The sequence below is a fragment of the Coregonus clupeaformis genome, chromosome 23, assembly GCF_020615455.1.
Source record: "Coregonus clupeaformis isolate EN_2021a chromosome 23, ASM2061545v1, whole genome shotgun sequence".
Classification (NCBI taxonomy): domain Eukaryota; kingdom Metazoa; phylum Chordata; class Actinopteri; order Salmoniformes; family Salmonidae; genus Coregonus; species Coregonus clupeaformis.
In genome coordinates, this window is record NC_059214.1 from 34932193 (window position 1) to 35076371 (window position 144179).

Here is a 144179-nt window from a genome sequence, read left to right on the forward strand (position 1 = left end):
GTCCAAGTGCCACGGGGGTAGACCTCTTTAGCTTCAGTCAATGTGTGTGTGTGTAAGGAAATATATTTTAAGTAGTAAAATGAGCTGTCTCTATTTGCAGTTATCTATTTGTTGCTCGTCTTTCATTTGTTCATCAATTCGTGTGTGTACATTTTCATTCTCACATGTATGAGAAAAGTGAAAAAGGAGTAGTGAATGCTTTTACCCAAGACAGGCACTGCACTGGAGAATACCGAACAAGTGTCTTCCTAGAGTTCCCTGAAATCTGATTGGTTGTGAAATAACATGGCTGTCTTGGGGTATGCTGATTGCTCCTGCTAGAGTTGTTGTTACAGAGGCGGGTTTCCTGTTCCTGTGTGAGGGCAGGCGGGCATGCAGGCGGGCGGGCGCTCTGGGCGGATAAGCCAGTCAGCGCTGTCAGCGCTGTCAGCATCGCACCACAGCTGGGTGGGTACAAGTACTATTTGTAATCATTTCAAATACATTAGCTGGGCTTGATTGATGTTGCCTGTTGCAATGGAACAAATACAATAGTCGCAAAAGTGCGAACTCCACCCACCTGGCACTCCAGGCAGGCTAAAGCAAACGCTCAAAGTATTTGAAAGATTTAAAATAGTATTTGAACCCATGTCTGCATCGCACCACAGCTGGGAAACCACGCTGTACAGCTGGAATCCATTTTAGGTAAATGTGAACTGCTGGCCACAGCACAGTGTTTTATTTAGCATTCCTTGTAAAGCCATGTTGGTGGAGAACTGAAGAGAAGGGCACACGAATGCGGAGATGTACACACACAGTACACACAAGATTTAAAGGCACATTGTTTTATAACTTCACAATTAACTGTGTGTTTGTGTTAGGGCGCATGTAAGTGGTTTGAAATAATGACCTTCCTAACTTCCACAAGAATAATACTCTCATATAAATTGGAAGCAAAACCACAAGGCCATGTAAAATGGTTTCTACTATTTTAACACCGGCCATGTAAGGGGTTATGTTTGCACTGTTATGTGCTAGCAGCTAGCTAAATCATCTGCTTTTATTTTCTATGGTGTCTTAGTTGTCTGCACATGTAGCTTGTTAAAGTGAATATCAATAGAAACATCTTCAAGGCAGCTCCGGCGATCACGATCTAAAATGCCTTCTGAACAAACCCCCAGGCATCGAGGCTCAGCTATCTCAGCTATCTCTCTGACGCTCAGTAAATTTTGAATTACGTAGAAGATTTCCCATCTGTACCGCTAGGGCCTCTCCTGGGGGATGTTCAGTGGACTGTAGGATAGATGCCTTTCATGTTGGTGCATGGCACTAACCTGACTTGGGGTTGATGTATGGAGAGAGAGAGCCAATGAAACTCGGTTAAGCTCCTTATGATCCTTATGATAGTTAACTAACCCTTTTGTTGGTTTTGGAGATGTAATGTTGGTGGACTCGTTGAACCACCAGTGTCCAGTGGTTTCTCTATCATACAGTACCAGTCAAAAGTTTGGACACACCTACTAATTCCAGGGTTTTTCTTTATTTTTACTATTTTCTACATTGTAGAATAATATTGAAGACATCAAAACTATGAAATAACACATATGAAATCATGTAGTAACCAAAAATATATAGCCACCCTTTATATATATAGCCACCCCAAAGTCCATCATTACTTTAAGACATGAAGGTCAGTCAATACGAAAAATGTCAAGAACCTTTAAAGTTTCTTCAAGTGCAGTCGCAAAAACCATCAAGCGCTATGATGAAACTGTCTCTCATGAGGACCGCCACAGGAATGGAAGACCCAGAGTTACCTCTGCTGCAGAGGATAAGTGCATTAGAGTTACCAGCCTCAGAAATTGCAGCCCAAATAAATGCTTCACAGAGTTCAAGTAACAGACACATCTCAACATCAACTGTTCAGAGGGGACTGTGTGAATCAGGCCTTCATGGTCGAATTGCTGCAAAGAAACCACTACTAAAGGACACCAATAAGAAGAAGAGACCTGCTTGGGCCAAGAAACACGAGCAATGAACATTAGACCGGTGGAAATGTGTCCTTTGGTCTGGAGTCCAAATTTGAGATTTTTGTTCCAACCGCCGTGTCTTTGTGAGACGCGGTGTGGGTGAACGGATGATCTCTGCATGTGTATTTCCCAACGTAAAGCATGGAGGAGGAGGTGTTATGGTGTTGGGGTGCTTTGCTGGTGACACTGTCTGTGATTTATTTAGAATTCAAGGCACACTTAAACATTCTGCAGCGATACACCATCCCATCTGGTTTGGGCTTAGTGGGACTATCATTTGTTTTTCAACAGGACAATGAACCAACACACCTCCAGGCTGTGTAAAGGCTATTTGACCAAGAAGGAGAGTGATGGAGTGCTGCATCAGATGACCTGGCCTCCACAATCCCCCGACCTCAACCCAGTTGAGATGGTTTGGGATGAGTCGGATGGCAGAGTGAAGGAAAAGCAGCCAACAAGTGCTCAGCATATGTGGGAACTCCTTCAAGACTGTTGGAAAAGCATTCCAGGTGAAGCTGGTTGAGAGAATGCCAAGAGTGTGCAAAGCTGTCATCAAGGCAAAGGGTGGCTATTTCAAGAATCTCAAATATAAAATAAATGTAGATTTGTTTAACACTTTTCTGTTTACTACATGATTCCATATGTGTTATTTCATAGTTTTGATGTCTTCACTATTCTTCTACAATGTAAAAAATAGTAAAAATAAAGAAAAACCCTTGAATGAGTAGGTGAGTCCAGACTTTTGACTGGTAGTGTATATAACAAGTAACCACATTATTTATCCAAATACCTAAATTATACGATATGTGTGAGGACGATTAAAAATGGTCTGAATAGTTAGACAAAAGCAAACTGGTCACACCAGGTCTTGAGGTAGAAACATAAAAAGAAAAGGAATCACAATGAAAGACAAGAATATCTCCAAATATACACACACTTCATGGGATCAAGCTATTTCCAGGATATATACATTGGTTCATTCCCAACAATGTCACTGTGGTTCATCAGACCACTTCCCCCACAGTCAGTCTCGGTGTTAAAGGATATACATGAATGATTTGCCTGGCGGACTACTGTGCCATTGCATAGACCAGTGGAGCTGCTGAGGGAAGGACGACTCATAATAATGCCTGGAGTGGAACAAATGGAATGGCATCAAACACATAGAAACCATGTGTTTGATACCATTCCACCTTATCCGCTCCAGCCATTTCCACGAGCCTGTCCTCCCCAATTAAAGTGCCACCAACCTCCTGTGGTATAGACCCATCAAACTCAACTCTGGACCTCGAAGCCAGTTCCACTGCGTTTTTTCATTGTTCCCCTCTAGTCAGGGACTGTTTTAGACCTGGGACACCAGGTGGGTGCAATTAATTATCCCGTAGAATAGAAAACCAGCAGGCTCCAGACCTTGTAGGGTAAGCGTTGAATACCCCTGGTATAGACTATAGAGGGAAACAGGCTGTTTTGTTTGGGCAGCTGGTTTCTGCTGCATCATGACGTCTTCCTGTTTCCTGTACCATGTGACAGACAGGAGGATTCTGGGGGAATATATGATCTCTGTGACATGCTTTATCAGGGGTAATTTACTTGCTGCAAATCCTTATCTGATCCATTCTTATGAGGACGTGAGAAAAGACACATTACAAAATTAGACCATGGCATGAATTTTTAAGTATCTATGAGTAGAAATGCTGATTTAGGATAATCTTTGCCTTTCAGATTATAATGAATGGACAGGGGGGATGTGATCCTAGATCAGCACTACTACTCTGAGATGCTTTATAAATATTGTCCCAGGAAGTAAATTAAGGGCAGAGGATATTTAACATTAGCACAAATACCTGAGGTGCCTCTAACCCTAAAACCCTGTTTCTCTATTATTCTAGCTGTTCAAACTGTCGTTTCAGTTCGTATTTTGGGGTATAATTACAATGGTGAAGTGATGAAAATAGGCACACACAGGACAGCCCAGCAGGAGTTTCCATCCCCGCCCACTGTGCTCCACTCTGTTGAATCCCTAGTTTAGATCTCTGTCTCTCAGTCCCAGAACTAGGAGGTCACAGGGTCAGGGTTTGGGCGGGACACCGCTCAGCCTATTAGTGTGATTCCCCCAGAAGTAAAAACAGGGAAATTAGAGGGGTTTTATAGTTAAAGGGAGGTTTAAGGTAGGTTCTTGGGCTAGTGGCCTGGGTAAAGAAAGACACAAGTGAGCCAAACCAGTAAAACGTTAACCAAAACCAAACTGTCCCTACTTACAGTACTGAACTTGAACATTTTATATAACTCTTTGCTCAGATTATTTTTTGCCAATTGAACTCCCCCTCAACTTGAAGATTATTAAAAAAGTATTAAACAGATTGTTTGGCTCAATTAAGCTCTTAAAAGTTGAGGTTTCCCTATGTAATGATTATAAAATTGTTTCTTACACTTTCCTAAGTTATAAAGTCCTTACAACAGCAATTTCCTGAGGAAAATCATGTGGGTGGAGTGGTCAGGGGTGGAGTGGTGGAAGAGTGGTGATGGGTGTATCCATCCCAAAGGCCAATTACAACAGGAAAAGGAAATACATTCTAAACATAAAAGAAGGAACTCTGAGCCTCCCTGACCAGCTAGGGCTCCAACAGGGTCATTCATTCCCGCCTCTCCCCTACCTCTCACCCTCACTCACAGAAGTCTTCAATCAGCAATTCACAAATGCATTCTTCTTTAACAGCCCACACGGCTCTTGCCCCCTTCTAGCCATTGACCTCTCCAGTGCTTCGTCACAGTCGCAGCGTATATATGAAAGGTCACAGATCATAGCAAGGTCCTGTTTCTCTATGGTCTCTACCCAGAGTCAGGCCACAATGCAGCCCTTCATGGAAGAGCGTGCACATCCTCTGGGCTGAGACTAGGGTGATAATAACTTATGGTGTCAGACTAGAGCTATATAGTGTTGAATATGCTACTGCCTGGAGGCTTGGGTGACAGGCCCCTTTGGTGGAGAAGGTGCCCCTTGACGCAGGTCACATCCATCTGAGCTCAATGGACTGGGCTGTGTACAGGAAGTATTTGGAGAGAGAGAGAGCGAGAGAGCGAGAGAGCGAGAGAGAGAGAGAGAGAGAGAGAGAGAGAGAGAGAGAGAGAGAGAGAGAGAGAGAGAGAGAGAGAGAGAGAGAGAGACTGAGTGTGAGAGACAGAGAGAGAGAGACTGAGAGAGAGAGAGAGAGAGAGAGAGAGAGAGAGAGAGAGAGAGAGAGAGAGAGAGAGAGAGAGAGAGAGAGAGAGAGAGAGAGAGAGAGAGAGAGAGAGAGAGAGTCCAATCACTTTATTATGAAGACCTGCCCTCTCGGGTCAAATGTCAAAATGTGACACACTGTTGTTTCTAAAAATAGAATGAGATTCTTTCATTCACTCTCTGAGAGTACAGCCTCTTTTGATCTCCTTTTTTTTGTGTGCTATTTAATGTTTTAGTAATGGATGTATGAAATTGCTTGATTAGGTACCCATAAGCATTCATTTCGGATGAAAAAACCCAAATGTGACAAATTGGTGGATATAGCGTTTTGGAACGAAACTCTTCATATACAGTACCAGTCAAAAGTCTGGACACACCTACTCATTCAAGGGTTTTTCTATTTTTTTTCCTTCTTTTTTTTTTACATTGTAGAATAATAGCGAAGACATCAAAACTATGAAATAACACATATGGAATCATGTAGTAACCAAAAAAGTGTTAAACAAATCAAAACATATTTTATATTTGAGATTCTTCAAATAGCCACCCTTTGCCTTGATGACAGCTTTGCACACTCTTGGCATTCTCTCAACCAGCTTCACCTGGAATGCTTTTCCAACAGTCTTGAAGGAGTTCCCACATATGCTGAGCACTTGTTGGCTGCATCTCCTTCACTCTGCCATCCGACTCATCCCAAACCATCTCAAAATGGGTTGAGGTCGGGGGATTGTGAAGGCCAGGTCATCTGATGCAGCACTCCATCACTCTCCTTCTTGTTCAAATAGCCCTTACACAGCCTGGAGGTGTGTTGGTTCATTGTCCTGTTGAAAACCAAATGATAGTCACACTAAGCCCAAACCAGATGTGATGGCGTATCACTGCAGAATGCTGTGGTAGCCATTCTGGTTAAGTGTGCCTTGAATTCTAAATAAATCACAGACAGTGTCACCAGCAAAGAACCCCCACACCATAACACCTCCTCCTCCATGCTTTACGTTGGGAACTACACATGCGGAGATCATCTGTTCACCCACACCGCGTCTCACAAAGACACGCCGGTTTGAATCGAAAATCAAAAATTTGGACTCCAGACCAAAGGACACATTTCCACCAGTCTAATGTCCATTGCACGTGTTTCTTTGCCCAAGCAGGTCTCTTCTTCTTATTGGTGTCCTTTAGTAGTGGTTTCTTTGCACTATTTCGACCATGAAGGCCTGATTCACACAGTCCCCTCTGAACAGTTGATGTTGAGATGTGTCTGTTACTTGAACTCTGTGAAGCATTTATTTGGGCTGCAATTTCTGAGGCTGGTAACTCTAATGAACTTATCCTATGCAGCAGAGGTAACTCTGGGTCTTCCATTCCTGTGGCGGTCCTCATGAGAGACAGTTTCATCATAGCGCTTGATGGTTTTTGCGACTGCACTTGAAGAAACCTTCAAAGTTCTTGAAATGTTTCGTATTGGCTGACCTTCATGACCTGTAGCTCAGTTGGTGGGTTTGTTTCCCACGGGGGGCCAGTATGAAAATGTATGCACTCACTAACTGTAAGTCGCTCTGGATAAGAGCGTCTGCTAAATATGTAAAAGTTTAATTTTTAATTTTAAAGTCATGATGGACTGTCATTTCTCTTTGCTTATTTGAGCTGTTCTTGCCATAATATGGACTTGATCTTTTACCAAATAGGGCTATCTTCTGTTTAACCCCCCTAACTTGTCACAACACAACTGATTGGCTCAAACGCATTAAGAAGGAAATAAATTCCACAAATTAACTTTTAAGAAGGAACACCTGTTAATTGAAATGCATTCCAGGTGTCTACCTCATGAAGCTGATTGCCAAGAGTGTGCAAAGCTGTCATCAAGGCAAAGGGTGGCTATTTGAAGAATTAGTTTAACACTTTTTTGGTTACTACATGATTCCATATGTGGTATTTATCTCTCTCTCTCTCTCTCTCTCTCTCTCTCTAAACATCCACACAGTATGATGCTGCCACCACCATGCTTCACCATAGGGATGGTGCCAGGTTTCCTCCAGACGTGATGTTCAGCCCACTTGGAGTTCAATCTTGGATTCATCAAACCAGAGAATCTTGTTTCTCAAGGTCTGAGAGTCCTTTACGTGCCTTTTGGCAAAATCCAAGTGGGCTGTCATGTGCCTTTTACTGAGGAGTGGCTTCCGTCAGGCCACTCTACCATAAAGACCTGAATGGTGGAGTGCTGCAGAGATGATTGTCCTTCTGGAAGGTTCTCCCATCTCCACAGAGGAACTCTGGAGCTCTGTCAGAGTGACCATCGGGTTCTTGGTCACCTCCCTGACCAAGGCCCTTCTCCCACGATTGCCGGGCGGCCAGCTCTAGGAAGAGACTTGGTGGTTCGAAACTTCTTCCATTTAAGAATGATGGAGGCCACTGTGTTCTTGGTGACCTTCAATGCTGCAGAAATGTTTTTGTACCCTTCCCCAGATCTGTGCCTCAACATAATTCTGTCTCGGAGCTCTATGGACATTTCCTTAGACCCCATGGCTTGGTTTTTGCTCTGACTTGCACTGTCAACTGCAGGACCTTATATAGACAGGTGTGCCTTTCCAAATCACGTCCAATCAATTTAATTTACCACAGGTGGACTCCAATCAAGTTGTCGAAACATCTCCAGGATGATCAATGGAAACAGGCTGCACCTGAACTCAATTTCAAGTCTCATAAAAAAGGGTCTAAATACTTATGTAAATAAGGTATTTCTGTTTTCTTTTTAATACATTTGCAAACATTTCTAAAAACCTGTTTTCACTTTGTCATTATAGGGTATTCTGTGTAGATTGCTGAGGATTTTTTATTTATTTGATCCATTTTAGAATAAGGCTGTAATGTAACAAAATGTGTATAAAGTCAAGGGGTCTGAAAACTTTCCAAAGGCACTGTATATTCTATCTATCTATATCGATAGATAGATAGATAGATAGATAGATAGATAGATAGATAGATAGATAGATAGATAGATAGATAGATAGATAGATAGATAGATAGATAGATAGATAGATAGATAGATAGATAGATAGATAGAGATATAGCCAACAGATCAAACATTGTGTGGGACATTGTTCTTAGGCTTATCATTGTCTCTTTCAACAACAAATGCAGTTCTCCTGGTGGATTTATTTGTATTATGTTGAGATACTTAACTGACTCCGCCCCACAAGCAATGATCTATTGTTTACACCCGACTGGGTTCAGTTTAACTGCTTAGTAACTTGACTCCCTTATACCATTAGAAAGTGGGAGGATTTTGAGAGCTGATGAAAATGTCTTACTATTAAAGCAGTGGATCTTGACTTGTGAGAGGAAGAGGTGCTTACCTAGTGGACTTTTGCCAGCAATATAAATCACCATAAGGACACTTATGCATTTACTGTATATTTTTACATTTTAGTCATTTAGCAGACGCTCTTATCCAGAGCGACTTACAGTTAGTGAGTGCATACATTTTTCATACTTTTTTCATACTTTTTGCACAAAGGGAAATGTCTTGAGATCAAAAAGTTGAGGCCTCTGAACCTAGTGTGAATTGTAATATCTGGTGGCATTGTTTCATGCAGTCCCTCAGCAGCTAAATGCCCTGCCCTCCCTCCTCTCTCTATTTCCTTCTCTCTCTCTTTTTCTCTCCTTCCTCCAGCTGCCCAGAGTCTACCAACTAGGGGACAGCTGAGTGGAGAGGGGTTATGGATAGAGAGAGAGAGAGGGACTGAGAAAGTGAGAGATAACAGCCCCCCTCCCCCTGAGACCTGTTCTTAGAAAACTGCATCTCTGTGTGGAATCACTGGAACCATGGGACCAAGCAGCATGGAAAACACGATTCTAGAATGTCACGCTCTGAGACTGCATGCCAGGCCAGGCAGGCCATCTCTTTGGACTATCTTCAGCGCTCTCTCTCTCTCTCTGAGTCTTGTATCACCTCGTTTGTGTTCTTGTCTAATTAGTTAGTGCCTTGTCCGTTACTGATCATCTTGGCTCCCGTGTTAACATCTTGTTCTCTGAGATCCCTTCTTACCCCGGGGCTATTTTTCTCCCATCTTTTCTCTGAGAGAATAAGGAATTCCAGTGGCAAGAGCAATCAGTGGCAAACATCAAAAGGATCCTCAGCAGAGTTCCGCTGCCTGTCAGAGTAAAATCATTTGTTCCCCCTTTCTTTACACTTTCTCCACGCGTCATCCCTTTTACAGCCCCCTTTCTCTCGCTCTCCTTCAACACACACTCTTTCTCTCTCCCTCTCTATCTCTCTCCTTTTTCCTTCTGTCTTTATTTCTGTCTTTCTGTCTTTCTTTCTTTCTTTCTTTCTTTTTATCTTTCACCACTGGTGCATTTTATGTGGTTCCTGAAAAACCTTTCCTCAGAGCCTGCCTGCCACTGTGAATTTTGGACAGCATGCCAGCTAACTTTAGAAATGGCTCTTTATGCGTTTTGTGTTTTCGGAGGATCCTTTTTTGTCTGGGTTTTCAGACAGAGGTTGAATTTATACCCTCGCGAACATTGTAAAAAAAAGCCTGTTTAAGTAAATATGTATTGTGAATGTATGAAAGAGAAGTGATCAAAGAGAAAACAAAGTTTTCCCTACATTATTTACTAGTAACCTATTATGTTTTTAACCACCACTCACCTTCATCTATGATAAAACGACCCAACCAAAACATGAACTAAGTAAACAATAGGCATAATTTCCGCTAAGCATCAAATGCACTGTTGGTTAAGGGCTGTAAGTAAGCATTTCACTGTAATGTCTGCACCTGTTGTATTCGGCGCATGTGACCAATACAATTTGATTTGATTTGATTTGAAATGCTGTAGCTAGATTATATTTTTCCAACAGCAAATACATATTTTTTTACATCAGCTAACACAAATATTAACTATAAACAGTAAAAAGGTGATGTATGTATAAATGATGTAAGAAACGTGTGGGCAGTGTTTAGGGGGTAGAATCATAAAGATCCTATGCAATTCTATGGGTAGGATCCCCTCAACATTCTAGAACAGTTGAACTCTGCTCTCTTCACAGTGTAAACATGAATCCAGAAAATAGAATCTAACTCTGACACGTCCAGTGTATTTTTGATCAAGATGAATTCTTTGACATGAGGATGGTTTTCATAGTGTCTAGAATTCATTAGGGTGAATTTGAATAACGACACTTTGCTTACATGTGTCCCAGAGGGACGAGATCATGTGATTTCAAAGGAGACACAACACAGGACTTTGGTTAAAACAGAAAAAACGGAGATACTGTATTTGAAATGTACAAAAGCTATATACAACACACACACACACTCACACTGAGCATAGTAAAATGGATGGGCAGCATACCTGTACATACGGTAAGGCTACTTTAATTCCAGCAAGCAAACTAAAATAAAAACTGAGGAGGTTGTGGTGTATCATTGTCCTTGATATGATTCGTAATCAAAGTAAAACGTTCCTTCTTTGATTCCCCATATAGTCCATGTCTAGCTCAGGGAGTAGGTAGGGGTAATGAATCCACAAATTAGTGTGTAATCATGTCCACAGAGAACACATGGAGTACTAGCATATTCCTTTAGAGATCTGATACATCCTAGACAGGCACAGGGTCTGTGTGTGCAGCCTGGTCTCATAGACTAGACGTAACATAGTAAATGTAAATCAGGTACACTGAAATTAGGATGATATGTTTAATTTGGTATGGTTACATAAGAGAGAAGGTTTTTAAAGGCAAAAATTAAAGTAGGGTGGTTGGATAGGGTGGATGGGTAGGCGTATAACGCAAACGCTTAGCAACCCAAAGGTTGAGTGTTCGAATCTCATCACGGACACCTTTAGCATTTGAGCTAATTAGAAGCTTTTCAACTACCTACCACTTTTTAGATACTTTGCAACTACTTAGCATGTTAGCTAACCCTTCCCCTAACCTTAATCCTTTAACCCAACTGCTAACCTTAACCCTAACCTTAACCCCTAGTCTAGCTAACGTTAGCCACCCAGCTAACGTTAGCCACCTAGCTAACGATAGCCCAAACAAATTGGAATTCATAACATATCATACGTTTTGCAAATTTGTAACATATTGAACGAATTGCAAAATCGTTAAATATTGTACAAATTGCAATTCGTAACATATCATACGAAATGGATGATGGGCATCCACAAATTAATACATACCATACGAAACATAACATATCCTACTAATAGGAGTGTCCCGGACTTACGTTTACTATGCTACGTCTACCCCTGAGTCCAGGTTGGCGTGTCTCTCCACAGACTGACTTACACTGAGGCAGATCTCTGTCCTTTTCAATCATACAGTCAGTCTCACAAGGAGGAGGGTCCTTAGAGGGTTACTGTACAGCTTCTGGAGGGCACTTGGAAGATATTTTATACAGTATGACTGAAAGTGGCCATCTCCTGTACACTATGGCTGGATTCCCGTATATAGATTAAGCCTTGTCCTGGACTAAAAATCACTTTCAATCGAGAATCTCCACTCAGCATGGTTTTTAGTCCTTCATTAGGCTTAATCTGGGTCCACGAAAACCGTCTCTAGCTTTGCATGGGATCTTGTTCCACTGCAAGCTCCTCTATACATGGATTGATGTTAACAATGTAGCATCACAATGTTCTATAGTTGCATCATATTATACTTAGCTTGCAATACTCAAGTCTCTTTAACATAATTTAAAGCACGTACCATACAGTATATCTATAAACATGATCAAAGGTCGTAATGAGAAAATTATTTGAATATTTCCATATGCCTTTTTACCTGGCAACATCGTTACATGTATGTACGTTTCATGAGTTCACATGTTATTCAAACTTTATCTATTTAGCAAGGCACTTTGTGAACTGCTTTCAGTGCACTGCTTTGTAAAGAGTAACAAACATCAACAAATACTGAGCAATGGACACTTATTTGCTGATGTATTTTTATACCCTGGTCTATTCTTATTCGTAGATACAAAGTATGGCTTTTCAAAACAGTGATAATGCTCCTTATGCCTTTAAAATGTTCCTTATGTCTTTACTATACTTACTTTATCAACACAAACACTACTTAAAATGTACTTGAGCAAATATTACATATTACTGGATAAGCAAAGTCTCTATACAGGCCAGCGGAGATCAACATGCTCCTGAAGAGTACCATTTCCATAAGGTATTGTTACATATAATCAGTGCTTTTATAGTACATTTTTCTTTGAAATGGTCTGAATACACAAGGGGGCATCCCAATAATATCTCCTTCCTTCCGAAGTGTGCACTCTTTCACTACTCCTCACAAAATTAAAAGCATTGGATTGGTGTAGGCATGGGCTAGAGGGAGTTTCCATACACCAATCATTTTCTTTCAACTCCATGAAGGGAAGTGAACAAGTGCACAGTTGGGGAGAAAGGAGAGATTATTGTGACACAGCCAAGGCCTTAGCTCATCATGTTGAGGAACTTGCTCTCCTCAGCCAGGGTGGTCAACATGGAGCTCATGTCTCCGATAGCCATATTACCGATCCCTGCTGGCACAGAGGCCAGGGTCACAGAGTTACGGGGGGTTGTAAGCCTGGAGGAATTCTGGGACAGGCTGGTGAGGAGTCCGGGGCTGAGGGTCCCTGACATCAGGCTGGAGTGGTCTCCATCATCCAACATGGCGTCAAAGTCAATCTGGGCATGCTCCATGCCAGAGGTCGATCCAGAGGAGCCGGACGAGTCTACGGTGCTGGTGACCTGGTTGACCCCTGGAGACGCCATGGTAACAGTGGTGCCTCCCGGAGTCTGGCCCATGAAGGGGGACATGGGGGAGTTGAAGCTCACGTTGTGGTTGTTATTGGGTTCAAACATGTGGATCTGGCCGTCATAAAACATTGAAGCGTTGGAGTTTGAGTCTCTGTTATGTCTGCCGGTATGTGCTGTGGTGCCACCCGGCCTCTTTGGACTGGCCTCAGAGGTGTTGTGATTGAAGTCAAACTGAGGGAAACGGTTCTGCTGCATCATACTTCTGGACCCTGAGTGTTGTCTACTGCTCATAGACTTGGGCTCCATGGGAGGCCTGGGCTGCATCCCAGCTCTGTTCCCAGTATTGACATCTTGCTGCTGAGATGGAATACTGTAGTTCTGCTGGTCAACCTGAATCAAGTGGGGGGCATAGCTTTCAACCGGAGTCCTTGACCTGTAGATCTGCGTATCAGGATTGTTGTGTGTAGCCATCACCCTGCCATTGGGCAGTGCCATGCCATTCAAGTTGGGTCGTAGGCTGCCATTCCCAGATCCAGAGTTAGGGACAGGGATGACCTCTTGACCGTATCCTTGCTGTGGACTCATCTGCTCAGTATAGTTTATGCTGCATGGCTGCCTCTGTTGCTGTTGGACAGAGTTGATCCTCTGAGAGTTGCTTCTCTGGGTGTAGCCTTGTAGAGCCATATTCTGGTTCATGGGAATCACCTGCTGGTTACTGTTACTACCCATACTACCCTGGAAATGCCCAAAGTTCTGTCTCTGCTGGACCATGGCCAGGTTGTTGTTTCTGAGGAGGTTCTGCTTGGTGAGTCTGGAGGTGGCTGTAGCATCCACAGTCCCTGAGCTGACCTCGTTCCACTGGACTGGCATGTTGTTCTTGTTGTTCATACTGTGAGAGGCTGGGTACTGCTGCTGCTGGGAGCCAGACCCGGGGCTCATCTGGTAGGGGGGTAGGGGAGCCTGGCCTGACCCAGACAGGGGCATGTTGGCATCCACCATGGCCATCCTCCTCTGCCCATAGAACTGCTGTTGGCAGGAGGTCATATTCCCCTGGACCTGGAAGCCGCCTTGTAATTGGCTGTTGGCGTAGTCGGCGGGGCCTGCTGATTGGCCAGGGCCAGTGTTCTGAGACCTGATGTACTGTACGACGTCATCAGGCAGCACCATGTCTTCATCCCCTGCATGGTCCAGCCCATCCACAGCCATGGTCTCCATCACCACGTTCTCTGAGATGCTGGGGGGCCGTGGGGCAAAGGGGTGGTGGTGCAGGCTTCCGTCGGACCGCGTGTAGCTCTGCATGGCCAGGCCCCGGCGGTCGGCAGAGGGAGGAGGCATCATACTGTTGGGGTTCATACTATTCATGCTGTTGTAGCGCTGGACTCGTGGCAGGGACAGTGGGTCTAGGGTAGGTCTGCGGACAGGATCGCTGGCTCGCCGGGGTAGGTTCCCAGGGACCTCGTGGGGCATCATGCTATGGTTACCGTAACCGATGTCGCTGCAGCGTCTGGGAACTGCTCCGGTAGGGGGGTGGAACAGTTGAGAGTGGGAGGAGCTTTCCCTTTCCTGGGAGTGGTCCCCGTACAGGGCCATCCTGGTCCTGAGGCTCATGCGCTCCATGTTGGGCAGAGGTGTAGGTGGAGCGCCCCCGATTGCGGCAGCGTACTTGGCCTTGAGACGGTAGTGCTGGGCCGGGGTGAGGCTGAGCAAACTAGGTAGGTTTCCACCACCACCTCCACACTGGCTGGCCTCGCTGGATCTCCGGGACAGGTCTGTGGAGATGGGGTCGTAGGAGTCGGCTGAGCTGATGTTGTTGTGGCGGTTGCTGAACTGCGAGGCTTCGGAGGAGCGGCGGCTGGAGTAGCAGGGTGAGATGCCAGAGGAACGCCGGCTGATGTAGGCTGAGCTGGTAGTGCTGGTGTTGCTGTCCCGGCGGCCCTGTTCGTTTAGCTGGTTCAGCATGGTCACCTCGCATGACGACAGGTCACCAAGTCGCTGACCAGGGTAGGGCCCGGGTGGAGCGATCAAATTGGAGTTCTCCAGAAGGGAACCTGAGGAACCAACAAAACGAACCACATTATAACATATAAGGCAAAACCCCTTTCTAGGTTTCTAAGGCTTCTTCACATATTCCTCTCAACTCAATCTTTCCTATTATGGATGTACTAATCCTTCAGCATTACTGCAGGTTCTTAAAAACAGTTGTTATCAAAAACTATATTGTTACAGTATAGAACTTCACACTTACCAACAGCAGGAATGGGAGGCAGCTTGGTGTTGGTGTTTCGGACCTGAGGTGCCTGAGGACCAGAGTTGGCCCAGGGACAAGAGTCCCTCACATTCTTCAGCCTCTCCTTCTTGATATTCTCCAGCTTAATGGTGACTCCTCTCCCTTTATGAAGCCCAAGCCCCACCCCCACTGAGTTGCGGGGGGAGAGGGTGGAGGAGTCCACCATGGGAGGATCGTCCAATGCACTAAGGTCCCCAAAGCTGCCCCCACTGTGCAGGGCCATCTCTACTCCACTGTCATTGTTGTGGGCACTGCCAAGTGGCGACGGCTCACTGCTACATGACGAGTGACCGCCAGGGCTGGATTGATACATCTGGAGAGGGGGACAGGATAGGTGGTTCAGGTTAGACACCGGATCAAGCCTATTAAGGGCTTTTCACATTACTGGGTAGGTTTGGTTCGGATTGGCATGATAGTGTGAAACAGGTATCACTGTCAGACAGGGCATTGTTGTTATAAAAAAGATGCTTAAAGTTAAAATTTGAAATACTGGAATACAGTTGCAAAATTCTGATTAATAAATTATGTAAACTCTTTGCAAAACCACAAATTAAATGAATTATGTAGCCTAGCTATAGTTTCTTAATCTTATTTATCATAGAATTGTTGGATTCATTTACAAAGGAAACGTGTCTATTAGTGGAGGGACGGGGGGATACTGTGTGTCTCATCATAGTCAAGTGTTGATAGTGGTTCATTCTGACACAGACTGAACTAGAAAGAGTCTTGATCACAGCTTGATCGCTGGCACTATTTGTTCGGCGCACATGCTGAACAGTCCCGTTGTTTGAATATTAATTTGATAATTACTTTTATCATGGCCTGACAGACAATACTGTCAGATCTCTAGGCCACAGAGGAATATAACTGAATAAAGTGTGTGTGTGTGTGGGGGTGTGTGTGTGTGTGTGTGTGTACAGTGGGGAAAAAAAGTATTTAGTCGGCCACCAATTGTGCAAGTTCTCCCACTTAAAAAGATGAGAGAGGCCTGTAATTTTCATCATAGGTACACGTCAACTATGACAGACAAATTGAGAAAAAAAATTCCAGAAAATCCCATTGTAGGATTTTTAATGAATTTATTTGCAAATTATGGTGGAAAATAAGTATTTGGTCACCTACAAACAAGCAAGATTTCTGGCTCTCACAGACCTGTAACTTCTTCTTTAAGAGGCTCCTCTGTCCTCCACTCGTTACCTGTATTAATGGCACCTGTTTGAACTTGTTATCAGTATAAAAGACACCTGTCCACAACCTCAAACAGTCACACTCCAAACTCCACTATGGCCAAGACCAAAGAGCTGTCAAAGGACACCAGAAACAAAATTGTAGACCTGCACCAGGCTGGGAAGACTGCATCTGCAATAGGTAAGCAGCTTGGTTTGAAGAAATCAACTGTGGGAGCAATTATTAGGAAATGGAAGACATACAAGACCACTGATAATCTCCCTCGATCTGGGGCTCCACGCAAGATCTCACCCCGTGGGGTCAAAATGATCACAAGAATGGTGAGCAAAAATCCCAGAACCACACGGGGGGACCTAGTGAATGACCTGCAGAGAGCTGGGACCAAAGTAACAAAGCATACCATCAGTAACACACTACGCCGCCAGGGACTCAAATCCTGCAGTGCAAGACGTGTCCCCCTGCTTAAGCCAGTACATGTCCAGGCCCGTCTGAAGTGCATTTGGATGATCCAGAAGAGGATTGGGAGAATGTCATACGGTCAGATGAAACCAAAATAGAACTTTTTGGTAAAAACTCAACTCGTCATGTTTGGAGGACAAAGAATGCTGAGTTGCATCCAAAGAACACCATACCTACTGTGAAGCATGGGGGTGGAAACATCATGCTTTGGGGCTGTTTTTCTGCAAAGGGACCAGGACGACTAATCTGTGTAAAGGAAAGAATGAATGGGGCCATGTATCGTGAGATTTTGAGTGAAATCCTCCTTCCATCAGCAAGGGCATTGAAGATGAAACGTGGCTGGGTCTTTCAGCATGACAATGATCCCAAACACACCGCCCGGGCAACGAAGGAGTGGCTTCGTAAGAAGCATTTCAAGGTCCTGGAGTGGCCTAGCCAGTCTCCAGATCTCAACCCCATAGAAAATCTTTGGAGGGAGTTGAAAGTCTGTGTTGCCCAGCGACAGCCCCAAAACATCACTGCTCTAGAGGAGATCTGCATGGAGGAATGGGCCAAAATACCAGCAACAGTGTGTGAAAACCTTGTGAAGACTTACAGAAAACGTTTGACCTGTGTCATTGCCAACAAAGGGTATATAACAAAGTATTGAGAAACTTTTGTTATTGACCAAATACTTATTTTCCACCATCATATGCCAATAAATTCATAAAAAATCCTACAATGTGATTTTCTGGAATTTTTTTTCTCATTTTGTCTGTCATAGTTGACGTGTACCTATGATGAAAATTACAGGCCTCTCTCATCTTTTTAAGTGGGAGAACTTGCACAATTGGTGGCTGACTAAATACTTTTTTTCCCCACTGTACAAAGGGGTGATTGAAGTATATAAACCCTGGATTGCTGATGCTATGTATTGGCCAATGAGAGGGTTTGAAGCCACCTGTCGGCCATATTGGCACTCCCCAGGAGAGCAGTCCTCCATAGGAATGAATGGAATTCTACAGTATTTCAATTAAATGTTTTAAGGACAAAATTACATGTATTTAAGTATTGTTTTGTTGTAGTGGGGGCAGTAACATTAGCACTTTCAAAAAATTATACTTTAAGGAAAATGTTTTTATACATTTTTATTTGTATGTTTGGCTCACATAACATAATTTAAAAGTAAGCATTAAGGTGTCTGCAATATAATAAACGTGGCAATGTTTTTGTTGTTGACATTAATAAATCAATTTCTATAGCTTCCAAAATATTTCTTACAACGTTGTGGGAGTGCCAAGATGGAGTCATGGTGGCTTCAAAACAGCCCCCCCCCCCACTGTCGGTCATCTAGTGTATTTATAACTAAATGGGTAGATTTCACAGTACATCACAACATCCAACTGTAGCTTGTATACACTTTTAAAACAAGAAGCTCTTGGAAAGTGCTTGGTGGTAATCCTCTGTTATTTCATACATGGAGGAACAGAGTAGTGAATTTCAAATGTATTGACGGTTGACGCAGAATTGACATGCAGAGTTAAAAAGCATTGAAAGGAATAGAAACAGTGGTGGTGCTCACCTCAGTGAAGCCTGTCCAATAGGGAAAGTGTTAAGGAAAGAGAAGCACATTCAAGCAGTGACCAGAGTGGTGAGTTAGGTTAGGAAGAGGATAGACCAGCAGCAGTTAAATTATCCATCACAGTTAAGTTAATGTGAAAGGTGATGGGATAAATGGTGAAATGCTTGCATTTGCGTCACAAGACTCAAATAACATAGAACATGTATGAATGATACTGTTAAGATAACATTGATAGTTTTAAGTAGTTGTAGTTGATAGGATTTTGACAATAGTCAAAGTCAATGCTTTGTTAAAAGCAGTGGTTATGACACAATAAAATGTCACACCCAGTCTTACCATCGAGTTCTCAGTCTTGATAGACTTGACCTGCAAGCAGTCCTCCACTCCTCTAATGGTGCTGTTGGCCTCCATCTTTCCATCCATCACTCTACCACTCTGTTTGGCGTTTGCCTCGTTCTCTCCATTCCCCTTAGGAGGACCCCTGGGGGGCACATCGCCACGTTGTTTCTTCGTGACGTGGGCCTCAGGTCCGTGGACCGTCTTCACATGCTTCCTGAGAGAGCTGGGGTCTGTGTAGCGCTTAGTGCACCCAGGGATTTTACAGATGTAGGGTTTCTGGGAAAAATAATTTTACATAATATCTTATTATCTGATGTTTAAGTTGATTACTGTTTTAATCCATTGTCTTCTGAAAATACACTACCGGTCAAAAGTTTTAGAACACCTACTCATTCAAGGGTTTTTCTTTATTTTTGCTATTTTCTAGAATTTATTTTTACATTGTAGAATAATAGTGAAGACCTCAAAACTATGAAATAACACATATGGAATCATATAGTAACCAAAAAAGTGTTAAACAAATCAAAATATATTTTATACAGTGGGGGAAAAAAGTATTTAGTCAGCCACCAATTGTGCAAGTTCTCCCACTTAAAAAGATGAGAGAGGCCTGTAATTTTCATCATAGGTACACGTCAACTATGACAGACAAAATGAGGAAAAAAATTCCAGAAAATCACATTGTAGGATTTTTAATGAATTTATTTGCAAATTATGGTGGAAAATAAGTATTTGGTCAATAACAAAAGTTTCTCAATACTTTGTTATATACCCTTTGTTGGCAATGACACAGGTCAAACGTTTTCTGTAAGTCTTCACAAGGTTTTCACACACTGTTGCTGGTATTTTGGCCCATTCCTCCATGCAGATCTCCTCTAGAGCAGTGATGTTTTGGGGCTGTCGCTGGGCAACACGGACTTTCAACTCCCTCCAAAGATTGTCTATGGGGTTGAGATCTGGAGACTGGCTAGGCCACTCCAGGACCTTGAAATGCTTCTTACGAAGCCACTCCTTCGTTGCCCGGGCGGTGTGTTTGGGATCATTGTCATGCTGAAAGACCCAGCCACGTTTCATCTTCAATGCTCTTGCTGATGGAAGGAGATTTTTACTCAAAATCTCACGATACATGGCCCCATTCATTCTTTCCTTTACACGGATCAGTTGTCCTGGTCCCTTTGCAGAAAAACAGCCCCAAAGCATGATGTTTCCACCCCCATGCTTCACAGTAGGTATGGTGTTATTTGGATGCAACTCAGCATTCTTTGTCCTCCAAACACGACGAGTTGAGTTTTTACCAAAAGTTCTATTTTGGTTTCATTTTTTCTCAATTTGTCTGTCATAGTTGACGTGTACCTATGATGAAAATTACAGGCCTCTCTCATCTTTTTAAGTGGGAGAACTTGCACAATTGGTGGCTGACTAAATACTTATTTTCCCCACTGTATTTGAGATTCTTCAAATAGCCACCCTTTGCCTTGATGACAGCTTTGCACACTCTTGGCATTCTCTCAACCAGCTTCACCTGGAATGCTTTTCCAACAGTCTTGAAGGAGTTCCCACATATGCTGAGCACTTGTTGGCTACTTTTCCTTCACTCTGCGGTCCGACTCATCCCAAACCATCTCAATTTGGTTGAGGTTGGGGATTGTGAAGGCCAGGTCATCTGATGTAGCGCTCCATCAATCTCCTTCTTGGTCAAATAGCCCTTACACAGCCTGGAGGTGTGTTGGGTCATTGTCCAATTGAAAAACAAATGATAGTCCCACTAAGCGCAAACCAGATGGGATGGGGTGTCGCTGCAGAATGCTGTGGTAGCCATGCTGGTTAAGTGTGCCTTGAATTCTAAATAAATCACAGACAGTGTCACCCACAAAGCACCCCCACACAATAACACCTCCTCCTCCATGCTTTGCGGTGGGAAATACACATGCGGAGACCATCCGTTCACCCACACCACGTCTCACAAAGACACAGCGGTTGTAACCAAAAATCTCCAATTTGGACCGGTCTAATGTCCATTGCTCGTGTTTCTTGGCCCAAGCAAGTCTCTTCTTCTTATTGGTGTCCTTTAGTAATGGATTCTTTGCAGCAATTCGACCATGAAGGCCTGATTCACACAGTCCCCTCTGAACAGTTGATGTTGAGATGTGTCTGTGACTTGAACTCTGTGAAGCATTTATTTGGGCTGCAATTTCTGAGGCTGGTAATGAACTTATCCTCTGCAGCAGAGGTAACTGGGTCTTCCATTCCTGTGGCGGTCCTTATGAGAGCCAGTTTCATAATAGCGCTTGATGGTTTTTGCGACTGCACTTGAAGAAACTTTCAAAGTTCTTGAACTTTTCCGTATTGACTGACCTTCATGTCTTAAAGTAATGATGGACTGTCGTTTCTCTTTGCTTATTTGAGCTGTTCTTGCCATAATATGGACTTGGTCTTTTACCAAATAGTGCTATCTTCTGTATACCCCCCCTACCTTGTCACAACACAACTGATTGGCTCAAACACATTAAATAAATTCCACAAATTAACTTTTAACAAGGCACACTTGTTAATTGAAATGCATTCCAGGTGACTACCTCATGAAGCTGGTTGAGAGAATGCCAAGAGTGTGCAAAGCTGTCATCAAGGCAAAGGGGTGGATATTTGAAGAAACTCAAATATAAAATATATTTTGATTTGTTTAACACTTTTTTGGTTACTACATGATTCCATATGTGTTATGTCATAGTTTTGATGTCTTCACTATTATTCTACAATGTAGAAAATAGTAAAAAATAAAGAAAAACCCTTGAATGAGTAGGTGTTCTAAAACTTTTGACCGGTAGTGTACATTATGTAAAACACAAATAAAACAAACAGAGAATAAGTTGACTAAATATTGGACATAGAAATCCTTGAATAGTGTAAACACAATTAACTTAAATGTGCATTAGTTCATTTAAATAGTGGCAGTGGGTAAATACATAGATGTAACTCACAGTATGTCTCTTAGTTGATTGTCTATGGTTGGGTGTTTATAGGAGCCTTACCTCATTGGAGTGAGTTCTGTTCTGGTGCTTCGCTCTGTCTGAGGCATTGGAGAAGGCTTTGTTGCAACCCTCGTGTTCACAGACATAAGGCTTCTCCCCTGTGTGGGACCTCAGATGGGTCTTCAGGTTCTCCAGGCGAGAGTAGGCCTTACAGCACCCTTCAAACTAGAGAGAGAGAGGAGGGAGGGAGGCATGGAAGGAAAAAAGGATTGATGGAAAGAGGGAGGGATAGAGAGAAGAGAGAGAGACAGACAAAGGTCAGCGTTAGCAATAGCCTCAGAGACTCTGACATCTATCACACAAAATAATTTGCTCTTTGAGAAAAGGACTATTAAAAGAGACTGACATATACCACAAAAAGTATTTGCTCTTTGAGAAAAATGACTATTAGAAGTATTTAAGCAAAGCGCCAGACATCATGGAACACTTTGTTGAAACAAAGCAGCTGAGCTGTTCTGTGTTTAGCTTTGGTATGATATGCATTGTTATGTGGTATGATTTGGTATTCCTTCAGAGTGTGCTGTGCTGAGCACTGTGGGTAATTGACAGAGAGTGTGAGATGGGATCAAACTAGATTAGCTCAAATGTGGACATAAAAGACCTGAGATCCTCCCTTCAAAAACACAAGACTTGGTAGAGAGGGAGAGAGCTGGGGTGAATGAGATGCATGTGGGATTTAGTAACTAAACTATACAGTAGAGTAGATCTTAATAAGGACCAATGGCCCCCTAGTCCTCTTTACACTTTAATAACTAACATCCTCCTCTCATGTCAATCAGCCTTGTGAAGTCTTCTCTTCTCAGAAGTTCTCTTTTAATGGACTCACAAGCCCTCATTATTGAGCTTTGAAGCTGAAGAAACTACACACAAAAATGTTATCATGAGTGAATCAGTGCAACAGATGAGGCCCTTAGTAAAGGCCCAGAAGACTATTCTATGTGGAGTGGATGGATTTCTGCTGGTGAGAAACAGGCTTTGAGTGGAATGCTAAAGAACCATTTTAGGGCTTTGGTCTATAGTTATTATAGGGCACAAAGCAGAATCATAACCAGAGGTAGGACTTATAAATATGTGTGATAGTTATGTGAGTGGCTTATCTGTGACCTATAATAGAAGGCTCTGGGCTTCTTGGGAGAATGTGTACATGCCCAGGTGCATGTTGGGAGTTCTTACTGTGCATTTGTGTGGCTTCTCTCCAGTGTGTCTCCTCATGTGGACCACCAGCATGTACTGAGCCTTGAAGGGCTTCTGTTCCCGAGAGCACTCATCCCAGCGACACACAAATTCCTTCTTCTCCCCATGGATGTGGTCATTGTTGATATGCTGCAGAGAGAACAGGGGAACATGGGGTTACATGGGAATAAAACACATGGAAGTAAAACAGAGCAGGAATGTCCATGTATCTCAACCTGTCTGGGAGATAGACATGAACCTCATTTGTTTCAGGATATGATATTCTCAATCAACAAGATGTCAGATTTGTTTATGTCTTTAGAAATGTCCCCTTCTTGCTCATTTGAGGTGGGATGGTGTGTGTGTTGTTGTGTGTGTGTGGAGGAGACGTTGTGTCAGCAAAGAGCTTGTGAGAGCAGACCTCCCAACCATCCCTCTCTGAGTTCCCACCAGAGTGGAACAACCTTCTTCCCTTCCCCACACCAGACCATGAGTGACAACGCCATCCATCATGGCTGACAGTAAGTTTCCATTCGTCACGTTGTAGACAAAGGGTTGTGATGGGTTATTGGTGGGACTGTTTTGTCAGGCCCTGCGTCACACACACACACACACACACACACACACACACACACACACACACACACACACACACACACACACACACACACACACACACACACACACACACACACACACACACACACACACACACACACACACACACACACACACACACACACACACACACACACACACACACACACTATCCTGACTTGTCTTCCTGCCACACTTGAGATTTACACACATCTCCTCTCTCTCACTTTGATCAGGAAACCAATGGTGTGTAACATACCATGTGTACACTACTCTGAGATGTCCATGCTTGAATGGTTGATTTTATTTTCTACCTGGAGATACATTATCTGTCTGTTTGTCTGTACTGTACAAACTGAACTAGGGATGGTATTTTAAAATGTTAGTCGACTCGTCACAGACATGGTTGAAAGTTCGTCAAAGGACCTTGGAGACATGCATCAATTTTTGCGTGAGCGTTTCAAAAACATGACAGTGATTGGACAAAAATGTCTAAAGTTACATTCCATTCAATTACAGAAAACGAACTGAGAATCAAACACAGAGTTTCTGTTTTAGGGGAACTGCCTGTCTTTCATTTAAGTGTGTGGTCAGGAGGGCAGGAAGACTCATTCTGATGTATTGTCTAGGCATGCAAGGCCACTTGGTAAGATTACCCTGCTTAGTGCCTATCCCTCCATTTCCACTGAGCCAATAATTACAGTATATCCCATCCCTTAGGCCCAGACCCCCAAATACTCATGCTACACACATGCACGCACACACACATACTCACACACGCACCCACGCACGCACGCACGCACGCACGCACGCACGCACGCACGCACGCACGCACGCACGCACGCACACACACACACACACACACACACACACACACACACACACACACACACACACACACACACACACACACACACACACACACACACACACACACACACACACACACACACACACACACACACACACACACACACACACACACACACACATACACACAAAAACAAACAACCACATGGAAAATATTCACACACCCAGACAAACCACTTTGTTTCCTAGGGACCTTTACCCTCACTGTACCCTACTAATGTGGCCACTTTGTCACAAGCCAGGGCCCTGGTCAAAAGCAGTGCACTATATAGGGAATAGGGTGCCATTTAGGATGCAGTCGTCCACCCACTGACTGGGTTAGTGGTTGACAGTCCGGATCCTGCCCAGTTATTTTTCAAAGGAGGAGTGGATGAACAAGTGAAGTGTGTGGCCTGCAGCAGGCTTCCATTTTCAGCCATGTACTCTTCATACCATACTGAAACCATAATTTGGGGCTATTGGGGAAGGATTACTTTGGGTAAATATAACTTAGAAGTTCTACGCCATAATTGAGTGTATTATTTTTCAAGGTGAGTGATTTCACTTATATGACTGGTGAGAACAGTACAGGGGGTGTGTACTGGAGGGATGAAGTCCTATCAAATAGTTGGCAGCAGACTCTCATTTATTACATCTACAGATGTCTACATCTACGTTGGTATGTAATTAGAAGTTACTGTAACAAGAGGCTCATTCACAGAAACATTCATTATTTTATAACACAGTATTTACAATGGACATTTACTGTTACTGTTTTTCTGCTTACCTTCCTTGCTGCCTTTCCCTTATTCCATTATTCCAGTGAGTTGTGGTATGTGTTCTGCTTCACCATGTCCATCCACACCCCACAATCCACACCACCAGGCCTTAGCTCTGTTTCCTAAACCCCTCAATCCCTGACAGAGCAGCAGAGTAGGGGGAATGGATCCTGGAACTAACTGGGGCTGGTCTGGACATGCCCTCTGTCAAGACAGACTGGGGCAGGGGGGCTGGGTGGCGGGAGGATGGTGGAGAAGTGAGAGGGTGGGGGAGGAGAGGGGAGCAAAGGGGGTAAATGGGATTCTAAGGTGGCTCTACTCCTGGACTTTCTTTGTCAGGACAGACTGGAGGGTGGAAAGGGGAGAGAAAGGGGCTCTAAGGTGAATCCACTCCTGACCCGTAACGCTGGGAGTTAGAGACCTCATTCCAGACTCAGCTCAGAGACTCCCAGTCTGGGTACTGGACTGACAATCCCAGTTAATCACAGCCTATTGGAGTATAGTAGAGAGGGCTTCATCAGGGGTTCCTTAGGGAGGAAAGGAATAGAACAGAGTTCCAGAGCTCTGAGCATGACGATGGATTTACTGCCATGCCTCTAGGGTTCAGAGGTCAGCGGTGGCTGAGAGCCAGGGGTTGGGGTCACATCTGCAGGGGCGTTAGAGCACCTCCGTCTCCTCAGTCAGAATCAACAGGCCTCATTAACCCTGCGCGTGTCCGTCACAGGAAAGGATCAGTTACTACTGCCTTGACTGGTTACATATTAAACCTGACTGGACTGACACTTTAATGAGGAGCAGAGGAGGCCGTTTTGAACATTAAAAAAAGGGGGAAATGGGAGGGTGTCTTTCAGACTTCTTCCTGTATCTGTGTGCCTCTCTCTGCCCTTAAGCTTTTGTCTACTGAAAGTCACAGGCATACCCCCTGACTGTAGAGGCACCAGCAGGCCCCTACTCACAGATGTCCTAACTCTATGTGGTCACTAAAGATCCCTTAATAATAACTCACATGAACGAGCTGGTCCTGGGTGTCGTACTCCTTGCTGCAGCCGTCCCAGTGACAGTTGGTCTCATAGACAGCCTCTGGCTCCTGCTTCCATTCCTCTTTATCCTCACTCAGGTCCAGGACATGCTCCTGTGGACCAGAGGACTCAGTCAGAGAGGGGTTCATGACTGTCTTATGTGCATGCACGTACACAGTTTGTCTATGTGTTGACAATAGCATGTACAGTATATAGCCAACTATACTGAACTATTCTGCGTTTGCTTATCTGTTTCCTAATGATCTAAGATTGCTTTTGCGCAACTCACTCTAAAGATAAGAAAAGCAAAAAAGAGGTTGTGGGGTCCCATACCTGAGAGCATGGTGATATGGGCCGGGGTCCTTCTGCTTCTGTCTTGACCTTGTGCCTCTTGGTGATCATGGGGTTGACTGTGCTGCTCACCGCCGGGTCACCACCAGCATTCTGCAGGAGAGAGAAGGAGGTAGACGTTAGAGAGAGACAGACTATACCAGCCTTCTGAAGGACATACTGTAGAGAAAGTAGAGGTTAGGTAGAGTGGTCCTTAATGGCTCAGTTGGTAAGAGTGTCAAGTTCAATTCACACAGGGATTATATACAAAATGTATGCACTCACTGGATAAAAGTGTCTGCTAAGTGGCCAAATAGAAGGAGTCAGAGATACAGTGCTCTGGAGTGTGAAGAGACAGAGGCAGAGTTAAGATAACTCAGAGCAAAGTCAGAGCGACATCACAGTATTGTTCTTGGCGCTGGCTGACTGGCTCTGTTCTATGGTAACATGATGATGTGAGGGTTGGTTGGTTCCAGAGTCAACCAGAGCCAGCCAAGCACCAGGTTCAGGGCCCATAACTCGTATAGCAACCGGACACAGAGACTAAACAGTTTAGACTGCTTTATGAGAGTCAGCTAGGGGAAATATGAAAAGAGAGAAATTATTATCCACACTGCAACGCTCAGAGCTTTGATCCTCCGACCAACTCTCAACACAACAGACAGACAGGCCTTTTTAAGCCTCAGTCACAGACTCTGTGGAGGAGACGCTCAGTGTGAGTGTGTGTGTGAGTGAGTGTGTGTGTGTGTGTGTTTAAGCATCATAAAAAAGGATATGAAGTGAGGGTTGGGGGTCAGTGAGGAGGGGTCTCTCTAGTCTCCAAATCCCACCCAGCCACTACAGTACAGTACAGCGCTGACTGTGCTTCAGGGCCCCCATGCTTTCACTAACACCGACTTCAGTGGCTGGAAACCAGGATAAATATGGTTCTGATCACTGTCAGTGGGGTGGGGGGGCGAGGGGGATTCAGCTCAGTGTGTGTGTGTGTATATCTCTCTCTCTCTGTGTGTGTGTGTGTCTTTGTGTGTGTATCTGTGTGTTTGTGTGTACATTGGTGTACTAAAATTGACATAGTGATGGAATTTATGGGTGTCTCTGTGTGTGTGTGAGGGGGTGATGGTAGATGAGGGGGAAGTTTACATTCATAGAGACCATATTGTATACAATAGGTTGATAAAGGAGACAGAGGAAACACTTCTAAGAACTGAGACAGATAAAAACTGCTGCTAATGGGAGGGAGTCATCCTCCAGCTCATAGCTGTGCCATCTCTAGCCAAAAACACTTGACAGTTTATGACACTCTTGGGCTGGATTAATTTAGCATGCCATCATTTTATCCATAACTTAACATAATTTACTAAGTGTACTTTGGACACTATATAGCCTACATTCCATTCACATTAGAGATCTTTGGTTTCTGTGTTATAGCTGAATGGATTTTATCCTTACCCCTCTCTGGGTATTCACAATTCATAGAATTGCATATAAAACATGAATTATAGGATCTCTATGACTACATCGACATGCGCGTCACAATTAAACCAGTGTTTGTGAGATATCAGACAGATATGTGCAGATATCTCATGTAAGACAATGCTACTCACCTGGTTGGACTCAGAGCTGGAGGTGTTGTGGGTGGTGTTGAGGGTGGAGGCTGTCAGGGCGTGGGCATGCTGGCGGGCAGCGAAGGAGGGCGATGGCTGGATGAGGGGAGGGGTATGGCCGAACGCACTCAGGCCTCTCTGCTGGTTGAGCAGCTGCTGGTAGGCCATGGGGTTGATGGGGTGGGGGAAGGTGAACGACGGACTGGGAGATGAAAGGACAGGACAGTTATTAACGGATGCACTCCATTTGAAGTACAACAGCAAATGCAATAACTTTAATAACTTAGTTAAATAGATAACATACGTTTTAAAACTGTGCAGATATTATATGACTGACTGTTGTATGTGGAGCCCTATGTGTAGATGTGTGGATTGTTGAAAGTAATACATAAGCTCTAGAGATGTATATGTGTAGAACAGTTGTTGTGTACACTATATATACAAAAGTATGTGGACACCCCTTCAAATGAGTAGATTCGGCTATTTCAGCCACACCCGTTGCTGACAGGTGTATAAAATCAAGCCATGCAATATCCATAGACAAACATTGGCAGTAGAACGGCCTTGCTGAAGAGCTCAGTGACTTTAACGTGGCACCGTCATAGGATGCCACCTTTCCAACAACTCAGTTTGTCAAATTTCTGCCCTGCTAGAGCTGCCCCCGTCAACTGTAAGTGCTGTTATTGTGAAATGGAAACGTCAGCCGTGAAGTGGTAGGCCACACAAGCTCACAGAACAGGACCGCCGAGTGCTGAAGCGCGTAAAAATAATCTGTCCTGTTGCAACACTCACTACCGAGTTCCAAACTGTCTCTGGAAGCAATGTCAGCACAAGAACTGTTCATCGGGAGCTTCATGAAATGGGTTTCCATGGCTGAGCAGCCGCACAAAATCCTAAAATCACCATGCGCAATGCCAAGCGTCGGCTGGAGTGGTGTAAAGCTCGCCGCCATTGGACTCTGGAGCAGTGGAAACGTGTTCTCTGGAGTGATGAATCACACTTCACCATCTGGCAGTCCCATGGACGAATCTGGGTTTGGCGGATGCCAGGAGAACGCTACCTGCACCAATGCATAGTAAAGTTTGGTGGAGGAGGAATAATGGTCTGGGGCTGTTTTTCATGGTTCGGGCTAAGCCCCTTAGTTCCAGTGAAGGGAAATCTTAACGCTACAGCATACAATGACATTCTAGACGATTCTGTTTCCAACTTTGTGGCAACAGCTTGGGGAAGGCCCTTTCCTGTTTCAGCATGACAATGCCCCTGTGCACAAAGCGATGTCCATTCAGAAATGGTTTGTCGAGATCAGTGTGGAAGAACTTGACTGGCCTGCACAGAGCCCTGGCCTCAACCCCATCAAACACCTTTGGGATGAATTGGAACACCGACTGCGAGTCAGGCCTAATCACCCAACATCAGCGCCCGACCTCACTAATGCTTGTGGCTGAATGGAAGCAAGTCCCTGCAGCAATATTCCATCATCTAGTGGAAAGCCTTCCCAGAAGAGTGGAGGCTGTTATAGCAGCAAAGGGGGGACCAACTCCATATTAATGCCCATGATTTTGGAATGAGATGTTCGACGAGCAGGTGTCCACATACTTTTGGTCATGTAGTGTATCTTATACAGTTGAAGTCGGAAGTTTACATACACTTAGGTTGGAGTCATTAAAACTTGTTTTTCAACCACGCCACAAATGTATTGTTAACAAACTATAGTTTTGGCAAGTCGATTAGGACATCTACTTTGTGTATGTCACAAGTAACTTTTCCAACAATTGTTTACAGACAGATTATTTCACTTATAATTCACTGTATCACAATTCCAGTGGGTCAGAAGTTTACATACACTAAGTTGACTGTGCCTTTAAACAGCTTGGAAAATTCCAGAAAATGATGTCCTGGCTTTAGAAGCTTCTGATAGGCTAATTGACATCATTAGAGTCAATTGGAGGTGTACCTGTGGATATATATCAAGGCCTACCTTCAAACTCAGTGCCTCTTTGCTTGACATCATGGGAAAATCCAAAGAAATCAGCCAAGACCTCAGAAAAAAAATAGTAGACCTCCACAAGTCTGGTTCATCCTTGGGAGCAATTTCCAAACGCCTGAACGTACCACGTTCATCTGTACAAACAATAGTACACAAGTATAAACACCATGGGACCACGCAGCTGTCATACCGGTCAGGAAGGAGACGCGTTCTGTCTCCTAGAGATGAACGTACTTTGGTGCGAAAAGTGCAAATCAATCCCAGAACAACAGCAAAGGAACCTTGTGAAGATGCTGGAGGAAACAGGTACAAAAGTATCTATTTCCACAGTAAAACGAGTCCTATATCGACATAACCTGAAAGGCCGCTCAGCAAGGAAGAAGCCACTGCTCCAAAAGCCAGACTACGGTTTGAAACTGCACATGGGGACAAAGATCATACTTTTTGGAGAAATGTCCTCTGGTCTGATGAAACAAAAATAGAACTGTTTGGCCGTAATGACCATCGTTATGTTTGGAGGAAAAAGGGGGCAGGCTTGCAAGCCGAAGAACATCATCCCAACCGTGAAGCACGGGGGTGGCAGCATCATGCTGTGGGGGTGCTTGGCTGCAGGAGGGACTGGTACACTTCACAAAATAGATGGCATCATGAGGAAGGAAAATTATGTGGATATATTGAAGCAACATCTCAGGACCACTCTACCTCAGTCAGGAAGTTAAAGCTTGGTCGCAAATGGGTCTTCCAAATGGACAATGACCCCAAGCATACTTCCAAAGTTGTGGCAAAATGGCTTAAGGACAACAAAGTCAAGGTATTGGAGTGGCCATCACAAAGCCCTGACCTCGATCCTATAGAACATTTGTGGGCAGAACTGAAAAAGCATGTGCGAGCAAAGAGGCCTACAAACCTGACTCAGTTACACCAGCTCTGTCAGGAGGGATGGGCCAAAATTCACCCAACTTATTGTGGAAAGCTTGTGGAATGCTACCCGAAACGTTTGACCGAAGTTAAACAATTTAAAGGCAATGCTACCAAATACTAGTTGAGTGTATGTAAACTTCTGACCCACTGGGAATGTGATGGAAGAAATAAAAGCTGAAATAAATAATTCTCTCAACTATTATTCTGACATTTCACATTCTTAAAATAAAGTGGTGATCCTAACTGACCTAAGACAGGGAATTTGTACTAGGATTAAATGTCAGGAATTGTGAAAAACTGAGTTTAAATGAATTTGGCTAAGGTGTATGTAAACTTCCGACTTCAACTGTACCTGATGCCGCTGACTGACAGGTGTCCGTAGGAGCTGCTGGCTGCGGAGCTGGAGCGTGAGTTGTTGATGTAGGCCACCAGGGAGTTGGGCGAGGTACGGATCATGGTCTGCAGGTCAATGCTGGCGTCTGAGAGAGGGGAGATGGACAGGGCTCGCTTTCTGTTCAGCCTGGGGGTCAGTCTGGGGCTGGAGAACCGGGACACTGCAGATAGAGAGCACAATCAATCAATCAATCAATCAAACATATTTATAAAGCCCTTTTAACATCAGCAGTGCTTTGCAGTACCCAGCCTAGACCCCAACGAGAAAGCCGATATACACAACATTTTAGTGACCCTTTCTCCCTACCCTGATTATGTGTTACAATAATTGTGGGGGAAGAAAATGTCACTAGTAGTATACTCCCACAGCATACTAAAAAGTAAGGACACAGAGGTCAGTCAGTCAGTAAACCCCCAAAGAGTTACAGTTTTAAGATGAAAGCAGAAGAAACATTCCTTGTTTATCCAGAGGTGCTCTAGTAGAGCTCATTCTAGTGCTAGTCTAGCCTAGACTAAGGTACAGTCCCCCTCAGTCTGTCGATGGCTGTACCAAATGGCACCCTATCCATATATAGTGCACTGCACTACTTTTGACCAAAAATAGTGCACTATATAGCTAATAGGGTGCCATTTGGGATTCAGCCTATATCTCTCTCCATCATCTCTCTAATACAACCCCAACCCTCCTCCTCCCCTTAACATTCACATCCTCTTATGCATAATGAATCACTCCCAATAATTTGCTGTAATTACCGTGATAAGAATCTCACCCAGTCAGTTGTATTTCAGCATGTTAAATGGAAGCAATTTAAACAAATTGATTTGAGAATACCATTAAAAGAATAAAGCATAGCTACAAAAGGTAGAGGTAAACCCAGAGAGTCATGGAGGGCTTTTACCAAGCTGTTTTTGGAGCATGAACATTACAGTAAAAAATAACTTCTTATTTTTTTCCCACTAACTGTTGATTTGGTATTTTGTGTCAACTTTGACCCTTTTGGAATTAATTCCCTCAGGTTGTGTATTATAATCATCATTATTCTGTAAGAATGTATGCAGACATCCTTAACCGCGTAGTCATGAGTTCTGTGCATGTAATTCTGACCTGAATTGAGCATGTAGTCCCTTTTACAGGCTACATAAAACAGTTCCAGGTGGTCAAAGACATTTGGAAAGATGTCTTTCAGGGTTGTCCAAAAAGTAAATTGTATTTTTCTTTGGTGGCATTGGGTTTGAATCTGTTCCGGTGGCAATGGGTGACAGCTAGGGAGAGAAAGAGAGAGACAGAGGTGGTGGTAGGGGGTAGTGGCTAGCAGAATATGGGGTAAGGGTAGGGGGTAGTGTTGGCCAGCTGCTGTGGGCCAACAGGTGCTGAGTATTAGCCCTGGTGTGATGTGGCGTGGCGTGACAGGACACAGACCAGGGCAGAGGGGTGGGGGTAGTACTGGTCTGGGATGGGGGGTTATTAGGCCTAACAGGGGGCATCATCAGAGGCGCTGGCAACAGGAAGTTCTTAATAGCTCCCATCACACCTCCCCAAAACACACGGACAGACGCACACACCACCACCTGACAACATGTCAAACACACCACTGTCCACCTGCAGCCAATCCTCTGACCCTTTATTGGGTAAATTAGTGACGCTTTCTTCCAGGCCATATGGATCCAGAGACCACTATACCTATCCAAACCTACGGCTGTAAAAACTGTAGTCTTATACATTGTGTGTGTGCGTGTGTGTGGGTGGGTGTTGGGGCATGCGCACGTGTGTGTGTGTAAAAACTGAAGTCTTATGTTTTCAGACTATTATGGTGCTGAGTTGTAAAACAAAAGGCTCATGTGCTTACTTAGAGAGCTGCAGGACTTCAGAGGGACTCTGGCTGCTCTACGAAAACTCAGCTGTAGAGATGTAAGAGATATAGAAGAACACTCCTAGGGACCGATTGTTGATTTTGCCAACTCTTTCATAAATGAAGCTAATAAATAAATGTGTCATGTATCATTAGGCGTATTGCGAAAGAGAAGGGGGGATTTCGGGGGAGAGGGGGAGTAGAGAGAGGGGGTGGAGTGGGGAGAGGAGAGGGTTGCTATCCGGATACGAAGGTGGTTTATAGTATACTCTTTAGTGGCGCAGTGGTCTAAGGCACTGCATCGCAGTGCTAACTGTGCCACTAGAGATCCTGGTTCGAATCCAGGCTCTGTCGCAGCCGGCCGCGACCGGGAGACTCATGGGCGGCGCACAATTGGCCCAGTGTCGTCCAGGGTAGGGAAGGGGAGTGAATGGCCGGCAGGGATGTAGCTCAGTTGATAGAGCATGGCGTTTGCAACGGCAGGGTTGTGGGTTCGTTTCCCACGGGGGGCCAGTATATATATAAAAAAAAATTAAAAATAGGTATTCACTAACTGTAAGTCGCTCTGGATAAGAGCGTCTGCTAAATGACGTAAATGTAAATGTCTTTAGAAAGGCTTTTTGCATCGAGTCTAATGTCTCTTTCTCTCTTGCCTGGGACTGGGCTGGCCCATTGTGGAGCTGCCGTGTGTTTGTCTGTGTGTGTGTGTGTGTGTGTGTGTGTGTGTGTGTAGTGCAGCGGTCTTATTCATCTCTGCTCACCACAGAACAGAACTGAACCTCAGGGGTGATTTGCTTATTAATGTGCCACTTTATAAAGCAGGAAACTAAACGGAGTACGGCTCGCAGCCTGGCGAAGCTGGCGCCTGCCTCACCCCCTGGGCACCCTTCCCAAAAGACAGCCTCATACCTCATACCCCAACCCCCAAACCCCTCCATACCCCTAGCCCCAAACATGGTCTCAACATCTTCACAAAAGACTGCTTCACCCCCCAAAACCCCATCCCTATATCCCCAGACATACTGTAGTAATAACCCCCTAAACCCACCATCCCAAACCCCTACCCCCAGACATTGTCTCAACCCCCTTCATACTTCAGGCCTCCTGTAGCTCAGTTGGTAGAGCATGGCGCTTGCAACACCAGGGTTGTGGGTTCGTTTCCCACGGGGGGCTAGTATGAAAAATGTATGCACTCACTAACTGTAAGTCACTCTGGATAAGAGTGTCTGCTAAATGACAAAAAATGAAATACCTCCAACCCCAAAATACCCATCCCCAGAAAAACTGTAGTCTCTCCCTATTCAATTTAGTACAACTTTTTGTATCCACTCATGAGTCCCTAGTTAAAGTGTTAGTCAACAGTGTGTATGAGAGCGTAGCGTTTGCTCTTCTAGCCTGGACCTGGAACACCAAGGATACACTCCTCCGCTGGCACCGCATGTTAGAGACACAGCGCCTGAAGACAGCCCCAATTTATTAGTGCGGCAGGTAGCCTTGAGGTTAGCGTGTTGGGCCAGTAACCGAAAGATCGCTGGTTCGAATACTGGAGCCGACAAGGTAAAAAATATGTCACTGTGCCCTTGAGCAAGGCACTTATCCCTAATTGTTTCAGGGGCGCTGTATAATGGTGACCCTGGCCGTGACCCCACTCCCTGGGGGAGTTGGGATATGCAAAATAAACACATTTTCCTTACACACTTGTGTGTAACAGGACAAATATAAGCACCCCCCTGAGGTCACTGTTGTGTCTGCTCTGCCTGAGGTCATTCAGGCAACACACACAGTGATGGAGTGTTTTATCGATGGCGGGGCTCTAATTTAGGGGTACACCAGGTTCTGGCAGCAGGGAGTGAGAAACCACATGTGTGAGGAGGTGGCGTGGCGCTGGCCGAGGGATATGTCCTGTTCTCTAGGTCTAGGACTGTCTCTGTGGGAGCAGAGTAGAGCACAGGGAGGGTTGGCTATAATTGGGGGATCTGGACTGATATATAGGCTCATAATTACAGGCACTTGTGTGCACATTAACAAAAAAAACTAAAAGGGGGCTGAGTGATTATTTTAAGCATCTCCGTTGCTGTTTTGATGGAAATGGCTTTGTGGAAAATCTGAATACTGTAATTGAAGGGTAGTAATCCTTAATCCTTTACCCCCCCGTCCCTCCCAGTACAGCCCCCAAACTAAAGCCCCCCGAATGAGAGTTGGCACAGGTTCCACACACAGCACACAAAGGTAGTCTCCCTTTGTTCAGTGCAACAGGCTTTAGAGGCCTGTAGTTAGTAGTTAGCCTGAGAGAATGATATTACAATGGGATGTAGGGTCTCTTTATCTGGGCTCTGTTTTCCCATCAGGAGAGCCAGTGGAGCCCTGTGGAGGGCCTGGCTTTGTTGGATGATTTAGTAAGGAGTGTTGATTCACTACCTCCGCTTCTCTCTCTCTCTCTCTCTCTCTCTCTCTCTCTCTCTCTCTCTCTCTCTCTCTCTTTCTTTTAATTTTTCTTTCTTAGGGTCGCTGTACAGTGGATCCACTACCTCCACTACTCTATCTCTCTCTCTTTCAGATGACCCCAGACTGAGGTAAAGTAGGCTGGGTCATGCGTTGGTCCTCCGAGGCGATGGAGAGAGGCCCAGCGCGAGGCCCATTCTCCCTCCTAAACTACACCACAGCCTGGGTACCAGCCAGCCAAGAGCCCCAGCCCAGCCCAGCCACCCCCGATCCCCTCTGCTCTCCTCCGAGTGGTGAGGAATGTTTATTTTTCCTGGTAAATCTCGCTAATACCATCACTGCACATTTTATTAGAGGGAGCTCACTGCGATGATTCCCCTATGAGCCCCCAGTGTCCTGCTAAATCCAGCTGTGTGTTTGTGTGTGTGCGCACACACACTACTGCCAGGTGCTCATGTGTGCTCATACAGTAAGTGTTTGTGTATGTAGTCAGAGGGACTGGACAAGACCCTCCTCCTTCTCTGTCCTCCCTCCCTCCCTCCTCCTCCCCAAACACTAAGATCTCTTTTTCCTCTGACTGCATGGCAGACGTTTACTTTGGCAGCAGCTATTGTCATGGGACCTTTGAGTTTATTTTCCCGGCAGCAGGGTCCTATGCTGTTAGTTCTCTACGAGCCTCCCCCCTTGTTCAGCCTTGTTTGACGCGTTCCTCAGTGAGCTTACTATTAAGACATAATGAACTGTAATCTGTAGGATTTACAGTATTTAAGTTTACACTGAAAGGGGTGCAAATGCTGATCCAGCTAGAGCAGGGGTGGCCAATAAATTTGTCTCGAGGGCAACATCGGAATGAAAAAATTGAGCAGAGGGCTGAACAGATCTTTTCCGGATCGATGGATCTATCTATCTATCTATCTATCTATCTATCTATCTATCTATCTATCTATCTATCTATCTATCTATCTATCTATCTATCTATCTATCTATCTATCTATCTATCTATCTATCTATCTATCTATCTATCTATCTATCTATCTATCTATCTATCTATCTATCTATCTATCTATCTATCTATCTACAGTGGGGGAAAAAAGTATTTAGTCAGCCACCAATTGTGCAAGTTCTCCCACTTAAAAAGATGAGAGAGGCCTGTAATTTTCATCATAGGTACACGTCAACTATGACAGACAAAATGAGGAAAAAAAATCCAGAAAATCACATTGTAGGATTTTTTATGAATTTATTTGCAAATTATGGTGTAAAATAAGTATTTAGTCAATAGCAAAAGTTTCTCAATACATTGTTATATACCCTTTGTTGGCAATGACACAGGTCAAACGTTTTCTGTAAGTCTTCACAAGGTTTTCACACACTGTTGCTGGTATTTTGCCCATTCCTCCATACAGATCTCCTCTAGAGCAGTGATGTTTTGGGGCTGTCGCTGGGCAACACAGACTTTCAACTCCCTCCAAAGATTTTCTATGGGGTTGAGATCTGGAGACTGGCTAGGCCACTCCAGGACCTTGAAATGCTTCTTACGAAGCCATTCCTTCGTTGCCCGGGCGGTGTGTTTGGGATCATTGTCATGCTGAAAGACCCAGCCACATTTCATCTTCAATGCCCTTGCTGATGGAAGGAGGTTTTCACTCAAAATCTCACGATACATGGCCCCATTCATTCTTTCCTTTACACAGATCAGTTGTCCTGGTCCCTTTGCAGAAAAACAGCCCCAAAGCATGATGTTTCCACCCCCATGCTTCACAGTAGGTATGGTGTTCTTTGGATGCAACTCAGCATTCTTTGTCCTCCAAACACGACGAGTTGAGTTTTTACCAAAAAGTTCTATTTTGGTTTCATCTGACCATATGACATTCTCCCAATCCTCTTCTGGATCATCCAAATGCACTCTAGCAAACTTCAGACGGGCCTGGACATGTACTGGCTTAAGCAGGGGGACACGTCTGGCACTGCAGGATTTGAGTCCCTGGCGGCGTAGTGTGTTACTGATGGTAGGCTTTGTTACTTTGGTCCCAGCTCTCTGCAGGTCATTCACTAGGTCCCCCCGTGTGGTTCTGGGATTTTTGCTCACCGTTCTTGTGATCATTTTGACCCCACGGGGTGAGATCTTGCGTGGAGCCCCAGATCGAGGGAGATTATCAGTGGTCTTGTATGTCTTCCATTTCCTAATAATTGCTCCCACAGTTGATTTCTTCAAACCAAGCTGCTTACCTATTGCAGATTCAGTCTTCCCAGCCTGGTGCAGGTCTACAATTTTGTTTCTGGTGTCCTTTGACAGCTCTTTGGTCTTGGCCATAGTGGAGTTTGGAGTGTGACTGTTTGAGGTTGTGGACAGGTGTCTTTTATACTGATAACAAGTTCAAACAGGTGCCATTAATACAGGTAACGAGTGGAGGACAGAGGAGCCTCTTAAAGAAGAAGTTACAGGTCTGTGAGAGCCAGAAATCTTGCTTGTTTGTAGGTGACCAAATACTTATTTTCCACCATAATTTGCAAATAAATTCATAAAAAATAATACAATGTGATTTTCTGGAGAAAGAAAATCTCAATTTGTCTGTCATAGTTGACGTGTACCTATGATGAAAATTACAGGCCTCTCTCATCTTTTTAAGTGGGAGAACTTGCACAATTGGTGGCTGACTAAATACTTTTTTCCCCCACTGTATGTATGTATGTATGTATGTATGTATGTATGTATGTATGTATGTATGTATGTATGTATGTATGTATGTATGTATGTATGTATCTATCTATCTATCTATCTATCTATCTATCTATCTATCTATCTATCTATCTATCTATCTATCTATCTATCTATCTATCTATCTATCTATCTATCTATCTATCTATCTATCTATCTATCTATCTATCTATCTATCTATCTATCTATCTATCTATCTATCTATCTATCTATCTATCTATCTATCTATCTATCTGAGATCACTGGGTGAGACCACTCATAACATCACACGCCACACACAATAGATTTACAAAGGGCTTTAGGGAATGAGGCCCAACTGGCCTCTGCCTGGTCTGGTGGAAACGTTTGTGTCTGCTATTGGTCTATGTTGTTTTAGTGGAGACTGTTTTTTCAGCATGCGTGTCGGCCTGCCGGCCGGCCGGCCCATCACATGCAGCCGGTGATGAACGCGTCAGAGCACGCCATTGGCACGGAGGCACACTTGGCATTTCGGCACAGCCCACGCTAACCAACAGACTGACGGACAGCAGGAGGATCTGTCAGTGTTTGTTTTGTAGGCCTGTCGGAGCAGACTGCATGTAGCCTATATGGCACCCATGCCTCAATCAGTCACACAGTGGGCGGAGGAGAGGAGCAGAGAGCTACTGGGGTGCGTGCCAAATGGCACTCTATTCCCTATACTGTATAGTGCACTAATTTTGACCAGGGCCCATAATGTGTTCTTAGAGAAAGCATTACTACTTAGCTACCTACTCCCCTTCACTCTCTGCAGAGCATAAGGCCTCAACAAAGGGATCCAAAACTGAGAATGGGTATGCATACAGTCAGATTACTGATCAGATTATTGACTGTTCTCATTAATTGTATTACGGTATACAATTGTCAACGTACAGTATACAGTACCACGCATGGGCACAGGGATGCATGGTCTGTCCTAAGCAGCTATCTCTGGTAAACTGGACAGCATTAGGGTGATATGTTTAGTGTAATTTAGCCATGTTCTTGAGAAAAGACCAAGGTTAACATGTCTGGGTTATAGCTCTGCTTAATGGCAAATGTTAAAATGTACAGTAAATCCATACATTTAGCCCCATGGAACTACGAGAACACCTGACTGTCTTAAAACGTTACTGTACGCCCGGCACTAGGGCTAGTATGCAGAATTTTCCATGAACACATTTCTCCCTTTTAATAACGATCACAATTTTTTAAGCCCACTCTCTCATGTCTGCAGTACTAATAGGAATCATTGGGAAGGGAAAAGAACCAGCCATACTATAACTTTGGGTTCACTGAGGACTCAGCTCTTGTGGTAGGTCCAGTGAATTTATTAGAGCATAAATTGATTTTTAAATATGCATATTAATTTATTTTATTTTATCAGCGCTAGGCTTCCAAAACAAACATAGCGGTCTCGATGCATATGTATCGCCCTCTCTGCCGTTAAATGAGGCTCTTTATTCAGCCAGGACGTATGCTGAGACGTCAATACAGAGCCTGTGTGTGTCTGTGGAGCTGCTAGTCTCGCTAAACCACACTAACGGAGAGCTTCAAGCCAGAGAGTGCCCAGGACACTGACCACATCAAAGTCAGCCAGGTTTGAGAAGGAGAGAACACCAAATAAACCTGCCAGGGGGAGGTGAGGAGGCGAGGGGGGGCGGGGGAGGTGAGGAGGAGGAGAAGGCCCAGTCCTGTGCTGTGTGAGTCGGTGTCTGTGGGTGTTTGAGCAAACAGCCTCCCCAAACAACTGTGGGAAGCCAGCAGCAGTGGCGGTCACGCCGGGAGAGAGGAGTGGGGAGATGGATGGAGGAATGGAGGGACGGAGTAGTGAAGGAGGAAGGCAACAACCTCTATGCCCAAATCTGCATGCCCTCCCCCTCTTCATGTTTGATTTAGTGATTGAGGGGTAATTTAAACGGTTCATTTCAAGGTGGATCCTGCGCTGGCAGGGATCATGGCGGTAGCATTTTCCTAGCATGCACATGAGGATTGGTACGTTAGCGTCACGCAGGGTGGATGGAGAGCGTGACAGGAGGTGCAAACACCGTTAGATGGTAGATGGCTCGCTCTCGCTCGTTTCCCTTGGGTGGTTTGAGACAGGATAAAAGTGACATGGATACCAAACCGGGAGCCTGTGCCAGGCAGGCAGCGAATGTATGTGTTTGATTATCGAAAGGCATCGAAATGCTTACTTTCATGGACAGTTTAGTTTAGTTTACCACTCTGTAGCACTGTATTGCTCATTCATACAGCCAACTGGAAGGTTATATTAGGCCTTACTTACTTATCACTCTGGGACTGGCAGCAAGGCTTTGGTGCCTAACCATATGTCTGACCTCTCCTATGAAAACAGGGTTGTTCACCACTTATCTTCTGTCACACTGTCACTAAATCTCCCCTGCCTGCCTGCCACTATCCCTGCCGTTAGATTGCAAGAGCAGAGCAGGGACCACAGATTTACAGTATACCTGCCATAACACTGACTGAGAAATAGAGAAGAGACAGATATAGAAGCCCTGGCATCTGCTGCTGCCTGCAATATAGTACATCCACTGCCAACTCTCTCTCTCTCTCTCTCTCTCTCTCTCTCTCTCTCTCTCTCTCTCTCTCTCTCTCTCTCTCTCTCTCTCTCTCTCTCTCTCTCTCTCTCTCTCTCTCTCTCTCTCTCTCTCTCTCTCTCTCTCTCTCTCTCTCTCTCTCTCTCTCTCGTTGCCCTTTTAAGGTTACCACTGTGGATTTGTAGGATGTTACTCATAACAGTGTAACACACCTGAAACACTATGTGACTAACTGTGTAAATGAGAGGCCTGTGTTGGGAGAACAGTGGTGGGCCTTTCTGTGTTTATATACACCCCCTGCTACGACTCAGGGTTTTTATAAGTCCAGGAAAGCTCCTCTTGCTTTGATGTGGAGAAGTCTATGAAAAGCACTTAGTATTTAGTAGTGTGGCATATGGATACTTCATAATTTACACAGAGTATACAAAACATTAAGAACACCTGCTTTTTCCATGACATAGACTGACCAGGTGAATCCAGGTGAAAGCTATGATCCCTTATTGATATCACCTGTTAAATCCACTTCAATCAGTGTAGATGAAGGGGAGAAGATAGGTTTGAGAAGGATTTTAAGCCTTGAGACAATTGAGACATGGCTTGTGTATGTGTGCAATTCAGATTTAAGTGTCTTTGAACGGGGTATGGTAGTAGGTGCCAGGCACACCAGTTTGTGTCAAGAACTGCAATGCTGCTGGGTTTTTCATGCTTAACAGTTTCCCGTGTGTATCAAGAATGGTCCACCACCCAAAGAATATCCAGCCAACTTGACACAACTGTGGAAAGCATTGGAGTCAACATGGGCCAGCATCCCTGTGGAACGCTTTCAACACCTTGTAGAGTCCATGCCCTGAAAAATGTAGGCTGTTCTGAGGGCAAAGGGGGGGTACAACTCAATATTAGGAAGTTGTTCCTAATGTTTGGTACACTCAGTGTATGATACAGCTAGCAGTGAGGTGGGAGAGTCACTGTGACCTTGGCTGCATCTGGTCAAAAGTAGTGCAGGGGTAGGAAACCCTGGTCCTGTAGGGCCACAGGCACTTCATGTTTTGCTTTAGACCATGTGATGAATTTAGCCAATTAAGGTCAGTGAGGTGATTGGTAGAATCAGGTGTGGTGTCTGGTTGGGAAAGGATCCTGCAGTGCAGTGGCTGTTGCACTCCAGGACCAGAGATGCCAACCCCTGATCTAGGGAATCGGGTGTCATTTGGGGTACACCCCAGGAAGGTGCGTTGCAGGATTTCAGGGTCACTCACCGTCCACAGGGCTGATGTAGTCGGGCAGGTGTGCTGCTGCGGTCGCCCCGGTCTGCATGATGAGGTCTCCGTAAGTGCTCCTGCCACTAGCCATGAGGTGGTAGTACTCTGTAGGGTTGGCACCTGGAGGGGGAGGGGGCAGGCTGAACAGACCATGCTCCTTCAGGTGCTCATGGGTCACTGTAGGACAGAGATGGAGAGAGGGGTGAGATGAGAGACACAGGTCAACTAATGAACAACTGACGGGGACAGGGAAGACTGACACAGGAACAGACAGAATGAGAGGACGCAGAGACAAAGAGACAGACACTGACAGAGACAAAAAGAGTGAGTAGATGAAGTGACAGATGGAGAGACAGAGAGGAACAGACAGGGTGCATTGCTTCACAGGTTTGAAGATATATGGTACAGAAGATGCCTGGAGGGCAAAAGGCTTTTGATTAAAGATAGGGGAAGTATTTGAGGTTTGCTGCAGTGTCAATGACCCAGGGGAGTAAACGAAGAAGAGAAAGAAGGTAAGAAGAAGAGAAATAAGGAGGGAATAGAACATTCCTGCTCTTCTCCTGTCTCGCACATAAATTCATTGAGACAGATTACCGCACGCACTCACACACACACACACACACACACACACACACACACACACACACACACACACACACACACACACACACACACACACACACACTCACTCACTCACTCTCACACACACACACACACAGCCATAAAATGGCATCCATAGTGGTAGAGAAGGGAAACCCTTGAGCACAACGGAAATATTGATGTAAAACATGTTAACACCTGCACCCAGTAAACCCACATTTAAAAGTGTCACAAGCTATAAGAGTGAGATATAGATTTGTTTTCTTTCCTTTTGCAGCGAGCCACTGTGGCCTATAGCCATAACTGTGGCCTCCTCCCCGTTTCCTGCTCTCCGTTTGCCCCTGCGGATATATCAGGGGCTAACGTCTCTACTGTTAGAGAAAGGAGGAGCGGAAGAAAGGAGGGATGGAAGGATGGATGGAGGTTTGAGCTCCCTTAAAGGGCCTAATGCAGGGGTGTCAAACTCATTTTGCCCCGGGGGCCGCATTCGGTCTTCAAAGAGGTCCGGATGGCTGCACTGAAAATGTGTTATATTTCCTCGCCGTAAAAATGTAAAAAAAATGGTCCTCTATCCATAGTTCTGATGCTCTCTGACTGTCTAGCTTTCATTTAGGTGATTATTAGTGAGATGGACACAGTCAAGAAACTATATGAATGTAGGTCCATTATCATTTCTACACAGTTTCGATTTGGTTTTAGTAATTTTAAAGTATATGTTTTTACTCCAACCACCCCACGGCCGTATGTTTGACACACCTGGTCTAATGTCACTACTGTTATTTAGATAAACTGAGGGGAAGGAGGGGTGGAGGTTTGAGCCCCTTTCCTCTGCAGTGCCTAAACCACGGGCCACACCAAAACGCTCCTATCAAGACTAATTAGGGCTGGCTGTGGTAAAAGAGAACAGGCGTGTGTTTGTGCTGGCCAGGAGGCCCACAGAGAAGCTTTAGTTTCTCCTCGCCTGCCGAATCACATAACCACTTCCAGTAGCTGCTTTGTGTGGACTGGACAGACAGACTGAGGATGTTGGAGGGTAGTGGACTGGACAGACAGACTGAGGATGGTGGAGGGTAGTGGACTGGACAGACAGACTGAGGATGTTGGAGGGTAGTGGACTGGACAGACAGACTGAGGATGGTGGAGGGTAGTGGACTGGACAGACAGACTGAGGATGGTGGAGCGTAGTGGACTGGACAGACAGACTGAGGATGGTGGAGCGTAGTGGACTGGACAGACAGACTGAGGATGGTGGAGGATATTGGACTGGACAGACAGACTGAGGATGGTGGAGCGTAGTGGACTGGACAGACAGACTGAGGATGGTGGAGCGTATTGGACTGGACAGACAGACTGAGGATGGTGGAGGGTAGTGGACTGGACAGACAGACTGAGGATGGTGGAGGGTAGTGGACTGGACAGACAGACTGAGGATGGTGGAGGGTAGTGGACTGGACAGACAGACTGAGGATGGTGGAGGGTAGTGGACTGGACAGACAGACTGAGGATGGTGGAGGGTAGTGGACTGGACAGACAGACTGAGGATGGTGGAGGGTAGTGGACTGGACAGACAGACTGAGGATGGTGGAGGGTAGTGGACTGGACAGACAGACTGAGGATGGTGGAGGGTAGTGGACTGGACAGACAGACTGAGGATGGTGGAGGGTAGTGGACTGGACAGACAGACTGAGGATGGTGGAGGGTAGTGGACTGGACAGACAGACTGAGGATGGTGGAGGGTAGTGGACTGGACAGACACAAGGACAGGAGCATGGTGGTGAAGGGTAGAGGATAAAACCAGTAGTCGTCCCGGTGAAACCAGCTCATCGGCCAGAGAATTCAACAGACAGAAGGCAGAATGAGGAGGCTCTCTCTCCTTTACATGGTTTGGGGTGACCCTACACTGCTGTAACAGACATATAGTAGACATTGACAATACTGGCTATAAAGGGTGTGGATGTTTCCTATCCTTGGAAGATCTGTCAGTTTCCTGATGTAACCAAGTTGATATGCTGATAAAATGGACTGATTCTATAGCTCCACAACAACATAGGAAAAAGAAGAATCTCCGGGACAATTAACAGTAGTGTCCAGGCATTAGGTTACTAAAACTACACTCAAACAAGATGTCTACAACTACTTTACAGGTATTCTATCTCTAGGATTATCTACAGTATTCTCTGATAGGCTCCCCGGTTACACAACTTTATTTATGTTCATTCAAGCTTAATGACCTCCATTTTCTGACATACTTCTTTGCCACTGCTGCCACTTTATCAGTGACAGAATCTCTTCCGCATTGCTTCTTCTAAAAGCCACAGAGCCATTAAAGTCGACAGGGGAGTACACTCAGTGATTTATTTGTGGGCCTCTAAGACAGCTCTATCTCTCAGCCTTTGTAGCCTCTCAGGCAGCTCTCTCTACTCTCTTCAACCTGTTGTTGTAACAGGGTCGTGAGGACAGGCCTGTCATCATATGAGCTCCATACAGGGGAGGGAAATGTGCTTTGTTAGTCTTTGCTAATTTCCATAGTTTCCGATACCCAAACATTTGTTCACAAACGTATACACACATTCTAGCACGTGCATGTGTACACATACACTATTTCTTTCTCTCTCTCGCTCTCTCTTTCACACTCACGCAAGCACGCACACATTCATGCACACACATGCATGCAAACACACACACAGTATACACTTAATTGATAATGCCAGAGAAGCCGGTGTTTGGAGGATAAATTGGCACGCACGGGTGCCAATATATCCTCCAAACACTGGCTTCTCGGGCATTATCACTTTTATACAACGGGTTACCAACATCTAATGATTTACATTTTTTCATTAAAAACGTTTAAAAAATGTATTCATACTATTTCATCCTTCCACAAGATATAGTCCCGACACAAATCTAGGGTTGCTACCCAAGCCGGCTAGTCGTTCGTTCTATCGGTTTGGTTGCCAGAGACGCGACCCAGTCGTTAAGTCTTTTTGTTTTGTATCTATGGACGCGACCCAGTTGTTCGTTCTAAATGTTCTATTGCCATACTGGCTGGCAACGTTCTTATCCCTTGCTTGCTAGCTAGTCAACTACGGCTAATTTACAGTCATGTCAAACAGTGCAGCCAGAATAACAACAAAGTACCTGCGTTTGCATTTGTTTAAGCTGTTTTCTAGTGATATTTCTTTGGATACATCCATAACAATGAGCTAATGATGCACTATTTCACCTGGCATAGAAAATGTGCTCTCTCGTCAGGACACTGTTGTCAGCGGAGCTAGCCAACAACACAGCTAACACAATCACTTCAAACTGAAGCTGGAAAGATTGCAAACTAGCAAAATTTTGTTTAGTTTGACCTGTTTTTAAATTGAAATGTCTTTGTATATATACATAAACTTTATGCTGATTCATGATTTCGACTGGCTGAGAAAAGCTGCCTGCCTGTCTGTCTCGTCCTGACTCCCAACACATTCATTACTACGGGACAGCTGGAGATCGAATTTCAATACTGAAACAATGTTGCAAATATCAAAGAGACAGACAGCAAGATGTATACAAATCTCCGCTATTGAAAACCAATTGCTAGTCTAAAAGGAAATGGGAGATAATGTCTAGATGCTTTTTACAGGGGAGATCAAGTTTATAAATTGACTGGCTGGGCTGATGAAACAGTGGATTGCGCAGTCAGATGGAACATAGTAAATAGGCATTTCAACGTCATAGCTTTAGCCGGTGGTAATTTGTGGAATAGACACCGGTTGGAATGCGGTTTTAACCAATCAGCGAACCAGGATTAGACCCACCCGTTTTATAAACCATACACATCCCATTACATGAGAGGATGAAAGGAGAACGTTTTAATATAGCAGAGTGTATTAGGTGTTGGACTAATTTTCACAGTATGGTGGGTAATCTGGTGTGTAAACAACATAACAACATATACCCAGGTGTGTTCTGGGAGATGTTGTGTTCCAGACATTCTCTCTCTGTGTTTATAGCGAGAACTATCCATTAAGTGTTATTTCCCTTAAACACAGCCTGATCCTCTCATCTCACCTCCTTAATGCTGAACCAAATATGTCTGTAAATCTATCACTACACACCCTTACATAATGACTTCCGAACTATATCTGTCTTATTCTTAGCATTTGTATACATATCACGTATAATCTGACCGATATGGGCTGTGCTTTGACGTAGAAAATACTATGCACTTTTAAAAATGTGTTCTTTCTTTTAATGCTCTGTTACAGTAAGCTCCCTTATAACTGCCTGGAGTTTGTATGTGTGTCTGTGCATTTGTGTCTCACCTTCTGCAGGGCTGAGTCCGCGGGCAGCAGAGATCATGGAGAGGGTGGGGCTGCTGTGCATGGAGCGGAGGTAGTGCTCCATGTGGGGGTTGACGTAGGGGTGAGGGGGGCTGAAGGGGGAATCCCCCGTCCCTGCTGTGTGGGGAGACAGACGGATCAGAGAGATGCCGTCTGAGATGACCGGGCTGCCTGCTAGGCCATGAGGTCTGGAGAGAGAGAAAATTAGTTAATACCAGAACTAGAGTGAAAGAGACAACCATGCACAAGCACATTGCTGTTTAAAGTGAATACCTTGAAAGAGTTGTGCAAAACAGTGTTTTATAAAACAGGATTTTTGTGAATGTTAGTGGTTTTCATGTACTGTATGTCTGCCATTCAGGTATGTCCCTGAAAACATGTAAATCTCAATCCAGATCCACTACTATTGTTCTTGTTCCCCCATTCCTGATGTGTCATAGTGATCCCCTCTTGTACCGCTCCTCAGACTTAGGCCTGAAGCAGGGAACAAGTTGAGACTGAGGTTCTCAGACTACACTCCTATGACAAAGCCTACTGTTTGGGTGTCTGTTTGGGTGGGCACAGCCAAGGTGTCTCTCATATTACTACTTAGCCCTGTTACGAGTCAGCACATCCATCCGGATGTAACTGTAAAAAACAGAGGCGTCTCGTCAGCCACCTTCAAGCTACCAGATTAATAGAACAAGATACTGTAACTGAAGTTGAGTCATTGATAATATAGCCCACAGGTCACAGTCAGTGGGATATAAATGTGTCATCTGTTGGCAGGTAACTAGCAGGTCTGCTTGTAGAAACACAGCCAGGAGGCTGCTGTAACTCTTGATAGCTGATAGCTACCCCCTGAAGCCAGAACAGAACACTGAATAAAGTACCGGCTGTCTGCTGGCCGCTGGCACAGTTCTTTGAACTGTTTTGGGCAAAGCTAGTTATTTGAAGGGGCATGCTACTCCTTGTGTTAATATGGTTGTTGGGTCTAATTGAAACCTCTGTGTGTGGTGGGCCAGGCCGTATAGCACCTGGAAACAAGTGAAGAGGAGAAGATGTCAGGTTTTGAACAAAGCAGGCCAGTACCACGTCCTCACCTCTCCACTCTCTGTTTGTCTGCTGCTATAGAGGCCTACAGGCTTCTCCTATACTACAGGCTGCTTCTCCTAACCAAGGAGTAGATGTGTCAGGAGATGTTTTTAAACAAAGCAGGCCAGTACCACGTCCTCACATTTCATTAGTCTCCAAATTACCACTGTAATGAGTCACAGTATGCTGTCCATCGGGGGAGGGGGGAGGAGAGGGTTGATGAGGTGGGGCGGGAAATGGGGGTGGATAGGGGAGAGTGAGGGAGAGTGGGACGGTGAGGTGGGGGGGAGTGGGGACGGTGGGGTTGGGGGCTCATAGTACCAGACTTGAGTCTGCTCAACTGATGAGTTGCAGGGTGGGCAGGCAACACACAAAAACAACTCAAATGCTCTTGCTTTGAAGAAAAAAGTATTTGAAGCAGAAATAAGCTAGTATACACAAATATGTTTTAACATCCATTAGTTATAATGATAAGAATTCATAATAGATACTACTTGGAGCCTAGACTTACAACACAGTTCCATATCTCAAGTATAGTAAATGCTGATATGTGCCAGGAGTACATGAGGTAAAGAAAATAGTTGAAATACTGATATGGCTTCTTCCCGTAAAATCTGTGGATTTGGGTAAACTGATCTCTCACTGAAATCCACAGGGACAAGAGGCTGGCAGAGGCTGGTTGTGGGTCTGAAAGGTGGGTCTGAAATGTTAGCATTCTTGGCAAGGCCTGGGTTCACCTCAGTCTCTCATTTATACCCCTCTCTGTATGGGAGCCAACCTGCACCCAACCCAACCCAACCCAACCCAGGCCTTGCTGCTCCCTCCGTTTCCAGTAAACGCCTACAGACAACCAGCCTTGTCTGAAGGCCAACTTTCTGCCGTCAATCCCTCCAATGGATGGCCCATAAAGAGGTCTCTGTTCTGTTCTGGGGGAGCTGAGAAGAAACAGACGCTCCATACACAAAGCCCAAGCTGATTCCCTCCCCTTGGAGCTTCCACATGGCGCGGGTCTAGAGGCCTGCGCAAGTTCCACAGATTAGTGTTCAGCTTCGCTGACGCTACGGGTTTCGTAAAACTGGCACCAGAGTGCTCTTATCTGTCTGAGTAATTTACTATGGACCGTGCTGGTTGGTCACCGTCCTTCATGTTTAGCCACAGTGTTCCCGGTTACCGCTGTGCTGTGGGGGAGCGTCATTTGGTGGCAGCGGTGGGATCTGTGGTGTGACGACCCCAAAGAGCCTTTAGAACCGGCTGAGGCTGCGGTCCCAAATGGCACCCTATTCCTTATATAGTGCACTACTTTTGACCAGAGCCCTATGGACCCTGGTCAAAAGAAGTGCACTAAATAGGGAATAGGGTACAATTTGGGACGTCAGCTGACTCGCCTGTGGTCCCGACCTCAGCCACAGAGGATCAACACAGAGTACACAAGTGAACATTTTCAAATGTGCCATTTCTTAATCAACATTTAAAGCCAGATAAGAGGCCAATGTTGTGTTTATATATACAGTGGTATTGGACTCCTTTCAAGTATTTGGAATATAAGTCGGTAAACTTAATTGAAACTGTGAAATTGAAATTGGCTAGTTTGTGGAGGCTGTGAATGCTCTCCCTTATGGCAGCCCCCTCCTAGATTGAAGCTTGAAGTGCAAAAATTATTAACAACAACTAACCTGACTGGTGCAAAATGAATTGGTCGTGTCCTACCTCCCAGACTTAAATGATTTAATTGATCAGAGTTCAAATGGAGAAATGACATACAATTGACACATACACCTTTCTTAAAGCCCTTGAATTCCTTTGTTTCAATTGTGAAGCATTTCTGAATGTATTTTTTTTCCGATGGGGTTCTTTGAGCTTCAAAATACCCCAGTAACACATCGCAGTTTTCACACATAATCATCATCAAAACCTTATTTGTCTGTCACGGTATGACACAGAACATGTTAACAAATACCATTAATCACACAAACTACCATGTGCATGTTTGAGTCTGTGATAATGAGGTGGAAGGTACTACACCTTGGCCTGTCAGGAGACAACAGACAGGAGACCTCTCTGACAGCTACTATTATTCAAGTCTTGTCAAACCGCCCTCTTTCTGACAAGATGTTACTTGAACTGTTTCTCCACAGACAGTCTTAGTCACAGACGGAGTATGTAGTGCAACAACCCTGAAAAAACGAGCCTGGGAGAGCAGTCTCTACATCAGAACCTGTCATTTAAAGAGAATTCCATCATACATAGCACCATGGGTGGTTACCAGACTAAACTGATGTAACTGAAGTGGTCCTTTGTAGCTCAGTTAGCAGAGCATGGTGCTTTCAACGCCAGGATAGTGGGTTCGATTTCGGGACCACCCATATGTAAAATGTATGCATGCATGACTGTAAAAGGCTCTGCATGGTCAATCCAATGTCTGCAGTGGCCATACAGCATTTACTGCGATATGGCCTCTGTAGAAGTCAGGGCATTCATATTTTGTGCGCTTCGTGTAGCAGAGCAGAGCTGTTGCGAAGGAAGTTTTCAAGGAAGTGAGTTTGTGTTTATACAGGACCTCCCGCCCCCACCTACCGTCAACCAATCATGTCAATACGGAGCTATACGAAGCCCTCCACATTGTTACAAGGGAGGTGCACGGTGATGCGGTACGGAGCTCGATTTAGCCTCTGCATGCCTCCGACCACATTTACGATTGAAGCATAAATTGGCTTTAAGTCGCTTTGGATAAAAGCGTCTGCTAAATGGCATATATCATTTATTTTATTATTACTATTATTATTATCATTATTAGATTATGAAGTCAATGGGAGAGGGGAAGACAGACAGTCATTTCGTTATCTTTGTCTGTAGCTATGTATATGTTGTAGGAGGAGGAGAAGGTGGAGAGAGTGATTCAAGCCACACAAACTACAGTACAGTACATTTCCACTTGAGGTAATTGTTGTTTGCTTCACTGTATGATTACCAGCTTATGTAGCTACTGTCGGTCATCCCCCTGTTGGATTCCTAGTGTGAGAAAAAGTGCATTTGGACAAGGGATTGCTTGTTTGAGCTTCAAAAACATATGAGTAAGTGCATTACTGTGTATATGCATGTGGAGTCCAGGGGATAGGGGAGGGGGACGTTGCTGTGCGGTACTTTTGGTGTGGGGCAGGGCAGTAAATGGACATATGCTGGTTAGGGCCACCTGTACCTATTCAACACCTCTTCTTAAGTAGCCTTAGTCTAGTCTTTACTGCAACTCGAGGGTGTTGGAACAGGAAGCCTTTCTTTGGACCAACAGACAGACAGACAGACAGAGAGACAGATAGCAGCCTTTACCTCTCTTCCCCAACACTGAAGGTTATGTGAATTCAGGCATCCTGTTTCAGTGGATCTCTCTCTACTCTCTCTGCCTGGCTGTCTGGAACCACCAACAAGTTAGTATTTGCCTCTCTGGCATGTTATTCCCTACTGGCTCAGCAGATGAATTACGACGTGACACACTCTCGTCTGTACTTCTGGGCAGCCACTCCCATTGAGATAAATCACTGTGGCTGTGTGTCAAATGGCACCCTATTCCCTATATAGTGCACTACTTTTGACCAGGGCCTATAGGGCTCTGGTCAAAAGTAGTGCACTATAAAGGGGATCGGGTGCCATTTGGGATGCAAGCCGTGTTACCCCACAGGGGCTGGAGATGGGGCTGCATTGAGCTCCTAGTTGTTTTTGGGACTCTTCATCAGGATGCTGAGGATTTGGACTCAAACTTTGATGATATACTATTCTTTAACAAGAGGGCTCTGTGTACAGCAGACAAAGGAATGAGGATGACCTAGAAACATAGTGGAGACAGTAGCTAGTATGCAAAGACACACATCTTTAATTCTGATTCAAACCAAATTATCTCAGTCTTGACATTTTTAAACCATTGATTTGCAACAGCCTTTCATTTGATTGATAGCTGCTTCTGTCCTTTCATGAATGCATTCCTCGCAATAATTCATAGGAACTTTTAAATCCTCCCATTAGCACTGAGTGAAGGCTAGAACCAACATCGTAAAAAACTGAGGGTCAATGGACTGACACCCAATCAGCATGCTCAAGATCAACCCAATCTTCCTACGCTAACCAATCAGCTTGCTCAAGATTGGCTTCCCTTCTAACGCTAACCAATCAGCATGCTCGGGAACAGTACGCTAAACAAGCCAAACAAAGAAAAAAACAAATAGCTGATCTGGAAAATCCATTTAATCAAAACATTCCAAGCCCAGACTGATTGCCTGATAAACTGGACAGCATGTGTTTGCGTACAGGGCTGGTGCAGGCCGCAGCTCTACAGCTCCACCACACAAAACCTCAGGGCAGAATTCAGTTCAGTTCAATGCTGCAATTTGGATCCAACTCCCAAAAAGAATAAATAGCGGTCCTGCTGGTCTGGAATGAGTGGGGATCTGTTTTTTGCTTCCTCTCGTGTTGTTGTTTAGGTTCTGGGAACGGAAGGCTGTATTTTGGATACTAATTACCCCCTCCAACATGTTGGCAGAGAGGAGAGGCTGGCTTCCCTCTTCACTGACTTGTAGGTTCACACAGAGGATGCCCAATTCCACAATCCACTTTAGGCATACACTGCACATTATAAGCACTGTCTCAAAGCAAAGCTCTGTACTGTTACACTGCCTCAGAGCAAAGCTCTGTACTGTTACACTACCTCAGAGCAAAGCTCTGTACTGTTACACTACCTCAGAGCAAAGCTCTGTACTGTTACACTACCTCAGAGCAAAGCTCTGTACTGTTACACTGCCTCAGAGCAAAGCTCTGTACTGTTACACTGCCTCAGAGCAAAGCTCTGTACTGTTACACTGTCTCAAAGCAAAGCTCTGTACTGTTACACTGCCTCAGAGCAAAGCTCTGTACTGTTACACTGCCTCAGAGCAAAGCTCTGTACTGTTATAGTGCCTCAGAGCAAAGCTATGTACTGTTACACTGCCTCAGAGCAAAGCTCTGTACTGTTACACTGCCTCAGAGCAAAGCTCTGTACTGTTACACTGTCTCAAAGCAAAGCTCTGTACTGTTACACTGCCTCAGAGCAAGCTAGCCCTGTGCTGTACTGTTGAGGGATGAATGCATCTTTCCCCAAATTTCCCAATCTTTCTCCAAAGAATTTCTCCAAATTCCCCCAGTCCAGACCAGTGAAATGATCCAGGCATTTTACTCTTAGGTCTTTTGTGCATCTAGACATGAGTGCCCAAGAGGCCTATCTAGCCAGGTACTGACTGATGCAGCATCCCTCCCTAGGAACCCTGGTTCTGGTTCTGGTTCTTGTTCTTCCTGTCTCTTCTACACTGAGTATAGAAAGCATTAGGAACACCTGCTCTTTCCATGATATAGACTGACTAGGTGAATCCAGGTGAAAACTATGATCCCTTATTGATGTCACCTGTTAAATTCACTTCAATCAGTGTAGATGAAGGGGAGGAGACAGGTTGAAGAATGATTTTTAATCCTTGAGACAATTGAGACATGGATTGTGTGTGTGTGCCATTTAGAGTGTGAATGGGCAAGACAAAAGATTTAAGTGCCTTTGAACGGGGTATGGTAGTAGGTGCCAGGCGCACCGTTTTGAGTGTGTCAAGAACTGCAACGCTGCTGGGTTTTTCAAGCTAAACAGTTTCACGTGTGTATCAAGAATGTTCCACCACCCAAAGGACATCCAGCCAATTTGACACAGCTGTGGGAAGCATTGGAGTCAACACTCATTTACATTTACGTCATTTAGCAGACGCTCTTATCCAGAGCGACTTACAGTTAGTGCATACATTATTCTTTTTTTAAATTTTCATACTGGCCCCCCGTGGGAAATGAACCCACAACCCTGGCGTTGCAAACACCATGCTCTACCAACTGAGCTACCTCCCTGCCGGCCATTCCCTCCCCTACCCTGGACGACGCTGGGCCAATTGTGCGCCGCCCCATTGGTCTCCCGGTTGCAGCCGGCTACAGCAGAGTCTGGATTCGAACCAGGATCTCTAGTGGCACAGCTAGCACTGCGATGCAGTGCCTTAGACCACTGCGCCACTCGGGAGCACGGGTGGGCCAGCATCCCTGTGGAACGCTTGACACCTTGTGGAGTCCATGCCCTGACGAATTGAGGCTGTTCTGAGGGCAAATGGGGTTGCAACTCAATGTTTTGTACACTCAGTGTTTATGGAAACTAGTTATAAACAGAGCAGGAACTGTCCCATAGCTAGCTCTGTTCTGAGGTGCTGCCAGCTAGGCATGAAGGCAGCATCCATCCCTTTCTACCAGAGTAGGAATAGTCCCATAGCTGTAAATATGACAGCTCTGACAAAATGAACCATGCCCCTCATTATGTTTCAAGCAAACAGTGATGAAGGGTCTCAGTGCGGAGCTGTCTTGTTCAGGTAGACAGGTAGCAGAAGCCCTGACATACTGCAGTGCGGGTAACAAAGCGACATACACCACCGACATACGACACCGACACTTAATTTGCAGAGCAAGGTATACGTAATTAGGGTGATTTCGGCAAAGGCGGAGGAACAGACAGCTAAATCAGGGGCTTGATGAATTAGGGGAGCACTGTCAAGATCAAATCACATTAATCATGGCAGTCGGAGTAAGGACTCTGTTTTCAACTCCACTCGTCCTCCCCCCTGGTTTGTCTAGTGATGAATAGCTTTTCCACTGCAGGAACAAAGTATGTATCACCATCACCATCAGATCTGGGAATGCAAATGGTAGTCCCACAAACCTATTGATTTGTTTCATCCACCTGTTTGTGGTTTTTAAGATAAGCGGAGAAAGGAGAGGAGGCCTGGCAATGTTAAGCAGACCAAACTTTTTCTGGGACGGGAAAGAAATGTGTCAGTGTGGGTGGAGCCTGATTGACAAAAATAAACCAAATTTGGCCAAAGTTCTGTCTGTCTATCTTTCTTTCTTGATAGCCTCCCTGCCTGCCTGCCTACCTCCGTCTGTCTGCCTGTCTGCCTGTCTGACAGATCCCTCTCTGTGGATCTCCTCTAATGTGAAGAGGATGTCTCTCTGGCAATGCTCCCTAGCGTTTCAGCGCACCATGCCAGTGGGACCAAAGAGCTTTCCAAGTCCCACACCATGAAACGCAAGGAAGGGAGATACGAGCGGAAATGTTAACATTCTGTTGTATTGGTGCTAAACTGACTGGTTCTTTCTTTTCTCCTTTCTCTCGCTCAGTATCATCTGTCTTTAATATGGACCTGGCTTTCTCTCTCTCCGTTTGGAAAGGTTTCTCTCTCTCTGACTCAGATGAAAGGAGGGCGAGATGGCGGGACCACCGAGGGTAAATCACTACAGGGTGATGACTGATCTGCTCATTCACGTTCTTGTAAAGAACAGGACGCACTCCAGAAAAAATTTAAGTTGATTCTTTCATGTAATTAAAGACAAGGTTTAACAAACCGAAACAGAAGCCAGTGCCCAACATTTCAGCTAGATGCCTTGGCCATGAACACTCCCATTCTGCCCTCCTGTGCAACACAACTGGTTCGAATCTGAACTCAAACCACTTTATGAATTACTGAGTATGTTAGTCTTACTTACCCATGCATGGCGTGAAGGGGGTGTGGCTCGTAATGGTACCTCCCCTCGTGGTGACGCATATCGATTGGGATAGGTGTGTGAAACGTGGGGAAGAGATGGTGAGGACCTGTGAGAAGAAAGAGAGGAGAGAAGGGGGACAGAGAGAGGGAGGAGACAGGGCAAGGAGAGAGAGAAGAAAAGCACTTCATTAAAGATTTCCCAGTGAAATATTTCAACGGGTAAAAACCTAAAGCTATAATGCAGCAAACATGAACCACCTCAGAGGGCTGGCTGAGCAGTTTTGTGTCAAATATTGGCACTATCACACAGGAAGAAGAATGGCTAAATAAATAGTGGTCCTGAGGAATCCTACTACATCTCAGACATGAGAGATGACAAAGACCTGCTGCGATCCGGCCCTTTGAACTTGGTGTGAGTGAGTGTGTGTGTGTGTGTGTCTGTGTGTGTATGTGTGTGTGTGTGCGTGTGTGAGTGTGTGTGTGTGTGTGTGTGTGTGTGTGTGTGTGTGTGTGTGTGTGTGTGTGTGTGTGTGCGTAGAGGTGCCCATGTGAAGGAGAGCTACAGTCTGGATGTAAACAAGGAACGACAGCAGTGAGATGAAAACCTCTGACTCCCTGCTATACTGGAGATGCTCACCTCACAGGCAGCAGCTACAAGCAGCAGCTAAACCATTATTACCCTACACACTAGTAGTGGTTCATGGAAGAGGAGAGAGAGCACTTACTTGCTGTCCTGAGCTGGAATGACTCAAAAAAGAGCAGCAGCAGGCATTTCACCAAGCTAGCTAGCTAAGGATGATGTGCTCCTGTTCCATCCTCCATACCTCCACAGCATGGGGTGTAACTCTACCTATTTACAGTTCCCATAATACCGGTAATTGAAATGTTTAATTACAGTCTGGTCTGGATCGTTCGCCCTGGGTACTGTGTCCCTTAATAGCTCTCTATCTGTAAAGGGGGCGAAACACACAGTTATTTCATGATGAGTGTGTTTTTTATGTGAAAGAAAAATGCACACATTTCCTGCCATAAAAAGGTTCATAGCTCGGGGGACATCTTGTTAAAAACAACAGACCTTCATTAATTAGTGTGATGAATACGTCTGAGTCTGAGCCTATATAGACCCTCTTTAGCTCCCTCTCTACAGTACAGAGAAGAGCTCTGCTCCAAAAGAGCTCCCATTAAACACTTTCTAAGTTGTAACCAGTTCAGTTTCTGCTCCTTTAACATCCTCCCCTTTTAAATGTATGCTGAGTAAAATCAAAGCGTGGATATTCAGCAGAACATCCCACCCCAACAATTGCCCTGATTCTACTCCACAAATGGGAGTAAGTAAAAGCATCTGAGTTTTTATAACTGAATCCAGGCTAGTGTGTGTGTGTGTATTGCAGTGAGGAGAAAGAGGAGGAGGAGAAAGAGGAGGAGGAGAAAGAGGAGGAGGAGAAAGAGGAGGAGGAGAAAGAAGAGAAGGAGAAAGAGGAGGAGGAGAAAGAGGAGGAGGAGAAAGAAGAGGAGGAGAAAGAGGAGGAGGAGAAAGAAGAGGAGGAGAAAGAGGAGGAGGAGAAAGAGAAAGAGGAGGAGGAGAAAGAAGAGGAGGAGAAAGAGGAGGAGGAGAAAGAGGAGGAGGCCAGCTCCCTTGGGTTGGCTGGTTGGTCTCTGGGATCTCTGTATTAAGATTATTTGTGCAGCATCATGCGCTCCAGTGAGTCAGAGATGACCTGGGGAGCAGAGACCATAGGGGTCAGGGGTCAGGGTGCACAGATCATTATCTCCTGTGTGGGGGATAGGGTGATGAAGGAGATAGGGGGATGTGGAAGTAGGCAATGAGGGTGTGTGTGTGTGTGTGTGTGTGTGTGTGTGTGTGTGTGTGTGTGTGTGTGTGTGTGTGTGTGTGTGTGTGTGTGTGTGTGTGTGTGTGTGTGTGTGATTTCAAGGGGAAATTCTACCTGCATGAATCAGCATTCCTGGGTCATCACTAAAGCCACTAAAGCCCAGCAGAGCCCCCTGTCACTTTGATGGACAGGCACCACACTACAAAGCTTAGCCCACGAACAGAGCACAAACTGAGGCAAACGACAGAGGTTGTTGTGGCCTCATGTCCCAACTGGGAGGAAAAGGACTAAGGTTATAAGGACTGAGGCTAACCCACCACAGAGCTTTGCCTCTGAGCAGTGGTGTTTGAAGACATGACAGGAAACTTTCTTCTCTGAGCATGATGGCTCCTTCCTTGGCAGCCCTCTGTTTGATATGTACTTAGCTTCATTACTGCACAAAGACTCCTGAAGGCTCCTGAAGCCATGGCTAAGAAAACATGCCACTGTAACTCGACTCTGTCTGCCTGGAGGCCAACTTGGATGTTTTAAATGTTTTTCTTTGGGAACTGCAAACACAAAGCAAGACATTACTGGTAGTTAGTCGCAATTGAGCCTATTGTTCTCATGATTGCCTCTGTTGTACCGTATCCTAATTTGTGGGAACGATTTTGGACGTCTGCCAACGAGCCTCTCTCTTCCTTTATATGAAAGAGAAGACACATTCTCAAGTCAACTTGTACGTTAGAAGCAACAAAAAGCCACCCTGTAAAAACTTAATGGGGGGATGAGTGTGGGGAGAAGTTCCAGCGTTTATCCAAACATGTCTCCTGGCTCCCATCAATGCCTGATGCGAGGCAGGGAGAGTGGGCTGTTGAAGAGGATGGAGTGATTTGGAATGGGTCTGGATCAAGGAGGTCAGTGGTCCTCAGACTCTACTGGAGTTGGCATACACTAACTTCAAAACAAGAAAACAAGAACAACTTCCTCTTACTAGACAAAGTAAGGAGCCCCAGAGAGAGAGGAGCTGCTCTGATCTAGTGGGATAGACTGAGCAGGCCTGTTCCATCACCCAGACAGCTGCATTGTTTCCTGGGCCACAGGGACAACAAGAGGCAGGTACAGGGGTTGGGTACATGGTACAGGGGAGGGTCCACAGGCACTGGACTGCCAGCTGTCCCCCTGGGTGAGCAGCAATGTAAACTCAGCAAAAAAAGAAAAGTCCTCTCACTGTCAACTGCGTTTATTTTCAGCAAACTTAACATGTGTAAATATTTGTATGAACATAACAAGATTCAACAACTGAGATATAAACTGAACAAGTCCCACAGACATGTGACTAACAGAAAGGGAATAATGTGTCCCTAAACAAAGGGGGGATCAAAATCAAAAGTAACAGTCAGTATCTGGTGTGGCCACCAGCAGCATTAAGTACTGCAGTGCATCTCCTCCTCATGGACTGCACCAGATTTGCCAGTTCTTGCTGTGAGATGTTACCCCACTCTTCCACCAAGGCACCTGCAAGTTCCCGGACATTTCTGGGGGGAATGGCCCTAGCCCTCACCCTCCGATCCAACACGTCCCAGACGTGCTCAATGGGATTGAGATCCGGGCTCTTCGCTGGCCATGGCTGAACACTGACATTCCTGTCTTGCAGGAAATCATGCACAGAACGAGCAGTATGGCTGGTGGCATTGTCATGCTGGAGGGTCATGTCAGGATGAGCCTGCAGGAAGGGTACCACATGAGGGAGGAGGATGTCTTCCCTGTAACGCACAACGTTGAGATTGCCTGCAATGACAACAAGCTCACTACGATGACGCTGTGACACACCGCCCCAGACCATGACGGACCCTCTACCTTCAAATCGATCCCGCTCCAGAGTACAGGTCTCGGTGTAACGCTCATTCCTTCGACGATAAACGCTAATCCGACCATCACCCCTGGTGAGACAAAACCGCGACTCGTCAGTGAAGAGCACTTTTTGCCAGTCCTGTCTGGTCCAGCGACGGTGGGTTTGTGCCCATAGGTGACGTTGTTGCCGGAGATGTCTGGTGAGGACCTGCCTTACAACAGGCCTACAAGCCCTCAGTCCAGCCTCTCTCAGCCTATTGCGGACAGTCTGAGCACTGATGGAGGGATTGTGCGTTCCTGGTGTAACTCTGGCAGTTGTTGTTGCCATCCTGTACCTGTCCCGCAGGTGTGATGTTCGGATGTACCGATCCTGTGCAGGTGTTGTTACACGTGGTCTGCCACTGCGAGGACGATCAGCTGTCCGTCCTATCTCCCTGTAGCGCTGTCTTAGGCGTCTCACAGTACGGACATTGCAATTTATTGCCCTGGCCACATCTGCAGTCCTCATGCCTCCTTGCAGCATGCCTAAGGCACGTTCACGCAGATGAGCAGGGACCCTGGGCATCTTTCTTTTGGTGTTTTTCAGAGTCAGTAGAAAGGCCTCTTTAGTGTCCTAAGTTTTCATAACTGTGACCTTAATTGCCTACCGTCTGTAAGCTGTTAGTGTCTTAACGACCGTTCCACAGGTGCATGTTCATTAATTGTTTATGGTTCATTGAACAAGCATGGGAAACCGTGTTTAAACCCTTTACAATGAAGATCTGTGAAGTTATTTGGATTTTTACTAATTATCTTTGAAAGACAGGGTCCTGAAAAAGGGACGTTTCTTTTTTTGCTGAGTTTAGGTACACACTGCCCCAGCCTCCCCTCACACACTTTTGCACCCTGACACTCTCACTCTCCTCTGGCAGGACAATGCTGAATGTGTCTAGAACACACTCTCTCACTTTGCTCTCTGTAGACTCTACAGTAGTGTAGACGCAAACATAAAACTATGTAAGCACAGACATAGAATAACTTGAATGGATAGAAGGGATTCTATTTCTATGTACATGAGCCTACAACTCCTACGGGAGGGCAGCGCCCGCTCGGCCCAGTCCAAGCTCTTCTCTGTCCTGTCACCCCAATAGTGGACCCAGCCTCCTCCTGAAGCTAGGCCAGTAGAGTCCCTGCCCATCTTCCGAAAAAACACCTGAAACCCTACCTCTTCAAAGAGTATCTGAATTAATCCCACAGCACCCCCCTCCTCGCACCCCCTCCCCCCCAAAAAAGGCTTTCATAAACTAACACTTGCACTTGACTCTTTTCCCCCTTACTAGCTCTGACTTTGCTGATAGCTACTTTATTGAGGAAAAATGTACTTACTATGAGGAAGGCCCAAAAAATTGTCAAAGACTCCAGTCACCCAAGTCATAGACTGTTCTCTCTGCTACCGCACGGCAAGTCTAGGTCCAAAAGGCTCCTTAACAGCTTCCACCCCCAAGCCATAAGACTGCTGAACAATTAATCAAATGGCCACCCGGACTGTTTACATTGACACCATCCCCTTTGTTTTTACACTGCTGCTACTCGCTGTTTATTATCTATGCGTAGTTACTTTACCCCTACCTACATGTACAAATTACCTCTACTAACCTGTACCCCCGCACATTGACTCGGTACCGGTACCCCCTGTAAATAGCCTCGTTATTGTTATTTTATTGTGTTACTTTAAAAAATATATATATTTATTTTATTTAGTAAATATTTTCTTAACTCTATTTCTTGAACTGCATTGTTGGTTAAGGGCTTGTAAGTAAGCATTTCACGGTAAGGTCTACACCTGTTGTACTCGGCACATTTGACAAATAAAAATTGATTTGATTTGACTTGATATGTGGTTGTCCCACCTAGCTATCTTAAGATGAATGCACTAACTGTAAGTCGCTCTGGATAAGAGCGTCTGCTAAATGACTAAAATGTCAAATGTAAATGTGAGCCTCCAGTGCAGAAAGATTTAGTTACAGCCAGGATGTTCTCATCAGATTGTAGTTAGTGTCCGTGAAGCAGCTTATTGTCACTTCAAGGTTGTTGCTTTCATCTCTGTGGATCACTTAGTGGAGTTGATCCACCCACCTCATGGGAACATGCTTCTTAAACTGCGTTAACTTTGTTTGTGTTCATTTACATATCTTTGTACTTTCAACACCTTTAGATGTTCCATCATCATTACATGTTTGCTTAAATGTCTTTAAAAATATTAGTGAATCCCAACCCCCATAACAATGTTCTCAGATGTGCCAAACATCCAGACAACAACCTTTATTCTTGTTGTGGTCGGGTGTGATCTCACCCTAAACACAGAGACAGGTGTTATTAACAAAGGGTTTTTGTGTGTGTGTGTGTGTGTGACGCTCAGAGCGAAGGGAAAACATTCACATTTCATGTCCAGACACAGCCAGCAGTAGCAAGGATCAGATCAGGGCTCTACATTGAAGTGAAGAGGGTCTGCGTCCCAAATGGCACCCTATTCTCTATACGGTTTACTGTTTTTGACCAGGACCCATAGGGCTTTGGTCAAAAGTAGTGCACTATATATAAGGAATAGGGTGCCATTTGGAATGCACCCAGGGGCTCATCCTCTAAGGAAGTACTCAGTGATAATAATAATATCCAGAGAGAGAGAGAGAGAGAGAGAGAGAGAGAGAGAGAGAGAGAGAGAGAGAGAGAGAGAGAGACCTAGCCTGGACAGGGTAATTAAAACAGCTTTTCTGTCTCGCTCTCCGAGAGAATGAGGGAGGAAGCTACGGCAGAGGGGTATGAGAGAGGGAGGAAGGAGAGGGGTAGGAGGGGGTTCCATTCAGACAGGAAATTCCAGCAGAATAAGTTGGCTGGGGTCCTAACTACACAGCACCATGCCAACGTCTACACACAACGAGCGAACGGCCCCGTCCCGTCCTGGCCTGTGCTGCACTGCACCATGGGAAGCAAAGCAACAGTCTGACCGGCCTAAGGCTACCGGTGGCTGGAGGAAAGATTTCGGTAGCTATTATACAATTTGTTTACACCAAGCTGAGGAGAAATACAGGGAGAGAGGCCTTTTTTTTAGACGTCTATAGTACTGCACATCCATTCAACCACAACAGTTTAGACCCATTTGAGAGGTTAAACTGTTCTTATTGTGTATTTAGACTGACCTAGGACCATTATTACACACACAGCATGAACCAGCCAGGTTAATAAGCCTGTGTGGTTAGTCTGATCCTGGTCCAATTCAACACACACAGCAGGTTAATAGGCCAATGTATTAAGACTGATCCAAGACCAGTTTAACTTTCACAGCTCCAGGTTTAGTCTGCAGTGCTGACTCCTCCTGAGGCGTGGGCTTGCCATGGCGACAGAAGGATTAGGGGCTTACAGGAGAGCACGGAACAACCATACCACCTCTGATAGGAAGTATTAAGTGTGTGTATGTGTGTGTGTGTGAGAGAGAGAGACTGTGTGTGTGTGTGTGTGTGCTCTTCTCTTCACACCCCTCCCTCAGGGGCAGATGGTAAAATGATACATTTTATTGATAGGGGATTTGGGGCTAAAGGTAAATAGATTAGGTCAGGGCCTGGCTCCATAGCAACACGTGACATGAAGAACGGCTGTTTATCAGAGAACCTGTGTTTATTTTCTTTGACTGATTTGAAGTTTGAAGTCAGTGACTGGCTGCTAAGAGGCAGAGGAAGTTCACTTTAATGTTCAAATAAACATACAGTATGGAAAAGGAACATTGTTTTCAGTTGCAGCTCTGTTGACTCAGGGAAGTGGTTGAGTTAAATTATTTATTTGAAGATGTTGACGTCTCAAACGGTACATTGTCCATTTGATGACAGTTACAGCTTGGCTAGGGCATCCATATGCCGTCTTAAACAGTAAGATTGAGGGGGCTGAAGGGAGACTATGTAGGGAGGATGGGAGAATGTTCTTTGAAAATGTTTTTTATAGAGAGCACTCTTTATTCCACTTAAGATTCTTGGAAGGTGTTCATTAAATCATATCAGGCAGGTAAACTTTGTGTGAGAAGCACTGTATATAAATGTTAAACAATGTGTGTGTGTGTGTGTGTGAGAGAGAGAGAGTTGTGTAAACACAAACAGGAAACGAACTCAGGACACGGCTACACAACGCCTGATGAAGATCGGACACATCTGGGGGTGCCCATGGCAACCGGCTCTAAACACAGCCTGCATGATGGGCCTTAACAGCCAACACTCTCACAACACACACACACTCTCTCTCCCTTTCTCTTTCTCTCTCTCTCCCCAGCTGGCTTTTCTCTGCCATCATCCGTCTCCGTCAAACAACAGGCCTAATCCAACCCAACTCCCAAGAAACTCAGTTTCAGCCAACCCCAAATCTGACTGCTCTTTGACCACCAGTCAGTATGATGCATCACCTATAGCTGAGCTGAGGTAGGGTGGGTCACTGGTCCTCTGGCGCTCTTAGTTGTCTTTAGAGCACTGTAATAAGACTAGGACCTCACCTCTCTTTCCCATATAGTAAGAGTTATAACAGTAGGGCCTGTATGTTATGGTAGTGTGTGGTCCAGGGGGGCAATGGCTGTAAGGGGAATGCAGCTATCAGCGTAGGGCAGACATGTCTTGGGATCAGGGGCTAATCACCGCCATGCATCACCCAGCTGGGAGTGGACTACATTATGCTGGGCATTTAGAGAACGGGGAGCTTGAGGGGGGCAGGTGGGGGGCAGCTGTGTGGCCTCACTGGCCTGTGATGTTCAAATCAAATCAAATTGTCTTTGTCACATACGCCGAATACAACAGGTGTAGGCCTTACATTTTACATTTACATTTTAGTCATTTAGCAGACGCTCTTATCCAGAGCGACTTACAGTTAGTGAATACATTTTTTATTATTTTTTATACTGGCCCCCCGTGGGAATCGAACCCACAACCCTGGCGTTGCAAACGCCATGCTCTATCAACTGAGCTACATCCCTGCCGGCCATTCCCTCCCCTACCCTGGACGACGCTGGGCCAATTGTGCGCCGCCCATGAGTCTCCCGGTCGCGGCCGGCTGCGACAGAGCCTGGATTCGAACCAGGATCTCTAGTGGCACAGTTAGCACTGCGATGCAGTGCCTTAGACCACTGCGCCACTCAGGAGTACAATGCTTACTTACAAGCCCTTAACCAACAATGCAGTTTTAAGAAAAATAAGAGCTAAGAAAATATTTACTAAATAAACTAACGTTTAAAAAGTAACATAATAAAATAACAATAACGAGGCTATATATACAGGGGGTACCGGTACCGAGTCAATGTGCGGGGGTACAGGTTAGTCGAGGTAATATGTACATGTAGGTAGGGGTAAAGTGACTATGCATAGATAATAAACAGCGAGTAGCAGTAGCGTAAAAAAGACAATACAAATAGTCTGGTAGCCATTTGATTAGCTGTTCAGCAGTCTTATGGCTTGGGGGTAGAAGATGTTAAGGAGCCTTTGGACCTAGATGTTAGCATTAGCATGCCGTCTCTGTAAGACTGATGACTGAGATGTTAGCATACCGTTAGCATGCTGTACCTTTGGGGACCAGAGAGGAGCGAGGGTCTCTGTAAGACTGATGGTCCGTCTGGTTAATCAGCTACCTGACCAGACTCTGATGGATGACTGGATCAGCTGACCTAACCCTGGTCTGATTCACTAATTACCTTAGTGCACAGAAAACTAAGTCTATTATCTTTACAGCAGAGATGGTGATAAAAATGGGTTGTCTGTTGAATTAAGATTGTGTGAATAAAATTGTCCCTCGACCCAATGCTATCTACAAGCTTACTTGTATTATTTTTTATTCTAACACAGTTTACATGATTTGCAATTTCTCTATTCTTACTGAGTGCACATTTGTCTTTTTTTTAATCATTGCTCTTCCTAACGGCTCTTCCTAATGCAACAACTAAGCAAAGTCTCACATCAAACCTCCCGAGTGGCGCAGTGGTCTAAGGCACTGCATCGCAGTGCTAGCTGTGCCACTAGAGATCCTGGTTCGAATCCAGGCTCTGTCGTAGGCGGCCGCGACTGGGAGACCCATGGGGCGGCGCACAATTGGCCCAGTGTCGTCCAGGGTAGGGGAGGGAATGGCCGGCAGGGATGTAGGTAGGCATGGTGTTTGCAACGCCAGGGTTGTGGGTTCGATTCCCACGGGGGGCCAGTATGAAAAAAATAATACATAATGTATGCACTCACTAACTGTAAGTTGCTCTGGATAAGAGCGTCTGCTAAAATGACTAAAAAACCCAGTGCGGGAACTCCGGCCATAACAGCTAGTGTTGTCTGACCCTTTGACCTCTGCATCACAGCTGATAGAAAAGCTGCCAGCTCATACAAAGAATGACCTCACAACCCTGATGACGGCATGGTCAGCACTGGCTCAGCACATCCCCCCTCTCCCCTCACTAAAAGGGTATTTTTGAACGGGGAGAGGGGGAGAAACAGAGGAAGTGCCCTCCATAGCCAGACAATGCGTGGGAGCATTGGGGTGTTGTGGCTGGGGGTCACCCCGGGGTGAGGGCCTCCGGGGTTCTGGGCCTTAACGGGGGCCTGACAGGGGCGGGAGGGGCTGCGGGGAGTGTCTCAGAGAGAGAGACATATTCTGGACTCTATTAAACTGACACTGATAACACTAGGCTGCTGACACAGAACAAGAACCTGACTCACCTCCTCACAGAAAGTCTGGTCTCAGGATCATTCGCCTGGGAGTTCTGGTCTGAGGGAAACTATCTCACTCAGGGAATTGGTTGTAAAAACAGCAATGAGAAACAGCTGTGGAGGATCTGAGATGGTTGCTGTGATTGGGTAAGGGTCAGAGATCCTCTGTCTGATTGGTTCACAGGTGTTTTTTTAGGGGTCTGAGAATTCAGACAGCCTAACCGGTCAGGCTCAGAATCTTTCTCTTCCTAAAACAGAACATTTTGTTTGTGAATGTACTACTGCTAGTCTAGTAGGGGATTTAACTCAGTGCCGTCCAACTACTCTTTGGTTTTTGTGTCAGCTTGCCGGGCTACGTCAACTGAAGGAATCAATGTCATATTTACATTAAAAACAACAAGCAGGGTCTTAAACCAGGAGAGTGTTGGCTACAGCTCCGTCTCCCACAGAGAGAAAGTGAGATGATTTATCGCCAGCCTTAATTTTATAGCATTTTTACAGCACAGACCCGCGCAGCCAGTGTGAAAGCCACTGAACTTTGGGAAGCATACCCCCCCTCCCCTCCCTCCCTCCCTCCCTCCCTCCCTCTTTATACCTTTCCCCTCCACCTTTCCCGCTCTTTCTTTCTCTGTCCTTCTCTGCCCCTCTCTCCCCCCCTTCTCTCTTTCTCACTCCCTCTCGCTCTCTCCCCCTTTCTCTGTCCGAGGGCCCAGTCAGAGATTAAGGCTCTTAATTGGAGCATCCGGGTTGGTTTATAGTGAGGCAGTCAGGGGTGGGGGAAAAACCAAGGCAATGTCCAATAGCACAGCATGGAAGGGCCCGGTCTCAAAAGGGGACAGTGGGGTGGGAAGGAGGAGGGGGGAGGAGGAGGGAGGAGAGGACCTTTTCTCCCTGGACAATAGGGGTGCATTCTTGGGTTGTTAAGTGGATGTTCACTGGGGTGGTTAGGCTACTACCAGGCTCGACTGTATAACTCTGGAGCACCAGGATGAACCATGGGTGTGGGGGTTGGATGTTTGTAGGACTGGGTTAGGTTAGTTATAGGAAGGGGGTGATGGCTAGGTACAGAGAGGGTGTTGGAGGTTTGGCGGGTTTGGGTGAGAAGGAGGGGGTGATTCGGCCGGGTAATCACTAAATCAAATGGCAGCTAGCCGTCCTCTCACAACATCCTCGGTCCAGTAAGAGAAAAATAAACAGACTGACGAGCTTCACGCTGGAGTAGAGGAGGAGTGGAGTGGGATTGGGGGATGCAGGGATGGCGGGGGGGCACAGAGCCAACAATGGCATTAATTAAAAGGCTAACCTCAGGATCGGCCAAGTAAACGTGGTCTTTTTCTTTCTGTCGTCTGTCATGGAGTGCTTGTGTAAGTAGACCAACCCTTCAGGCAGAAGAGCTCTCCTTACTCAAACACTATCAAACACTACAGAGAGAGAGAGAGCTAAGAGCTGAGAGCTCAATGCATCAACACACTGCCTACACTTCTCAGAGCACCCACAGTTCAGCATGGAAACCCATATCAATAGTGACTAAATGTTTTGGAAACCGTAGTGTTATCCAGATGTAGAAAGGTATGTGTATGGACCCTCCATACAAGTTTCAGTGGATTTATAGTAAATGTTTTTGAAATGTTGAACTGTACCAAAATCGTTTGTATTTTACTGAGTTAGATTCAGATGACATAATCTTGATTACATTAATGTTTTTAATCCAATAAACGGTAATACATCTTGATTCCACCAATGGGAGATGATTCTCTTCCCTTGAGCAAACTATAGCATTGAGAGGGCCATGTGGAAAGCGATAAGCCATCTCGCCATAGTTCAGAAGCCGGCATCTTTTGAGCTGGCTTCACGTACAAGGCGCAGCTGACATGTTTACTTGGCTGTAATACAAGTATAAAAGTAAAATAGACAGGGGTCTATGAGGAACACATGTTGCTTTCTTCAGCCCCTTCCTGGCTGGCAGAGAGGTCAAAATATTTAACGGTGGATTTACGTGGTAGAAGAGAAGGGAGGTTCATCTGTCTTAGTCTATATGTCCATCTTAATTAGTCTTCATTTAGTTTGAATGGGCAGGCAAATCAAACACTGGAGAGTTCATACAACATTGCGAGTGACTTGACTAAAGCGTAGTGAGAGTAAGCCGAATACAGAGACCTTAGACACACACACAGCTACTAGTACTGGGGGATATGGGCTGACGTGTAGGGTGATATAGGGCCGAGGGTGAAGCCATGTAGAACTGGGGAGTCCATTTACAACTCAAGGAACATTTTTGTTTAAGATGTTACTTGTTAAGCACCATCCATGTTTGTTGCAATGCAGCTTCTCACTGAAAAGGCAGGTGAAAAAAAGAGCCAAGCCTCATGAGGCGAAAGACAGAGAGAGAGAGTGGCTGGGACATTACTCAGCTACAACAACAACCCTCATGATAACTAATCATCTGTCATCATGAGTCCAGTGACAATGGCTAGCTGCTACATTGTGTGATAAAATTAGCTGCTACTTCCCCAGTGTGTGTGACAGTCCCAGATGAGAGAGGAGAGTTCATTCACCTCAGAACGCGTCTGCCGGCATCTCCTTTATCTTCCCAAAGTTTGTGTGGGGCAAGAATAAATTGTATAAAAAAACAATTTGCCACTATATAACTCTAATAAGATTGCATAGGCATACATATCAAGGCCCCTCAGAAAGAAAGGCCATATGTTGAAGTGTGTTTGGAGTCAAGCCCAGGAGTCAATTGTGAGTCCACTAAGTTTTCTGCACACACTCCTATAAGCCTTCTCTACAATCAATCAATCAATCAATTTTATTTTATATAGCCCTTCTTACATCAGCTAATATCTCGAAGTGCTGTACAGAAACCCAGCCTAAAACCCCAAACAGCTAGTAATGCAGGTGTAGAAGCACGGTGGCTAGGAAAAACTCCCTAGAAAGGCCAAAACCTAGGAAGAAACCTAGAGAGGAACCAGGCTATGAGGGGTGGCCAGTCCTCTTCTGGCTGTGCCGGGTGGAGATTATAACAGAACCATGCCAAGATGTTCAAAAATGTTCATAAGTGACAAGCATGGTCAAATAATAATCAGGAATAAATCTCAGTTGGCTTTTCATAGCCGATCATTAAGAGTTGAAAACAGCAGGTCTGGGACAGGTAGGGGTTCCATAACCGCAGGCAGAACAGTTGAAACTGGAATAGCAGGAAGGCCAGGCGGACTGGGGACAGCAAGGAGTCACCACGGCCGGTAGTCCCGACGTATGGTCCTAGACCATGGTAAATATTGTCAGACGAGGGCATGGCGAACCTCTGTCTTCTCTCAGTCTGTCTCTCAGATTGCAGTCTTTTCTGAGCAAAGAAGTGTCATATTGATCTTAGTGTGGTCTGGGGGGAGGCTGGTGTGTATGTGTGGTTTGGTGAGTGGCGCAGTGGTCTAAGGCACTGCATCGCAGTGCTAACTGTGCCACTAGAGATCCTGGTTCGAATCCAGGCTCTGTCGCAGCCGGCCGTGACCGGGAGACTCATGGGCGGCGCACAATTGGCCCAGCGTCGTCCAGGGTAGGGGAGGGAATGGCCGGCAGGGATGTAGCTCAGTTGATAGAGCATGGCATTTGCAATGCCAGGGTTGTGGGTTCGATTCCCACGGGGGGCCAGTATAAAAAAAAATGTATTCACTAACTGTAAGTCGCTCTGGATAAGAGCGTCTGCTAAATGACTAAAATGTAAATGTAAATGTGAGGGGGGAGGAATGGACGGGCCTTCCTGGGTAAACGCCCTAAATGGGTCCTAGACACATACAAACACACACGTACGCACGTGTAGCACATGGGTATGTGTGAAACTTACTCCTCAGCCTGAAGTGTCCCCACTTTCTCTGCAGAATAGCTAGCTTTTCGCATGGCGCGACTGGTAAGACACTTTCGCAGGGCGGTCACGTATGCTAGCAAAGCAGAGGTACTGGGTTCGAGCGTCGGTGTGAGCCGAATCAAGAGGAAGTGGTACTAGCTAAGCAAGCAGCGTGAACTCCTTTACACACACACAGCCCAGAGTGGGCTACCTTCTCTTTACCCCCTACCATTCAGAGACTGAGTGTGAACAGTGACAAAGACAACACCAGACAAACACTGCACTGTCTGGTGATAGAAAGGGTGCTACATGAGTGCTACTGAGTGTAACACTCGCTTAACGGGAGTGTGCCGGTACTCATGCATTTCCATCACTTTGCCATCTCTTACATTGATGATTCAGTATTATTCAGTGATAATGTGAATCACTTTTCTGTTTTCTCCCCCGATCCAGTCATAGAAATAGAATCCCAGCATTCTAAGAATCAGAAACATTCTAATTGTAGTTCTATTGATCCAGTCAGACCCAGGTCCAAGTCTGTCAATCTGAGGTCCTCAGGAGGAAGATACAAATCAGTCTAACAACTATAGAGGTCGTCAATCTGCTAATAGAAGTCAACCCTCCTCCCACTGTCACAATGAAAGATTCATGCTAAGTATCCAGAATGAAGGCTTGATAATAGTAAATGATTTGTAAGGGAAGACGGTGAAGTAGAAGAGAGAGCACTGAGCCTGCAGCTGACACAAGTGTTTAAATTGTGAGTAGTGTGAGTGAATAGGCAGAGAGTGACAGTGAGAGAGGAGTGTTCAATAGGTGCTGTCACAGCTAACAGGAGGGTCATTATCCTGTAAAAATGAGCCAGGCATCAAACTAGACACCTTAATATGGTAATTACTCCGTTAATGACAGGTACAATTACTCTCTGGGAGAATGAGAGGTGAAAAGAGACGGAGGGAAGGCTGTGTGTGTGTGTGTGTGTGTATGTTTGTCCTCAGCTTGCACTATTCAGCCAGGCTTCGTAGTGACTAAACAGATTTTGATATGCATCCAATGGATTTTTGAATTCATATACTGTATATTTTTCTCTCAGCATCTGGAATCAATTAACTAGTATGTATTTACTATATACTGTACATATATACCATTACAGTTCATCATTAGAACATTTCTAAACATATAAAAAGTCAAAAATAAAAACCCTATCCTAGAGTAATCTAAATTACAGAAATGGTACATGGTTGCTTTGGAAAAAAGTTAAATCAAAATGTAATCTAAACTGTGATGACGTCAATACAATCAGGACTATCTACATGGCTGTGGCTGCCTTGCATGGCTCCGACACTTTGTAATACCTCCCCCCCTACACACACACACAGCGTGGCCAATGCACACAAGCATGCTCACGCACGCACACAACGTGGCCGTCACCAGTGATAGAGCAGCATTGTAACTGAGGAGTATGTCATTAAGGCTTCAGCCCACATCTAAATCACTACCAGCCGGTGAGACCCTCTCCTCTACTACTGTTGTAATGAGACGTTTAGGGAACTTATCAAAGAGCACGGAGAGGTTTTATGTGTCCTATCAAGACCTGATAAGGAAAGCCAGTTGCTGTGGAACTAGGACCATGAGGGATGTGGAACTCAACTCGAGATGTCAACAGTTGAAGAGAGAAGACACTGCGGGGAGGGGGGGTCACAGGGGCCCACCCCGAAGACCATCTGATTACAGTCCTATCCCACACACACACACACTTCCACGCCCATGAGGATCCTAGACTTAGGCAGGGCCATGACAATACCAGTAAGTGGAATCTACTGTGTTTTGGCCTAGTGACAAAGAGGGAGTGTTTATCTTAGACATGCAAGGAGATGACTCCACCTAGTCGGAAGGTATAAATATATGCTTGTGTCTACAGCTAAAGCACACAGTGGGTTGAATAAACTTGGTTTGAGTTTTTTTAGTCGTCCTTTTGAGTTTTTACTCTGTTTGTTCAGAACCTAACAGGTGTCAATGCTTCAAGCTCTAGTCTCTTAAGTAGAGGACACACAGGACTGGCGAATCACCCCAAAATTAAGTGGCCAACCATCACCTGACTGTTGCCCCATCTTTTTGGTCTGTCCCTACCTTAGAGCGATGCAATGTAAAGTACTATACTGTACATTGACATACTGCACTTGAGACCTAAAGGTCAAGGAATGTATCCATACATACAGTAAGGCAAACACCTGGCCTCCTGACATTGGTTGGTTGGTTAGGATGGTTTTGATGGGGTTAAAACAGCACAGTGCTTGTTTTTCCAAGGCTCTGATTAAAAAAAGGTTTCCTTCCCACTCAAAGCAAAGAAAGCCCTCAATCTAAGCGCAACACATTGAAGTTTAACAATCGCCGCTGCCGCCTTGATGATGAGATGATCCACATGTGCCACAGATGTCTCCTAACTAATCCAAGTCGCAAATAGCACCCTATTCCCTATAAAGTGCACTACTTTGGACCAGAGCCCTATGGGTCCATGATCATATAGGCGGAATAGGTTGCCATTTGGGACGCAACACTTGTCAAGTTTTTCTTGTGGGTTGTACTGAGTGCCATATGTTGCCCCTGTGTTATTTTTAATTCTCAAAACTTTAAATAAGCCGACCACATGCTGCTCTCTCGACAGAGAGGAGCTCTCGTGTGACCGTGAAGTCATCATAGCTGCTGGATGTGGGAAATGAATGACGACGTTGCAGAAATCCACTGGTTGCTTTGATAGCCTCATATTTCATATTTTTCTCCAAGACGTATTATATTGCCAGAGCCACACACAGCTTAGCTCCACCACCACCACCACCTCACTCAAGAGCTGCTTTCTTTGTCTGACCTCAGCTTATTTTCCCCTTACGCTTAGGCCACTAACTCCTGGGCATTTCCTGCATTTTACACCCATAGCTGGGGTGAAGTGGGGTGGGATGGACAGAGGTAGGGCTGTGGCGGTCATGACATTTTGTCAGATGGTTATTGTCATGCAAAAGACTGCCGGTCTCAAGGTAATTGACCGTTAACTAACATAAACCTGTTTAGCATCTCCAGGAACCATGCATACAAGACGCTAATGCGCACCTTTGGTACATCTACATAAAATAAAGTTGAATAAATCAATTTAATATAGGCCTACACCATCACAATGAATCCATTATTTATTTTAGGCAGGTCTAAAGAAACATTATGATATGAAGATTTTTTTATCTCCAGAAGAACAGAATATGAGTTGGCCTACTGTATGTTATCTGGCTATGCTCCATGCCATAGGCTGTAGGCTTGTTCATTTAGCAGACAAGATATGCTTATAAGTCCCGTGCCATTATTTTATATTATATGATTTGAAAGTAAGAATAATATAATTGAATTTAGATGAATAAAATAGAAAGGATATTTTTCGCGAGTGCGCATATGAAGTGGCTATGTTGAGTGTAAAAGTGATCATTTGAAACAGGTCCTATATGCTAGATTTAGCATTATTTGGCAACTTCAGTTGTGAATGATACGACTATAGGCTATTGATGATTTGAGAAAGTAGCAAAAAAGCTTGCGCTCTGTTCCTGCACACACTGTTCTCTCATCAAGTGATCATATTTTCACTATTCAAAATGTAATCTTGTCTTTACTAATATGTAAAATTAGTTTTTATTTAGAATGGTCCATTATCAAATGGGCAGGAACGAATAGTGAATAGAGGCCACTTTCCGCTGGTTCGTTTTTCTGGCTACTCCGGTTATTTCTCTCCACAGCATCAACCACTGTTTGATGAGCATGCACCTTCTCGCTGCACGACAGGTGATATTCCGCCCATACTCTGTATGCCATGGACTCTCCAACCCTGTTTCCAGCATTTAGGAAATGGAGAGAGAGGAAGAGATGGATTTTACTAGGCTATTCAAACTCAAATACAAATTCACTATAATTGTAGACTTAGCCGCCCTGCACAATCAATGAATCAACAGCATTACCTTGGCCTGTACGTTCTCTCCCAGACTCATGAATAGAAAGTTTGGAGCGTAGCATAAGGTAACCAGTCCATCCAGTATGCATAATAATACAGTCCAGATTACTAGAATTTGTTTAATTTTGGAGTGTAGGCTAGACCAATGTACCAAAGACGTCTTAAATCAGTTTTTGTTTGTTTTCTGCCGTGCATAATATGCGGTAGGCTATGTATTTTATAACGCACAATCGTTATTTTAATTCAGGGTTTTTTCAGGCTTGGGATCATAGGCCTATGCGTATGCATAAACTCTAATATGCTTATGGGTGTTTTGAATTAATCATCACCTTAGAAAGCGCTGTGCATTTCGTTGTGTTAGGCTTTGAAACAACATCCACAACAACCATGTTTTCCACTCAGTTTCAACCTGTTGTTGAACTTTCTTCAAATTGATCAATCACAGTGAGGTGAGTTTTAAAAGCACATACTGTTTTGATGATAAGGGTTTGATGTGATTTTCGATTGCATTTGCATTGATGTCAGAGTGGTTAGAGGGACAATAGAGCACTGAGTACCAGGCCCTTGGTGACCTGATGGTCGTTAGCGAGTTGGGTACTACCAGCAGATGTCCAGAGTGCATAAGAGGAGATTACCGTGACTCAACGGTCATGTGGAATTTTACTGCGGTCATGACTCATGACTGCCAGTGTGGCGGTAATACGGTCACCGCAACAGCCCTAGACAGGGGAGCGAGTGGGGAGTGAGTAGGGGAGACAGTGGAGCTTCATCCTGTTTCAATAGTTTGTATGATCCCGATCAAAACATTGTGCATTTACTAGCCTAATTAAAGGTATGTGGTGGAGCAATGGTGTGTGCAGGTCCTACTCGGGTGGCTCTATCACTGGGCATGAACAGGACCATGTCTGAAACCATGTATGCAGCCAGCAGCAATCTGATCTGCCCTGTCAGACCTGCAGGCCACCACGTGTCAGCTCCTATTAGGACCACTACTTGGTACTTGGTATCTATCACCCTAACTATGGAGTAAGTGAGCCCCTCCACCAGCCACCATAGCCCCACATTTCTACCCCCGGCCCCCCAAAACAGCCCCCCATCTCAGGAGACTTTACATGCACCGAGGCCTGAGATCACCTGACGTTATATGTACTGTAATATGACAAGGTAATGGATCCATTAACTGGGTGGAGGCAGAGAGAGAGGGAGAGTAGCAGAAACTATACCTTTTTTCCCTACAGAAAATACATTTGATGCGCTTGAGGGGATAAGCCTAAGTAAGAAGTCACACAGAATTACTGATCTACAAATCACCTACAGTACTGCAGCATCCCCTCCTAACTCCTAATCAAGTTGAATGGATCTGCACAGTGCCTTGTTCAGGCCAATGCTTTTGAATGCTCTGCCTCACAACAGGAAAATGTCTGCCTGGCTGCATGTTACAGTACATTTAAAGCACTGGTGGTGACAATTACCCTTAATAACACAGTCCTTAACAAACACAGGGCCTATTTCCAGTTCAAAGTGTGACCTCTCCACACCTGTGCTACAAATCGTGACAAACAAGCAGCTGGTTAATGTGGACCTTTTTTCCATTGGTCCTGTAGGAGAGAAACTGGAGCCGTTCGATTCAGACCCATTCCCTTTCACCGTGTTTATGAGGGAAAATATTTCACAATACGTTTTATGTAAAACTTGAGAATACAGAACATTCTCGCCAAAGAGTTTCTTTTCTTTTCTTATACAATCAGTATGCACAACGTTTTGTAACTGGTGAAGGAGGACTGAAGCTGTCAGTTTCTGAAGGGATTTGTTTACATACCAACACTACTTCTGCTCTTTGACAGGTATTTTACTATAAAGGAATAATGGTACAGCTTGTAAAATGTTGTAGTAAGGCTCCATTTTAGGCTACCCTGTTATGTTTGTTCTCATTGGAGCTGAGTTGTGTCAATTGGAAATGCAAAAATGTTTCGTACTCATGTTATTTCATCAGTCAAACTAGGTTTTCTTAGGGAGTTGAGGGCAATTACACTGTCTCTATTGGTCTGACAAGCTGCCATGTCGAGTTGTCCTGAACATGAGCTAACTAAACATACAGACAGGCACACAAGGCCCTATTTAGAGAATAATATAAAGCCTTGTCTAGTGTTAGTCGGTGCATGCACACCTGCAAAAACACTATTCACCGTTTCTCTTGACTTGCTAAAAGTTATATTTTCTGACAATACCATACAAGACTGTATTGAATAAATCTGTGTTAGACCTTTAAAGTGAACACAAATTGTACTTTTTTACATTTTGGTAAGTAGACAAGAACAAAATTCAGAGGGGCCAAACTAAATGTCAGATCTCCTGTGTAGCAAGTCATTTGCAGCTGCTGTAGGCCTACTAATGTTATTAAAAAATCCACCTCCAATTCTAATTGTCCTTGAACTGAAATGGAATTGCCCCCAACCCTGCACTGGACAGTCCAGTATGTGGTTATGGAGTGATCATCAGGCCATGGAGTAGTATTGGGATAGCTCTGGCTCTATGTTCCTCCAGGCTGCATGCATGCGGCTTGCCTGGCTCTTGGCTGTTAGCAGCCCCTGACTGGCTCCCTCCGGACTGGCTCCCTCCTGACTGGCTCCCTCCTGACCCTCCAGGCCCAGACGCCTGCCTGTCTCTACCAGCAGAGAGAGACTGGCCTGACTGGCCTAGAGGAAGGAAATATTACCTGGAGCATAGCACTAAATGGCAAGGGACCCAGACACCCTGCAAGTGCTAATGATCAGGCAAAATGTTCATAACTGAACAAATAAAGAGAGAGAGAGAGAGAGAGAGAGAGAGAGAGAGAGAGAGAGAGAGAGAGAGAGAGAGAGAGAGAGAGAGAGAGAGAGAGAGAGAGAGAGAGAGAGAGAGAGAGAGAGAGAGAGAGAGAGAGAGAGAGAGAAAGACGAGTAAACTAAACTGTGGTCTCAGGAAGAAAAAAGTCCCTGAGACCTCTCAGCCTCTGAGCTCAGCTTCCTTCTGTCTGTGGATTAAGAAACTTCCTCAGTCATAATTAAAGGTTTATCCCCTCACAATGAAGAAATTAAACTGTAAAAACTCACCGGCTAAATTATTGTTATTCATGGGAGTTTAAAGAAGCAGACGCTTGAAATGTAAACATTCCCCCCTCTGCAGTTAAGTACACTGTATGGTGAATACAGCCGTGGGAATTTCAGAGCGAGCAGGAACTACAACTTTGTTGAATAAAAAGGATTTACTGAGCTCTTTCTTAAGTATCCAAACCCTCTCAGAGCCAAAGCTAACACTTGGAGAATGTACACATCCATAGGACATGTACTGTCTATACTTTACACATGTACATTCCTGCAAATGTACATGTCACATAGACTGCTTCCACACTGTTATAAACTGAGTTAGTGAACTCTCATTGTTTGGGATTCCACATGTTTGGAATCTGTATTTAGGAAATAACTGAATTAAACGTAACATACTGTAGATGCAGCTGTGTGCAACGCTGCAGTATGTGTCATTAAATTGAGAGTCGAGACCCTATTGGCCAGAACTGAAGTGGAATGTTGGCTCTGGGTCTTATATTCATCAGAGTCTATAACCATGCCACAACATGTCAGAGAGTACCACCTTGTTTACCATGACAGTTTGATGCCATCCTCACTATCATTGATAAGATAAAGACCTGTTCTGAGTCCCTTGATAAAGCAGTGGAATCAGGAGATTTGGAAGAGGTGGTGCGCGTGCATACGTGTTTATGTGTGTGTGTGTTTGTGTGTGTGGAGGTGAGGCGGGGACATCTTAGGGTGAGAGAGAGAGAGAAAGAGAGTGAGAGAGACAAGTCTGTATCTGCTGCAGCCGTGGGATGACCCTGTTGATCCTTTGAAGCCTGGGCCAAGAATGCACACGTATATTTCCTACTGTGGGAAATTACCTAGGCCACAACACAGACTTCACAGACTATACTGCTAATATACAGGCTTTACATTGTAAGTCATAACGCTTTGGAAAATTGTCATTTGACTGAGGTTAATAATGGGTCCAGTCTGGCTAACAACTCTAACCCCTTGTTCACCTGAACTGGTCACAGTGTCAGAATGGTGATAGGGAAGGCAACCCTTCCTTACTGTAATAAGTATACAGAGGGCATGACACTATCTACCACTAACACTATGTACAGCGTGTAAGGACAAAATGCATTTACACCGAACAAAAACGCAACATGCAACAATTTCAAAGAATCTACTGAGTTACAGTTCATTTAAGGAAATCAGTCAATTGAAATAAATTCCTTAGGCCCTATTCTATGGATTTCACATGACTGAGAATACAGATATGCATCTGTTGTTTACAGATACCTTTAAAAAAAGGTAGGGGCATGGAGAAAACCAGTCAGTATCTGGTGTGACCACCATTTACCTCATGCAGCACGACATGTCTCCTTCGCATAGAGTTGATCAGGCTGTTGATTGTGGCCTGTGGAATGTTGTCCCACTCCTCTTCAATGGCTGTGCGAAGTTGCTCGATATTGGCGAGAACTGAAACACGCTGTCATACACGTCGATCCAGAGCATCCCAAACATGCTCAATGGGGTGACATGTCTGGTGAGTATGCAGGACATGGAAGAACTGGGAAATGTTCAGCTTCCAGGAATTGTATACAGATCCTTGCGATATGGGGCCGTGCATTATCATGCTGAAACATGAGGTGATGGCGGCGGATGAATGGCACGACAATGGGCCACAGGATCTCGTCACGTTATTTCTGTGCTTTCAAATTGCCATCAATAAAATGCAATTGTGTTCGTTGTCCGTAGCTTATGCCTGCCCATACCATAACCCCACCGCCACAATGGGGCACTCAGCAAACCACTCGCCCACTTGACGCCATACACGCTGTCTGCCATCTGCCCGGTACAGTTGACACCGGTATTAATCCGTGAAGAGCACACTTCTCCAGCATGCAAGTGGCCATCGAAGGTGAGCATTTTCCCACTGAAGTCAGTTACGACGCCAAACTGCAGTCAGGTCAAGACTCTGGTGAGGGCGACGAGCACGCAGATGAGCTTTCCTGATATGGTTTCTGACAGTTTGTGCAGAAATACTTCGGTTGTGCAAACCCAGAGTTTCATCAGCTGTCCGGGTGGCTGGTCTCAGACGATCCCGCAGGTGAAGAAGCTGGATGTGGAGGTCCTGGGTTGGCGTGGTTACACGTGGTCTGTGGTTGTGAGGCCAGTTGGACGTACTGCCAAATTCTCTAAAACGATGTTGGAGGTGGCTTATGGTAGAGAAATTAACATTAGATTATCTGGCAACAGCTCTGGTGGACATTCCTGCAGTTAGCATGCCAATTGCACGCTCCCTCAAAATGCGAGACATCTGTGACATTGTGCACATTTTAGAGTGGCCTTTTATTGTCCCCTGCACAAGGTGTAATGATCATGCTGTTTAATCAGTTTCTTGATATGCCACACCTGTCAGGTGGATGGATTATCTTGGCAAAGGAGAAATGCTCACTAACAGGGATGTAAACAAATGTGTGCATAAAATTAGAGAGAAATAAGCTTTTTGTGCATATGGAGAATTTCTGGGATCTTTTACTTCAGCTCATGAAACATGGGACCAACACTTTACATGTTGCGGATATTTTTTTATTCAGTGTAAATTCTATTTTAATGAAACATAGAAGGTATGAGGGAATCCTCATAAAATCTCCATACTTCCTAACCAAAGAGCTCACATGAAGGGATTTCACTCACTCAAATCACTCACTCCATTCCTACCCAGTTGTTATAAAAAAGACTATTTATTTTCCCCAAATCCATCCTTCTTCTCATCCTCCGACACTTTTCCCAGAGCTGTCTGATGTATGACATTACAAACTAGTTTTCCATAAGGCTGGTAGCGGCTTGTTTACATGTTACTCGGGACCATGACAACCATACATTGACTTCTCAAGGCTGTAGTATAATTACAGGGTGTACTATACTGTATATACTGTACTTTAACTAGCGATAGAAATTACTTTCTCAGAGAGGAGGAAATGTCGCTGCTCCATTGCATAGTGCTGGGGATATGTGCAGAACTGAACTGATTCTGCCCTCATGTGCACTACTCACCAAACAAGAAAAATGGAGGCGACTTCAATGCTACACAATGGAAAACATAAGGCATGGATTGGTTCTTGGATTGGCTGCTCCTTCCTTCTTGACCCTGTTCTAGGAGAACTGTATACTAGTCTCCAGCCAGGACAGAGTTGTGGTCTGGGATGCCTCTGTTTGTTTATTATTCCTGGGTCTGCTGCATTTACTCAGGCTACCCTATCTGCTTATTTTGCTGGTCACACAGTTTACTGTAGCCATGCCCTCTGAATGCCTGCCTGCCTGTGTCCTGTCCTTGGAGGGAGGCCAGTAGCCCTGGTGTCAGGGCCGTGGGCCACACTGGGCTTGTCTCCAAATGGCACCCTATTCCCTGTGGGCCCTGGTCAAGAGTAGTGCACTATAGGGAATAGGGTGCCATTTGGGACGTACCCGCTTTCTTGTTTCAGACATAATTCACCCTGCTGCTGCCTGCTGCATTGACCACAAAAATACTGGAAAAGTTTGATTTCACCCAATGTTTATGGAATTTCTTCTCCTACTCATCGTCAAGCTAAGCTGACCTGACGCATATTTTGGACAAAGGCAACCCCAAAAAAAACATGTTAAATCCCTTCCTTGTATCTGTTTATTTGACTGGCTTTTACTTAGACAAAGTCTGTCTGGCTTATAGGTGCGGGTGATTGAATGTGTGATATGTGACTCTCTCTCTACTATAAGCCATCCATAATGAGGCTAATTGCTAATGGCTAATGCTGTGGTATTACCAGCCGTTATCAGCAGTGTAACCTTAGATCTGTAATTACCAGCAAACCAACTCCCCCAGCTTGAGGAGAAATTCTAGTGTCGCTACATATCAATTTCCGGTGAGCTTAACAGAGCTGCAACAGCATAGTCACAAAGCACTCTAATATTGGTGATGGCTATAGGCCAACAGCTCTTTTCTTTTTTAGGTGAAGTGTCAAATTAGTTAAGAACAGTAAAAAACTGTGATTTTATCAATTGAGGCAATAATAGATCTCTGGTCATTCACAATCAATTTTGGAATCAACTTTCCCCTATACTTTTCCCTACCACATTCTCAGAACAGATGGACTCCTCTGGCCTCAGCCTGTCCTGTGTAGCCTCTAGAAGGCCAGCCATATGAATAGCCTCTAGCCTATTTACCCCAGCTATAGGAACAGACCTGTTTATATAAGCACCCCTGTCTGTGTTTACAGTTTTACACACATTTGTGTTTAACTCCTCAGTGGTTTATTTTTGTTCACTTGAACTGTGAGCGTGAAGGGGTACATTAGCGGATGAAATCAGGCGTGGAAGGCTCTTAGTTCAGGTTGATAAGAGTTAGGGTTACAGAGGGTGAGGGGTGGGGGTCTGTTTAGAGGTCTACATTAAGCAGACATTCCAGTTTTCTTTATGTATTGGACCTTATTTTTGTCCAGATAGCTACTGTTATTATTTTGGATGTGTAAAACCCCCTCCATTTAGGGAAGGCAAAGGGCAGGGGTTGCCTATGTGGGGGCACCGGGGAGGAAAGGGGAGAACCAGAACTCTAAAGCCCGTCCAGGGCTGACCGACAGATCCACATCAGGTCCCCAAAACAGGAAATAGACATCTCAGAGTGGGAGGCCTGGATTGAACAGAGCATGCTGGGAACAGCGTGCCGATAAAGAGAAGAAGAAGAAGAAGAAGAAGAAGAAGAGAGAGCGAGAGAGCGAGAGAGCGAAAGAGAGAGAGGGGGGGTGTCAGCTAATCCCCTAAAGCATCCATATATTGCTCTCAACTCCTCTTCCACAGCTTGTAAATGGCTAGGAATGTAACGTGTTGTCTTTGGACGCTGTATGTGCGTGTGTGTGTGGACGCCTCTGGTAAGGAGAGATTTATGAGTGCTAGGCAGACAGTGCCCAAAGCACAGTTTATTTTCTTTACTTTAACTAGAAGCTTTGAAGCAAGAGGCAGAAGAACGTTCCAAAGAAACAACCAATATCAGAGATGTATTTTCATTACAGAATGATTTATGCTTTATAACCACATTAGAGACATAGCTCTGTCAAAGTATTCTGCTCTGTCAATCTATAGAAAAGAGACAGGACAGAGACCATACTGTTACTTTAAACTTGGTCTGGTTCTCTATATGATGGCATTGATGTACTATACTGTGCTGATTTAATTAATTAAATGAAATACACTATTTCTATTCATTGTGATCACTGTAGTGTTCTAAACCTCTTAAATATTCATCTGAACTCAGCATAGGAATTTATTTACTTTATGTAACAACTATGCAGTGAAGTTTCTTTTTTAATTCAACTGTAAAATGTAAAACCCCTGTGTCCAATTTCAGGCAAGAGAACAGAAGTGATTTGGACCCTGTGCTGAAGCCTATGTAGGCAACAACTTTTTCAGACTTGAACTTGCTCTAATGACTACTGACAGAGGCAGAGTAACTTCTGCAACTCAGAGTCAAGGGAATGCATAAGTATAAAGAAATGTATTGAGCTGACTGCCCAGGACAGACTCTGTATGAACCTATTTTAAAACATATTAGATATGAATTATGACATATTTACTGTAAAATAAGATAGAATTTTAGGAGGATCTATACAGTTTGACAGAACATGACCATAAAAATAAAAACAAACGTCTTTCCCGCTCTGTAATGATATCTGTCTCTGTCTTACTGTGTTATAGAAGACAACAGTCAGTTCCTGCTAGTGTGAGGCAGATCGGATAGAGAGCGCCCTGACAGGAAAGCAGAATTGGGCCAAGCCAGTCAATAGCTTGGCCTTCCTGTAAGACCTGCCTGGTATAGTCTTCTCAGGTATCGGGTCTTAGCCAAGGCAGTATTGATACACTGTTGTGAAATAGATGACACTGGATAGAGTTGGTCCTTTCTTTCCCAACATGACAATATACTGGGGATATGAATGATAAATATATTCTGGGCTTTTCAAGTGTGTGTGTCATGCTGTTTTCGAAATAGTAGCGTCAATGGAGGTGGTGTAATAATAATAAGCCATTTAGCAGACGCTTTTATCCAAAGCGACTTACAGTCATGCGTGCATACATTTATTGATTTTTTTGTGTATGGGTGGTCCCGGGGATCGAACCCACTACCTTGGCGTTACAAGCGCCGTGCTCTACCAGCTGAGCTACAGAGGACCAAGACAGTTACCAGAACTATTTATCTCTTGCTTTGCCTTGTTTACTCTTTTTTAAGACAAAGGTTGTGTAGTAAGAGTAATGTTATGAATATCTTAACAAGTACACAGAATATTCCACTCATCAGGATATTTAATATTTGATCAGTTTATAACACCAGTGGAGGGCCAAGGAGTTAGTTCAACATATAAGGGAGGAGGTAGAGGTCAGATCTAAATGCAGTCAGCCCTGGCTAACCTCTGAGTCACCGATCCTCTATTCTCTCCCTGCCTTTTCATGGGGCCACAGAACCACAACAGCGTAAAGGCCTCATTTAGGGGGAGAGAAAGAAAGAAAGAGCAGAAATCCCTCTCCCCTTTCTCAGGAAGATTAGTGTCTGTCCCTTTGGAGTGATGCTGCCTGCGGACGACCGGGCGGGTAGCCTTTTTTAGCCTTTTATTCGGGTCACATTTTTCTCTGCCAGCAGCCTGACCTCTCCAGAGCAAAGCAGCCCAGGGACCATGAGAGAGGCCTGGGGGAGAGAGAGACACACCTTGCTCCCTCTCTCACGCACACCTCTAAAGCCTTCTGCATGATTCGGTCGGCTGGCGTAGCCAGTATACACTTCCTCAAAATAGTCTGAATTAATCTAAGATAACTCAAGAAATCTGTCATTTATTTTTATACTTTTGCCGAGGAGATCTTAGTTGCGCAATTTTACATCTAACTAAGATGTTTGGTGCAGTATTTTTCAAGTGAAAAGATGTGCATGGAATTAAGTCGTCTACCATTGAATGACAACAAACACTTAATTGAAGAATCCCTACAGTTGAACAATGACCGACGAAGGGGTGTAGACTTCGGCTACTGAAATTCGCCTTGCCTCAAGATTTTTTGTTGTTGTGCACAAACAGCCGAATGAACCCTTGAGAAGACCAAAATGAACAAAAACGTCACAAAATGTCGTCATCATATATTCACGAACCGTTCCGAACGGTTTCAGATGGGAAGGATGCGGATGCCTTAACCTCCCCATCACCCCTAGGAACCCATCTCACCCTGTCCATTACTCACTCACCATCGCTACGTACACCAGGGGCGTGATTAATGCATTGCTCCGTCCTTATCACTAGCTCACCACTCTCTTAATAAAACGCATTACACTAGACGGTCCCACTTCATCCATCTAGTGTAGTCACTAGACCCAGAGTTTAGCCTAGTGGAAACACTCTACAGTCCACATTTGTACAGCCAGTGTATATGGAGTCGGGGGAGGGACACAACAAGGCACAATGGTGACTGGTGAACTCTGAGGTTACATAAAGACAGAGTATAGAGTAGAAGGATGACAGAACAATCTAACGATGCACCCCTGCTTACTGGAGGACAATGAAAAGAAAATGGGAAAACAGAAATACTGTAGCTGTGTTCGAATACTCATACTAACAGCACTAACTGTACTATTTGTGACGTAAATTGAGTATGTAGTAAGCTTATTGGTTATAGTATGCCAAAAGTTCCCGGATGTCGTACCACATTCGCCAAAAAACGAAGTATACAAGCAGTGGACAATATTTCCGTGCTTTTGGGGCCCATAATGCAATTCTTCCGAAAATGGGCGTGGCTTCACAACATTTTTATATTTGAAGAACATTTCGGAAAATATGCAGCCAAAGTCCAACGAGAGCGGATACAAATTAATTGCCTTAACTAATTATGATTAATGTTAAGAAAATGTTGATTAATGTAATAAAGTAAAGCCTTTTCAAATAAGTTACGTTACACGTTATGTTGAGTGACAATTTGTTAGCTACGCTATCCTTACGAACCACATACCATATCATTACAGCAGTTGCTTGTACTGCATGTACCGGTATGTTAGCTAGATACCTAACATTAGTTGGCTACTATTACATCAAACTTGCCAGTATTTTAACTATATGCTATCTAACTAACTACCCAACATTTATTGACTTGATTTTTCACGTCATTCTTAGCTTAGCTAAAAGGTATAGTCGTTGTGCGTTCTCAATGTACATTGTTAATGAAGTCGTAAGATGTCTAGCTAGTAATTTGTTAGCTATGCTAACAAGCTAGCAAGAAGTTGCATAGCAACAGCATCAACATCCGGTAGACAGGCGAAGCGCTAGTACACTCAACTGAAGGGATACCATTTGTTTACAGTATACTAAAATGAACAAATAGTATATACAGTGGGGAAAAAAATTATTTAGTCAGCCACCAATTGTGCAAGATCTCCCACTTAAAAAGATGAGAGAGGCCTGTAATTTTCATCATAGGTACACGTCAACTATGACAGACAAATTGAGAAAAAAAAATCCAGAAAATAACATTGTAGGATTTTTAATGAATGTATTTGCAAATTATGGTGGAAAATAAGTATTTGGTCACCTACAAACAAGCAAGATTTCTGGCTCTCACAGACCTGTAACTTCTTCTTTAAGAGGCTCCTCTGTCCTCCACTTGTTACCTGTATTAATGGCACCTGTTTGAACTTGTTATCAGTATAAAAGACACCTGTCCACAACCTCAAACAGTCACACTCCAAACTCCACTATGGCCAAGACCAAAGAGCTGTCAAAGGACGCCAGAAACAAAATTGTAGACCTGCACCAGGCTGGGAAGACTGAATCTGCAATAGGTAAGCAGCTTGGTTTGAAGAAATCAACTGTGGGAGCAATTATTAGGAAATGGAAGACATACAAGACCACTGATAATCTCCCTCGATCTGGGGCTCCAGGCAAGATCTCACCCCGTGGGGTCAAAATGATCACAAGAACGGTGAGCAAAAATCCCAGAACCACACGGGGGGACCTAGTGAATGACCTGCAGAGAGCTGGGACCAAAGTAACAAAGCCTACCATCAGTAACACACTACGCCGCCAGGGACTCAAATCCTGCAGTGCCAGACGTGTCCCCCTGCTTAAGCCAGTACATGTCCAGGCCCGTCTGAAGTTTGCTAGAGTGTATTTGGATGATCCAGAAGAGGATTGGGCGAATGTCATATGGTCAGATGAAACCAAATATAACTTTTTGATAAAAACTCAACTCGTCGTGTTTGGAGGACAAAGAATGCTGAGTTGCATCCAAAGAACACCATACCTACTGTGAAGCATGGGGGTGGAAACATCATGCTTTGGGGCTGTTTTTCTGCAAAGGGACCAGGACGACTGATCCGTGTAAAGGAAAGAATGAATGGGGCCATGTATCGTGAGATTTTGAGTGAAAACCTCCTTCCATCAGCAAGGGCATTGAAGATTAAACGTGGCTGGGTCTTTCAGCATGACAATGATCCCAAACACACCGCCCGGGCAACGAAGGAGTGGCTTAGTAAGAAGCATTTCAAGGTCCTGGAGTGGCCTAGCCAGTCTCCAGATCTCAACCCCATAGAAAATCTTAGGAAGAAGTTGAAAGTCCGTGTTGCCCAGCGACAGCCCCAAAACATCACTGCTCTAGAGGAGATCTGCATGGAGGAATGGGCCAGAATACCAGCAACAGTGTGTGAAAACCTTGTGAAGACTTACAGAAAATGTTTGACCTGTGTCATTGCCAACAAAGGGTATATAACAAAGTATTGAGAAACTTTTGTTATTGACCAAATACTTATTTTCCACCATAATTTGCAAATAAATTCATTACAAATCCTACAGTGTGATTTTCTGGATTTTTTTTCTCATTTTGTCTGTCATAGTTGACGTGTACCTATGATGAAAATTACAGGCCTCTCTCATCTTTTTAAGTGGGAGAACTTGCACAATTGGTGGCTGACTAAATACTTTTTTCCCCACTGTACACTGCTAAAAAAAACAAAGGGAACACTTAAACAACACAATGTAACTCCAAGTCAATCACACTTCTATGAACTCAAACTGTCCACTTAGGAAGCAACACTGATTGACAATACATTTCACATGCTGTTGTGCAAATGGAATAGACAACAGGTGGAAATTATAGGCAATTAGCAAGACACCCCCAATAAAGGACTGGTTTTGCAAGTGGTGGCCACAGACCACTTCTCAGTTCCTATGCTTCCTGCTGATGTTTTGGTCACTTTTGAATGCTGGCGGTGCTTTCACTCTAGTGGTAGCATGAGACGGAGTCTACAACCCACACAAGTGGCTCAGGTAGTGCAGCTCATCCAGGATGGCACATCAATGCGAGCTGTGGCAAGAAGGTTTGCTGTGTCTGTCAGCGTAGTGTCCAGAGCATGGAGGCGCTACCAGGAGACAGGCCAGTACATCAGGAGATGTGGAGGAGGCCGTAGGAGGGCAACAACCCAGCAGCAGGACTGCTACCTCCGCCTTTGTGCAAGGAGGAGCAGGAGGAGCACTGCCAGAGCCCTGCAAAATGACCTCCAGCAGGCCACAAATGTGCATGTGTCTGCTCAAACGGTCAGAAACAGACTCCATGAGGGTGGTATGAGGGCCCGACGTCCACAGGTGGGGGTTGAGCTTACAGCCCAACACCGTTCAGGACGTTTGGCATTTGCCAGAGAACACCAAGATTGGCAAATTCGCCACTGGCGCCCTGTGCTCTTCACAGATGAAAGCAGGTTCACACTGAGCATGTGACAGACGTGACAGAGTCTGGAGACGCCGTGGAGAACGTTCTGCTGCCTGCAACATCCTCCAGCATGACCGGTTTGGCGGTGGTTCAGTCATGGTGTGGGGTGGCATTTCTTTGTGGGGCCGCACAGCCCTCCATGTGCTCGCCAGAGGTAGCCTGACTGCCATTAGGTACCGAGATGAGATCATCAGACCCCTTGTGAGACCATATGCTGGTGCGGTTGGCCCTGGGTTCCTCCTAATGCAAGACAATGCTAGACCTCATGTGGCTGGAGTGTGTCAGCAGTTCCTGCAAGAGGAAGGCATTGATGCTATGGACTGGCCCGCTCGTTCCCCAGACCTGAATCCAATTGAGCACATCTGGGACATCATGTCTCGCTCCATCCACCAACGCCACGTTGCACCACAGACTGTCCAGGAGTTGGCGGATGCTTTAGTCCAGGTCTGGGAGGAGATCCCTCAGGAGACCATCCGCCACCTCATCAGGAGCATGCCCAGGCGTTGTAGGGAGGTCATACAGGCACGTGGAGGCCACACACACTACTGAGCCTCATTTTGACTTGTTTTAAGGACATTACATCAAAGTTGGATCAGCCTGTAGAGGGGTTTTCCACTTTAATTTTGAGGGTGACTCCAAATCCAGACCTCCATGGGTTGATACATTTGATTTCCATTGATAGTTTTTGTGTGATTTTGTTGTCAGCACATTCAACTATGTAAAGAAAAAATTATTTAATAAGAGTATTTCATTCATTCAGATCTAGGATGTGTTATTTTAGTGTTCCCTTTATTTTTTTGAGCAGTGTAGTATGTAGTATATACTCATTAAGTATGTAGTATACAGTATGATAATATGGGTATTCGAACACAGCTTGTGTCTACACATCCCTCTTCCCTTGCCGGTGTGAAAGAGAATTTGCTACAGCCAGGCTAGGCCAGGTTTGCTTTAGTTTTGAATGTTTTACTGTCCTGGTGTTAAGTACCTGATCTGTGCACATGTTCCTACAACTGACGAACCACAACCTGAGAGACAGACCAATAACTCCTACAGACTAGAGGTCGTGTTGCAGCCTTCCAGCCTACACACCCACACATACACGCACGCACGCACACACACACACACACACACTGTAAGAGCCTGCCCTGCCAGACAAATGCGGGCTGTCACAGAGAACGCGGGTGCACATTTAAAATCATTAACAAGGCCCGGCTAAAGAAACAGCCTGATGCATATCAAGGAACAGGCGGATTCATGCCAAGCCAACATCATCCCCTCCCCTTCTAGTCAGGGCCCCTTGCACTAAGAGCTATAGGGGCCAGACATACTTCCATTATGGTTTAAGAGTCATGGACTACAATTTTAAGGGACATTTTTTTCACTGTATATGTCCATTCATATGATATTGACATCTAATATGTGTCATAAAAATCTAGAATTTCCTCACTACACGCAAATACGAGTGTTTCTGCATCTCACCGGTAGAAACGGGCCATGTACATTTCATGGTTGTAAGCAAACCACAATATCCAGAATTCATAGCGATTTCAGGACGTAGTACCGCCCCTGTCGAGGTGGATCCAGCTGAGAATGGGTGTCAACAGGTAGCTAACATTACTCACTGGACCAGCCACTCGTTCATAGAACATCAGCTTGCGAATAACTATTTATTTATATTTTTGTGATGACAACACCTGTAAAGTTTAGTTATGGGATGGTGCTCACTACATGGATGTGCAAACTACAAGCAAGCACAGGCTGCAGGGGTAAGATTTCATTGGTTACCTTACTAAGAAGTCGAGCAGAGGTAACGTAGCTTGCGAACTACATTTGTTTATATAAACCAAAATCTAGCTAGCTTTCATAATACGCAGGTTAGACATTCCAAAGCAAATCAATGTAATTAGCCAACTGCTATCTGGCAATGTGATTTGTAACTTTGCAAGCGAATGTTAGCTACGTTAGGTTATGTTAGCTACAGCCTACCGGACCATATCTAACCGTTAGCTAGCTAAATAACTACCGCAGAGGCTAACGTGACTGGCCTATGTGTCTACTTACAGAGTCCGATCCCATCAACATCTGTAGTGGCATCAACACCAGGAACTATTTTAAGTCATCTTTGCTACTGTAAATCTTTCAATGACTCCATGATGAGCAAATAAATACACTGGAGCTAGGCATAAACATGGTCTGTGTCTTGTTGTCATAGTTGGTGTGTTTATAAGTAGACTACAACTTCTACTGTAGTTCTCTCTGTATTATGGAGGCTTAGTTGATTGTTTATGTAAAGCTTGAAGTCTAAATTTGAGAAAATCTGAGTTATTAGTAAGGAGGGGATGGTGTGGGTGACTGACTGGTGTCTGTTGGCGGTAGGTATTGTGTGTGAAGGTTAGTCAGCATGATCTATTGACACGAGGGGGATGGGTGGATATAGTACCTTGTTTGAGTGTGTATTGATGGAGACAAAGTTGTAAAATGTTGGCTAATCACTGACTACAGACTAATCCTGCTGCTGCTGATGATGACCTTGACACCAGCTTTAGTAGTAGAGATCCTGTAGATCCATTGGATGAAAGCTTTCAGCCGGGAACAAGCTCATGCTCAACATCATCTGACTCGGAAGAGGAAAATCATGCACAGGGCTGGCAAGAGCCAAAGTGTGAGTCCAAGGTCATGGAGCTCATGAAGTTCTGCCAGACAAGCTGCCATTGCCCAACATAAGACAAGGTTCAACAGCTGAAGAATATTCACGACCCTGCCTGGAACATTCAACCAACACAACATCCATATTCAGTTAGACTGATGTTATAGTATAATATAGAATGCCTAGTATGCTCACAATTGCATTGTGGTATAGATATTGCTAACTCTTTTACATACAGTGCCTTCGGAAAGTAATCAGACCCCTTGACGTTTTCCACATTTTGTTTCGTTACAGCCTTATTCTAAAATGGATTAAATAAATAAAGATCCTCAGCAATCTACACACAATACCCCATAATGGCAAAGCAAAAACAGTTAAAAAAAAAAAATGGCTTATTAAAAAAACCAAAATAATAATAAAAACCTTATTTACATAAGTATTCAGACCCTTTGCTATGAGACTCAAAATTGAGCTCAGGTGCATCCTGTTTCAATTGATCATCCTTGAGATGTTTCTACAACTTGATTGGAGTCCACCTGTGGTAAATTAAATTGATTGGACATGATTTGGAAAGGCTATATAAGGTCCCACAGTTGACAGTGCATGTCAGAGCAAAACCAAGCCATGAGGTCGAAGGAATTGTCCGTAGAGCTCCGATGCAGGATTGTGTCAAGGCACAGATCTAGGGAAGGGTACCAAAAAATGTATTCAGCATTGAAGGTCCCCAAGAACACAGAGTCCTCCATCATTCTTAAATGGAAGAAGTTTGGAACCACCAAGACTCATCATAGAGCTGGCCGCCCGGCCAAACTGACCAATCAGGGGAGAAGGGCCTTGGTCAGGGAGGTGACCAAGAACCCGATGGTCACTCTGACAGAGCTCTAGAGTTCCTCTGCGGAGATCGGAGAACCTTCCAGAAGGACAACCATCTCTGCAGCACTCCACCAATCAGGTCTTTATGGTAGAGTGGCCAGACGGAAGCCACACCTCAGTAAAAGGCGCATGACAGCCTTTTTGGAGTTTGCCAAAAGGCACCTAAAGACTCTCAGACCATGAGAAACAAGATTCTCTGGTCTCATGAAACCAAGATTGAACTCTTTGGCCTGAATGCCAAGTGTCACGTCTGGAGGAAACCTGGCACCATCCCTACGTTGAAGCATGGTGGTGGCAGCATCATGCTGTGGGGATGTCTTTCAACGGCAGGGACTGGGAGACTAGTCAGGATCGAGGCCAAGATGATCGGAGTACAGAGAGATCGTTGATGAAAACCTGCTCCAGAGCGCTCAGGACCTCAGACTGGGGCGTAGGTTCACCTTCCAACAGGACAATGACCCTAAGCACACAGCCAAGACAACGCAGGAGTGGCTTCAGGACAAGTCTCTGAATGTCCTTGAGTGGCCCAGTCAGAGCCCGGACATGAACCCGATCGAATATCTCTGGAGAGACATGAAAATAGCTGTGCAGCAACGCTCCCCATCCAACTTGACAGAGCTTGAGAGGATCTGCAGAGAAGAATGGGAGAAACTCCCCAAACACAGGTGTGCCAAGCTTGTAGCGTCATACCCAAGAAGACTTGAGGCTGTAATCGCTGACAAAGGTGCTTCAACAAAGTACTGAGTAAAGGTCTGAATACTTATGTAAATGTAAAGTAGACATGGATTGCATTCAAGACTAAGTTTATTTGCTCTGGAGACCGAGGTGAGTTTACACAGCAGTATGCAGGAACAGTTATGGCAATGTATGACATATATTGTATACAGTTAAGAAAAATATACTACAAACGCCTATAATAAATATTACAGTTCTACAAAGGGAATACTTGCATATGGTGTGTTTGGTGGGTGCAGTGAGATGTTCGGAGTCACTTTGATACAAGGGGAGACTGTTGTTATGGACCTTTGACATCTCCTCTTGAGTCATCAACTTATTTGTAGCCGACATACTGTCCATCCTCCTGTAGCTCAGTTGGTAGAGCATGGCGCTTGCAACGCCAGGGTTGTGGGTTCGATTCCCACGGGGGGCCAGTATGAAAAATGTATGCACTAACTGTAAGTCGCTCTGGATAAGAGCGTCTGCTAAAATGACTAAAATGTAAAATTGATAAATTTGTATAACAATTTCCAAAAATAATCTCTAGGCCACTAAGCAGTATTGTCTGTAAGAGAATTACAAAAACACTGTTATGGGAAATTGTTGTGTACTGTCTGTATTCCTACTGTAGCAGCACGATGCAGAATATTACACATCCTACAAACACACGTTAGCTAGCTAGCTATAACACACAGGTATAGACTAATACGAGTCATAAAGCCAAAAGTAATTTAATTACTCTTTGTCATCATCATCAAAAAAATTCTCCAGTTTTAATCCTAGTAAGATGCACTGAGGCAAGCTAGGCTAGCTAGCTACCTATAACATTACGCTACAGTACATTTTGGGTAAAGAAAACAAAGCTAGCTCAACATGGCTAGCTTGGCTTGTAGTGTTACTAGCAAGCCCTGTTATGGCCGAATCGATCACGAAATTATACTGTCCTGAATAACACTGCATCGTGTGAAAAGAGAGCTTATATTGCTAGCTAGCTACCAACAGCAAAACAACTTACTTGTTTGTCATTTGCCTTCCTGGTCTAGCTGGTCTAGGCTGCCGCCGCCAGTTGATCTTAGAGGATCTTAGATGTCTCCAGCACACTCCTATCCATGTGTGCAATGAAACTTCTATGGTCTGTCACAGACACACGATCCATCGGAATCTGACCATGGCTCCCCGTCGCTGCTTGCTGGTCTCGCATTTCTTGTACTTGTTGTCTCAACTCCTCTTCAGTGTATTCTGGCTCAAATTAATAGGGCAGTATGTCCCTATGTTGGTATGTAAAAGAACATCAAAAACTGCTTCATCGTCCAGCTTTTCTTGGAAAGAGGAATCATCAGAAGCAGCCATTGTAATTATTTAGCCATCTCAGATAGACAGTGCACGGTAACATACAGTGCCTTGCAAAAGTATTCATCCCCCTTTGCGTTTTTTATATTTTGTTGCATTACAACCTGTAATTTAAATGGATTTTTATTTGGATTTCATGTAATGGACATACACGAAATAGTCCAAATTGGTGAAGTGAAATGAAAAAAAGTACTTTTCAAAAAATTCACAAATATTAATAACGGAAAAGTGGTGCATGGAAATGTATTCACCCCCTTTGCTATGAAGCCCCTAAATAAGATCTGGTGCAATCAATTACCTTCAGAAGTCACATAATTAGTTAAATAAAGCCCACCTGTGTGCAATCTAAGTGTCACATGATATGTCACATGATCTCTGTATATATATATATACACCTGTTCTGAAAGGCCCCAGAGTCTGCAACACCACTAAGCAAGGGGCACCACCAAGCAAGCGGCACCATGAAGACCAAGGAGCTCTCCAAACAGGTCACGGACAAAGTTGTGGAGAAGTACAGATCATGGTTGGGTTATAACAAAATATCCGAAACTTTGAACAACCCACGGAGCACCATTAAATCCATTATTAAAAAATGGAAAGAATATGGCAGCACAACAAACCTGTCAAGAGAGGGCCACCCACCAAAACTCACAGACAAGGCAAGGAGGGCATTAATCAGAGAGGCAACAAAGAGACCAAAGATAACCCTGAAGGAGCTGCAAAGCTCCACAGCGGAGAGTGGAGTATCTGTCCATAGGACCACTTTAAGCCGTACACGCCACAGAGCTGGGCTTTACGGAAGAGTGGGCAGAAAAAAAAGCCATTGCTTAAAGAAAAAAATAAGCAAACACGTTTGGTGTTCGCCAAAAGGCATGTGGGAGACTCCCCAAACATATGGAAGAAGGTACTCTGGTCAGATGAGACTAAAATTGAGCTTTTTGGCCATCAAGGAAAATGCTATGTCTGGCGCAAACCCAACACCTCTCATCACCCCAAGAACACCATCCCCACAGTGAAGCATGGTGGTGGCAGCATCATGCTTTGTGGATGTTTTTCATCGGCAGGGACTGGGAAACTGGTCAGAATTGAAGGAATGATGGATGGCGCTAAATACAGGGAAATTCTTGAGGGAAACCTGTTTCAGTCTTCCAGAGATTAGAGACTGGGACGGAGGTTCACCTTCCAGCAGGACAATGACCCTAAGCATACTGCTAAAGCAACACTCGAGTGGTTTAAGGGGAAACATTTAAATGTCTTGGAATGGCCTAGTCAAAGCCCAGACCTCAATCCAATTGAGAATCTGTGGTATGACTTAAAGATTGCTGTACATCAGCGGAACCCATCCAACTTGAAGGAGCTGGAGCAGTTTTGCCTTGAAGAATGGGCAAAAATCCCAGTGGCTAGATGTGCCAAGCTTATAGAGACATACCCCAAGAGACTTGCAGCTGTAATTGCTGCAAAAGGTGGCTCTACAAAGTATTGACTTTGGGGGGGGTGAATAGTTATGCACGCTCAAGTTTTCTGTTTTTTTGTCTTATTTCTTGTTTGTTTCACAATAAAAAATATTTTGCATATTCAAAATAGTAGGCATGTTGTGTAAATCATATGATACAAACCCCAAATAAATCAATTTTAATTTAACATTTTAGTCATTTAGCAGACACTCTTATCCCGTGCGACTTACAGGAGCAATTAGGGTTAAGTGCCTTGCTCAAGGGCTCATCGACAGATTTTTCACCTAGTCGGCTCGGGGATTAGAATCTAGCGACCTTTCGCTTACTGGCACAACGCTCTTAACCACTAAGCTACCTGCCGCCCCAGGTTGTAAGGCAACAAAATAGGAAAAATGCCAAGGGGGGTGAATACTTTCGCAAGCCACTGTAGCTCCCATGAACCTGTAGGATCTAGTACTGCACCCGTTTTTGAAAAGCCTGCCTTCGAGGGTGGGAACACAATTGGACAAGGAAGTAGGGCTCTCGTCAGGCTGTAGTCTTTACAAAGCTCAGGAAAATTAGTCAACGTACATATCCTGCAATGACGTGGCAGCTAGGAACATATCTACTCGCTGCTAGCGTGATCGTGCAATTGGCGAAACACAAAGGCCACAATAATTGCTAAAAAACATGACTAAATAAATGTTTTGATCAGACAGCAGGCTCAATCAACCAATGACATCATTGGTTGAACTCTCCCGGCACGAAAATTCTAAAATACCGCTGAGGTGCATAATTATGTCTGAAACACCTCTCATCACTCATAATTATGTAGGAGACTGGAAAAACACCCCAAATAATGTATAGCGGTAAAGTTTCCCTTTAACTAGCAAGGCATGTCTCCATGAAACTGAAATTGAGTTTTGTTAGTAAGATGCTGATGTTCAACCTGCCAACGTGTCCAGGGCAGGCCAGTGAAGGGAAAAGAGGTACTGTAGTTGGAACTTTGTTCATTTGTAATGACTTGGATGTTTTACCATTGAAGCTTATGCAGACATTAGAGCGCTTTTATTAGGCCTTTCACTGAGAGTGGTCTGATGATCCTTCAGTTAGTTACCCTTTGACTTAACAGTAGTTTCAATAGAGTTGAGTGAATGAGGCCATTGATATTGGTTACTTTGAGAAATATACTAGGAATAATACACTATCATATTGATTTATTCACATTATGCCCTATATCAGGGCTCTTCAACCCTGTTCCTGGAGAGCTACCGTCCTGTAAATTTTCACTCCAACCCTAATCTAGCACACCTGATTCTAATAATTAGCTAGTTGATAAGCTGAATCAGGTTAGTTACAACTGGGGTTGGAGTGAAAACTTACAGGAGGGTAGCTCTCCAGGAACAGATTTGGAGAACTCTGCCCTATATTCATATTCCTGTTATTATATTCATACTAATTACAGGACCAGTGAAAAGACTGATCAAAAAGACAAAAACAAATGAGAAACATAGAGCTATAACTATGTAACGAAGTCAGTATGGGTGTAAATGTTCTACTTTCGCTGTTGCCAATGCGTGAATAAAGAATGTATGATGATTATAGTTTGGTGATGCAGGCCACCAAGCCATTCATTAAACAGTAAAAATGTACGACTGATAAGTTCTATTAACATTTCAGTGGTGGGCCCTCGCTAGATGTCTTTGTCCATCTCAGAAGGAAGGACTTCAGAGTCCAGTTGAACCGCTCCGCCATGCAGTCATTTATCATTTATAATGTTAAACCTCTGGAGGCGAGAACAAGGTCCTCAGTCCTCGTTATGGGGAGAGATCATCACATATACTCACTGATGATAACATGAGGTCTCATATTTAATACATGAGAGGTCTCTCTCCCTCTCTGTCTCTCTTTTTGTCTCTCTTCCTCTCTCTCTCTCTCCCTCCTTCCCCTCCCTCCCTCCCTCCCTCTTCTTCTTCTTCTTCTTCTCCTCCTCCTCTTCATCAGCACGCTGTTCCCAGCATGCTCAATTGACACTTTCTGTTTCTCTCACTCTTTCTCTCACACTCTCTCTTTTTTTCCCACCAGACCGGATGGACACCCACTACGGGTATCATCACATAAGAGTTGCCTGGCAGCTACTTTCCATGAAAATAAAAATAAACTATCCCACCTTTATATTACTTACAATATTATTGACAACTATCACAATTCTTTGGTCTATGTGGGTTTGAAGAATTGCAAGTGTCCGATATAGGGTACAGTACATTCCAAGACAATAAATATAATTAATATTTTTGGAAACAATCTTTCACCATTTCTTTGAAGAGGTGCCATTGAGGGCAGAGAGAAGCGTCCTATTTTTCTTAAATCTATTTCTCTAAACAATTAATGCTCATATGGCTTTGCTTATGGCAGGTCACCAAGCTTATCATTAAATATAACTTACCAATGCCACAATATCAGATACAGCTCATTAGCATATCAAAAGGTACTTCCCAGTCCTCGCCGGTGTCAGAGGAGTCTGATGCACTGTGTCGTCCACTGTTACCACAGACAGCTTTAGTAATTTACAATGTTTATACTCATGAGGTAAGAACAAGGTCTTTCACCCTCATTATAGTGTTTTTTCTTCATCACCCAGTCTCTGACATCCTTGAAACATGCAGTCCCTCTCCATATCTCTATTTTTATGAGTGGGTCAATAAGCCACTATGTAAAGCATACACCAACATGGACCACCGAAAGAAAAACAATACCTAAAGGCAATATCTGAAGCATTTTAAAATACACATATTTTACCTTCTGCACAATCAATTTCAGTCAAGAAGTATTTTATATTGAAAATATTTTCAGAATGAAAATATTGGAAGAATACTTCTGGAGATACCGTATGACAGGGGGACACCTATAATGTATTTGATTTGGGTATCAAAGAAGCTAACTTCTGACTGGGAGCACTGCTATTGTGAGAGAGTGGAGAGTGGAGAGAGGGGAGCAGTGGGAGGTTTGGAGAGGTATAGTTGAAGGTGGTAGCTCTTAGTCACAGTGCTGTAAAGTAAGTAAAAATACTTTGAAGTATACTTAGGTCGTTTTTTGGGGTATCTGTACTTTACTATATATCACTGACAACTTTTACTTTTTCTCCACTACATTCCTAAAGAAAATATGTTATTTTTACTCCCATGCATTTTCCCTGACACCCAAAAGTACTAGTTTTCGAAAGTTCAGGCAGGACAGCAATATGGTCCAATTCACGCACCTACTAATGTAACTCGTTGTCATCCCTATTGCCTCTGATCTGACAGAATCACAAAACACAAATAATGCTTTCATAAATTATGTCGGAGTGTTCCCCTGGCTATCCGTAAATATAAAAAACAATACAATTGTACTGTCTGTTTTTTTTCCAAATATAAAGAATTTGATGTATAGCATGTACTATTTACTTTAACTCAAGTATGACAATTGAGTACTTTTTCCATCACTGTACTTAAGTACATTTAAAACCAGATACTTTTAGACTTTTACTCAAGTGGTATTTTACTGGGTGACTTCTACTTTTACTCAAGTATGACAATTGAGTACTTTTTCCACCACTGCTTAGTAATTCATACCTCTGGTCACTGTAGTGGGAGACGGTTTCTTTGGCAGGTCTGAGAAGCTGCTTCCAACCAGACCTGATCCCTTATGCTCCTTCTTCTCAGTGGCTGTCGGAACAGAGGTCTCCATGGTGGACAGTAGGGAGTCAGAGTCAACCTAGAGAAACAGAGAGGGAGAAGGAGAGATTAAAGCAAAACGTCGAAAGCCAATAAAAAGGTTATTGACACTCAATACATTTTTTACTAGGATATTTTGGAATGAGGAGGTGGTTTTGGTCACAACATATGGACACACACACGCGCGCACAGAAAAAACACATTCACTGGTTGTATCATTCCATGTGTTTCCCCAGCAGTGCCCGAGTTGGCAACAAAGCGAGCTCTACAGATTTTACACTCTGTCCAACACTGTGTATAAAATTTGAGAAATTAATGAGAAAGAATCTGCTTGAGTTTAAAAAAAAATCCAAACTATTCAGTTCTCTGACATGAAGCAGACTTCTCTTAGGTAAAGCAGAGTGTTGCTGGTTGCCAGGCACTGTCTGGGGCACAACGACACAAAAGGAGAAATGAGTCTAGCTACCATATTACATAATCTAGCGTGTCTGGTCCTAGTCTTCTCTCTTGCACAGTTAAACTAAATTGAGATATTTAACATTTCGGCAGAGAATAAAAACAAAACGCCCATCCTTTTGTTTTGACTGCATGTCATAAGAAATATCCCTCAGGATATAGTTCACAAATAATACATGAACGTACTGTAACTACCATGTTTATACATAGTTTTAAGAGGTCACTCAATACGAAAACTTGCACTGAAATACAGTGCCTTCAGAAAGTATTCACACCCCTTGACTTTTTCAACATTTTGTTGTGTTACAATGTGGGATAAAAATGTAATTGTCATTTTTTTGTCAACGATTTACACAAAAAACTCTGTAATGTCAAAGTGGAAGAAAAATCATGAAAAATAAAACACTAATATACCTTGATTAGATAAGTATTCAACCCCTTGAGTCAATACATGTTAGAATCACCTTTGGCTGTGATTACAGCTGTGAGTCTTTCTGGGTAAATCTATAAGAGATTTGCACACCTGGATTGTGCAACATTTGCCCATTATTCTTTTCAGAATTCTTCAACCTCTGTCAAATTTGTTGTTGATCATTGCTAGACAACCATTTTCAGGTCGTACCATAGATTTTAAAGCAGATTTATGTCAAAACTGTAACTTGGCCACTCATGAACATTCACTGTATTCTTGGTAAGCAACTCTAGTGTAGATTTGGTCTTGTGTTTTAGATTATTGTCCTGCTGAAAGGTGAATGTCCCAGTGTCTGGTGGAAAGCAGACTGAACCAGGGATATTCAATGTCTGCTTTTCTTTTACTCATCTACCAATAGGTGCCCTTCTTTGCAAGGCATTGGAAAACCTCCCTTTGTGGTTGAATGTGTGTTTGAAATGCACTGCTCGACTGAGGGACCTTACAGATAATTGTATGTGTGGGGTACAGAGATGAGGTAGTCGTTCAAAAATCATGTTAAACACTATTATTGCACACAGAGTCCATGCAATGTATTATGTGACTTGTTAAGCAAATTTCTACTCCTGAACTTATTTAGGCCTGCCATAACAAAGGGGTTGAATACTTATTGACATTTCAGCTTTTCATTTTTAATTAATTTGTAAAAATTTAGAAAAACATAATTCAACTTTGACATTATGGGGTATTGTGTGTATGCCAGTGACAAAAAATATATAATTAATCAATTTTAAATTCAGGCTGTAACACAACAAAATGTGGAAAAAGTCAAGGGGTGTGAGTACTTTCTGATTGCACTGTAGATACAGCTTTTTCAGTTTTTCAGTGTAATACGTTCCTAATGTCCTCATAGTAAAGATGTGACAAGAACACACGCTCAGCAGTCTGTCCTGAGCCACTATGACACCACTATGTCAACACATTTACATGTTTGTTTGAACGGCAGAAGACTTGGCAGCAAGCCATTTGTTTGAGTTTGTGGAACCTACACTATTATCATCGGCCAAGTGCAAACAAGTAGCGGTCTAAAGCTAAGAGAGAAGGTCATTCCATACTCTCACTAGGCACTAGCTTGTGGTCATGGTTATCCACACTGGTTTTACTCTTTCGTGCGAGAACATGAGGGTTTCCTTATTGACAGTGTCCAAACAAACCTAATTGATTTAATTCATGATCTTATTAATCATGATTTCCCAACTGCCTACGAGAGATAACTTGTGCTATCTAATTAATGGGTCAGATATTGACAATTCTGTAGTTCTTTAGGACTACTCTTCAATGTAGTGTGACACATTCAATGTGGTAAAACACACTTAAAACAGCTCTGCTGTGGTGTCAAAGTGAAGTGACACAGGTTCCACACACTTGTTAACAGACGTGGGCACTTGGCAGTCAGAACTTTAAATGAATGCAACATATACTATGTTTTACACTGTTTATATCGCTGAACTCATATACTAAAAATGTTTAAATTACTTGACAGGTTCAGAGCTTAAGAAAACAAACAGCACTTACGCATGTTCTAGAAAAAAAATTCAGACTAAGTCAGAGCTCTCTCACTATTAAAATTTTAACACCACAGGCTTTGAGTTATGGCATACAAAGTATTTGCAGTATTTTGGTATTTTAGAGACCAAATAGGAACTTCTCAACTGATGATACAATGTCTTTCCAAGAATTAGTCTATATGCTTTGGTAATACATTGATTAAATATGTATTTTCTGTTATACACTAGTCACTGTGAGCAGTACTCACAGAACTCGATCAAGTAATTGAATGTGTGCTCATGTATGAAGTATTCTTTATGGTTTCATGTGGTCCTCCAACATGTTGTGTTCTATTGGAGGTAAGGTGGACCACTGGCTATTGGTATGACCCGTCAAAGGTGCCAGTCACCCATCCCGCTGCCCGTCACCGTGCCAAGGTAAGCCGATTAAGAAGTGGCCAGCTAACAGGTTTAGAAGGCATCTGTTTATAAAAGTTGTCTTCCCTCTAGCCATCTTGTCACTAAGGTTGACAACTCAATCATAAGACATTTCCTTTTTTACGATCACAATCCAAAGTGTTTTATTTAGGAATTGGCAACAAAGATGTTTGTTTAACAATCAAAGACAATCAAAGGCTCTTGGATGAGCCCCAGAGCACATCCTAAATCCTCAACATCAGTGTCTATCTGTGTTCCGTGGAAGGAACCCTAAAGAGGAGAGAGTTTCTTCTTGATAACATCACAGGAAGGCCAGAAGATCATCAAGGAGCTCAGCCACCCGAGCAACAGCCTTTTCACCCCGCTACCATCTAGAAGGCAGAGACAGTACAGGTGCATCAAAGCTGAGATCGAAAGACTGAAAAACAGCTTCTATCGCTAGGCCATCAGACTGTTAAATAGTTACCACTAGCCAGCCTCTGCCCAATACCCTGCCCTGAACCTTAGTCACTGTTACTAGCCGGCTATCACCTTGTACTCTACCATGCACCTTAGAGACTGCTGCCCCATTTACATAGTCATTGACCACTGGTCACTTTAAGAATTTTGACATACTGTTTTACCCACTTAATATGTACTGTATATTTTCTTTATACTGTATTCTAGTCATGGCTCATCCTATATAATTACTGATGTACACACCTTTTCTATTCATATACTGCCCATACTGTCTATACACACCATTATATACATTGCTACATTGATAGTTCTGGTGTTTCTTTCTTTCTTTATATATATTTTTTGGATTTGTGTGTATTGTTTTGTATTGTTAGGTATTACTGCACTGTTGGAGCTAGAAAACATAAGCATTTCGCTGCACCTGCGATAACATCTGCAAAATACTGTATGTGTACGCGACCAATAACATTTTATTTGATTCATGTTTTCTAGGAACATCTGGCTGGCAACCGATTAATCTCAGTTGTTTTCTGCTTTTAAATCAAGCCAAGTATTGGTTTTTCAATTACCTTTCCTTTTCACTACCACAAATACAAATTAAGCCCCGAGTTCTGTATTAAACAGACACAAGCTTGTTCTGTTAAGTCCATTATTAAAAATGTAGGGCTTGGATCTTAGGGTACTGTAGGCTTGGTTAATAGAGCTAGAAAGTGTGTTGCTGGGATAGAAGCGAAGTGGCCCCAACTTCACCGCCATCCCATCCCCTCACAGCTCCACCTGCAGGTCTTAGGAGTCTATCTGCCCTATCCCTCCCTCCCTCCCCCATCAGTCCCTGTGACAGCGTGTCAGGTTCTGACAGGACAGTACAGGTGTCAGGAACTGAACAGACAGATGGCGGACGAGGAGAACAAACAACAAGAGGCCATTTCTTCTTCCCTTCTTCTGGTTGGCTGGTCAGACTAGTGCAGCGCGCCAACAGGATCATGGCACCCCGGCCTCCTCCACCCCACGTTACTAGAGGCAGGAGGCTCTACGGTGCTGGGTAGTGGGGATAATCCCCTTTACCGGACCCCCAGCCCCCCTTCTTGAATTTGTCCCTCTGCTGCCTCATACCCAATACCACACCTCTCAGTGAGCGAGCCTGAGCCTGGCCAAGGCTGGGTCATGGGATAGTAAAAAGCAGCTTCTTCCATCCATACTCGACTGTGCACTAACTACAATGAGAGAAGGCTTTTCCTGTTGTCATTCCCCGCCTCTGCTCAAGGTCCTCTAGTCCTGTTTTTATCATACTGCATTACACAAGTTTCTTTTTCAAAAGCCATAAACAAGTTGTATACATGTTACTTAATGCATATTATGTCATTATAGCGTGTCTGAGTGAGACAATCAACAGGAAACAAAGGCACAATTGGCCCAGCATCGTCCGGGTTTGGCCGGTGTAGGCCGTCATTGTAAATAAGAATTTGTTCTTAACTGACTTGCCTAGTTAAATAAAGGTTAAATAAAAAATTTAAAATTTAAAAATGTGAGAGTAAAGCGTGAGGAGGGTAGCAACAACCATAAACAAGTGAGAACAGTGGTTATGTGACAGTATGTCCCATATGGCACCCTATTCCCTATGTAGTGCACTACTTAGGGAATAGGATGTCATTTGGGACTAAGCCTGATCCTGCCAGCCTTTACTTAGCTAGATGAATCACCAGGACGTGCCACTTAACCACGACAAAGCCTTAAAACAGCACAGAGATGTAGCGGACAACTACGCTCTTTCTCTGCTCTCTCACACACACACTCTCTCTCTCTTCTTTAAGTCTCTCGATCCCTTGATCTCTACACTCTTTTCTCTCTCTCTTTCTCTCTCTCTCCCGATTGCTTTTGTTCGGAGACCTGGTGTGTGTTTTTCTTAGCGCCTCATTCAATTTAAAGTGTCTCCCTCTCTTCCACTTCCGTTTAACATCTCTTCTTTCACCAACACTGAAAGGAATGCAAACAGACATCACAGACAGCCCTCTTATTTGAAGATTCTCAGACTCCTCTCTGCCCTCCTTTTCCTATCTCAGAATGATGATGCTGGTAAGATGCTTTCTCTCCCTCTCTCTCTCTCTCTCTCTCTCTCTCGTTGGTACTGTTTCACTTGCTGGTGGACCGCTGTAGGGACAGGCAACCTGCCATTACAAAAACTCTCCCCTGTCCTGGCCTTAACAGAGCACAGTGAATGAACATAGTCATTCAGCTAGCTCAAAATCCAACCTATTTCCTCCTTTAAAAAACGCAAGGCCACCGGCTAATTCAGACAAAATACAGCTGTTCTATTTTCCATTGCACGGCCAGACCTAACCTAACTGCCTTGGCCAGACCGATGCTGACTTCCTTCTGACTTTGTAACATACAGCACCATGAAAAAACCTATAATTTAATCTTATTTTCACTTACCAACAGTTTCCCCTCCAAGGTCGCAATTGTGCATTTACTCTGGCTAACCTTAGCGATGATTTTACCACGACAACATAATGGTTTAGGCCTAGGTAGCTCCTCCCTTTAGACCTCCTTTAAGACCAAGTTCATGTTCAAACCCACACAGTGTTGAACATGAAATTGGCCCTTGAGTATTTTTTTTCAATTCCATGAATGTGTATTACCCTCCTATTTATTTTACCTCAGAGATACATAATGTGCTTATCCTATTTACTGTTGTTCTACCTAGAAGTTGCACTTGTGCCCAGTGTACTCTGGATGCCCTCTGGACCCTGAGGACATGTGGCGTTACAGGACATTCCTCATTACAACCCACAGAGTACTTACAGTACTACAGTACTTATGTATCAGCAGGACAAACAGCTCAGATTGTTCTCTCTCTCTCTCTCTCTCTCTCTCAGGGGTAACATCTGGGGTCAAGGCACTCACACAGTGTGTTATTCTCAGTACTAACCTCTTCAATCGTAATAATTCAATCCCACTGCTACAGTGGTTTGGCTAGTGATGAGCCCCTGTATAATTTCTGTGGTTTTCATCTCATTCTACACTCAAGATCTCTCTCTCTCTCTCTCTCTCTCTCTCTCTCTCTCTCTCTCTCTCTCTCTCTCTCTCTCTCTCTCTCTCTCTCTCTCTCTCTCTCTCTCTCTCTCTCTCTCTCTCTCTCTCTCTCTCTCTCTCTCTCTCTCTCTCTCATATACTGTGCAAAAAACGTGTGTTGACTTGCAATTTTAATTCAAATAAAAGCAACGTCTCTAATTATTCTGTTTAGTTTCATACAAACAAAAGTAAAATGTTTTAAAAATGGATTTAGTCTATGCTCCAAGCCTTTCCAGGAGCCATGTTTCACGTTAGGCCTATGAGGTTGATGGCACACAGAGATGTCTCTGTTATACAAGACAAGCTGGGGTTAAGACAAAGGCACATTCTAGATGGGTCAATCACTGTCTTCAGAAAAACATATACCCCTGCAAACCTTTGAAGCCCTGGTTTAAAAAGGGCACATGTTTAAATTTGGTGAAAAAAGACCTGGGAGCCTTCATTAGTCATGTGCCTGACTCAGATCCAGGAAGGAATATCTGTTGTATGACATGTCATATAGATAGGCATCCTCCTGGTCAGTGAACCGGGAAAGGAAACTATTACCCTAACATGTTCACAAAGGAAGACTGAGTGAACCGACAGTAGATTATGGGAAGTTTGAGCACAAACGCTAGAGGAAGGCCATACTAACAGTGAAGAGAAACAGCGAAAGGTAGCATAGATTCAGTGTGGATTCCCAGTCTAAGAAAGTACTACTATTACTGCCGTAACATGTTCACATACAGTTGAAGTCGGAAGTTTACATACACCTTAGCCAAATACATTTAAACTCAGTTTTTCACAATTCCTGACATTTAATCCTAGTAAAAATTCCCTGTCTTAGGTCAGTTAGGATCACCCGTATTTTAAGAGAGAATTATTTAATTCAGCTTTTATTTCTTTCATCACATTCTCAGAGGATCAGAAGTTTACATACACTCAATTAAAATTTGGTAGCATTGCCTTTAAATTGTTTAACTTGGGTCAAACGTTTCGGGTAGCCTTCCACAAGCTTCCCACAATAAGTTGGGTGAATTTTGGCCCATTCCTCCTGACAGAGCTGGTGTAACTGAGTCAGGTTTGTAGGCCTCCTTGCTCGCACACGATTGAGGTCAGGGCTTTGTGATGGCCACTCCAATACCTTGACTTTGTTGTCCTTAAGCCATTTTGCCACAACTTTGGAAGTATGCTTGGGGTCACTGTCCATTTGGAAGACCCATTTGCGACCAAACTTTAACTTCCTGACTGATGTCTTGAGATGTTGCTTCAATATATCCACATCATTTTCCTTTCTCATGATGCCATCTATGTTGTGAAGTGCACCAGTCCCTCCTGCAGCAAAGCACACCCACAGCATGATGCTGCCACCCCCGTGCTTCACGGTTGGGATGGTGTTCTTCGGCTTGCAAGGCTCCCCCTACTTCCTCCAAACATAACGATGGTCATTATGGCCAAACAGTTCTATTTTTGTTTCATCAGACCAGAGGACATTTCTCCAAAAAGTACGATCTTTGTCCCCATGTGCAGTTGCAAACCGTAGTCTGGCTTTTTTATGGCGGTTTTGGAGCAGTGGCTTCTTCCTTGCTGAGCGGCCTTTCAGGTTACGTCGATATAGGACTCGTTTTACTGTGGAAATAGATACTTTTGTACCTGTTTCCTCCAGCATCTTCACAAGGTCCTTTGCTGTTGTTCTGGGATTGATTTGCACTTTTTGCACCAAAGTACGTTAATCTCTAGGAACGCGTCTCCTTCCTGAGCGGTATGACGGCTGCGTGTTCCCATGGTGTTTATACTTGCGTACTATTGTTTGTACAGATGAATGTGTTACCGTCAGGTGTTTGGAAATTGCTCCCAATGATGAAATAGACTTGTGGAGGTCTACAATTTGTTTTCTGAGGTCTTGGCTGATTTCTTTTGATTTTCCCATGATGTCAAGCAAAGAGGCACTGAGTTTGAAGGTAGGCCTTGAAATACATCCACATGTACACCTCCAATTGACTCAAATGATGTCAATTAGCTTATCAGAAGCTTCTAAAGCCATGACATAATTTTCTGGAATTTTCCGAGCTGTTTAAAGGCACAGTCAACTTAGTGTATGTAAACTTCTGATCCACTGGAATTGTGATATAGTGAAATATAAGTGAAATAATCTGTCTGTAAACAATTGTTGGAAAAATTACTTGTGTCATGCACAAAGTAGATGTCCTAACCGACTTGCCAAAACTATAGTTTGTTAACAAGAAATGTGTGGAGTGGTTGAAAAACAAGTTTTAATGATTCCAACCTAAGTGTATGTCAACTTCCGACTTCAACTGTATATACCCTATTCACTATAAGTGCACTACTTTTATCCAGAGCTAGGTCAAAAATAGTGCACTACATAAGGAATAGAATGGTGTCCACTAGATCCTGTGTCTTGTTCTTAGTAACTGGGAAGCAATCAGTCAGTCACTCAGAGGCCATGTTTCTCCAGTGATCCCCAGAATGAACAGATCTACACAGAAAGACAAGTCCTGTGGATGAGCTGTTCCCTGTTACCCACACTCCCCACCACCACTCCCCACCACCACTCCCCACCACCACTCCCTGCTAGTAAATGTAATATCCTGTGGTTAATCTCTTTGTCTCCCGACCAATATAAAACAGATGTGGAGACTCACACAAAGCCTACACACAATCACCCAAGGAATTTCCTAACTGTTGGTTATTTAACTTCTGCTTGATGTTAGCTAACGTTGATCATTTCAATTTATCTCTATATAATTACATAGGGGTTTGTGTGTTGGGGAGATTTTTGTTATGTAATGCTCTGGCCATGCAGTAACAAGCACATTTGGGCACTTTATCAAGTTGTGTCATGTATGGTCAATGAAGTGGTCATCTGCTCAGGACAGGAGATCCCCTTGTCTTTCCTTCCAGAGGACAAACCATAGATGATCATATAATTCTATGGGAGAAACCCCAAGCTCATATCAGCTGTCGTTTGTGCCACATTGCAGAGTTGGCTTCTTTCTCCTAGTAGCATTTGGGGCCTGGTCATTTATCCTAAATGTGTTGTTAGCACTCACTCTCAACAGTTACAGCTGTCAAAACCCTCACCAGGCCCCTTAGTCGATGGTGGGTGGTGTGGGCGGTATGGTGGGTAGCATATGTGTGCATCCCTATGAATCAAAGTTGGCAAAAATCTAAAGTTGCCATTTGTCGTTCTAAGTTTGTCTATGTAATGGTGACGTCCACATTGTTATTACAAGAGATTATCATTCCAGGATAAGTGCTTTTGAAACTAGACTGTATCTCTGTACTGAGTGCGTGTGTGTGTGCTTGCGTGCATGCTTGTGTGTGTGGTGTGAGTCGCCAGTGTGTCAGCTGTTTCTCAGATTGGATGCCTTGGTGACAAGAAGGGGACAATCCTGGCTGTTGTCTGTGTGTGTGTGTGTGTGTGTGTGTGTGTGTGTGTGGGGGTCAGAGCTCTGTACCACCAGCTGCCCAAACACACCAAGAGGTGAGAAGAGATTACTTTACTTGACTAGACTTTACTTCTTCAGTTGTCAGAATGTGTCCGTCTTCCGTATTGAGCGTGTCACTGGTACTTCCTGTTTTGAGTTTTTGCTTGTAAGCAGGAATCAGGAGGATAGAGTTATAATAATAATAAGCCATTTAGCAGACGCTTTTATCCAAAGCAACTTACATTCATGCGTGCATACATGTTCTTTTAGGTATGGGTGGTCCCGGGGATCGAACCCACTACCCTGGCGTTAAAAGCGCCATGCTCTACCAATTGAGCTACAGAGGACCAGCAAATGGTCTGATTTGCCAAATGGATGCGTCTCTGTGTGTGGAGTAAAGGTGATCTAGAGTTATTTTGCCTCTAGTTGCACAGGTGACATGCTGGTAGAAAGGAGGTAAAACGGATTTCCGTTTGCATTAAAATCACCGGCCACTAGGAGAGCTGCCTCTGGGTGAGCATTTTCTTGTTTACTTATGGCCCTATACAGCCCTATGAGTGCGGTCTTAGTGCCAGCATCGGTTTGTGGTGGTAAATAGCTACAAAAAATATAGATGAAAACTCTCTTGGTAAATAGTATGGTCTACAGCTTATCATAAGGTATTTTAACTCAGGCGAGCAGAACCTCGAGACTTTTATGCCATAATTGCCTGCTGATGCAACCCTAACCAGCACACATCGTGCAACGGCATTATATTTGACAGTCTTACATGTTTCCAGTTACATTCAAAGAGAAAATGAAGACAAAGGCAGCATGTACACATACCATCATCATCCCATCCTGTTCTCTCTCTCTGTAATGCGAGGATTCCAAGACAAGAGCAACCTCAACATAGACTGAACCCAGAACCAGAGTCTTGTTCTGAGTCAGAGAGAGGCCGATGCAATGGCGGCAGGCAGACAGCGAGTGGACATGTGTTTGGGAGGGAGGAGGGGTAGAAGAAGGGGAGAGATTGCTAAAGACTACCACATGGTTTCTTAGCAAGCAGCTCAATGCTTTCAATGCTTTCAGCTCATCTCCCAGTCTATTACAGAGGAGTCTGTGGCCTGGCTGAGAGTCAGGGAGTTAATATTTTTCATTATATGAAACGTAATAAGAAGAGCCTAACCAGCCAACCACCCCTCAGCTCCTATGGGTAAGTCAACAAGTCAACTTTGCTTTGTAGCTATGGGAGGCCTTCGGATAAATCACAACTTACAACTGACACTTCTCGCCTTTCTCAAAACCCCAATGTTGGAAGCACAAACAGAGCATGCATGCACAGCACACACACACTGTTGAATGTGCTACATGTGCTGCCAGTGCCTCTCGCTGCATCAGATTAAAGCCGACGGCAAACACTCGAGACAATGCTGCATTGTCTGGGAGTCCATGTCAGTCTTAAGAACAACCAACACAGTGAATCTGTTCATTCATTGGCAATGGAGAGGAAGATAGGAGAAGACAATGATACTCTGTCTGGGCTGCTGCCAGCTACTGTGGAAGGAAGGTTTCCCTGATACAACAGCAGATCAAGTTGTTACTCTAGGTAACCTGCTATAGGAGGTCATTAGCAGCAGGATCAAGGGAACCTCCTCAGATGAGCCACGGTGAGCTCAGGTCTCTCCAGTCTCCGCCAGGCTTGGTGTTGGTTCAGAGCGGTAAGACGAACAAGAACTAAGGAGAACCAGCCACATGGTTCGGCTACATTTTGGTGCCAGTAGACCAGAAAAGCTTGACTAGTAGTGTACTGGTAACATGGGATGTAATACCAACACAACCAAAGTCATTTTTTCAAGCCATGTAGCAGGTTGAGCAAAGTGGGCCTGTCCAGTTGTGGTTATCGCTGTGCTATTGCAGAGCTCTGCAGCTTAAACCCAATGGTTTATTTTAGGGTGAAGTAATTAAATAAATGTTGTGTCATCCCCTCCACAAACTGGACAACTTCCTTTGACCTGCAGAATCACTGCTAAATGCCTGTGTTTGAAGAACTCTGGCAAGGGGCTGGGTATCATGTCAAGATGTCCTGGTGTTGACACATATATAACACAGTGTAAATTGTATACATTATTTAATCTGTTGAAGTTTCATTCCGTCCTCCCTCAGAGAACAGCTTGGACATGTGAAGGTAGGCTGAGTCCAGAGGCCCCAAAGTGGCACCCTATTCCCTATGTAGTGCACTTCTTTTGACCAGGACCCTGGTCAAAACTAATGCACTATAACGGGAATAGGGTGCCATTCCGGATGCTCCCTTGAAGTCCAAAAGCCCCCAAAATATCCCCACTTCAGTGCCTGTGATTGTGATTGACTGGGACAATTTGGTGAAATAAATGGATAGGCCTAAAGGAAATAGATCATTAGGCCTTGTTGCATGACTAACAGAAACCTGGAAATAGTGTTTCATCAAGAGAAACCAGGTCCCTCATAATTGTAGTCTAGCTTCTTGCCTTTTGATGAGGGGGACTCACTGTGCCAGCCACCTCCCATGATTGATGACATCAATCGCGATGCAAGGAGGTTGTCAGTGATTATACCATACAGTACTTAAATGGCTAGTTAAAACCACATCGGGCTCGCTCCTTTACTTCTACAATGACATATGGCTTTTACAAAGGAGTAGGCCATATGGGTTTCCATTTTATTTTGATAACAGAAGTCAATTCTCTCAACCCAGTGATACCTCACTTTCTATGTGACTGTGTGTCTCATTCATGGCTGGCACTATGAGATGGAGAAGGGGGCGAGGTCGGATCTAAGTGCTCACTCCTAGCCAACCCTGTAGGAGATGGAGGGGATGAGAGGGGGATGAGGGGACAAGGCCAGTCAGGGCAGGCTGCACTGCACTCTCTCTCCTAGACCGGATATCATGTGATCCTATTTAACCCCAGACACTTGAGAGAGAATGAGCCGGATGCCTCGAGGGTGTGGGACAACAGCCACTAAAAAGCCTTGATTGTGTCCTCTTGCCATCCAAGCCAACACAGAGAGGAACTCAAAGAGGGACCCTGAAAATAAATGAATGTAGCTACTCTGCCGGCTGCCGTCACTTTAGTCGTCTCTCTGTGTTTCTCCCCACTTCTCACTTTGCCCCCCCATCTCAAGTACAGGCTCGTTGTAAGAAGAGCAAGGCGCGGCCGACTAGACTAACTCAACACGTAGCTGCCTTTTTACAGCTCCCTAAATGGCCATTAAATTCCCACCAATTGAGCTCCAGACATGAGTGTACTTCAGCCACCCTCCACAGCTCCCCCCAGGCTGGGCTGAAGGAAGGCTGCAAGGTCCTGCGAGACGCTCAGTATTGTCCCACAGGCTCAAAGTGGTGTCTCTGATAAGTCTAGAATGATGATGCTCTTTTCACTCTATGGCAACCACTCGTTGTACAAAACGTCAGGGATATACTTCATGTAGATAGAAGGGAAATAGTATTGACCTCAAAAACGTGTTCCAAAACATACAGCAGGCCTAACAAGACTGGTGGGAAGTTGGCATGTTCATTTTCCTTTACAATAATGAAAATATGAAAATACAGTTTAAATGCACTGTAGGGCATTTTGTATATGAATCAACCATCAACATTTTCACTGAATCTAAACTGTGTTGTTTAAAATCATAATGGCCTAATATAACCATGTATTTTGGCAATCAAAACAAACACATAACTGTGGGAAAGCAGCCTTCTGGGAAACATGTCATCTATGGAGAGATGAACCAGCTGTAGTTCTTTCATAAGCACAACAACAATTATTTCCTAAGCACAACAATTTTCTAAACTTAATATCAGATACAATGACCCTTCTCTAGATTAGTGAGCAGTTAAAGACATGCTCCGGTACGTTGGTGACTACTAAGTTTTTTTTTTTATACCTCCCGCTTTGGGCTGGATGTGTCAATGTGTAGTTCATACATGCATAATCTATGAGCAGAATTACTTTCTTACCTCAATTAACACAAAATCCCTAGTTTGAAAGCAATTGTTTTTCTAGAAGCTATGCTGTGCCATTTCCCTACATTTTCCCCCACGTGGGCCAGCCCCCTAGCAATTCGAGTTCAACCAATGAGCTTCAGCCCCTTGCTATATGAGTGACAGCTAGCATCTGCCGGGTACCCAACAACTGGATGTTCCGGTTTTCAGGGGAAATAGAAAGAGAGCCTGTGACACGACATCCGCTTTTGGACATTAACAAGGTGATTTAATCTGTAATAGTTATTAATCTGTAATAGTTGTGACTGAAAATAATATATATCATGTGTATCGGACATGTTTGAGCACTATTAAACCAAATGTTTAAAAAATGTAATCCATCCAAATGTGTATATAAAAATCCAATGCTTTTAAAAATGTATTTGTAACAAAAATGTATTTGTAACAAAATTACTTTTGTCCTCCGATGAGGGACCCTGAAAATAAATGAATGTAGCTACTCTGCCGGCTGCCGTCACTGGATGGGCCCCCCCAAAAATATAATAATAAAGCGTTGCTTCATCTTAATTCCTCCTCCACATTTACTGGATTGGTTGAACAGTGCAAATGAGAACCTCCCCCGACAGTTTTTTTCCCCTTCTCGTCAAACCAGTATGTAGGGGTCTAGTTTCAGGCGTTTACTTTACGCCTGCTACGTTAGGTTACAGCTTGCAAGATGCTCATGATGCACCCACAACAGAAAGAGAGAGAACAATGACGTGGTGCTCATATCTGCACATACAGTATGTGACGTAGTACTCAATGTTCAGGGACCACTTTTGGCTCGTGAGCACTACTTTCAGAACTACTGGCTAGAAAGTATACAAAAGTACCGGAGTATCCCTTTAAGCTTTAGGGGGACTGCAATCTAGGAATGCCATGCAGTGGTAAATTAAATGGCTTCATTAATACAGTACAGTGTCTTAGCTCACTGAGGTGAGAGAGGGAGAAAGGAGAAGACCCTATTATTTTCTAAACTTTTGAAATCTCTCCATAGGGGGAGGGGGTCTGTCCACCTCCTCAGAGTCATTCAAACATTATTTTCCTCTTCTCCCTTCTGCACGCTAGACTTCATCGGTATTTGTCTTTTAACCCCCCTTTCCAGTATTCGGTTCATTACATTTTCCGAAGACTTCCAGAGAAGAAAAGGAGCAGATCAATAAAGTGGGTCTAGATGTGGAGAGACGTGTGAAAGAGAGAAACGGAGGGAAACGGGGAAACAGAAAAGAGAGGCTGGATCTGGCTCGGGAGATGAAAGTGACATCGCAACCATGGGTTTCAGAGCCCAGAGAAGGGAGCCCAAAGCAGGGCCTGAATAAGCTGAATAGCCCCATCATTTCTTTACATCCTTTCACTCTCCCTGGGCCTGACTGCTGGAACTCTTCATTCAGCACAATGGCAAATGCACTAAACCTTTTTTCTTATGCTAATGATCCCTCCAACTGCATGGGCATCATCATATTAAATGAAAAACACACTCATGGTGCATGCACAGAGATATACACTATGCGCAACGCAGAAATACACACCATGTGCAACGTAGAAATACACACCACCAAAAATGCTTTTGGCAAAAGTCTGAGATTTTTCCTGAAATTCTTACTTTTTTCTTACTCTTCATTTCTGTAATTTCACTGTTTTCTTTTCACTTTATTCTCCAGAGAAAATCCTATTGTTCCTTTGTAAAACCCTGCAGTTTTAACATTCTTCGGTATGACATAAAATAACTTTAATATGACTTTCATCAGATTTAACATTGAATTGATGAAAGTCAATGATTAAGGAATTTATTTTACCTTTAAGCTATATCCTATGAAATGACACACAATTTTATCTGAATGCAGACCAAAGCAAGGAAGAAAATGGTGCTCATATTATTAGTTCAGGCGTGAGCCTAGGGATTATTAGCACACACTCTAAATGGGTAAAAGCCAACCGCAAATATAGGTGTTTTTACCCAGCACAAAAGCGTCAAGTGTTTGTTGATTACTCAGGCTACAGTGCAAACAAGCTAACTCAGAATCTTTCAACAATAAGTAGGCTACACATTTCCTACTGGCCAGGGAGATCCAAGAAGGTGGCCTTAATTCTACAGCATGCCAAGCACTTGAAGCATTTATTTTTGAAATCTTTATTTGCAAGTGTTTAAATGAGAGGGATCTTGAAATAGTCTGTACACAGAGTGAAGTGAGAGCACGCTTAAGCACCTACCTATCACTTTCTTCGACACTATCAACTACCTTTAGTCTGTCTAGCACAATTAAATTGGAATGTAGCCTACGCTATATTTGTCTATCAGAATGCACAAAAAATTATGATCGGGCTATTGGACAATATTTGAAAACACATAAACCTTCTATAGAGGTTATAGCCTCTCACAATGAGTCCTTCAATCTCAACTTTCAGAAATATGAACAAAATGTATTGCAAAATAAAAGTTATTGACTACACTGAACTTTGAACAAACCTTTTGGACATCGTAAAAGATGGTGAGTGATCACAATAGCTCTACTACTCTGAGGCATTTTTCTGCAGCTTTCTGATCACATCTCTTCACATATGGATCAAGTTGCAGGACAGAATTTTTTGGATTCCTATGTCAGATAAATTCAAAGTGCAAATGAGATGTGGAGTTAGCCCTAACTCCATCCGTCCTTTGACACGCAAGATTAAGCTATGTGACTGCAGGATATTGGTTTAAATTTAAACACATATATTACATTCAGCATCAAGAGTGGTCAAATAAGAAAATAAGAACAATTGGAATTGTAAAATGTCTCCAAATAAGTGTGCGGTTGTGAAAGCTGTCATCCAGGCTACACTACAACAAAAACTTTTCTTACCTTGAATGATTTCTTTAGACCCGGGTACTGTTGTTCACTCTGTCCGATGATTCTCCGCAAAGAATCCGAGAACTATAGGACTAAAACTGTACCTTTTCAATCAAAAACGCTTGGATAGGATATGTCCCTTTGAAAACAATCCATTGAGGTACACTTCAAGAAAAGTTAGACATTCTACTCAAAGTTCCGGGCACGGCATCCCTCGGATAACTAATTTAATTCGGAGGAGCGCATTTATACTCGCATCTAACTTTTACAATCCATCACACTCCCTTTAGCGCTTTTTCATATGAAAGCGCATTGCGTGTTTTCGCTGAAATACTAGATTTTAATCGACAGTTGTTCTAGACATGAGGTGGTGAGATATTCAGGCTGATCTGTTTTCAATCCGATCCCCTCTTTCTCTCCCTCCTCTACTTTCACTCCCCTCCACCTCCTCCCTGCTCCCTGGTGAGTTGGGCCATTTGCTGCTCCAGATGGGCCGGGCTAACTCAATCCAGCAGTTGGGTTTGGGGAAAAGTTAGATAAAGTTTAATTATTGTTCGATTTCACGGACAGGAAACCTTTGTGGGAGCCAGTTTTTGTCAGAGACACTTGGCCTATTCAATTGAGAATGCGATATCATTGCAACATATTAGTATATCACCCAACAGAACTACTCGCCATGAATAATTATTTGGCCTTCATATATTTTTGGTAATTGATATATCTTTCCCCGTCTCCAGTTGTCTTGGCATTATAGCAGTAACACTGATACAAATCAATTTGGAGACGAACCTTCCACATAGCCTACACATTAGACATATTTTCCGCTATTATCAATGGGCTTGGCACTTTTTTTAAATTTAGCAGGCCTTTCTGATACATTTGTCTGAGCAACATGCTGTCTGTGAGTATAATGGTTTTCCTTTTCATTGTATGGATAATAGGGTAGTCAAAACAAAAGCTGTTTTCTGGACTATTTGTCAGATTAAGTCTCATAATACTAATGAAAAAGAAAAATAACAGAATGGTCATGTCAGCCTTTCCCTATTATCAGACAACTACTCAAAGCTTGGCACATCTTGGAGTGTGGATTTGACCCCTGCTCAGCATTTGAACAGAGAAATTGAGAGAAAGTAAACAGCTCCTTCTTGTGGACAACTAGAATGCAACAGTTGGATTCAATAAAGATATAGTCAGGGGTAATGTGTGTGTGTGTGTGTGAGTGAGTGAGTGAGTGAGTGAGTGAGTGAGTGAGTGAGAGAGAGAGAGAGAGAGTGAGAGAGAGAGAGAGAGAGAGAGTGAGTGAGTGAGTGTGAGAGTGAGAGAGACTACAACACTGTATATATACATAATATGACATTTGAAATGTCTTTATTCTTTTGAAACTTCTGAGTGTAATGTTTACTGTTAATATTTATTGTTTATTTCACTTTTGTTTACTATCTACTTCACTTGCTTTGGCAATGTTAACACACGTTTCCCATGCCAATAAAGCCCTTAAATTGAAATTGAAATTGAATTGAGAGAGAGAGAGAGCCAGAGATGTTCACAAGTCTTCGAGGTAGAGTCCAAGTCAAGTCTTTTAGGGTCAAGTCTAAGTCAAGCCAGAAGTCCCTTTTGGTAATGGCTTTCTGCTTGCTGTGGGTTAGGTCTATAAACCTTGTAAATTATTTTTAGAGACTCCCTTCATTAGTCCATACTTGTATGAAAGAAAGCACATCAGGCACTATTTAAATCAAAATAAAATTCCTTTTAAAATGTAGACAGTTTACATGAATAAAAGTAACTGTACCGGATATGAAAAAAAGCTAACATAACATTTTAAAGTGCATGGTATTTTGTGGCAGACATTGTCTATATTTCACAAAATCTGTAGGTGAGGGAAGATAAATGACAAGTATAAATGTAAACTAAAATGACTGACAACTGTTCAATAACTGTACTACTAAAGTGTTCTATATACCTAAAATATACTTACTGACCTGGACACTTAACAGAAACACAATTTCCTGTAACAAGTAGCAAATTACGTCCTGTGCCCTAAGACAGAGAACATTTCTGTTGCAGACAGGTTACATTTCAGAAAGATCAAGTTTGTCAGCGTTCTTGCGCTGAGCCTGGCACGATGAGGGCACATGATGAGGCCTCCATGACTAAACATTCTCTCCACTGGGGCACTGGTGGCAGGCACAGCCAACACTGTCATTGCTACCTGCTTGAGCCTTGGAAAGTATTTCGCATGGATTCTCCAAAAGTCCAAGCAATCAACTTCATTTTCATCAGAAGATACTTGAATGTAGCGAATAATCTCTGCTCTGACAGATGACTTTATGTCTCCTTTCTTCTTGCTGATCTTGTTGCGGTAGCCAGAGAACAGTCTGGAGGTTTTGGCAGGTGGTTGTTCTTCTTTTTCTCCACTACTGCTCTCCGTAACGGTGACTTTCTGTGCCTCAGCCAAAACAAGGTCTGAAATAAACTCATAAAATGATGTATATAATCAAGAATATAACAGGATACATTATACATGAAAACAAATCATTATTATTTGAATGCAAGTGGCATAGAAAACGTTGCATGTTGCAATGCATTGTACCTACCAATCAGACTCTCCTTCAATTCAGCTTTATCTTCATGTGGTATGAGGACATCATGATCAAGCCAGAACAGGCAGAAAAATGGGTCCAGCAGTGCAGCCATTATGTATACATTGTCACCAAATGGACGTTTTGTTGCCTGTTCATCCGAGTGCTCCATTCTGACATTCACAAACACCCCATGGAATCGGCAATAGCTCCAATAGCTGGCTCCATTCCCTTGGTGATAAGCAGAGCTCCTTGTGTCCTTGGGCCTCAAGTAGAGTACTGAGGCTTTGTTGATTCAGATTGGTGACTGCTTTAACAAGCCGGAGGATGGAATTCCATTCCATCCAAACTCAGCTTCAAATGCTTCTTTCAGACCACAGGTAGTATGTAGTAAGCTGCAAAGTTTAGTGACCTTAGCCATCACACTGTTTATGATTTTTGTTTCCTTTAGTCCATCTCTAATCACCAGTTGTAATGAATGGGCAAAGCACTGTAAGCGCTGTTGCCTGCAGTTGGTTTGGATAGCTTCAACATCAGCATTGTACTCTTCACCAAATTCTTCCCATAGGCTGGGGTTATCCACATCATCATCTTCATCATGATCATTGCTTGCTTTGGGGAAACAAACTGTGAAGGCCTTTTTCATATTTGCAGCGTTATCACATATGATATAATCTAATTTGTGTTTTATGCCAAAATTATCACATATTACTTCAAATGTATCACTGATTCTTTCCCCAGTGTGTGACCCTGTGAATCTATCACAGCTCAACAGAACTGACTCCAGTCTGGGAGTTTATTTCTCTTCCATGGCCATGTAATGGGCCGTTACGCCCATGAAGCCCCTCATGGTCATGTCAGTCCATATATCTACAGTGACAGACACTGATTCTGTCTTCTCTAGGGCACTTTTGATTGTAGCCTCTTTGTTCAGTGTTAAGTCATGCAGGTGCCTGGTCAACATGGGCCTACTTACTGGTCTATATTTGTCATCTACCACTGACATGAAATGCCTAAAGTGAGGGTTGTCCACTAAGGACATAGGCAGGTAGCAGGAAATGATCAGGTCTTGCAGTATAGCCTCTGTTATGGCCTTCTGCCTGGGGTGGCCCTGGCTGTACACATGGACACCTGTGGTGGTCAAGAATGAGTCAATGCTGCTCTGTCCTTCTGCCCCTGCGCTGGCCACCTTTGCTTTGCAGAATTCAGTGAACCTGCAGATGAACAACATGATGGATAGTTGTTGCTGACTTGAGATGGAAGTACAAGGACACAAACAAATATATATGGTCTATGGGATTTTTCAGCAGAAATGTCCAAGTAGTTGCATGCTTTGAACTCTCATTTTATACTAAATTACTTCCTAGGACCAGGCTACAACAGAAAGTATATTAAATCCCATAGTGATATGCATATCGCTGAGATGTAATTTAATAATCTCTGCTAACAAGTAGGCCTAGCTATCTAACAACCCACCTCTTAACCTTTCGAGAAATATTCTACAGTAATACATTTCCAGTTAGCTAAAAGATGACACACAAGAAAGCTAGCTATATCAAGCTGGCATCTGCTAAACAGGCTATTATTAGTCTAACCACATTGTAACGTTGTTAGCTAGCTAGCCTAACTGACCTTTCGCGGTGAGTTTTCAAATGTCGGATGAAGTTAGATGTAGTTGCGCCAGCATCTTCAATGTTAATTCCACAAGTTTTGCAAACAGCATTTCGTTTTTTGCCACTGGCATTATACTGCAGGTTCTTGTAACCAAATTTAATAACGAAAGCCTCACCACCTGATGATATTGTTGTTGATTACAATTGTTTAGCCGTAGTACAACAGTGACGTACAAATGACGCAGACGTTCTAGAACGCTTTTCAGCCCTCTGTATTAAACTACTATATCTGTTTTACAATGCCGCCTGTTCCATGTTATCTGACAGAATGCACAACAAAAACGTATCCCAGTACTGACTTGCATTGTTCCCGAATCTCTCATCTAGAGTCCAAGTCAAGTCTCAAGTCAATTGATCATGAGTCTAAGTCAAGTCTCAAGTCAATTGATCATGAGTCTAAGTCAAGTCGCAAGTCATTTTCTTTGCGATTTAAGTGCGACTCGAGTCCGAGTCTCAGACTTGAGTTTCCATCTCTGGTAATAGCGGTTAGTGAGTGTCAGGCCTGGCTGGTTAGGGCCCTGTGGTGTGTCCACCTATTGTTACTCTGTCTTCGGGCACAGCATGCCTGGATGCCCCCTCTCAAAACCATGCTTTGCATATGAGCCCACTCTGTGCCCCCGCTGGTCTGTATAAAACGGGGTGAACACCAGCGTCAGGCAGTTTACCTTTCTCCTGTGCCAGCGGGTCCTACAGCCTGGAATTTTAATGAGCATGTTGGGTTTCTCATCTCAGGAACTAAACAGCAGAGAGACAAGGAAGAGAGGCTTTATAGAGCTTCATAGGCCATTCATAAAGTGTTCATAAGCACTACAGATGCTTCATAAAGTCTTCATAAGAACTGCCTAGGTGCTTAGCAAATGAGAGGCATCGGCAGACTAACAGCAGTTTTGATAGTGAGTGAGATCACTTGTCGCTGATGATGTAGTCACATGATCTCATGCATTCTTTCAGCATTACACAACCCTCATGTTAAGATGCAGATCTAACCAAAACATAATCAATCAAAAGTTTTTGTGGTTATGTACGCTGCTCAAAAAAATAAAGGGAACACTTAAACAACACAATGTAACTCCAAGTCAATCACACTTCTGTGAAATCAAACTGTCCACTTAGGGAAGCAACACTGATTGACAATACATTTCACATGCTGTTGTGCAAATGGAATAGACAACAGGTGGAAATTATAGGCAATTAGCAAGACACCCCCAATAAAGGACTGGTTTTGCAGGTGGTGACCACAGACCACTTCTCAGTTCCTATGCTTCCTGGCTGATGTTTTGGTCACTTTTGAATGCTGGCGGTGCTTTCACTCTAGTGGTAGCATGAGACGGAGTCTACAACCCACACAAGTGGCTCAGGTAGTGCAGCTCATCCAGGATGGCACATCAATGCGAGCTGTGGCAAGAAGGTTTGCTGTGTCTGTCAGCGTAGTGTCCAGAGCATGGAGGCGCTACCAGGAGACAGGCCAGTACATCAGGAGACGTGGAGGAGGCTGTAGGAGGGCAACAACCCAGCAGCAGGACTGCTACCTCCGCCTTTGTGCAAGGAGGAGCAGGAGGAGCACTGCCAGAGCCCTGCAAAATGACCTCCAGCAGGCCAAAAATGTGCATGTGTCTGCTCAAACGGTCAGAAACAGACTCCATGAGGGTGGTATGAGGGCCCGACGTCCACAGGTGGGGGTTGTGCTTACAGCCCAACACCGTGCAGGACGTTTGGCATTTGCCAGAGAACACCAAGATTGGCAAATTCGCCACTGCGCCCTGTGCTCTTCACAGATGAAAGCAGGTTCACACTGAGCACATGTGACAGACGTGACAGAGTCTGGAGACGCCGTGGAGAACGTTCTGCTGCCTGCAACATCCTCCAGCATGACCGGTTTGGCATTGGGTCAGTCATGGTGTGGGGTGGCATTTCTTTGGGGGGCCGCACAGCCCTCCATGAGGTAGCCTGACTGCCATTAGGTACCAACATGAGATCCTCAGACCCCTTGTGAGACCATATGCCCTGGGTTCCTCCTAATGCAAGACAATGCTAGACCTCATGTGGCTGGAGTGTGTCAGCAGTTCCTGCAAGAGGAAGGCATTGATGCTATGGACTGGCCCGCCCGTTCCCCAGACCTGAATCCAATTGAGCACATCTGGGACATCATGTCTCGCTCCATCCACCAACGCCACGTTGCACCACAGACTGTCCAGGAGTTGGCGGATGCTTTAGTCCAGGTATGGGAGGAGATCCCTCAGGAGACCATCCGCCACCTCATCAGGAGCATGCCCAGGCGTTGTAGGGAGGTCATACAGGCACGTGGAGGCCACACACACTACTGAGCCTCATTTTGACTTGTTTTAAGGACATTACATCAAAGTTGGATCAGCCTGTAGAGTGGTTTTCCACTTTAATTTTGAGTGTGACTCCAAATCCAGACCTCCATGGGTTGATAAATTTGATTTCCATTGATAATTTTTGTGTGATTTTGTTGTCAGCACATTCAACTATGTAAAGAAAAAAGTATTTAATAAGATTATTTCATTCATTCAGATCTAGGATGTGTTATTTTAGTGTTCCCTTTATTTTTTTGAGCAGTGTATGTTTTGGACTGTGAACTAACTATTCATTCTTTTTCACGTTTATTGCATTAGGTACAAATGTCAACACACTTTGACTTAGTCTTTCCTAATTTAATTGAATCTAAAACAATAAATCACAACATATTTATTGTTCTGTTCTGTTGAGCTATTTAAATACAGAGCAGCAGGGATGCTTCTGGCTGCTATAGACTACATTTGTTATTAAACTACAAAAAGTTGCGTATAAATGACGTTTAATGTATTTTATTGCATTGTTCACAGTATGATTCTTTGTGTTTCCAACTGAGAACCGTCAAGATGTGTCTGATTCTTTGAGAGAAAGCATAAGTTTGTTATATCACATCTCTGTCCTGTACACACACACACAGACACAGACACGTACACAGACACACACGCAAAGTTGTCTCTGACAATATTCAAAAGCAGCATTATTAAACCAGTGATCAAATTGTAAACAACTCCATAGTCTTACGTGGTGTACTGTACGTAGAATACCTACTCTGGATGAAATTGTTCTGTGGGCATAAACAGAGAATTTTAGATGCTTGATGGAAAAAGTACATTCTTATGAAAACAAGGCCATCTAGTGGTATAAAGTGGTATTACCAGGTTATAGGTCTGTTTCAGTGGAGGTTGCTGAGGGGAGGACAGCTCAAAATATTGGCTGGAATGGAGTAAATGGAATGGTATCAAACCCATGTATTTGATACCATTCCATTCACTCCGTTCACTCCATTCCAGCCATTACACTCCATTCCAGCCATTATTATGAGCTGTCCTCCCCTCAGCAGCCTCCACTGGTCTGTTCGCCTGATGACTCAATTCCACTACCCTATTGATCGCTCCAGAAGAAACGCTAGTGGGCATGGCGTTTGGCCGGAGCAATGTGGATGTGTAGTCAGGCTATAGGCCTGTACCAAGCAGCTGCCCATTGGCGTCGTTATGGGTGGGCTTCCGCGGCCCCATTATAGTGAATGGAAAAATGACCATCTTCGTGGTCAATCTTTGTGTAAATATATATATTTTTAGAAGACAATCATCAGCAATAACTGCTTCTAATACACCAGATGTATGTCCTTGAACCGATTATTTTAATATCACACACAAAATAAGTTATAATTGAGTTGCTAATGGCAGCCTTCTGTACCCCGGTCGGCCTTTAACTTGAGTTACTCAATGAGAGGGGGCAACACTGAGCTAGGGGGCAGCACAGAGCTGCACATGATATGTCTCCATGAGACGCCATCTTAACCGACTTCATTTGGCTTCAATGCGCTATTGAGTCTTCATATATGAATGAATGGTGTCACGTGAGCGATGGCTTAGGGGTGTGTGCTTAGTACCCACCTGTACTCCCTGTTCACCCATGACTGCGTGGCTGGGCACGACTCCAACACCATCATTAAGTTTGCCGACGTCACGGCGGCTGTAGTGGAGCGGGTCGAGTGCTTCAAGTTCCTCGGTGTCCACATCACTAAGGAATTACCATGGTCAACACACACCAACACAGTCGTGAAGAAGGCACGACAACTCCTCTTCCCGATCAGGAGGCTGAAAGGATTTGGTATGGGCCGCACCATTGAGAGCATTTTGACTGGCTTCATCACCGCTTGGTGTGGCAACTGCTTGGCATCCGACCACAATGCGTTACAGAGGGTAGTGCTTACGGCCCAGTACATCACTGGGGCCGAGCTCCCTGCCATCCAAGACCTCTATATCAGGCAGTGTCAGAGGAAGGCCCTACAAATTGTCAAAGACTCCAGCCACCCAAGTCATAAACTGTTCTCTATGCTACAGCACGGCAAGTGGTACCGATGCACCAAGTCTGGAACCAACAGGACCCTGAACAGCTTCTACCCCCAAGCCATAAGACTTCTAAATAGTTAACCAAATAGCTACCTGGACTATGTGCATTGACTCCCTTTTGCACTAACTATTTTGACTCATCACATATGCTGCTGCTACAGCTTATTATCTATCCTGTTGCCTAGTCACTTTACCCCTAACTATATGTACATATCTACCTCAATTAACTCGTACCTCTACACATCGACTCTATACTGATTTATTAGGATCCTAATTAGCCGACGCCAATGGCGAAAGCTAGTCTTACTGGGGTCCGACACATAACATGTTAAAAACATTAACATGTAGCGACCGGGAGACCCATGGGGCGGCGCACAATTGGCCCAGCGTCGTCCAGGGTAGGGGAGGGAATAGCCAGCAGGGATGTAGCTCAGTTGGTAGAGCATGGCGTTTGCAACGCCAGGGTTGTGGGTTCGATTCCCACGGGGGGCCAGTATGAAAAATAAAAAAACATAATGTATGCACTCACTAACTGTAAGTCGCTCTGGATAAGAGCATCTGCTAAACGACTAAAATGTAAATAATTTTTCCACCTCTCCCACACTAACAAACTTCAAACTTGCAATGCTTTTCTTACATTATTCATTTTTTTAATGCTAGAGTATGATGGCTCACTGTTCATTGGTGGCATTTCCTGCCTAAGTTTGCCCATTTTGCCAATGAAGTAATCATTAAAATAATTGGCAACATCAAATGGTTTTGTGATGAATAAGGCATCTGATTCAATAAAAGATGGCTTAATTTAAAGTATTACAACTTTTTTTTTCCATCATTCTTTATATCATTGATCTTTGCTTCATAATACCGTTTTTTCTTCTTTTTGTTGAGTTTAGTCAAATCATTTTTCAATTTGCAGTAAGTGAGCCAGTCATATGTGCAGCCAGACTTATTGGCCACTCCTTTTGCCCCATCTCTTTCAACCATACAGTTTTCAATTCCTCGTCAATCCATGTAGCCTTAACAGTTCTAATAGTCCGTTTCTTAACAGATGCATGTTTAACAATAATAGGAAGAAGCAATTTCATAAATTAATCTAGTGCAGCGTCTGGATGCTCCTTATTAATCACATCAGACCAACAAATACTTTTAACATTATCCACATAAGAGTCACAGGCTCACAGCAAAATCGTTTGTATGATCTCTTACACATTATTTTAGTCCCAGCTTTTGGAACTTTGGCTTTCCTGGATTTAGCCACTATATTGTGATCACTGTAGAACTTTGTTCTACAGTGATCACAATATAGTGGCTATATCCAGGAAAGTAGTGGCTATATCCAGGAAAGTATTAGTAAAAATGTGATCAATACATGTGGATGATCTTGTTCCTGTAGTGTTTGTAAACACCCTGGTAGGTTGATTAACAACCTGAACTAGATTACAGGCACTGGGTACAGTGAGAAGCTTCCTCTCGAGCGGACAGCTTGATGAAAACCAGTCAACATTCAGGTCCCCAAGAAAGTAGACCTCTGTTTACATCACATACACTATCAAGTATTTCACACATATTATTTAGATACTGACTGTTAGCACTTGATGGCCTACATAGTACTTGCTATAGCACTTAGTACCCTGTGTATATAGCCAAGTTATTGTTACTCATTGTGTATTTATTCCTTGTGTTATTATTTTTCTATCATTTTTCTCTCTGTATTGTTGGGAAAGGCCTGTAAGTAATCATTTCACTGATTCTGATTATATTTTAATTTTGTCCATTCATATAGTGAGTGATAAAGCCAGTTTGGCATGTTTAATTCGTTTTCTTCCAATGAATCTGGCTTTAGCGTGTGAACGGTTTGGCTATTATCTGTTATGACCCCACACATGACAGCTAAGACTCCCAGGAACATATATGTGCCTTCTGTTTCCCTCTACAACGTTCACAAGTCGCTCATGACTCGTTAGAAAGGATTTTGACAAAACTGCACAGAATGACGTGGGGGAATTAATTGAATGCGCAAACATATCTTCTGTTCTAAGAAAGATGAAATACACAATGATTGCATGATCTTCCTTCTGTTTTCCTGAATTTCCAATTCCTGTACGATGCATTTCAATCACTTGAAAGCATCCAGGACACTCAAAATAGCATAATATGTTACGTTTGGTATGGTTACATAAGACAGATGGTTACTTAAAGCAAACACGAAAGTAGGGTGGGTGGGTGGGTGGGTGGGTGGGTGGGTGGTTGGTTGGGGTGGATGGGTTAGAGTATAACGCGAACGTCTAGCAACCAAAAAGTATGCGAGTTCGAATCTCATCACGGACAACTTTTGCATTTTAGCTAAAATTTTATGTAAAATGTTGGTCCCATGTTTCATGAGCTGAAATAAAAGATCCCAGAAATGTTCCATATGCACAAAAAGCTTATTTCTCTCAAATGTTGTGCACACATTTGTTTACATCCCTGTTAGTGAGCATTTCTCATTTTCCAAGATAATCCATCCACCTGACAGGTGTGGCATATCAAGAAGCTGATTAAAAAGCATAATCATTACACAGGTGCACCTTGTGCTAGGGACAATAAAAGGACACTCTGAAATGTGCAGTTTTGTGACACAACACAATGCCACAGATATTCCAAGTTTTGATGGAGCGTGCAATTGGCATGCTGACTGCAGGAATGTCCACCACAGCTGTTGCCAGAGATTGAATGTTCATTTCTCTACCATAAGCCTCCTCCAACGTCGTTTTAGAGAATTTGGCAGTACGTTCAACCGGCCTTACAACCGCAGACCACGTGTAACCTCACCAGCCCAGGACCTCCACATCCGTCTTCTTCACCTGTGGGATGATCTGAGACCAGCGACACGGACAGCTGATGAAACTGTGGGTTTGAAAAACCGAAGAATTTCTGCACAAACTGTCAGAAACCGTCTCAGGGAAGCTCATCTGTGTGCTCGTCGTCCTCACCAGGGTCTTGACCTGACAGCAGTTCGGCGTTGCATTTTATCGATGGCAATTTGAATGCACAGAGATACCATGACGAGATCCTGAGGTCCAATGTCGTGTCATTCATTCGCCGCCATCACCTCATGTTTCTCGATCAACGTGTTTGACAACGTGTTCCAGTTCCCGCCAATATCCAGCAACTTTGCACAGCCATTGAAGAGGAGGGGACAACATTCCACAGGCCACAATCAACAGCCTGATCAACTCTATGCAAAGGAGATGTGTTACACTGCATGAGGCAAATGGTGGTCACACCAGATATTGACTGGTTTTCTGATCCACGCCCCTACCTTTTTTAAAAAGGTATATGTGACCAACAGATGCATATCTGTATTCCCAGTCATGTGAAATCCATAGATTAGGGCCTATTGAATTTATTTTAATTGACTAATTACCTTATATAAACCGTAACTCAGTAAAATCTTTGAAATTGTTGCATGTTGCATTTATATTTTTGTTCATTGTACTTACTACTTTTTTAGCTACTTTGCAACTACTTAGCATGTTAGTTAACCCTTCCCCTAAACCTAACCCCAACCTTAACCCTTTTAGCTAACCCTTCCCCTAGCATTAACCCTTTTAGCTAACTCTTCCCCTGACCCTAAACTTAACCCTAACTCCTAACCTAGCTAACGTTAGCCAGCTAGCTAGAATGAATAACATATCATATGTTTTGAAATGTGTAACATATTGTACGTTTTGCAAATTCGTAACATATCATACAAATCGGTGATGGACATCCACAAATTAATACAAACCATATGAAACATTACATACAATACCAAATGGAGTGTCAATTTACGTACAGAATAATACGAAATGCTCTGAGACCAGGTTTATTCAGTGGAATGCACTGTATTTCGGCATTGTAAAGGTCTGCCACATCTCTCCTTTGAAATTTGAAATATAATTAACTGAGTCATTGGATTATGATGATATTATTTTCAATAATCATTTCAACACCAAGCCCCGTCTTGTCTTGCCAAGTCTTACCAGCGTGTTTTCCCGTCTCTCTAGTTTCTGTTTTTCTAGTCCACCCGGTTCTGACCATTCTGCCTGACCTGAACCTGAGCCTGCTGCCATTCTGTCCCTGATTGACGCTTCCCTGTTTTACTGACCATTCTGCCTGCCCTGACCCTGAGCCTGCCTGCTGTCCTGTACCTGTCGGACTCTGATCTGGTTACGAACCTCTGCCTTTCCCTGACCTGCCCTTTGCCTGCTCCCCGTGTTATAATAAAATATCAGAGAACTGAACCATCCACCTCCTGCATCTGCATATGGGTCATATCCTGAGTCGTGATAGGAGAGAGAGAGAGAGAGAGAGAGAGAGAGAGAGAGAGAGAGAGAGAGAGAGAGAGAGAGACACACACAACTACGACAACATAACCAACAAAAACGGGTCAGAACTCCTGCAGCTCTGTCGGACGCTGGGTATGTTCATAGTCAATGGTAGGTATCGAGGGGACTCATACGGTAGGTACACATATAGCTCATCTCTTGGCAGTAGTACTGTAGACTACTTTACCACTGACCTCAACCCAGAGTCTCTTAGAGCGTTCACAGTCAGTCCACTGACACCCATATCAGATCACAGCAAAATCATACTCTACTTGAACAGAGCTACAGTGCCTTGCAAAAGTCGTCATCCCCCTTGAGGTTTTTTCTATTTTGTTGCATTACAACCTGTAATTTAAATGGATTTTTATTAGGATTTTATGTAATGGACATACACAAAATAGTCCAAATTGGTAAAGTGAAATGAAAAAAATAACTTGTTTCAAATAATTCGAAAAAATAAATAACAGAAAAGTGGTGCGTGCATACAGTGGGGAAAAAAAGTATTTAGTCAGCCACCAATTGTGCATGTTCTCCCACTTAAAAATATGACATTCTCCCAATCCTCTTCTGGATCATCCAAATGCACTCTAGCAAACTTCAGACGGGCCTGGACATGTACTGGCTTAAGCAGGGGGACACGTCTGGCACTGCAGGATTTGAGTCCCTGGCGGCGTAGTGTGTTACTGATGGTAGGCTTTGTTACTTTGGTCCCAGCTCCCTGCAGGTCATTCACTAGGTCCCCCCGTGTGGTTCTGGGATATTTGCTCACCGTTCTTGTGATCATTTTGACCCCACTGGGTGAGATCTTGCGTGGAGCCCCAGATCGAGGGAGATTATCAGTGGTCTTGTATGTCTTCCATTTCCTAATAATTGCTCCCACAGTTGATTTCTTCAAAACAAGCTGCTTACCTATTGCAGATTCAGTCTTCCCAGCCTGGTGCAGGTCTACAATTTTGTTTCTGGTGTCCTTTGACAGCTCTTTGGTCTTGGCCATAGTGGAGTTTGGAGTGTGACTGTTTGAGGTTGTGGACAGGTGTCTTTTATACTGATAACAAGTTCAAACAGGTGCCATTAATACAGGTAACGAGTGGAGGACAGAGGAGCCTCTTAAAGAAGAAGTTACAGGTCTGTGAGAGCCAGAAATCTTGCTTGTTTGTAGGTGACCAAATACTTATTTTCCACCATCATTTGCAAATAAATTCATAAAAAATCCTACAATGTGATTTTCTGGAAAAAAAATTCTCAATTTGTCTGTCATAGTTGACGTGTACCTATGATGAAAATTACAGGCCTCTCTCATCTTTTTAAGTGGGAGAACTTGCACAATTGGTGGCTGACTAAACACTTTTTTTCCCCACTGTATGTATTCACCCCCTTTGCTATGAAGACCCTAAATAAGATCTGGTGCAACCAATTACCTTCAGAAGTCACATAATTAGTTAAATAAAGTCCACCTGTGTGCAATCTAAGTGTCACATGATCTCAGTATATATACATCTGTTCTGAAAGGCTCCATAGTCTGCAACACCACTAAGCAAGGGGCACCACCAAGCAAGCGGCAACATGAAGACCAAGGAGCACTCCAAACAGGTCACGGACAAAGTTGTGGAGAAGTACAGATCAGGTTTGGGTTCCAAAAAAATATCAGAAACTTTGAAGATCCCACAGAGCACCATTAAATCCATTATTAAAAAATGGAAAGAATATGGCACCACAACAAACCTGCCAAGAGTGGGCTGCCCACCAAAACTCACGGACCAGGCAAGGAGAGGCAAAAATTAATCAGAGAGGCAACAAAGAGACCAAAGATAACCCTGGAGCTGCAAAGCTCCACAGCGGAGATTGGAGTATCTGTCCATAGGACCACTTTAAGCCGTACACTGCACAGAGCTGGGCTTTACGGAAGAGTGGCCAGAAAAAAGCCATTGCTTAAAGAAAAAAATAAGCAAGCACGTTTGGTGTTTGCCAAAAGGCATGTGGGAGTCTCCCCATACATATGGAAGAAGGTACTCTGGTCAGATGAGACTAAAATTGAGCTTTTTGGCCATCAAGGAAAACGCTATGTCTGGCGCAAACCCAACACCTCTCATCACCCCGAGAACACCATCACCACAGTGAAGCATGGTGGTGGCAGCATCATGCTGTGGGGATGTTTTTCATCAGCAGGGACTGGGAAATTGGTCAGAATTGAAGGAATAATGGATGGCGCTAAATACAGGGAAATTCTTGAGGGAAAACTGTTTCAGTCTTCCAGAGATTTGAGACTGGGACGGAGGTTCACCTTCCAGCAGGACAATGACCCTAAGCATACTGCTAAAGCAACACTTGAGTGGTTTAAGGGGAAACATTTAAATGTCTTGGAATGGCCTAGTCAAAGCCCAGACCTCAATCCAATTGAGAATCTGTGGTATGACTTAAAGATTGCTGTACACCAGCGGAACCCATCCAACTTGAAGGAGCTGGAGCAGTTTTGCCTTGAAGAATGGGCAAAAATCCCAGTGGCTAGATGTGCCAAGCTTATAGAGACATACCCCCAAGAGACCTGTAGCTGTAATTGCTGCAAAAGGTGGCTCTAAAAAGTGTTAACTTTGGGGGGTGAATAGTTATGCACGCTCAAGTTTTCTGTTTTTTTGTCTTATTTCTTGTTTGTTTCACAAGAAAAAATATTTTCTATCTTCAAAATGGTAGGCATGTTGTGTAAATCAAATGATACAACCCCCCCAAAAAAATCAATTTTAATTCCAGGTTGTAAGGCAACGAAATAGGAAAAATGCCAAGGGGTTGAATAGTTTCGCAAGCCACTGTATGCTCAATCATGAGGAATCAAAGCCAAAGGAACTGAATAATATGAAGGAGTGCTATAGATGGAAGGAAAGTAGTGTGGAAATCTACCCAAAAACTATTAGGCAACAACAAATTAAATCCCTGCTAGACAATTTCCTGGACAAAATGTTTCACTGTAATAGTGAAGGTGTAAACTTGGCAGTAGAAAACCTAAACAGTATATTTGACATCTCAGCTTCCCTATGAAATCTAAAAATGTCATGCAGACAACCTACGAAAATGAACAACAATGACAAATGGTTTGATGAAGAATGCAAAAACCTAAGAAAGAAATTGAGACATATATCCAAACAAAAACATAGAGACCCAGAAAACCTGAGCGTACGCCTTCATTATGGTGAATCACTAAAATGTTGAGCCAGGGTGTGTAGTTTCTGTGTTGTGTTTATTTCTATGGTGAATCTCTATTATGTGTAGATCTATGTTGGCCGGTTTGGTTCCCAATCAGAGGCAGCTGTAGCTCGTTGTCTCTGATTGGGGACCATACTTAGGCAGCCTTTTGGCACCAGTCAGTTGTGGGATCTTGTTCCGTAAAGGTATGTTGTTTGTATGCTACCTTGGACTTCACGTTTGTTTGTTGTTTTGTCGGGTGTTTAGTCGTTAATAAATATGAATGCATATCACGCTGCGCCTTGGTCCTTCTTGTTCATGAACGATCGTGACAGATATGCATATCACTATGGGATTTAATATACTTACTGTTGTAGCCTGGTCCTAGGAAGTAATTTAGTATAAAACGAGAGTTCAAAGCATGCAACTTCTTGGACATTTCTGCTGAAAAATCCCATAGACCATATATATTTGTTTGTGTCCTTGTACTTCCATCTGAAGTCAGCAACAACTATCCATCATGTTGTTCATCTGCAGGTTCACTGAATTCTGCAAAGCAAAGGTGGCCAGCGCAGGGACAGAAGGACAGAGCAGCATTGACTCATTCTTGACCACCACAGGTGTCCATGTGTACAGCCAGGGCTGTATGGGAAGAATTTGGTAGCTATCCAAACCAACTGCAGGCAACAGCGCTTACAGTGCTTTGCCCATTCATTACAACTGGTGATTAGAGATGGACTAAAGGAAACAAAAATCATAAACAGTGTGATGGCTAAGGTAACTAAACTTTGCAGCTTACTACACACTACCTGTGGTCTGAAAGAAGCATTTGAAGCTGAGTTCGGAGCCAATCGTAGTATCCCTGCTGCTGTGTCTACCAGATGGAATTCCATCCTCCGGCTTGTTAAAGCAGTCACCAATCTGAATCAACAAAGCCTCAGTACTCTACTTGAGGCCCAAGGACACAAGGAGCTCTGCTTATCACCAAGGGAATGGAGCCAGCTATTGGAGCTATTGGACATTTTGGACCCTTTTGTCCAGGCCACCGACCTTACTCTTGGGGAGAAAGTGGTGACTCTCAGTGCTGCCCTTCCTTGTGTACTGTCACTCAACTATCATCTGCAAAGTATACTGAGCACAAGTCGTCACCTAGTCAGTCTAGTAAAAGCACTGCAGCAGTCCCTCAAACGCCGATTCCATGGGGTGTTTGTGAATGTCAGAATGGAGCACACGGATGAACAGGCAACAAAACGTCCATTTGGTGACAATGTATACATAATGGCTGAACTGCTGGACCCATCTTTCTGCCTGTTCTGGCTTGATCATGATGTCCTCATCCCACATGAAGATAAAGCTGAATTGAAGGAGAGTCTGATTGGTAGGTACAATGCATTGCAACATGCAACGTTTTCTATGCCACTTGCATTCAAATAATAATGATTTGTTTTCATGTATAATGTATCCTGTTCTATTCTTGATTATATACATCATTTTATGATTTTTTTTCAGACCTTGTTTTGGCTGAGGCACAGAAAGTCACCGTTACGGAAAGCAGTAGTGGAGAAGAAGAAGAACAACCACCTGCCAAAACCTCCAGACTGTTCTCTGGCTACCGCAACAAGATCAGCAAGAAGAAAGGAGACATAAAGTCATCTGTCAGAGCAGAGATTATTCGCTACATTCAAGTATCTTCTGATGAAAATGAAGTTGATTGCTTGGACTTATGGAGAATCCATGCGAAATACTTTCCAAGGCTCAAGCAGGTAGCAATGACAGTGTTGGTTGTGCCTGCCACCAGTGCCCCAGTGGAGAGAATGTTTAGTCATGGAGGCCTCATCATTCGCCCTCATCGTGCCAGGCTCAGCGCAAGAACGCTGACAAACTTGATCTTTCTGAAATGTAACCTGTCTGCAACAGAAATGTTCTCTGTCTTAGGGCACAGGACGTAATTTGCTACTTGTTATAGAAAATTGTGTTTCTGTTGTTAATTGTCCAGGTCAGTAAGTATATTTTAGGTATATAGAACACTTTAGTAGTACAGTTATTGAACAGTTGTCAGTCATTTTAGTTTACATTTATACTTGTCATTTATCTTCCCTCACCTACAGATTTTGTGAAATATAGACAATGTCTGCCACAAAATACCATGCACTTTAAAATGTTATGTTAGCTTTTTTCATATCCGGTACAGTTACTTTTATTCATGTAAACTGTCTACATTTTAAAAGGAATTTTATTTTGATTTAAATAGTGCCTGATGTTCTTTCTTTCATACAAGTATGGACTAATGAAGGGAGTCTCTTCAAATAATTTACAAGGTTTATAGACCTAACCCACAGCAAGCAGAAAGCCATTGCCAAAAGGGACTTCTGACTTGACTTAGACTTGACCCTAAAAGACTTGAGACTTGACTTAGACTTGGCCCTAAAAGACTTGAGACTTGACTTGGACTCTACCTCGAAGACTTGTGAACATCTCTGAAATATACAACTCTTTAACATCATCCTCAGCTCTGGCATGTTACCCAATATTTGGAACCAAGGACTGATCACCCCAATCCACAAAAGTGGAGACAAATTTGACCCCAATAACTACCGTGGGTTATGCGTCAACAGCAACCTTGGGAAAATCCCCTGCATTATCATTAACAGCAGACTTGTACATTTCCTCAGCGACAACAATGTGCTGAGCAAATGTCAAATTGGCTTTTTACCAAATTATCATACGACAGACCACGTATTCATCCTGCACACCCTAATTGACGATTAAAACCCCCAAAACAACGGCAAAGTCTTCTCATGCTTTGTTGATTTCAAAAAAGCTTTCGACTCAATTTGGCATGAGGGCCTGCTATACAAATTGATGGAAAGTGTTATGGGGGAAAAACATACGACATTATAAAATCCATGTACACAAACAACAAGTGTGTGGTTAAAATTGACAAAAAACACACATATTTCTTTCCACAGGGCCAGGGGGTGAGACAGGGATGCAGTTTAACACTCTTCAACATATATTTCAACTAATTGGCGAGGGCACTAGAACAGTCTGCAGCACCCGGCCTCACCCTACTAGAATCTGAAGTCAAATGTCTAATGTTTGCTGATGATCTGGTGCTTCTGTCCCCAACCAAGGAGGGCCTACAGTAGCACCTAGATATTCTGCATAGATTCTGTCAGACCTGGGCCCTGACAGTAAATCTCAGTAACACAAAAATAATGGTGTTCCAAAAAAGGTCCAATTGCCAGGACCACAAATACAAATTCCATCTAGACACCGTTGCCCTAGAGAACATAACAAACGATACATACCTCAGCCTAAACATCAGCGCCACAGGTAACTTCCACAAAACTGTGAATGATCTGAGAGACAAGGCAAGAAGGGCCTTCTATGCCATCAAAAGGAACATCAAATTCGACATACCAATTAGGATCTGGCTAAAAATACTTGAATCAGTTATAGAACCTTTATTGCCCTTTATGGTTGTGAAGTCTGGGGTCCACTTACCAACCAAGAATTCACAAAATGGGACAAACACCAAATTGAGACTCTGCATGCAGAATTCTGCAAAAATATCCTCAGTGTACAACGTAAAGCACCAAATAATGCATGCAGAGCAGAATTAGGCCGATACCCGCTAATGATCCAAATCCAGAAAAGAGCCGTTAAATTCTGCAACCACCTAAAAGGAAGCGATTCCCATAACAAAGCCATCACCTACAGAGAAATGAACCTGGAGAAGAGCCCCCTAAGCAAGCTGGTCTTGGGGCTCTGTTCACAAACACAAACAGACCCCACAGAGCCCCAGGACAGCAACACAATTAGACCCAACCAAATCATGAGAAAACAAAAAGATAATTACTTGACACATTGGAAAGAATTTACAAAATAACAGCGCAAACTAGAATGCTATTTGGCCCTAAACAGAGAGTACACAGTGGCAGAATACCTGACCACTGTGACTGACCCAGAACTAAGGAAATCTTTGACTATGTACAGACTCAGTGAGCATAGCCTTGCTATTGAGAAAGGCTGCCGAAGGCAGACCTGGCTCTCAAGAGAAGATAGGCTATGTGCACACTGCCCACAAAATGAAGTGGAAACTGAGCTGCGCTTCCTAACCTCCTGCCAAATGTATGACCATATTCAAATCAAATCAAATCAAATTGTATTGGCCACATGCGCCGAATACAACAGGTGCAGACATTACAGTGAAATGCTTACTTACAGCCCTTAACCAACAGTGCATTTATTTTTAATGAAGTAAAATAAAACAACATCAAAAAAGTGTTGAGAAAAAAAGAGCAGAAGTAAAATAAAATAACAGTAGGGAGGCTATATATACAGGGGGGTACCGGTGCAGAGTCAATGTGCGGGGGCACCGGCTAGTTGAGGTAGTTGAAGTAATATGTACATGTGGGTAGAGTTAAAGTGACTATGCATAAATAATTAACAGAGTAGCAGCAGCGTAAAAAGATGGGGTATATTAGAGACACATACAGTATTTCCCTCAGATTTCCCACAGACCCACAAAGTATTCAAAAACAAATCCAATTTTGATAAACTCCCATATCTATTAGGTGAAATACCACAGTGTGCAATCATAGCAGCAAGATTTGTGACCTGTTGCCACAAGAAAAGGACAACCAGTGAAGAACAAACACCATTGTAAATACAACCTATATTTATGTTGATTTATTTTCCCTTTTGCACATCATTACAACACTGTATATAGATATAATATGACATTTGAAATGTCTTTATTCTTTTGGAACTTTTGTGAGTGTAATGTTTACTGTACATTTTTTATTGTTTATTTCACTTTTGTTTATTATGTTGCTTTAGCAATGTAAACATATGTTTTCCATGCCAATAAAGCCCCCTTAAATAGAATTGAAATTGAATTGAGAGAGAGTGTGTGAGGGTGCTTGGGTAACTGTGGGATTCTTTAAGCAGTTTGGCTCATTGGACAGGTCAGAGTCTATGTTTGAACTTGTTGAGTGGCATAGAGGTTTTAGGCAATACACTGTAGATGTATGTGTTCCAGAGTAGAGAGACCCATAGTAGCTACTGTAATTGAAAACAGGCAGTGTCTGCTGTGGCAGGTGGGAAGGTGCAAGTTACCTGAATGTCTTTTATTGTATTTATATTGTATTGGCTTTTGAATAGAATTGACATGAGTGGACTCTTCTATTTTTTTTTTTTTTTTTACAACATTCCCCTTTGCATTTAATCTGAAAGTGAACCAGATTGATGCATTTAGCTGTTGAAATTCAAAAAAAATTATTCTGGGGGAAGATGTTTTTATTTTGTTTTATATATGTTTTGTTGTTGATATTTCTCTATAATACTACTAGCCACCTAGCAATTTTATAAAGTTGGCTTTAGCTAGTCCAGATAGGGTTCCAATCTCCCAACCTCATAACTAGCTACCAAGAAGCCATTTCAGGCTATCAATCAGGTTAGACTAGCTAGCTTGTCTAACTATCTTAGCTGGCATGCCTGCTGGCAAGGTTGGTAGACTTTAAAAGCAAGCAATAACTAAATGTACTGAATAAGGATCACATTCCTTTCAATCTTTTACCCAGATTTTAGCGGAGATGCAGAGAAGCATATTTAGTTTCTTTAAAAAAAGAACCACCAGCCAGGAGGATACAGACAGCTCAGGAGGTATGCTTAGATATACAGAAACATTGACATATTTGTGACATACTGTAGAATTAAGCATAATGATTATTTTTATTTATTTTTTACATTTATTTGTCAGGGACCTTGAAAACATGCCATTGCACCAGATTATGGCTCTAGATTGCAGGAAAAAGCAGTTTCGGGTGTTTGAAATGATACAGAATTCTTCAACTTCTGGACCACCCCCCAGCTAGCCTCGTGAAGAACACTGAGGTATAATAAGAACTGGAGACTGTGTCCAAGATGTTTGCCCGTTGTTTTCAAGGTAATCTACTGACGTTTTCATACGCCGATTCATGGACTGTCTATATATCCGGGTTGCATCTGGTTTATACGGACCGACATCACATGCGCACTAGCACTCAGCGTGCATATGGAGCAGCACGAGCAGCGACAACGTCATCACGTCATAAAAAACATAACAGACATTGGGTGAATACAAATGTTAATATCTTCGGCTGTGAGTGATGGAAAAAAAATCTGCCTCAGCGACAATTATTTGAATAATTCAATGGATGTGTTGTGTACCAAGGTGAGGACTAAAGTGTCTTATTAGGAATTTTCAAATCTGACTTCTCTATGTGGCCGTATATGGAAATTGCCTTTCTGGGCCGGGCTTCAGTTAAACTGCAGTACTGAATCAAAAGGAGCAATCAAAACCGTGCTTCTAGACCGGAACCCTGGCCCCTTGGTCGAGAAGCAGGTTTCCCTAAATGGGAAGCCTGGTGAAGTCCATGGCACAAAATCAGTTAAAAAAGGGTGGGAACCTGGTGTAAATCAGTGATGCCTTGCAACACGCCAAACCAATCAAATGCCTTGCTTGGACGGAGGTGCTCACTAGATTAGAGTCGTAGGTGCAACAGAGCGTAAGGATGGCCATGAAATCGTTGATCAAAAATACAGTGAGTGTACAAAACATTAGGAACACCTGCTCTTTCCATGACATAGACTGACCAGGTGAATCCAGGTGAAAGCTATGATCACTTATTGATGTCACTTGTTAAATCCACTTCAATCCGTCTAGATGAAGCGGAGGAGACAGGTTAAAGAAGGATTTTTAAGCCTTGAGACAATTGAGCTATGGGTTGTGTGTCACGATCGTTTACGAACGAGAAGGACCAAGGCGCAGCGTGATAAGCATACATGTTTATTTACACGAATAAACACACGACAAAAACAACAAACGAAACGTGAAGTCCAAGGTAGCACACAAACATACCTCACACGGAACAAGATCCCACAACTAACAGGTGTCAAAAGGCTGCCTAAGTATGGTCCCCAATCAGAGACAACGAGCCACAGCTGCCACCACTTACTCTCCACCTCCCCGTTGCGCCCCTGGTCTGGTCTGGACCTCGGCGCGCTGCTTCCCCTCTCCTTCCTCCCACGAAGTACCAAGCCCTGTCTGGACCCTGGTGTGGGAGACCCCGAACCTGGAGAGGGGCTGACGTCTGGGTCTGGACTGGAACCGCTGACTGGAGCTGGACCCGACGACCATGGATCGAACTGCTCTGGCTCCGGGGTGGAGCCGCTGACCGGAGCTGGATCAGGCACCGGTGGAGTGGACTGCTCTGGCTCCGGAGTGGAGCCGCTGACCGGGGCTTTACTGGACCCCGGTGGAGCGGATTGCTCTGGCCCCGGAGTGGAGCAGCTGACTGGTGCCGGACCAGGCACTGGTGCCGGACCAGGACTGGACACACGCACCACTGGCTTGGTGCGGGGAGCAGGAACGGGCCGGACCTGGCTGATGACGTGCACCCCTGGCTTGGTGCGGGGAGCAGGAATGGGCCGGACTGGGCTGACGACGCACACCACTGGCCTGGTGCGGGGAGCAGGAACGGGCCGGACTGGGCTGACGACGCGCACCACTGGCTTGGTGCGGGGAGCAGGAACGGGCCGAACCGTACTGGGAACACCCACCACTGGCTTAGTGCGGGAATCAGGAACGGGCCGGACCGGACTGGCGACACGCACCACTTGATTGGTGCGAGGAGCGGGACTGGGTTCCTTCATTAACCCCCGCTCCTTCTGCTGCCTAACCAGCTCCTCTCGCCGTGCCTCTACACTTTCCTTCTGCTCCCTCTGAACCAATGACCCCCCTAATCTGGTGGCCTCCTCTGCTAAACAGCTGAACCGCTCTATCGCGGCCTCCTGCTGCCTCGTCGTCCACGGCGTGAGCCCCCCCCTAATTTTGGGGGGGGATTTTCTCTCCCCCGTGATCATGGCCTCCATCCCTCTTGCCAGACTCTCGCTCATCTCCTCCCAAGTCCATCCTCTCTCCTCGTCACGCTGCTTGATCCAGGATTGGTGGGATCTTCTGTCACGATCGTTTACGAACGAGAAGGACCAAGGCGCAGCGTGATAAGCATACATGTTTATTTACTCGAATAAACACACGACAAAAACAACAAACGAAACGTGAAGTCCAAGGTAGCACACAAACATACCTCACACGGAACAAGATCCCACAACTAACAGGTGTCAAAAGACAACGAGCCACAGCTGCCTCTGATTGGGAACCACCCCGGCCAACATAGATCTGCACATGCTAGATCCAAAACATAGAAATCAAACATAGCAACACACAACACGGAAAATACACACCCTGACTCAACAAATACAAGTCCTCAGAGTCAGGGCGTGACATTGTGTGCCATTCAGAGGTTGAATGGGCAAGAAAAAATATTTAAGTGCCTTTGAACGGGGTATGGTAGTAGGTGCCGTAGATGCCAGGTGCACTGGTTTGAGTGTTTCAATAACTGCAATGCTGCTGGGTTTTTCACCCTCAACAGTTTGCCATGTGTATCAAGAATGGTCCACCACCCAAAGGACATCCAGCCAACTTGACACAACTGTGGGAAGCATTGGAGTCAACATGGGCCAGCATCCATGTAGAATGCTTTCGACACCTTGTAGAGTCCATGCCCTGATTAATTGAGGCTGTTCTGAGGGCAAAAGGGGGTGCAACTTAATATTAGGAAGGTGTTCCTAATGTTTTGTACACTCAGTGTATGTCGGTGAACCGTACGACTGTAACAGGAACAAACATAACGTTTTGCAATGTGTACTACCCGGGGGGAAAACAGTGACGAACATAACACGTACCACCCCCTTCAACTGGCATGTGTTGGGAGGGTTCTTGAAATGTAACATCCAATCAAAATCTTGTGGACCAATCAACCCGTTTTTGTAATACAAAATTCTCCAGACCTCCAAGGGAGGCGTGATAACAATGTGATCCTCGCGTACTTTGTGCCACCTCAGATTTTTAGGGTGCATGACGCCCCTGCCTGCAGCTGACAATGCATTTGCAACTCAGGATACTCAGCCCTCTGTTTGCTCAATCTTTATTGTCAAGTTGAAAAGAACAGTGGTTTGTGTCTCAAACTGACCTGAGGAGTCACACAATCAATCAATCAATCGCGCACGCACAATACACACACACACACACACACACACACACACACACACACACACACACACACACACACACACACACACACACACACACACACACACACACACACACACACACACACACACACGGTCAGTTTACTATCAGTATCAATGCCAGCTATCACATACATTTACATTTTCATCATTTAGCAGACGCTCTTATCCAGAGCGACTTACAAATTGGTGCATTCACTTTACAATATATATTTTTTAATGTATTAATTTCTTTTTTTTTGGGGGGGTAGGGGGAGGGTAGAAGGATTACTTTGATCCTATCCCAGGTATTCCTTAAAGAGGTGGGGTTTCAAGTGTCTCCGGAAGGTGGTGAGTGACTCCGCTGTCCTGGCGTCGTGAGGGAGCTTGTTCCACCATTGGGGTGCCAGAGCAGCGAACAGTTTTGACTGGGCTGAGCGGGAACTGTGCTTCCGCAGAGGTAGGGGGGCCAGCAGGCCAGAGGTGGATGAACGCAATGCCCCCGTTTGGGTGTAGGGACTGATCAGAGCCTGAAGGTACGGAGGTGCCGTTCCCCTCACAGCTCCGTAGGCAAGCGCCATGGTCTTGTAGCAGATGCCGGCTTCAACTGGAAGCCAGTGGAGTGTGCGGAGGAGCGGGGTGACGTGAGAGAACTTGGGAAGGTTGAACACCAGACGGGCTGCAGCGTTCTGGATGAGTTGTAGGGGTTTAATGGCACAGGCAGGGAGCCCAGCCAACAGCGAGTTGCAGTAATCCAGACGGGAGATGACAAGTGCCTGGATTAGGACCTGTGCCGCTTCCTGTGTAAGTGTAACCGGTGTGAAATGGCTAGCTAGTTAGCGGTGCGCGCTAGTAGCATTTCAATCGGTGACGTCACTTGCTCTGAGACCTTGAAGTAGTTGTTTCCCTTGCTCTGCAAGGGCCGCGGCTTTTGTGGAGCGACGGGTAACGGTGCTTCGAGGGTGACTGTTGTCGATGTGTGCAGAGGGTCCCTGGTTCAAGCCCAGGTAGGGGCGAGGAGAGGGATGGAAGCAACACTGTTACATAAGGTAGGGTCATACTCTGCGAATGTTGTAGAGCATGAACCTACAGGATCGGGTCACCGCTTTGATGTTAGCGGAGAACGACAGGGTGTTGTCCAGGGTCACGCCAAGGTTCTTTGCACTCTGGGAGGAGGACACAACGGAGTTGTCAACCGTGATGGCGAGATCATGGAGCCGAGGTTCAGCTTGAGGTGGTGATCCGTCATCCACACTGATATGTCTGCCAGACATGCAGAGATGCGATTCGCCACCTGGTTATCAGAAGGGGGAAAGGAGAAGATTAATTGTGTGTCGTCTGCGTAGCAATGATAGGAGAGACCATGTGAGGATATGACAGAGCCAAGTGACTTGCTGTATAGAGAGAATAGGAGAGTGCCTACATAGCTGTTCTGTTCCCCCACAACTTCAGGCTTGACCATTCTTTCAAAAATGTATCATAGGTATATGCCTCTGTCACCTCACCTGTGCATCCACAGTTTTAGTAGACCTTGTCATCCGTGATGTTCTTCAGTCTCTTGGGCATGATGCAGTCAGTAGCTATGTTTCCATTAACTTGTCCAGTGATTTGTTATCGACATTTAGAAAGTTTGCATAGAAAATAATATAAAGTTGAGATCTTTCTGGCTCACTAGTCACTACAATTCAGTAAGAAACACACAGAAATGTTGCAGTTACTTGCAAACATTTATTGGTGGAGAACTACCGCAATGTAGGCTACAACTATTTTGCCATTGTTTAACTCATGGTGACTTCCTGGTGTTATTGGCTGTTTTCCAGTGCTCGGTCAAACAGTGTTCTTGGCCAGAGGTGTGCAGTTATAGATTGCTGTGACGTCCTTGAGGGAGACCATTTAATTATTATAATTTTTTTTACATTTAAGTCATTTAGCAGACGCTCTTATCCAGAGCGACTTACAAATCGGTGCATTCAACTTAGGATAGCCAGTGGGACAACCACCCTATTGTTTTAAAAAACAATTTTTAATTGGGGGGTGTTATACTATTCCAGGTATTCCTTAAAGAGTTAGGGTTTCAAGTGTCTCCAGAAGGTGGTCAGTGACTCCGCTGTCCTGGCGTCGTGGGGGAGCTTGTTCCACCATTTGGGTGCCAGAGCAGCGAATAGCTTTGACTGGGCTGAGCGGGAACTGTCGTGTTTGGCTTACTATTCAATTATGCCCTGATTATGTTTATTATTGTGTTGTTTTTTTTGGTAAATATGAATACTGAAGGCTTAAATATTTACTGTGTATGGAGATTCCTGTTTATGATTAAGTGCTTATCATTTATAGCCTTAGCCTACCTAATGAAGTTGAAGGAACAGTGCACACCTAATATGGTTGCTAAACATCCCGGCAGGGATGTAGCTCAGTTGATAGAGCATGGCGTTTGCAACGCCAGGGTTGTGGGTTTGATTCCCACAGGGGGTATGAAAAATAAATAATGTATGCACTAACTGTAAGTCGCTCTGGATAAGAGCGTCTGCTAAATAATGTAAATGTAAACAAGCATGCTGTGCCATGTTGTATTTGTATTTAGCTGTTTAATCAACTTGAAAAGTTCATTCAGCTAACACTTGTTTGTCATGTCAATTAACTTTTTGGTGTTGTGTAGGTCTACACATACTGTCCTTTATTCACTCTAACCTACAAATGGACATCCTGCACTTGTATGTAAGTAGGGCCTAAACCATTCTGCACTTGAAGACCATTTTGTTAAAGGAGAAGTTTACCCAAAATCCAGAAACTCCCAAGTGAATTCCATACATTGAAACTAGTTCAGTGGCGTTTGCCCTCTCCCCCCTCACTCCCTGGATTGCAGAACTTAGACTGCTGCAAAAACAGGTCACGTGACTCGTGACGTTGCTGGATACAGGCCTCGCTCTGCTCCTTTGTCAGTGAATGTATGATTCACAAATCTGCGAACTGTGGACAAATTCATTGTTTTATTTTAAAGCGTACGGCTGAATTAGCTATTTTTGTAAAAAGTACTATCGGTTTTGAATCAGTAAATGTGTACTTTTCCACCTAAAACATTTGCGATTATTTTACATCATTATTTTATGTAGCCGACTGCCACAGCAGCGGAGATGGGTAACAACCGCGCATGAGCGCCCTCGTTGGGGAAACCCTGCTCATGATATGGAGCTTGATGTCACAGTTTTATTTGGTGGAAGAAGGAGTGAAAATTGATAGGCCTATCGCATGTAAAGTTAGTTACGCAAAGTGGAAAAAGAGATGGAAACAAGAGCAAGCTGGTGTTCAGTCCCTGGCTACGCTTTATACAGGAAATCAAGGGAAGAAGGCACCAATTTTCACTCGGTAAAAGATACAAAGAGATGCAGAAGAGGGTTAGTAGCATTTAGAAATAGTAAATACGATGTACAAACTCCTGCAGCCAACCTTACATTGCTGTGTGTAGCAAGCACTTCAGTGCCGATGCATATGTGACAACCACCGATTCTCCGCCTCCCTGTTGCGCCCCTGGTCTGGTCTGGACCTCGGCGCGCTGCTTGCCCTCTCCTTCCTCCCACGAAGTACCAAGCCCTGTCTGGACCCTGGTGTGGGAGACCCCGAACCTG

At 44.0% G+C, this 144179-nt stretch overlaps 1 protein-coding gene across 1 annotated transcript; it reads right to left on the reverse strand.

Moving 5' to 3' along the window:
* Positions 1-11361: 11361 nt before the first annotated feature.
* gli2a (GLI family zinc finger 2a) lies at positions 11362-115675 on the reverse strand. The gene is made up of 14 exons (XM_041844724.2): positions 115289-115675; positions 98535-98676; positions 55899-56004; positions 47229-47434; positions 42319-42498; positions 31456-31657; positions 28196-28397; positions 26595-26705; positions 26249-26374; positions 23018-23167; positions 21845-22009; positions 18813-19091; positions 15227-15581; positions 11362-15029 (listed from the first exon to the last, which is right to left on the reverse strand). The coding sequence occupies exons 2-14, from the start codon at positions 98647-98649 to the stop codon at positions 12676-12678; spliced, it is 4551 nt and encodes a 1516-aa protein (XP_041700658.1). The 5' UTR covers positions 98650-98676; positions 115289-115675; the 3' UTR covers positions 11362-12675.
* Positions 115676-144179: the final 28504 nt, after the last annotated feature.

What these genes read in the sequence shown, in the direction of transcription:
- gli2a (XM_041844724.2), bottom strand. Translation starts at nt 98,649, where the DNA reads ATGGAGACCTCTGTTCCGACAGCCACTGAGAAGAAGGAGCATAAGGGA. An exon ending in CCCCTTCACGCCATGCATGG is followed by an intron (nt 47,435 to 55,898) that starts GTAAGTAAGACT and finishes CTCTCTCTCCAG; the next exon opens with ACCTCATGGCCTAGCAGGCA. An exon ending in CTGTCAGTCAGCGGCATCAG is followed by an intron (nt 28,398 to 31,455) that starts GTACAGTTGAAG and finishes TTCATCTCCCAG; the next exon opens with TCCGTCGTTCACCTTCCCCC.